Source organism: Giraffa tippelskirchi, chromosome 3 (genome assembly GCF_054371585.1).
Source record: "Giraffa tippelskirchi isolate mGirTip1 chromosome 3, T2T-mGirTip1v1.2.pri, whole genome shotgun sequence".
Taxonomy (NCBI): domain Eukaryota; kingdom Metazoa; phylum Chordata; class Mammalia; order Artiodactyla; family Giraffidae; genus Giraffa; species Giraffa tippelskirchi.
Window position 1 is genome coordinate 130,577,167 of NC_137277.1, and position 113,230 is coordinate 130,690,396.

General features: G+C 43.0%; 1 protein-coding gene and 1 pseudogene across 3 annotated transcripts; one reads left to right on the forward strand and one right to left on the reverse strand.

Moving 5' to 3' along the window:
- Window positions 1-6,428: 6,428 nt before the first annotated feature.
- On the reverse strand, window positions 6,429-8,049 carry LOC145543288 (annexin A11 pseudogene; annotated as a pseudogene).
- A 36,522-nt stretch (window positions 8,050-44,571) lies between these two features.
- On the forward strand, window positions 44,572-86,761 carry MARCO (macrophage receptor with collagenous structure). Of its 3 annotated transcripts, XM_081583068.1 has the most exons (13): window positions 44,572-44,885; window positions 64,651-64,752; window positions 66,264-66,395; window positions 67,796-67,840; window positions 72,686-72,784; window positions 72,895-72,930; window positions 73,405-73,503; window positions 73,597-73,659; window positions 82,645-82,689; window positions 83,575-83,673; window positions 84,178-84,222; window positions 84,923-85,099; window positions 86,474-86,761. In XM_081583068.1, exons 2-13 carry the CDS (start codon window positions 64,677-64,679, stop codon window positions 86,602-86,604), a joined length of 1,047 nt encoding a protein of 348 aa, XP_081439194.1. In that variant the 5' UTR covers window positions 44,572-44,885; window positions 64,651-64,676; the 3' UTR covers window positions 86,605-86,761. The 3 variants fall into 3 exon arrangements, with proteins under 3 accessions (XP_081439194.1, XP_081439195.1, XP_081439193.1); XM_081583069.1 differs by lacking the exons at window positions 44,572-44,885; window positions 64,651-64,752 and adding an exon at window positions 65,934-66,057; XM_081583067.1 differs by lacking the exons at window positions 44,572-44,885; window positions 64,651-64,752 and having other exon boundaries at window positions 66,058-66,395.
- The last annotated feature ends 26,469 nt before the right edge of the window (window positions 86,762-113,230 follow it).

The window sequence follows — 113,230 nt, forward strand, 5'->3', positions numbered from 1 at the left end:
ATTCAGCTACTCATTCGGTGGGCATTTACAACTTTTGGTTCTAAGTCAGACACTATGCTAAGTGCTGTCAGTTCAGTTCAGTTCAGTTGCTCAGTCGTGTCTGACTCTTTGTAACCCCATGAACCGTAGCACGCCAGGCCTCCCTGTCCATCACCAACTCCCGGAGTTCACCCAAACCCATGTCCATCGAGTCAGTGATGCCCTCCAACCATCTCATCTTCTGTCGTCCCCTTCTCCTCCTGCCCTCAATCTTTCCCAACAACAGGGTCTTTTCAAATGAGTCAGCTCTTTGCATGAGGTGGCCAAAGTATTGGAGTTTCAGCTTCAACATCAGTCCTTCTAATGAACACCCAGGACTGACCTCCTTTAGGATGGAGATTAGCTAAGTGCTGTAAGATAGCGAATATTTCTCTCAAGTGTCAAAATATAATTTTTAAAAGTTAAAAACATGGCTTTCAATCCAAATATAGAATGTACATGTGTCACAGATTTTATTCAATGTATCAATAAATGAGAAAACTGGTAAGATGGTGAAACTAGTTCCAAGAGGACTTTAAGAACTTAGATGAATATAGTCCATCAAGAGAGGTATTTTTAGCAAGAAAGGAGGGAGGGAGGAAGGAAGCAAGGGGAAAAGAGAAGAAAAGAAAAAGACTGTCAAGTTAGATAAAAACCGGTTAATGTCATACCAATATGACAATAAATATGGCAATAAAAGCATAACCATTGGAGTTATATTCCTTTGCCAGACAGAAATATACAGCTAAACTTGTAATTTCACTGTTGTTGTTGTTTAGTGGCTAAGTCATGTCCAACTCTTTTGCAACCCCATGGAATATCCACACTCTAATCAAACAGCATGAAGCACAAGTACAATTTCCCAGAGAATTAATAACCCTTTAGTGGGCTTGTTAAACAAGGCCCTGGTACAATATTAAAGTACATGCTTTGCTTCCTTTTGATTTTCAAGACGTTGATAAAACTTTCTAACACAAGAGATACAGAATAACATGCCTAGCCTATCACCCTCTGTTGAAACTAGGACTCAGCTGAATGGAAAGAGATGGAGGAGAAAGTTTGGGCCTACATGTCAGATCTGGGTACCAGTCTTATCACCAGTTGTTGTATGACATTGGACAAGTCACATCACCTCCAAGCCACGACTTCTGTCTCTGTTCAATGAGATGTTGAACTGCATAGACTCCAGGGACCCCTTCAGTCCTGATTTTCTGAATCACAACAGATTATGAAGCAATCAGGGAAGTCCTCTTGTCTGTTGTGAGGAAGCACCGTGGTAGATCCTTGGATAACTGAAGAGCAGTGGTGAGTGGGTGAAGGGATGTGAGGAGAGGGTGCACAAGAGCCCTGAAGGGAAAGACAGAGCAAAGAGACAATTTGAAGTATTTCCCTCTAGGCTCTCACCTTCTCCCAGCCTCGGCTCCCCATCAGTACTCTGGGGTGTCAAAGTGTCAGGAGAGGCCAGGTCATGCAGTAATAAACTGATAGTGAAATCTCCATGCCTTAACCCAACCAAAGTTTATTTTTTGCTCATGGAATTCTGGTGGGCAGCTGTCCTCCCTGTGATGACTGAGCAGTTCACACTTGTTCTGTTCTATATCTCTAGGGCTACGGGTATAGCTGTTATACTTTATGGGGTATCCTGAGTCACTGTGGTGGAGCCAAAGGGTGCATGGAACAGTCACATCAACTATTTTTTTTAATTAATTTATTTTTTTATTGAAGGATAATTGCTTTACAGAATTTTGCTATTTTCTGTCAAACCTCAACATGAATCAGCCATGATACAGGTATACATATGTCCCCTCCCTTTTGAAACTCCCTCCTATCTCCCTCCCCATCCCACCCCTCTAGGCTGATACAGAATCCCTGTTTGAGTTTCCTGAGCCATACAGCAAATTCCCATTGGCTATCTATTTTACATATGGTAATGTAAGTTTCCCTGTTACTCTTTCCATACATCTCACCCTCCCTTTCCTTCTCCCCATGTCCATAAGTCTGTTCTCTATGTCTGTTTCTCCACTGTTGCCCTGTAAATAAATTCTTCAGCACCATTTTTCTAGATTCCATATATATGTGTTAGAAGACGGTATTTATCTTTCTCTCTCTGACTCACTTCACTCTGTATAATAGATTCTAGGTTCATCCACCTCATTAGAACTGACTTAAATGAGTTCCTCTTTATGGCTGATATTCCATTGTGTATATATACCACAACTTCTTTATCCATTCATCTGTCGATGGACATCTAGGTTGCTTCCATATTCTAGCTATTGTAAATAGTGCTGCAATGAACAATGGGATACATGTGTCTCTTTCAATTTCGGTTTCCTCAGGGTATATGCCTAGGAGTGAGATTGCTGGGTCATACATATGGTGGTTTTATTCCTAGTTTTTTAAGGAATCTATATACCATTTTCCATAGTGGCTGTATCAATTTACATTCCCACCAGCACGGCAAGAGCATTGCCTTTTCTTCACACCCTCTCCAGCATTTAGTTTGTAGACTTTTTGATGAAGGCCATTCTGACCAGTGTGAGGTGATATCTCACTGTAGTTTTGATTTCCATTTCTCTAATAATGAGTGATGTTGAGCATCTTTTCATGTGTTTGTTAGCCATCTGTATGTATTCTTTGGAGAAATGCCTGTTTAGGTCTTTTTCCCACTTTTTGATTGGGTTATTTGTTTTTCTGGTATTGAATTGTATGAGCTACTTGTATATTTTGGAAATTAATTCTTTGTTGGTTGTTTCATTTGCTATTATTTTCTCCCATTCTGAGGGTTGCCTTTTCACTTTGCTGATAGTTTGCTTTGCTGTGCAAAAGCTTTTAAGTTTAATCAGGTCCCACTTGTTTACTTTTGTTTTTATTTCCATTACTCTAGGAGGTGGGTCATAGAGGATCTTGCTTTGATTTATGTCATGGAGTGTTCTGCCTATGTTTTCCTCTAAGAGTTTTACAGATTCTGGTCTTACATTTAGATTAAAATCAATTTTGAGTTTATCTTTGTGTATGGTGTTAGGAAGTGTTCTTATTTCATCCTTTTATATGTAGCTGTCCAGTTTTCCCAGCACCATTTATTGAAGAGGCTGTCTTTACCCCATTGTATATTCTTGCCTTCTTTGTCAAAAATAAGGTACCCATAGGTGCATGGGTTTTTTTCTGGGCTTTCTATCTTGTTCCATTGGTCTATATTTCTGTTTTTGTGCCAGTGCCATACTGTCTTGATGACAGTAGCTTTGCAGTATAACCTGAAGTCAGGTAGCTTGATTCCTCCAGCTCCATTCTTCTTTCTTAAGACTGCTTTGGCTATTCAGGGGTCTTTTGTGTTTCCATATGAATTGTGAAATTTTTTGTTCTTGTTCTGTGAAAAATGCCATTGGCAATCTGATAGGGATTGCATTAAATCTGTAGATTGCATTTGGTAGTATAGTCATTTTCACAGTATTGATTCTTCCTACCTAGGAACATGGAATATCTCTCCATCTGTTTATGACATGTTTGATTTCTTTCATTAGTGTTTTATAATTTTCTGTGTACAGTTCTTTTGTCTCCTTAGGTAAGTTTATTCCTAGACATTTAATTCTTTTTGTTGCAATGATGAATGGGATTGATTCCTTAATTGTTCTTTCTGATTTTTCATTGTTAATATATAGAAATGCAAGGGATTTCTGTGTATTGACTTTGTGTCCTGCAACTTTGCTAAATTCACTGATTAGCTCTAGTAATTTTCTGATACTGTCTTTAGGGTTTTCTATGTACAGTATCATGTCATCTGCAAACAGTGAGAGCTTTATTTCTTCTTTTCCTATCTGGATTCCTTTTATTTCTTTCTCTTCTCTGATTGCTGTAGCTAGGACTTCTAGAACTATGTTGAATAATAGTTGCAAAAGTGGACAACCTTGTCTTATACCTGATCTTAGGGGAAATGCTTTCAGTTTTTCACCATTGAGAATAATGTTTGCTGTAGGCTTATCATATATGGCCTTTACTATGTTGAGATAGGTTCCTTCTATGCCCATTTTTTGAGGAGTTTTAATCATAAATATGTGCTGAATTTTGTCAAAGGCTTTTTCTGCATCTATTGAGATGATCATATGTTTTTTATCTTTCAATTTGTTAATATGATGTATCACATGGATTGATTTGCATATATTGAAGAATCCTTGCATCCCTGGAATAAAACCAACTTGACCGTGGTGTATGAGCTTTTTGATGTGCTGCTGAATTCTATTTGCTAAAATTTTGTTGATGATTTTTGCATCCATGTTCATCAGGGATATTGACCTGTAGTTTTCTTTTTGTGTGTTATCTTTGTTTGGTTTTGATATCAGGGTGATGGTGGCCTCATAGAATGAGTTGGGAAGTGTTCCTTCCTCTGCAATTTTTTGAAAGAGTTTTAGAAGAATAGGCATTAGCTCTTCCCTAAATGTTCAATAGAATTCTCCTGTGAAGCCATCTGGTCCTGGGCTTTTGTTTTTTGGGAGATTTTTGATCACAGCTTCAATTTCAGTGCTTGTAATTAGGTTGCTCATAATTTCTATTTCCTCCTGGTTCAGTCTTGGAAGATTGAACTTTTCTAAGAATCTGTCCATTTCTTCCAGGTTATCTATTTCATTGCCATATAGTTGTTCATAATAGTCTCATAATCTTTTGTATTTCTGCATTGTCTGTTGTAACCTCTCCTTTTTCATTTCTAATTTTGTTGATTTGATTCTTCTCTCTTTTTTTCTTGATGAGTCTGGCTAAGGGTTTGTCAATTTTTATCTTCTAAAAGAACCAGCTTTTAGTTTTATTAATCTTTACTATTGTTTCTTTCATTTCTTTTTCATTTATTTCTGCTCAGATCTTTATGATTTCTTTCCTTCTACTAATTTTGGGAGTTTTTTCTTCAACTTTTTCCAGTTGCTTTATGTGTAAAGTTAGGTTGTCTATTTGACGTTTTTCTTGTTTCTTGAGGTAGGATTGTATTGCTATAAACTTTCCTCTTAGGACTGCTTTTGGAGCATATAATAGGTTTTGAGTTGTTATGTTTTCATTGTCATTTGTTTCCAGAAATTTTTTTATTTCCCTTTTGATTTCTTCAGTAACTTGTTGGTTATTTAGAAATGTGTTGCTTAATCTCCATGTGTTTGTGTTTCTTACAATTTTTTTTCTTGCAATTGATATCTAGTCTCATAACATTGTGGTTGGAGAAGATGCTTGATACAATTTCAATTTTCTTAAATTTACTGAGGTTTGGTTTGTGACCCAAGATGTGGTCTATCCTAGAGAATGTTCCATGTGCACTTGAGAAAAGGTGTCTTCTTCTGCATTTGGATGGAATGTCCTGAAGATATCAGTGAGATCCATTTTATCTAATGTATCATTTAAGACTTGTGTTTCCTTATTAATTTTCTGTTTTGATGATCTGTCCATTGGTGTGAGTGGGGTGTTAAAGTCTCCTACTATTATTGAGTTACTGTCAAGTTTTCCTTTTATGTCTGTTAGTGTTTGTCTTATGTATTGAGGGGCTTCTATGTTCGGTGCATAGATATTTACAATTGTTATGTTTTCCTATTGGATTGATCCTTTAATCATTATGTAGTGTCCTTCCTTATCTCTTATAATATTATTTATTTTGAGGTCTATTTTGTCTGATATGAGGATTGCTGCTCCAGCTTTCTTTCTTTCTTTTTTTTTTTCAGAGCTGGCTGACTTTAATTTGGAAACAGCATTTGGACATCGACATTCAGGTTTAAGGCACATTCTCAATTACAAGAAGCCCTGTCACTGGCAGGGAGCTGGCTTTGTTTTTGTGGTTTGTGTGGAAGAAAGAACAGGTGACTTTCTGGCCTTTTCTTTTCTAAAAAGAAGTGAGTTTGGCAATAACAAAGCTCATGATACATTTTCACCAGATGCAGAGAGTATACCCTTAAAGGTTTTCCCTTTTACTCCTCAGTGAAGATATGGCACTCCAGCCCCCCACCTCTCTCACCCAAACTTTGTATGCAGCAAAGACGTGTATGCAACTGTCTGCAACTATATATTAAAAACAAAACAAAACAAAACAAAACAAACTTCTAAACATACAAAATTACATGCCTAAAAGGAAGCCAAGAGTTTCAGCCATAAGCAAAGGGGAATGACTGCATGAGTCAGGAAACAAAACATCTACTTTAGCTGCAAGAGGCTGTGAGGGGTGGGGATGGGTAGGAGGCTCCTGAGAGAGTTCGAGATTGACTAGGTTCTTTGGCACAAGCACAATGCATGGATCAAGATGGTGGGGGGAGGAGATGGGGCCAAGGCTCTACACTTGGTCTGAACTGTGACACCTGGGGGCTATTTTGCGATTTGTTAGAAACAGACAAACATTCTTTTGGCCTTTTCCTGGCATTGCTGTTGCCAGCGGATGGACAGAAGTGACCCACCAGCCACTGCTCAGTCGTTGCCACCACAGATCTTCAGCAGAATCTTCCGGTAATCCCCTAAAGTGTCTCCCGTGATATCGTGGTACAGCGACTTGTCATACAGCCGCTTATACTCCTCTCTGATGTCCAGGAGGTCGATCTCGCTGCGAGACACCATGATGCGGATCCGGGTCCGGTCTTTGGTTCCTGCTCCCCTCATGGCCTTGTTGAGCCTTTCAGCAAAGAAGGCTGGGGTATTCTTAAGACATTCCACCACAGCCAGCATGCCCTGCTCCAGGTCCCCGGACATCTCCTGGCAGATGCTCTTCTCAATGTCACGTCCTGTTATTCTCTGATACCCGTTAAAAACTGCCACCAGCTGGGCCCGGCTTGGGGAGCACAGAACTGCATTGCACTTGGGCTCATCTGTTCCCGGGCGGTTCTCCCCGGCTGCATAGAGCTCCTGCACCTCTCTGGACGAGGGTCATGTCCACGTTCGTGCTTTCATCCTGGTTTCCCTGAGACAGAGAGATGAGGAGCTGCTGGAAGTGCCCTGATGTGTCGCTCTGAATGACCTCCTCCAGGGTCTTTTTGAATTCTGTCTTGTAGGCTTTGTTCAGTTCCCGGATGTGCTCGTTGCTGCGGGAGGTGAGGATCTCCATCAGGCAGGCTTCATCAGTGCCTGCCCCCTTGATAGCTTCCTTTATCTCATAAGCATCAAAGAGGACAGGGGTCTTCATCAGGGCCAAGATTGTCTTCTCAAAGTTTCCTGACAGTTCAGCTTTCAGATCTTTGATCAAATCCTTCCCATATGCTGTCCTGAAGGACAGGAGGATCTGCTGCTGTTGCTTATTGGAGCGACTACCCAGGCAGTCAATGATGGCCTGCTCGTCAATCCCAAAGCCCTTCACCGCCTTCTGCAGGACCTCAGCGTCCCGCAGAGGGTCAAAGCCAGATGCATCTGTGATGGTGCCTCGGTTTCCAAACTGGGCTGGGGACATGGCACGGGTGACAGTCCCAGAACCTGAATACCCTGGATAGCTTGGCACTGGCTGCTGCCCAGGAGGTGGCATTGGTGACTGTCCATGGTAGGCCCCTGGGGGCTGCTGCCCAGCGGAGCAACATTGGCTGGCCTGGCACAGGGGCTCCTGGGTATGGCGGATATGAAGGCATCCCAGAGGGTGGGTTTCCTCCAGGGGGCGTGTACATTTCATACAAAGGAGCAGGCTGCTGGGTGGGAGGGGGTGGCCCGAAACTCCCTGGGGGAACTGGAGGGTAACCACCCCCAGGAGCCCCTGGGTACACGTTTGGCACATTGGCTCCTCCAAATGTCCCGGACATGTTGGCTGCCACTCCTGAGAGGTAGTCCTGGTTAACTGCCCTGCGTAGTTGGCCACGTTATCCAGCCCAATGGGAGGCATGGTGGGTGGCAGGTAGCCAGCACCTCCCCAGGCACCGCCTTCTGGTGCAGCTGGTGGGTAGCCTGCAGGCACGGGGTAGCCTAGGTAGCTCATGGCTAGATCTGGGCACCGGGCAGTGGGGAGCCGCGAGGGGAGAAGTGGGACGCGGGCAGCAGCAGCTCTCTCTCCGGGCGTCCCAGGCGCGGCACCTCCGACCGGCCTCGAGTTTTGTCCCACTCCCACAGTCGGAGCACTCGGGGAACTCGCCACCCGCAGGCTCCTCAGCCGTCAGGGCGGAGCTGGAGAAGGAGCCCACTGGACGGAAAACACCAGGCCGGGCCGAGGCCCAACGTGCCCCCTACTCCAGCTTTCTTTTGCTTCCCATTTGCATGGAATATATTTTTCCATCCTCTCACTTTCAGTCTATATGTGTCTTGAGGTCTGAAATGGGTTTCTTCTACACAGCATATATATGGGTCTTATTTTTGTATCCATTCAGCCAGTCTGTGTCTTTTGGTTGAAGCTTTTAAATCCATTTACATTTAAAGTAATTATTGATATATATGTTCCTATTGCCATTTTCTAATTGTTTGGGTTTGTAGATCTTTTTTCTTCTGTTGTATTTCTTGACTATTTAGTCCGTTTAACATTTGTCGTAAAGCAGGTTTGGTGGTACTAAATTCTCTTAACTTTTGCTTGTATGAAAAGCTTTTTATTTCTCCATCAATTTTGGATGAGATCCTTGCTGAGTACAGTAATCTTGATTGTAGATTCTTCCCTTTCAGTACTTTAAATATATCCTGCCTTTCCCTTCTGGCCTGAAGAGTTTCTGATGAAAGATCAGCTGTAAGTATATGGGATTTCCCTGGTATGTTACTTGTTGGTTCTCCCTTGCTTTTAATATTCTTTCTTTGTGTTTAGTCTTTGTTAGTTTAATTAGTATGTGTCTTGGCATGTTTCTCCCTGGGTTTATCCTGTATGGGACTCTTTGTGCCTCTTGGACTTGATTGGCTATTTCCTTTTCCGTGTTGGGGAAATTTTCAACTATAATCTCTTCAAAAATTTTCTCATACCCTCTCTTTTTCTCTTCTTCTTCTGGGACCCCTATAATTTGAATGTTGGTGTGTTTTATATGGTCCCAGAGGTCTCTGAGACTGTCATCAGCTCTTTTCATTCTTTTACTTTATTCTGTGCTTCAGAAGTTATTTCCACCATTTTATCTTCCAGCTCACTGATTCATTCTTTTGCTTCAGATATTCTGCTATTAATTCCTTTTAGAGTATTTTTAATTTCAGTAATTGTGTTGTTTGTCTCTGTATGTTTATTCTTTAATTCTTCTAGGTCTTTGTTAACTGATTCTTGCATTTTCTCCATTTTGTTTTCAAGGTTTTTTTTTATCATCTTTACTATCATTATTCTAAATTCTTTTTCAGGTAATTTTCCTATTTCCTCTTCATTTATTTGGACTTCTGCGTTCCTAGTTTGTTACTTCATTTATTCAGTATTTCTCTGCCTTTTTTTTTTTCTCCCAAATTATTGTGTTTGAGGTCTCCTTTTCCCAGGCTTAAAGGAAAGTTGAATTCTTTCCTTGAAGAAGGTTGAATTCTTTCTTGCTTTTGGTTTCTTCCCTCCTAAGATTGGCCCAGTGGTTTGTGTGAGCTTTGTATAGGGTGAGATTTGTGCTGAGTTTTTGCTTGTTTGTTTTTCCTCTGATGGGCAAGACTGAGTGAGGTGGTACTCCTGTCTGCTGACGATTGGGTTTGTGTTTTTGTTTTGTTTATTGTTTAGATGAGGCATCCTGCACAGAGTACTACTGGTGGTTGGGTGATGCCAGGTCTTGTATTCAAGTGGTTTCCTTTGTGTGAGTTCTTACTATTTGATACTCCCTAGGGTTAGTTCTCTGGTTGTCTAGAGTCTTGGAGTCAGTGCTCCCACTCCAAAGGCTCAGGGTTTGATCTCTGGTCAGGAACAAAGATTCCACAAGTGGTTTGTTATGGCATCAAGGGAGAGTAAAACAAATATCCAAAATGAGAAACCAAAGATGAACCCCAGACAAATGGCAGTTACAAAATCAGAAAAATAATAATTAAAATAATGGAATATATACATATACATATTCATATACATATACACTCATGAGCAAAGTGAATACAGTCCAACAAAAATAAAGTACAGTAGATTGATCTGGCAAATAAAGGAAATCAAAAATTATATTTACCAGTTAAGAACAAAACTAACTTAAGCACAAACTGGAAAACAAAACTAAAGCAAGGTGCCAAGTGGGGAATAAAGCAATGAAAACAAAACTAACAAATATGTTGAGAGGAAAGGAAAGAAAGAAGAGAAAGAAAGAATAGATATGCAAAGTTAAATAGAGGTAGATAAAGAAGGTTTAAATACATTAAAGATTAACTGCAAGGAGAAAAGAACAGTAGGAAAGGCAAATGAAGGAATAACTGTAGGGAAAAAAAGGGTTAAAAAAATTAAAACTTAAATTTATAAAAAAGAGAAAAGAGAAAAAAATGGAAGAAGAAAGAAAAAAGGAGAAAAAAAGGAAAAGCCCACAGAACTGCAAAAGCACAACGTAGAGGCAGAGGTCTATAACAACAATAGAAAGTGTGACTGAATATACACATATACATATACGCCCATAAGCAAAATCAAAACAGTCCAACAAAAAGTAAGCACAATAGATTGACTCGGCGAACAAAGGAAACCAAAAATTATATCTACCAGAACAAAACTAATTAAAGCACAAACTGGAAAATAAAACTAAAGCAAGGTGCCAATTGGGGGATAAAGCAATGAAAATAAAACTAACAAGTATGTTGAGAAGAAAGGAGAGAAAGAAAAGAAAGAATAGACATGCAAAGTTAAATAGAGGTAGATAAAGAATATTTATATATGTTAAAGATTGACTGAAAAGGGAAAAGAATAGTAGGAAAAGCAAACAAAAATATAAATGTAGAAAAAATAATAATAGGTTTAAAAAATTAAAATTTTAAAAAAGAAAAAAGAGGAAAAAAAAAAAAAGGAAAACTCCACAGAACTGCAAAAAATAAAAATAAAAAAGCCCATCGTAGAGGCAGAGGTTTATGACAACAATAAAAAATGTGACTGTGGGGGGAAAAAAAAAAAACAGCTCAAAAGCTTAACTGGATTTCTTAGTGCCGATAAAATCAACATTTACAACAGAGAGGGGGAAAAGGGGAAAAAAAGAAAAAAAAATCCAAAAGAATCTACAGAACAAGTCAAAAAATAAGAATAATAAATGTTTTTCTTGAGTCACTGCTGTCAGAGTCCTTTCCTGCTCTGGGAATCACAGTCCACCTTACCTTCCTGGGATGCCCTCCAACACTGTATTGATCTCTGGACCTGCTGTGGGGGCTGCTCATGTTCTAATCAGGTCCTACTCCTGTGTGTTCTTGCCTCCAATGTCCATAGCTATCAGAGCTAGTGCGTTTTCTTTTGTGGGAGCTCTCAATGGCCTTTTATATATTCCATAGACACAGAGTCTGCTTAGTTGATCATGTGGATTTAATCTGCAGCTTGTACAGCTGGTGGGAAGGTTTTCTTCCTTAGCCACACTGCCCCTGGGTTTCAATTGTGGTTTTATTTCCACCTCTACATGTGAGTTGTCCACTGGGGTTTAGCTCTTGAGGCTGCCCTGGAGGTCTTGGGTTTGCCCTGTGATGGCCAGGTGTGGAGGTGGTGCAGCTGCTTGAGTCGCAGGGGTTCTGGCAGCACCAGGTACTCAGCGGGGTTGGCGGCTCAGGCAGCAGGAAATATAGTGCTCTAGAAGGGTATGGCAACCAGTATTGGCCAATATTCTCCAGTATTCTTGCCTGGAGAACCCCCTCTCTAACAGAGAAGCCTGGCAGGCCAGAGTCTACAGGGTTGCAAAGAGTCGGACAGGACCGAAGCGACCCTGCGCTCATAAACACGCCTTTTTTTTTTGCCTGTGGCAGCTCTGCCCCAGTGAGAGTTGAGCGTGAAGGTGGTGCAGCTGCTTGGCTTGCAGGGACCCTGGCGGCTCCAAGTGTTCAGGGACACAAACTGCCTCCGGAGCAGGAGTTATGGCCCTATCAGAGTCTATTTTCAAGCCTCTTGTAGCTGGCGATCAGAAGGCCTCTTTGGCCAGTCTTTCTCCGCAGCTCCACCCGTTCCTGCACTTAAAGGGATCCCTTGCCTGGGGTTCTTCTCTGTTGTTCAGTGCATCAGGCACATAGAGGCCCCCCCCCGCCCCGACTGCAGTCCTACTCTGCAGTTCAGTGTGTCAGGCATTTGATGGGTCAGCCTCTTTATTGTTCAGCTGCCAATGGTGGTGTGTAGAGAGAGAGAGGCTATGGTGATGGCTCCACCCGCTACGCATGACTCCGCAGTATCACCTTGCTTCCATGGCTGCCTGGCTTTCCACCACAGGCATTTCCCACCGTGATCTCCTCCCTCACATCCCCTCGATCCATCTCTCTGCAGTCAACAGCAGCTCTCTCACTGGGATTCCTCCACAATCCCTAAACTCCAGCTCCCAGCTGCTGCCCCTTCCAGGAGACCCGCGTTCCTGCCTGGCATATGTATGGCTGCGGCAAGGACTGTCTGATTCTCATTCCATTAAGGTTGCCACAGATCAGCTGTTTCACTTTCAGCCTTAAATGTTTCTCCTCTGACTCATACAATTGCCCCACTGGGGGGATCAGATCCCTGCTACCTTCCCGCAGAGGGTAGGTCCAGTCCTACTAATACTCCTATTTTTCCCCCTAGTTCTTTCTTCCTACTGAGTTTTGCATGATTCTATATATTCTTTTCCACTGGTCAGGTCCTCCTGTCCGCTCTCAGTTGCTGTTCTGCATGTGCTTCTGTGTCTGAAGGTATATTTCTGATATATCCATGGAGAGAGATGTACTCCACGTCCACCTACTCTTCCACCATCTTATACCTTCACATCAGCTTTTAACTACATGTAATTTGTACTCATGGGCCATTAGCCAGAACTAGTCTCATGGCTGGAGAAGGCAATAGCATCCCATTCCAGTACTCTTGCCTGGAAAATCCCATGGACGGAGGAGCCTGGTAGGCTGCAGTCCATGGGGTCGCGAAGAGTCAGACACGACTGAGGCGACTTAGCAGCAACAGCAGCAGTCTCATGGCTCCATCTAAATCAACAGGACTAAGTAGTAAATGCCCCATGGGCCTTGAAAAAAGAGAAGACCAGATATTTGTGAGTCCTGACCCAGAAAGGATCCAGCTCCTGTAAAGACTGAGGGCCTTTTGAGTATTCAAAGTACCCCCATCCACTGTCTGACTCTAGAACATCAGCTGGAGTAAGGAAGAGTTCACCCAGACACCAGCACATTCTGTCCAGTCAATACTCAACATCTGAGGGCATCTTCAAGTCTCCAAGCCACTTCTCTGAGTTATTAGATCAATGTGGACTTCGTGTCCCCAGGAAGCCAAAACAGCTCTCCCAGTGAGCTATGGTCTGAGGTTTCTGCCTGGATCATTGCCAAAGCCCACTTCCCTGTGTTCTGGAGGAAAGAAAGTTCTTCTCAAAAGAGAAATGGATTTTATCTGCTCCCTTGTGTCATCTCTTGTTGTCCCTCATAAGTGGTCTTGATTGTTTTGAAACCTAGATTCTTCTCTTTCTGGCATGATGAAAGTTCCTTGGGTAGTGGGAATCGGTGTTAGTTTTTATGTACCTGACACCTGGGCTGAGCAAACACTTGAGGATGGTGCTGTGTGCTGACGCATGCACACTCAGGCTCAGAGCACTATAGGGATATTGACCTACAGGACCACACATCAGGGCTGCTAGTCAAGGATGCTGAGATGTGAGGAGGGGCTTATGTAAATAGGCAGACCCATGAGAGTCTATGACCCTTCCCCAACCACTGTTACCAATTTCTTTTGGTCATTTTCTCTCTCAACTTGTTCCAAATAATATTTGAGTTTTCATAGAGATACACAGGGCTTCCCAGGTGATGCTAGTGGTAAAGAACCCACCTGCCAATGCAGGAGACATAAGAGATACAGGCTTGATCCCTGTGTCAGGAAGGTGCCCTGGAGGAGGACATGGCAACCCACTCTTGCCTGGAGAATCCCATGGATGGAGGAGCCTGATGAGCTACAGTCTATGGGGTCGCTACGAGTCGGACACGACTGAGTGGCTTCACTTTCACTTTTCACTTTCATGCATTGTAGAAGGAAATGGCAACCCACTCCAGCACTCTTGCCTGGAGAATCCCAGGGACGGGAGAGCCTGGTGGGCTGCTGTCTATGGGGTCGCACAGAGTCGGACATGACTGAAGTGACTTAGCAGCAGCAGCAGCAGCACGTATGCAGAGATACCCAGACAACTTAAAATTTGAAAATTAACATAATGAGGGAGTCAGATCATCAACTCGGGTCGCTATATGTTAAAATTGTTAACTTTGTGCTGGTGGCAGAGTCGCTGGGAGGGAGTCCAGTTCCTGGTGCCACAGGCAGCCTAGCCTGTGCTCAGGCTTCAAATAGAAGGTTTGGGAGGTGGTACTTGGTGTCTCTGAGGAAACACTAGCCCATACATACAGGGTCTGTGATGGTTGTGCTTCTGCACTGCACCTGTACATGGAGGCTGCAGCAAGGATTTGGAGCATGAATTCCAGCTATGCCACTAAATTCCTGTGTAGCCTTGGTAAATTATATCACCTCTCTGAACCTCAGCTTTTTCATCTGTAAAATGGGCACAATGACAGTTCCCCTGAAGGGTTTTATGAAGAATTTTTATCCATCTCTTGGTGACACACCCGGCTAGTTTCTCTCATCAGTGTGGGAACTACAAAAGATTATAACTATGCATTCCCAGAAGAATGGTCTCTCCAAGGTCAGAGTCAGGCAGTTCCCCACATTGGTCTGGGAGCTCCCCAAGCAAGGGAGCCCCACATAATGGGTAGTTATGGTTATTATCAGGCTTCCCAGGTGGCGCTATTGGTAAAGAATCTGCCCGCCAATGCAGGAGACATAAGAGACGCTGGTTCAGTCCCTGGGTCAGGAAGATCTCCTGGAGGAAGGCATGGCAACCCATTCCAGAATTCTTGCCTGGAGAACCCCATGGACAGAGGAGCCTGTCAGGCTACAGCCCATGGAGCCACAATAGTCAGACACGACTGAAGGGACTCAGCATGCATGCATTGTTATTATCATAGCTAGTATTATTATCATTGTTGCATTGTTGCTTCCAGGAGGAAGCAAAATAGGAACTCTAGAGCTCTTATGACATGTGTGAAGCCTCAGCAAGCCCCACCTGGCAGTGTTTGTTCCTTATGTGTGTGTCTTCCTGCCTCCTTTAGTGGACTAGAAGTTCCCTAAGGCCAGGGACACAGTCCACCTCTCTCACAGGAGATAGTGAATAGAAGACAGGCTAAAGTATCTGGGAACCACAGGTAGAGGAAGAGTCTTAACTCTCCCTTCCATGAGCTTCAGGAAATATTCTGTTTGCAGATTATTTAGCAGGAAATATTAGCTATACTATTTATCAACAAACTGGGGCAATTTTAAGAGCAAAGGGGGACATTATTAGTACTCACTGAATACTTACCATCATCTTCAGCAGGACTTTGCTGAGTCTTGGAAGTGTAAGACTCAAGGAAGTCTTCACAAAAACAATCAGGAAACCCCCAGACTCAGCATCTGCTGGTGAAGGCATGTTCCATGTCTTTGCAGTTCAGTTCAGTTCAGTCGATCAGTTGTGTCCGCATCCTGGCAACCCTAACCATCTCATCCTCTGTCGTCCCCTTCTCCTCCTGCATTTAATCTTTCTCAGCATCAGGGTCTTTTCCAATGAGTCAGTTCTTTGCATCAGGTGGCCAAAGTATTGGAACTTCAGCTTTAGCATCAGTCCTTCCAATGAATATTCAGGACTGATTTCCTTTAGAATGAACTGGTTGGATCTTGCAGTCCAACACCACAGTTCAAAAGCATCAATTCTTTGGCACTCAGCTTTCTTTATAGTCCAACTGTCACATCCATACAAGACTACTGGAAAAACCACAGCTTTCATCTAGTCATGAACCTTTATCATCAAAGTAATGTCTTTGCTTGTTAATGTGCTGTCTAGGTTGGTCATAGCTTTGCTTCCAAGGAGCAAGCGTCTTTTAATTTCATGGCCGCAGTCACCATCTGCAGTGATTTTGGAGCCCCCCAAAATAAAGTCTCTCACTGTTTCCCCATCTATTTGCCATGGCGTCATGGGACCGGATGCCAAGATTTTAGTTTTAAGTCAACTTTTTCACTCTCCTCTCTCACTTTCATCAAGAGGCTCTTTAATTCTTTGCATTCTGCCATAAGGGTGGTGACATCTGCATATCTGAGGTTATTGATATTTCTCCTAGCAATCTTGATTCCAGCTTGTGCTTTATCCAGCCTGGCATTTCGCATGATATACTCTGCATATATGTTAAATAAGCAGGGTGACAATATACAGCCTTGACGTACTTCTTTCCCTATTTTAACTAGTCCGTTGTTCCATTTCCAGTTCTAACTGTTGTTTATTGACCTGCATACAGATTTCTCAGGACGCAGGTAAGGTGGTCTGGTATGCCCATCACTTGAAGAATTTTCCACAGTTTGTTGTGATCCACACAGTCAAAGGCTTTGCCATAGTCAAAAAAGCAGAAGTAGATGATTTTCCTGGAACTCTCTTGCTTTTTCGACGATCCAACGGATGTTGGCAATTTGATCTCTGGTTCCTCTGCCTTTTCTAAATCCAGCTTGAACATCTGGAAGTTCTCAGTTCACGAACTTTTGAAGCCTGGCTTGGAGAATTTTGAGCATTACTTTGCTAGTGTGTGCAATGAGTGCAATTGTGCAGTAGTTTGAACATTCTTTGGCATTGCCTTTCTTTGGAATTGGAATGAAAACTGAACTTTTCCAGTCCTGTGGCCATTACTGAGTTTTCTAAATTTGCTGGCAGATTGAGTGCAGGACTTTCATATCATTATCTTTTAAGATTTGAAATAGCTGAACTGGAGTTCCATCACCTCCACTAGCTTTGTTTGTAGTGATGCTTCCTAAGGCCCACTTGAGTTCACATTCCAGAATGACTGATCACACTATCATGTTTATCTGGGTCATGAAGATCTTTTTTGCATAGTTCTTCTGTGTATTCTTGCCACCTCTTCTTAATATCTTCTGCATCTCTTAGGTCCATACCGTTTCTGTCCTTTATTGTGCCCATCGTTGCATGAAATGTTCCCTTGGTATCTCTAATTTTCTTAAAGACATCTATAGTCTTTCCCATTCTATTGTTTTCCTGTATTTCTTTGCACTGATCACTGAGGAAGGCTTTCTTATCTCTCCTTGCTATTCTTTGGAACTCTGCAATCAAATGGGTATATCTTTCCTTTTCTCCTTTGCCTTTTGTTTCTCTTCTTTTCACAGCTATTTGTAAGGCCTCCTCAGACAACCATTTTGCCTTTTTTCATTTTATTTTTTGCGGGATGGTCTTGATCACTACCTCCTGTACAATGTCAGGAACCTCTGTCCATAGTTCTTCAGGCACTCTGTCTATCAGATCTAATCCCTTGAATCTATTTGTCACTTCCACTGTATAATAGTAAGGGATTTGATTTAGGTCATACCTGAATGGTCTAGTTGTTTTCCGTACTTTCTCCAATTTAAGTCTGAATTTGGCAATAAGGAGTTCATGATCTGAGCTTCAGTCAGCTCCCAGTCTTCTTCTTGCTGACTTTATAGAGCTTCCATCTTCAGCTGCAAAGAATATAATCAATCTGATTTCGGCATTGACCATCTGGTGATGTCCATATGTAGAGTCTTCTCTTGTGTTTTTGGAAGAGGGTGGTTGCTATGACCAGAGCATTCTCTTGGCAAAACTCTGTTAGCCTTTGCCCTCCTTCATTCTAAGGCAAAATTTGCCTGTTACTCCAGGTGTCTCTTGACTCCTTACTTTTGCATTCCAGTCCCCTATGATGAAAAGGACATCTTTTTGGGGTGTTAGTTCTAGAAGGTCTTGTAGGTCTTCATAGAACCCTTCAACTTCAGCTTCTTCAGCATTACTGGTCGGGGCATAGACTTGGATTGCCGTGATAGTGAATGGTTTGCCTTGGAAACGAACAGAGATCATTCTGTTGTTTTTGAAATTGCATCCAAGTACTGCATTTTGGACTCTTTTGTTGACTATGATGGCTACTCCATTTCTTCTAAGGGATTCTTGCCCACAGTAGTAGAGATAATGGTCATCTGAGTTAAATTCACCCATTCTAGTCCATTTTAGTCCACTGATTCCTAAAATGACGATGTTCACTCTTGCCATTTCCTGTTTGACTACTTCCAATTTACCTTGATTCATGGACTGAACACTCCAGGGTCCTATGCAATATTGTTCTTTTCAGCATCGAAGTTTACTTCCATCCCCAGTCACATACACAACTGGGCATTGTTTTCACTTTTGTTCCATCTCTTCATTCTTTCTGGAGATATTTCTCCACTTTTCTCCAGTAGTATATTGGGCATCTACTGACCTTGGGAGTTCATCTTTCACGGTCATATCTTTTAGCCTTTTCATACTGGTCATGGGGTTCTCAAGGCAAGAATACTGAAGTGGTTTGCCATTCCCTTCTCCAGTGAACCACTTTTTGTCAGAACTCTCCACCATGACCTGTCCATCTTGGGTGGCCCTACATGGCATGGCTCAGATTTTCATTGAGTAAGACAAGGCTGTGGTCCATGTGATTAGTTTGATTAGTTTTCTGCGATTGTGGTTTTCATTCTGTCTGCCCTCTGATGGATAAGCGTAAGAGGCTTTTGGAAGCTTCCTGATGGGAGAGACTCACTGTGTGCCTTTGCAGAGCCCCCTTCTAATAGGGGAGACAGTGACCTTCAGCTTAGTGAGTGACTAGTCTGACTCTGGCCTTGAGGAGCTCACATCTGCTCTGAGCCTGCCTGGACCCTGCCAGCCCCTCAATCCCACAGGCCCCTTCTCCAGGTATAATCACTGGAATCAGTTTATTATGCCTCTTTCTGTAAGCAGGCATTGCACATAGAAGGATACCCAATTTTACACATTTTTGGTGGCATCCCCTGCAGAATGATTAATGGTGGCCCTGAGCACCCCTGTTGGTATCCACTGAGATGGGCTGGCCCCACAGAATGCTGGCACCTCTGTCACTGTGCTCAGAGATTGCCAGTGCCTTCTGAATCAAGTCTTTTGCCTTAAGTCCAAGCATTTCTAGGTGTTCAGTTCTGGTCCACTGGTGTTTTCATAGCTCCTTATGTGGTCCTAGGTACTTTCCCTGTGTCACACTGGGATCTGTGGGCTTTGTGGAGTGCCTTCAGGTGTGGTGCCCCTGTCACTCCCAATGTTATGGAACTCAAGTTCATTCCATGTACCTGACCTAGTGAGACTGAATTGAAATATCAGAGTTTGGAACAGAGAAAGGTTTATTGCATAGGCCAAGCAAGGAGAACGAGCGGCTTATACTCATGACTCAAATTTCGTGATGGCTTTCAGACAATGATTAAAGACAGTGTTGGGGGAGGTTCACAAGATACCCACATGATCAGCTCCTGGACCTTCTTCTGATTGGTTGGTGGTGAGGTAACAGGTGATGTTTTAGGAATTTCAGCCTTCAGGTTCCAAGCAGGTCTACGTGCTTGTAGTCAGCATGTAGTGACCATCTTCCACCTGAGTGGAAGTCTTAGTTTCTACAAAACAACTCAAAGATATGCATCAGATTGTTACCTACATTCTAGTAGGAAGAAACGAGTCACAGAGATTATTGACTGTATTGTCCTGATCCTTAACTAATTGAAACTGCTCTTTGGAACTTGGGGAAGGCCTTGGAGACTAAAGTCCTTTTTCTTCTATTGTAAAATTATTCATATGTTATGGCAAAATAAGAAAAATTTAAACATAAAAATTCTCTTCCCTTTGGCTTCCTCTCTCTCCTCCATTGTGCACTGTGTATATATATTATGCATTGACCTAACCTCTCCCATTGGTAGAAACACTTGCTTAACTATAAAGAGCAACGAGACAACTCCTTAAAAGACAGCATTCCTTCTTGTTCTTGTAAGGGGTCATATGACCTGCTATGACAACACTTAGATCTGGATTGTGCAAACTGTCAATAATACATCACTTGATGTATAGTCCTCTGTCTCAAAATGTTTATAACTGTGCCTAGACTTCTAATAGGCAGAACAGTTCTCAGAGCTTTCTGAGATCTTGTGCCCAGGTGGTAATCCTCAACTTTGCTCAAATAAAATTTTCCATTTCTTTCTTAGATTGACTGATTCATTTTTTGTCAACACTACAAACAAGAAATGGGGGGCACTGAGGGGCTTTTGTATCCAGAAAAGCCCCACAGGGTCCTTCTTGGTTTCACCAAGCCAAGTGGGACATGACGTTACACTAAAGGCTTGTCATCTCCTTAGAAGTGTCCTGGAAATCAACACAAGAGCCCCGAGGTGTTCTGGGTGACCTTGAAAAGGGAGCCAGACTTGCCTCTCTAAACAGTCACCCTCCTTACCTCACCTTACCTCTCTCCACCTAGCACCTCCTTGCTGGCTGACATCTCCAACACTAGGAGGGTGTCATCGCAGTCATTCTTTTGATGCCATTTCATTGTCTTTTATTGGCTTCCCTGATAGCTCAGTTGGTAAAGAATCTGCCTGCAGTGCAGGAGACCCCAGTTCTGTTCCTGGATCAGGAAGATAGGCTGGAGAAAGGATAGGCTACCCATTCCAGTGATTTCCCTTGTGGCTCAGCCAGTAAGGAGTCTGCCTGCAATGCAGAAGACCCGGGTTTGATCCCTTGGTTGGGAAGATCCCCTGGAGAAGGAAATGGCAACCCACTCCAGTGTTCTTGCCTGGGAAATCCCATGGACAGAGGAGCCTGACAGGCTACAGTTCATGGGATTGCAAAGAGTCGGACACGACTGAGCGACTTCACTTCACTTCACTTCACCCATTCCAGTATTCTTGGGCTTCTCTTGTGGCTCAGCTGGTAAAGAATCCACCTGCAATGCAGGAGACCTGGGTTCGATCCCTGGGTTGGGAGGATCCCCTGGAGAAGGGAAAGGCTACCCACTCCAGTATTCTGGCCTGGAGAATTCCATGGACTATATAGTACATGGGGTCGCAAAGAGTTGGACACAACTGTGCGACTTTCACTTTCACTTTAAACTTTGGTTCTTGAAATGTGAAAAATTTAGCTCTGGGAGTTCTGAGAAGTCTGAGAGTTCTGTTTCAAGAAATGTAGAACATTCAAGATTATAGCCCCACTGTGAATCTTATGAAGTCCAGAAACCAAAGCTGAGAAATGATTTCTCTGCTCTGGGCTGTATCAAACTTCTCTACCTGGAGGCAGTGCAAGAACCTCTCACAAGTCTGAGCCTCTGGGCCTCACCTTGAAGGCCCAAGACCAGAGGAGAAAAAAGGAAAGGCAAAGAAATAGCAAGAAGAGTGACACACTGGGTGATATTTCAAAATCACTATTGTGCCATAGCAGGATGTCACTGTATGAATTGATCATAATTTGTTCAACTGGCTCCCCATTGAGAGGGCTTCAGGTTGTTTCCAGTCTTTTCCTTACAAACACAGCCTTTGTGAATATCCTGTACATGTGTATGAGAATACCTGTAAATAAATGCTCAGGAGTGGAATTATCATGTCAAAAGCTGTCTACTTTAGGGGCTTACTTGGTGGTCTGCTGGTTAAGAATCTGGCTAGCAATGCGAGGGACACAATTTCAATCCCTGGTCTGGGAAGATCCCACATGCTGTGGGGCAACCGCTGCTGGGCAGTAGTTGGGGCAACAACGCACCACTACTACTGAGCCTAGAGCCTGTGCTCTGCAATAAGAGAAGTTCCCGCAATGTGAAGCCCGTGGACCACAGCTAGAGTAACCCCCACTCGTCGCAACTAAAGAAAGCCCATGAGCAGCAACAAAGACCCAGTGCAGCCAAAAATAAATAAATAAATATAGCAGTGTAGCCATGTCAATTAGTTTCCCCCAAAATAGCTATCTTAATAGAGGGTGTGAAATTGCTCCTCAAAAAAGATACAGCAATTTGTTCCCCCATCAGTTTTACACTGAAGTGCCTACTCTCCTTATACTTTTGACAATAATGTTTTGTCAAACTTACTAATATTTTCCAATCTGATATTTAAAAAATGGAAATATGGTTTGTATTACTATTCGTTTGTGACTCATTTCCTGCCCTGCAAACTGCTGGTTCACGTGCTTTGTTCCTTTGTGCATGCGTGCTAAGTTGCTTCAGTCATGTCTGACTCTGTGTGACCCTATGGACTGTAGCCTGCCAGGTTCCTCTGTCTATGGGATTCTCCAGGCAAGAATACTGGAGTGGGTTGTCATGCCCTCCTCCAGGGGATCTTCCTGACCCAGGGATCAAACATGCATCTCTTATATCTACCTGCATTGGCAGGTGTGTTCTTTACCACTCGCACCGCCTGGGAAGCCTGTTCTTCTGTTAGTATTTTTAACTTATATACAGATTCTTTACATTTTAAGGAAATTAGCCCTTTGTAAAATGTGTTTTAAATATTTTTTGGCCTATCCTATTAAAATGAAAAAAAAAAATTCTTTACAGGATTTTCTTCCCCTCCTGCTAACTGTAACTTTCATATGTTCAAAACAGCCCCTGTGTTTTGGCTTTGCTTAGAAATTTCTTACTTACTTAAGAATGTAAAAATAAACTAAAATAGATCACATTTCCTTCTGCCACTAACAGCTTTAAACTTTGAACATTTGTATCTCTGATTTAACAGTTTTTAATTTTTCTGCAAGGAGTCACTAATCAGTTGTCTCAACATAATTTATCAAATTGTCCCTCTTTTCTTTTCTGATATAAAATATAGCCTTTTGGTACCTTGAATTTCAAATGTATGTTTTCAATATTTGTAGACTGTCTCTTCTCTTCTGTTACTGTTGCCTTGTCATAGGTAGACAAGGACAAACTCAATTACTGCAACTTCATAATGTTTTGTGCTATTTGGTAAAATTAGTCTTCCTTCAGAACTCTTAATTTTCATCTTCTGGATATTCTTGCATGTTTATTTTCCACATAAACTTTAGAAAAAAGCTTGTCTAACATCCTGCTCTCAGAAAACCCTGTTACTATTTTTATTGAGCTTTCATTATATTTGTACATTCATTTAGGGACAATTGGCATTGTGATAACATTGAATTTTCTTATTTTAGACGTTTATTTAAATCTTTAAAAAAATGTATTTCAGTAGAATTTCAAAGTGTTCTTCACACAAAGCCTTAACACTCTTATGAATAAAATATTTTCTTATATTTATTATGTTTTCTAATGGATGGTTGTTTATACAAAGAAAGCTATGGTTGCATGTTAATTTTGTTACTGGTCCACTTCAATGGATTTTCTTAATGTTTTCATTATTTTATCTGATTGTTTTGAGTTTTCCAGGTATATAATCACAGATCTGAATACCCAAGGGAATGTAAAATGGTACAGCTACTTTGAAAAACAGTTTGGCAGATTTCTTAAAAAGTTAAACATACATCTAACCATATTATCCAGCCATCCCACCTCTAGGTATTTACCCCAGAGAAAAGAAAATATACGTCCATAAAAAGACTTGTATGCAAATGTTTATAACAACTTTATTTGTAATAGTGCAAAACTGAAAACAACCTAAATGTTCATCAATAGGTGAATAAACAAATTTTGATATATACATACAATGGAAAACCACTAACTAATAAAAAGAATAACCCATCCATTGATAAACATGGATGAATTTCAAAATAATTATCTTTTAAATGAAAAAAGTCAGACAAATGGGCTACATACTGCATGATTCATTCCATTTATATAAACTCTAGAAAATACAAGCTAATCTAATATGATAGAAAGTAAATCCTTGATTGCTTGGGGATGAGAGATGTGGAAAGATACAAGATGGAAGCATTACAAGGGACCCAAGAAAACATTTTTGGGGTGATGGGTATTCCAATGGTGGTGATGGTTTTGTAGATGTATACATATGCCAAGCATGTCTAATTGTACACTTTGTGCATTTCCAGTTTATTATATGTCAATTAAACCTCAATAAAACTACCCTAAACCCCTGTTTAGTATTTTAATGTAATATAGCCACATGATTAAAAAAGCCAAGTAGTATTGAAAATTATTTGATTAAGAAGTTGAGGAGAGTTTTCAGAAAAACAGAATTCACAGGGATATATTTGATTATTTGAAAACATATTTATTGTTTTTAAACAAATTTGATGAAACATTTGAAAAACTTAAGGATGGATAAGATACATAGCAAACTAAGCCAATGGGAAAAAAAAAAAACAGCCAAGTACTAACTCAAGAAAAACAAGTAAAATAAAGGGAAGGCAATTATAGTTGACAATTTAGCTCACCCATGAACATATGTATATGGTCATGGAGATTTCACCTTGGACTATTGCTTTAGTTAAATTTTGGCAGAGCATAGTTGGGAGAAGTAAAGGACAATAGAAGAGAGCTAAAACCTGAATTTCCATAACAAGAAGCCAACAGATTATGTTCTAGAGTTGGTAAATCAAATATAACAGCATAAATACATTATCATAAAAACATGAAGGTAATAACCAGAAGAAACAACTAGAAGAGTTTGAAAGTTTTTGCCCCTGGGGAAGAAATGTGGGGGAGCAATCTACACCTTTTTAGCTACCAGCCTTTCATCAATTTTTACTTTTTAATTTATGTGTATATATTACACTATTCTAGGAGGTAGTGTAGGGCAGTGGTTATGAGCCTAAATTCTGGAGCCTGAGTGTCTGAGCTCAAATCCCTGCTCTGTCAGTTAATATCTATGAGGTTTTGAGAAGTTACATAAATTCCTTGAACCAGATTTCCTCATCTGCACAACAGAGCTAAAAGTGATATCAATCTCCTAGGGCTATCATGTGGATTAAATACATTCAAATACACAAAACACTTGTAATAGTGTAAGGATAATATAAACATGACATGAAGCTTAACAATTCTTATTATGTGATGTGATTAAAAATGACTTTAAAGTTATATCACTCCCATCCCCAGTCTCTTATCTCAAAGACAGCTACCGTTAAAATGTCTTTGCATACAATTCTACTTCCAAGGAATTTTAAAAATAACCTATCATATGGTGGGTTATATGATATCATATAGTGGGTTATATGCATATGCTTTTAAATTTGTATTGCTGAGATAGTACTATTCATTTGTTCTATCCCCTTTTTTCCTCCTTAATAATAACTTTTGCAATAATTTCTTAATTAACATGATCAGATCTATCTTGCTCTTAGTAAGAGCTGTGTAATACCACATAAGTTCCTGGAGTGTGAAGTCAATCAGGCCTTAAGAAGCAGTACTACCAACAAAGTTAGTGGAGGTGATGGAATTCCAGCTGAGCTATTTCAGATCCTAAAAGATGATGCTGTTAAAGTGCTGCACTCAACATGTCAGCAAATTTGGAAAACACAGCGGGGGCCACAGGGCTGGAAAATGTCAGTTTTCACTCCAATCCCAAAGAAGGACAGTGCCAAAGAATGTTTCAACTACCAGACAGTTGCTCTCACTTCCCATGCTAGTAAGGTTATGCTCAAAATCCTTCATGCTTGGCTTCAGCAGTACATGTACAAAGAACTTACAGATGACAAGCTGAGTTTAGAAAAGGCAGAGGAACCAGAGACCAAATTGCCAATATTCATTGAATCATAGAGAAAGCAAGTTCAGTTCAGTTCAGTTCAGTCACTCAGTCGTGTCCGACTCTTTGTGACCCCATGAACTGCAGCACGCCAGGCCTCCCTGTCTATCACCAGCTCCCGGAGTTTACCCAAACTCATGTCCATTGAGTCGGTGATGCCATCCAACCATCTCATCCTCTGTTGTCCTCTTCTCCTCCTGCCCTCAATTTTTCCCAGCATCAGAGTCTTTCCAAATGAGCCAGCTCTTCGCATCAGGTGACCAAAGTATTGGAGTTTCAGCTTCAACAAGGGTGCTTCCAATGAATATTCAGAACTGATTTCCTTTAGGATTGATTGGTTTGATCTCCTTGCAATCCAAGGGATTCACAAGAGTCTTCAACACCACAGTTCAAAAGCATCAATTCTTCTGCACTCAGCTTTCTTTATAGTCCAACTCTCACATCCATACGTGACTACTGGGAAAACCGTAGCTTTGACTAGATGGATCTGGTCCCATCACTTCATGGCAAATAGGAGGGGAAAAAGTAGAAGCAGTGACAGATTTTATTTTCTTGGGCTCCAAAATCACTGCAGATGGTGACTGCAGCCATAAAATTAGAAGGTGCTTGCTCCTTGGAAGGAAAGCTATGACAAACATAGACAGTGTATTAAAAAGCAGAGATATCACTTTTCTGACAAAGGTCCATATAGTAAAAGCTATGATTTTTCCAGTAGTTATGTACAGATGTGAGAGTTGGATCATAAAGAAGGCTGAGCACTGAAGAACTGATGGTTTCAAATTGTGGTGCTGGAGAAGATTCTTGAGAGTCCTTTAGACTTCAGGGAGATCAAACCAGTCAATCCTAAAGGAAATCAACCCTAAAAATTATGGAAGGACTGATGCTGAAGTTTCAATACTTTGGCCACATTATGCAAAGAGCCAACTCATTGTAAAAGACCCTGATGCTGAGAAAGACTGAAGGCAAAAGGAGAAGAGGGCAGCAGAGGATGAGATGGTTCAATAGCATCATCAACTCAATGGATATGAACTCAAGCAAACTCCAGGAGATAGTGAAGGACAGGCAAGCATGGTGTGCTGCAGTCCATGGGATCAGAGAGCCCAAAACAACTTAGCGGCTGAACAACAACAATATTTCACAATTTATTGATGTGAGTAAAATTCCCTCAGGCGTGTCTGACTCTTTGTGACCCCAAAGACTGTAGCCCACCAAACTCCTCTGTCCATGAAATTCTCCAGGCAGGAATAGTGGGGTGGGTAGCCATTCCCTTTTCCAGGGGATCTTCCCAACCCAGGGATCAAATCCATGTCTCCCTCATTGCAGGCAGATTCTTTACCATCTGAGCCACCAGGAAGTCCAAGAATACTGGAGTGGGTAGCCTATCCTTCACCATGGGATCTTAACCCAGGAATAGAACTGGGGTCTCCTGCATTGCAGACAGATTCTTTACCAGCTGAGACACCAGGGAAGCCTGATGTATTATCAATGTATCTCCCACTAAAGGCCATTCAACTACTTCCAGGTTTTTGCTGTGATCAAAATAAGTGCTGCAGTGTCTTTGGGTGACAGAGCCTTCTGTGACTATCTCCTTAGAATTAACTCTGGCAGTGGAAATGCTGAGTACACAACCTGTTTCAAAAGAGGATGTCCATAAGGGCAAAGAGAATCAGACATATGTTACATAAATCATTATTTTCCTACGAGCGCATTAGCTTCTAGTTTTTTGTATTTCTTACGATGGGTAGCTTTATTGCTTGGGATAAAAATTCCCTTATAACCACACCATTCAAATAACTGGTCCCCTTTAGGCCCAGTGACATTCTGTGGGCATGTAGTAGACCACATCTGGGCTCTGAAATCAGATGAACCTTGTTGTGTGAACTTTGGCATATATTTTTAATTGCCCAGGACCTTAGTTTCTTCATCTGTGAAAAAGAAACAGTGACATTAACATTTAAAGAGGATTGTTGTGAAAGAACCTGTGTAAATGTCTAACTATGCCAGGCTCAGAGTAGATCCTAAAATGTAAACACTCACTTCCTTTTGCTGGGGAAGTGATTCTATAAAATTGACCACTTTGAAAGTGAGTCTAGGGAAATGCAATTACTTTAGATCCCTCCACCCAGTGTTAAAAAACTCTGCATCAGCACTTCACTTCTCTTCTTATTTGTATATATTTTGCACAATCATTGTTAGTTAACTCCTCTCTGTGATCAGAAATGACATAAGGGAGACAGCAATAGTCTGGAAATTTTGTGACTAATAAGTTCTTACATGTATGTTTTACATGGTTTCACCATACTCAGGACAGATTTTAGAATCATGAGCTCCAAGATTTCGGCCTCATCTAGTGAAAAGCACAGAGTCAGACCAAATTATGGAGGCAAAGTTGTATTGTTTATTGCACCCAAAAAATAGTTTAAATGGAGATAGAGGCAGAGTTTGGCTTCAAATCACTAGAAATGTCCTCATATGTTTACTCAATTCACCCACAAGAGCAGGAAAGTGAGAAAGTACAGCCTCAGCAAAGACCTTCAGCACCCAGTCTCTCACTTCTGCAGAAATGTAGGCAGTTAACAGCGTAAGGTCCCTATTAAGGTGTCCAGTTCTTGGGAAGGTGATTATCCAGCTGTTAATATCCTGGAATTGAGGTTGAGGACTCTGAAGAATGAATCTCAGATGGAATTGACCATAAAATTCTTTAGTTTTTGCAGGATAATATTTTGTGCTGTATACAAACAAACTACAGATCCCCACAAAGCTTTTTTGGATCATCATTCTTTTGAGCCAATCTAACTCTTGAGAGTCCCTTGGACTGCAAGGAGATCCAACCAGTCCATCCTAAAGGAGATCAGTCCTGAATATTCATTGGAAGCACTGATGTTGAAGCTGAAACTCCAATACTTTGGCCACCTGATGCGAAGAGCTGACTTATTTGAAAAGACCCTGATGCTGGGAAAGATTGAGGGCAGGAGGAGAAGGGTATGACAGAGGATGAGATGGTTGGATGGCATCACCGACTCAGTGGACATGGGTTTGAGTGAACTCCGGGAGTTGGTGATGGACAGGGAGGCCTGGCATGCTGCAGTTCATGGGGTCAACAAGAGTCGGACATGACTGAGCTACTGAATTGAACGAGTTAATAAGAAAATAAAAGGACCTTGGACCTGTCCTTTCCTCCTGCCTCCTTCCCCATATCATGGGAGAAAATACACAATTCTGGTGCCGCTGACACTCTGTGTGGTAACTCCTTCTCATCATCTGTGTTTCCCAATCAATCCTTCATTTCTTCACTCTGGGTGAACTGGGGTTAAAGCAACAAGAATGTGTGGTTCCTGCTCTTGGGGAGCTCACAGCTTAGGGAGGAAACCAATAAGCACAAATACCACAATTATTTATACTCTTCACAAGTCTCTGTGCAGAATGTACCTTGAAAAGGTGGGTAGGGAGTGAAGAGGGTCAATTCTACTCATTGGACTTCATAGACTGGGTGCCCTTTGTTGAATAATGGTCATTTCTCAGGGGTTTTCCAAGTGACGTGGTGGTAAAGAACCTGCCTGCCAATATAGGAGATGCAAGAGATGTGGGTTCGATCCCTGGGCTGGGAAGATCCTCTGGAGGAGGGAATGACAACCCACTCCAGTATTCTTGCCATGGACAGAGGAGCCGAGTGGGCTACAGTCTAGAGGGTTGCAAAGAGTCAGACACAACTGAAGTGACTGAGCACACGTGCACGCTTTTGTCAGATGAGATTTAGGAGTGGGGAAGTCTCTTCAGGCTAAACCACCAGCCTTGGTTAAAAAAAAACAAAACAAAAAAAACCCTGCAGTAATTGAGGATGACCAGAGAAACATATATGAATGCAAGAGAGGGCAACAAGAGTCTAGGAGGGAGGCACTGGCACAATTATAGAGGCCCTTATTTGTCATGCAAATAAGGAACTTAGACCCTATTATTCTCCAAAAATCTAACCACTAGGGCCTCCTAAAGTCTGGATTGCTGACTGTATCTCTTGCTCTCTGCAACAGTCCACACTGTCCATTACAAAGAACAGAAATGGAAAGCTGACTGATTTAAGCTGAGAAGGAAATTACTAGAAAACTACTGGGAACCCATAGAATTGCTGATAAGATGGCAGAACCAGATGTGGGAGAAATGTCAGGGTCTAGGTTGTAAGCCAAAATCATGCTACAGAACCCATCCAGTGAGGACCAATTTCCTGTTAGCACTCTCCTCCTGCCTATGCTACCACGGAGGGCTGAGATAAAACCCTTGGCATTGCTGTAGCTGTTGCCCCTTCTCTGTGTGCAGTTATCCTTGCATTCTAGTTATCCATATCCTAACATGGAAGGTGTGCCTGGTTGGTCACATACCCATGCCTGGCTGCCGGCAGGTTGGGAATTCAAGTAACTAGACTCATCAGTCTCTTTTGTTAGAACATGGTTTCTGCTTTGTCTTGACTCTCCAAAGGAGGAAAAGATGTCAACCACCAAAAGGAGATTATAACGAAGCAAACAGAAAAATGCCTCATCCACAGTCTTTGGTGCATTCCTGACTTGATACCAAGTCATGAGTTACAAGAGGGGGAGCCATTTCTGAGTCATTTCCTAGGGGCTATTTGAAAGGGATACCCTACTCACCACCAGCTGATGTTTTTTCTGCATTGTTGTTTTGGTTTAAAAGTGTTTTGTTGCTATTTTACTATTAAAAAGTTATTTCTTTCAGAAATATGTAAAATTGAGAATTGCCAAAAGGTATCAAAAATTATTGAATTTGAATTGGGGTGTGAATTGGGTTACTGAGGAGTAAATCAACCATATCAGTTCTAAACTTTGAGACTGCTCCCTTTCCGTATTAGGCTAAGGCCTTTGAAGGGGATTCTCAAGGCAATAATACTGAAGTGGCTTGCCATTGCTATACAAAAAAAGATGGTGTGATCACTCACCTAGAGCCAGACACCTTGAAGAGGGAAGTCAAGTGGGCCTTAGGAAGCATCACTACTAACAAAGTTAGTGGAAGTTATGGAATTCAAGTTCAGCTATTTCAAATCCTAAAAGATGATGCCATGAAAGTGCTACACTCAATATGCCAGCAAATTTGGAAAACTTAGCAGTGGCCACAGGACTGGAAAAGGTCGGTTTTCATTCCAATTCCAGAGAAAGGCAATGCCAAAGAATGTTCAAACTACTGCACAATTGTACTCATCTTACACGCTAGCAAAGTAATGCTCAAAATTCTCCAAGCCAGGCTTCAACAGTACATGAACTGAGAACTTCCATATGTTCAAGATGAATTTAGAAAAGGCAGAGGAACCAGAGATCAAATTGCCAACATCTGTTGGATCATCGAAAAAGCAAGAGAGTTCCAGAAAAACATCTACTTCTGCTTTATTGACTACGCCAAAGCCTTTGACTGTGTAGATCACAACAAATTGTGAAAAATTCTTAAGAGATGGGAATACCAGACCACCTGACCTGCCTCCTGAGAAATCTGTATGCTGGTCAAGAAGCAACAGTTAGAACTGGACATGGAACAACAGACACGCTCCAAATAGGGAAAGGAGTACGTCAAGGCTGTGTATTGTCACCCTGCTTTATTTAACTTATGTGAAGCATATATCATGAGAAATGCTGGACTGGATAAAGCACAAGCTGGAATCAATATTGCCAGGAGAAATATCAATAACCTCAGATATGCAGATGACACTACCCTTATGGCAGAAAACAAAAAAGAATTAAAGAGGCTCTTGATGAAAAGTGAAAGAGGAGAGTGAAAAAGTTGGCTTAAAACTCAACATTCAGAAAACTAAGATCATGGCATCTGGTCCCATCACTTCATGGCAAATAGATGGGAAACAATGGAAACAGTGACAGGCTTTATTTTCTTGGACTCCAAAATCACTACAGATGGTGACTGCAGCCATGAAATTAAAAGACACTTGCTCCTTGGAAACAAAGCTATGACCAACCTAGACAGCATATTAAAAAAGGAGAGACATTACTTTGCCAACAAAGGTCCATCTAGTCAAAGCTATGGTTTTTCCAGTAGTCTTGTGTGGATGTGACAGTTGGACTATAAAGAAAGCTGAGTGCCGAAGAATTGATGCTTTTGAACTGTGGTGTTGGACTGCAAGAAGATCGAACCAGTGCATCCTAAAGGAAATCAGTCCTGAATATTCATTGGAAGAACTGATGCTGAAGCTGAAGCTCCAATCCTTTGACCACCTAGTGCAAAGAACTGACTCATTGGAAAAGACCCTGATGCTGGTAAAGACTGAAGGCAGGAGAAGGAGACGACAGGAGATGGTTGGATGGCATCACTGACTTGATGGACATGAGTTTGAGCAAGCTTCGGGAGTTGGTGATGGAGAGTGAGGCCTGGTGTCCTGCAGTTCATGGGATCGCAAAAGAGTCAGACATGACTGAGCAACTAAATTGAACTTTACTTTGAAGGGGATACCATACCCAAAGCACTGGAAATCCAGAATCAAGGGACATACAGATCTGAGAAGTGAGCAGAAAGAGGGTAAGAAGAAGACCCTAGGCACCCTTTGTGAAAATCTGGGGGAACTTGGGTATTTTTTAGCTATATGCAGTAGGAACCAAATCTAGACAAATTAGCAAGAAGAAGTTTATTGGAAGACTGTTGGACTTCCAGGTTTGACAGAAAGAAATGAACTTAAAAAAGAGAGAAACTGAGGCGGTTTGAGATGGTAGGTAGCAGAGTAGGGTTAATGTCAGGTAGAAGGAATGACCAGCTCAGGACAACACTTACAGAAAGGAGCGAAACCCCAACTATTTTTAAGCTACTGTCCCTCTGCCTGTGATTTTAATACCAGAAAGGGATCATGCTATTGGCCTCTCTTTGTTTACTTGCCTACTCCTTGGCTGAGTTACAGCAGGTCCCCTGTCCACATTGGCCTGAATGACAAGAGAGAAAAGGTAGTACTGATAAAAGGAATTGGGAGCTCTAGGAAGGGAAAATGAGTGCTGCACAGCCCTCACACCCATTCGTGTCTACTCTAGCAATCCTGAGTAAGTACCTGGCACAGCTTCAGTAGTTCTGAATGACTGGAGGGACCTGAGAGGCCTCCTCCTCTCCAGCTGCATCTGGACTTAGCTCCAGGGGAAGAGTCAAATGAATACTGATTTTACCCTCCCTGACTTCAGCCTGATTACATTACCCTGTTCCTGCGTCAGTCAACATGGGGTAAAAAATGACACAGAATTCTATTTAGACATGTGCAGCTAGTTATTCACCATGAAGCAGCAGTCACATATCATCTGTGTACTCATTTGTTAGTTACCTCAAACTACAACAAGATCACAAATGAATGCTTTTTCACCCTGCGTTTACAGTCCACATTGCCATTCAGCACTCCCAATGCCAGAGCTCACTGCTTGTGGTATCTATAAATTTGAATCAGAAGAAGAGACACCCAAGCAAATAATCTAACCCTCGGTCTTCTTTCACAAACTCCCACTTCCCCATGGCTTTTTAGTTTCAGATCACTTCATTCATTCCTGAGTTTCCCATGAAGTCACATGTCACTGACAAGCTAGTAAATGAACCCTGCTGCTCCCCAAAGGCAATGTCTCTCTGAACCTAGACTTTCTGGGGAGAGAAGGGCAGGACAGAACTTGAAGATGCAAAAAGTGAAGATAAACTCCCAACCTCTAAATGTAGCGTGTGTAGGGCCTGTTACCCAGTAAGATAGAATATTAGGCCATCCCAGTCAATCCAAGTTACTGTTTTATTATGGTAAAATACATATAACAAAATATTTATTTTAATCATTTATAAGTGTGTATAAGTTTTGGTATGTTATGCTTTTGTTTTTGTTCACCTTTATGTATTTTGTGATTTCTTTTATGATTTCTTTTTGCCCCATTGGCCGCTTAAGAACATGTTGTTTTGTTTCCACCTATTTGTGAATTTTCTAATATTCGTTCTGTTATTGATTTCTAACTTCATCTCATTGGGGTTAGAAAAGATATTTTGTATGATGTTTATCTTCTAAAATCTATTGAGACTTGTTTTGTGGCTGAACATTCATTCATCCTAGAACCTGTCCATGTGCATTTGGGAAGAAAGTGCTTTCTACTGCTACTGATAGTTTCTAAATATGTCTTTTTGTCTGATTTGTTAACCATTTGTCCAAGCTCTCTATTTCCTTTCTTATCTTCCTTCTATCTGTTGAAAGTATTGAAGTCTTTCAATTGGGTATTGAAGTGTCCAACTATTGGATATTGAAGTCTTCAACTATTATTGTAAAACTATTTCTCCCTTCAATTCTGTCAACTTTTGCATCAAAATTGCAGAGTCTATTACAAAAATGTTATTAGGTCTTTTAACTATTATATATCTTCTTGCTATATTGAACATGTTGACCTTTTGTTAATATATCCTTCTTTGTCTCTTGTAATCTTTTTTTGGATTTAAAGTCTATTTTGTCTGATATTAGTATATTCACTTCTTTTCTGATTATCATTTATAGGGATAGGGAATATCTTTTGCCATCCTTTCACATTTAATCTGATTTTGTCATTGAACCTAAAATGCCAGAGGTCCCCATCTCAGCACCAAGAGCCAACTCCACCAACTGTTTGCAAGATCCAGTGATGGATGCTTCAGGCCAAACAACCAGCAAGACAGGAACACAACACCACCCATCAGCAAACAGCCTGCTTGAAGTTGTACTAAGCTCATAGACACCCCCAAACACACCTCCTGACATGGCCCTGCCAACCAGAGGAATAAGATTCAGCTCCAACCACCAGAGTGCATGCACCAGGCTCTACCACCAGGAAGCCTAGACAAGCCCCTGGACAACTTCACCTACCAGGGGGCAGACACCCGACCCTGAGCTGGTGAAAAGGAGACCACAAACACAGTAAGTTAGACAAAATGAAATGACAGAGAAATATGTTGCAGACAAAGGAGCAAGGTAAAAGCCAACACGACAAAATAAATGAATAAGAAATGGGCAATCTACCTGAAAAATAATTCAGAATTGTGAGAGTAAAGATGATCCAAGATCTCAGAAGTAGAACAAAGGCACAGACTGAGAAGATACAGAAATCTTTAAAAAGCAACTTGAAGAACTAAAGAGCAAGCAAACAGTGATGAACCATAGAATAACTAGTTGAAAAATACACTAGAAGGAATCAATAGCACAATAACTGAGGCAGAAAAATGTATAAGTGAACTGGAAGATAGACTGGTGGAGATAACTTTCACAGAACAGAATAAAGAAAAAAGAATGAAAAGAAATGAAGACAATCTCAGGGACACTTGGGACAGCATTAAATGCATTAACATTTGATATATAGGGGTTCCAGAGAAAGAAGAGAAAGAGAAAGGGTCTGACAAAATGTTTGAGAAGATTATAGTCAAAAACCTCCTTAATATGAGGAAGGAAATAGTCATCCAAGTCCAGGAAGCACAGAGATCCCTGTACAGGATATACCCAAAGAGAAACATGCTGAAACATGTATTAATCAATCTAACAAAAATTAAATACAATAAAAATATTAAAAACAGCAAGGTTAAAGCAACAAGTAACATACAAGGGACTCTCCATAAGATTATCAGCTGATTTTTCAGCAGAAACTCTGCAGGTCAAAAGGGAGTGGCAGGATATATTTAAAATGATGAAAGGGAAAAACCTACAACCAAGATTACTCTACCCAGCAGGGAGCTCATGCAGATTTGACAGAGGAATCAAAAGCAAAAGCAGAGAATTCGGCACCATCAAGCCAACTTTATGACAAATGTTAAAGGAACTTCTCTAGGTAGGAAACACAAGAGAAGGAAAAAAACCTATGAAAACAACCCAAAACAGTTAAGAAAATGCCAATAGGAACATATGTATCAATAATTACCATAAACGTAAATGTATTAAATACTCCAATCAAAAGACATAGACTGGCTGAATGTATACAAACACAAGATCCATGTATATGCTGTCTACAAGAGACCCACCTCAGACTAGGGACACACACAGACTCAAAGTGACAGGATGGAGAAAAATGCTCCACACAAATGGAAATTGAAAAGAGGCTGGAGTAGTAATACTCATAACAGACAAAATAACTTTAAAATAAAGACCATTATAAGAGACAAGAAGGGACACTACACAACAATGAAGGGACTGATCCAAGAAAAATACATGAGAATTGAAAAATATATGCACACAACATAGGTGCACCTCAATATGTAAGGCAAATGTTAACAGCCCTAAAAGGGGAAATTAATAATAACACAATAATAGTGGGGGACTTTAACACTCCACTTACATTCATGGATAGGTCATTCAGACCGAAAACTAATATGGAAACACAAACCTTAAATGACACATTAGACCAGATAGATTTAATTTGTATTTATAGGATATCCCACCAGAAGCAGCAGATTTTCTTCTTAAGTGTTCAGGATCATTCTCCAAGGTAGAACACATCTTGGATCCCAAACAAACCTCAGTAAAGTTAAGAAAATTGAAATCATATCAAAAATCTTTCCTTTTTTTTAGGCTATGAGATTAGAAATCAATCACAGGAAAATAAATGATAAAAAACTCACAAACACATGGAGGGTAAACACTATGTCACTAAATAATCAATGGATTATTGAAGGAATCAAAGAGGAAATCAAAAAATACCTTGAGGCAAATGACAATGAAAACACAATAATACAAAACTATGGGATGCAGCAAAAACTGTTCTAAGAGGGAAATTTATAGCAATAAAATCTTACCTCAAGAAAAAAGAAAAATCTCAAACAACTTATACTTACATCTGAAACAACTAGAGAGAGACAAACAAACAAAATCCAAAGTTAGTAGAAGAAAAGAAATCATAAAATCAGAGCAGAAATAAATGAAATAGAGACAAATTCAGTTCAGGCGCTCAGTTGTGTCCGACTCTTTGCGACCCCATGAATCACAGCACGCCAGGCCTCCCTGTCCATCACCAACACTTGGAGCTTCCCCAAACCCATGTCCATCGAGTCAGTGATGCCATCCAACCATCTCATCCTCTGTCGTCCCCTTCTCCTCCTGCCCCCAATCCCTCCCAGCATTAGGGTCTTTTCCAATGAGTCAACTCTTCTCATGAGGTGGCTGAAGTATTGGAGTTTCAGCTTCAACATCAGTCCTTCCAATGAACACCCAGGACTGATCTCCTTTAGGATGGACTGGTTGGATCTCCTTGCAGTCCAAGGGACTCTCAAGAGTCTTCTCCAACACCACAGTTCAAAAGCATCAATTCTTCGGCGCTCAGCTTTCTTCATCATCCAACTCTCACATCCATACATGACCACTGGAAAACCATAGCCTTGACTAGACAGACCTTTGCTGGCAAAGTAATGTCTCTGCTTTTAAATATGCTATCTAGGTTGGTCATAACCTTCCTTTCAAGGAGTAAGCATCTTTTAATTTCATGGCTGCAATCACCATCAACAGTGATTTTGGAGTCCAAAAAAATAAAGTCTGACACTGTTTCCACTGTTTCCCCACCTATTTCCCATGAAGTGATGGGACCAGATGCCATGATTTTAGTTTTCTGAATGTTGAGCTTAAAGCCAACTTTTTCACTCTCCTCTTTCACTTTCATCAAGAGGCTCTTTAGCTCTTCTTCACTTTCTGCCATAAGGGTGGTGTCATCTGCATATCTGAGGTTATTGATATTTCTCCCAGCAATCTTGATTCCAACTTGTGCTTCTTCCAGTCCAGAGTTTCTCATGATGTACTCTGCATATAAGTTAAATAATCAGGGTGACAATATACAGCCTTGACGTACTCCTTTTCCTATTTGGAACCAGTCTGTTTTTCCATGTCCAGTTCTAACTGTTGCTTCCTGACCTGCATACAGGTTTCTCAAGAGACAGATCAGATGGTCTGGTATTCCCATCTCTTTCAGAATTTTGCACAGTTTAGAGACAAATTAAACAATAGCAAAAATCAATGAAATTAAAAGCTGATTCTTTGAGAAGAGAAACAACACGGATAAATCTTTAGCCAGACTCATTAAGAAAAAAAGGGAGAGGATTCAAATCAATAAAATTAGAAATGAAAAAGGAGAAGTTACAATGGATACCACAGAAACACAAAGAATCATAAGAGATTACTACAAGCAACTATATGCCAATAAAATGGACAACATGGAAGAAATGGACAAATTCCTAGAAAAGTACAATCTCACAAGACAGAATCAGGAAGATACAGAAAATATAAATGGACCAATCATAAGTACTGAAATTAAAACTGTGATTAAGAATCTTCCAACAAATAAAAGTTCAGGGGTTTCAAGGGGAAAATTCTAACAATCACTTAGAGAAAAGTTAACACCTACCCTTCTGAAACTCTTCCAAGAAAGCACAGAGCTAAAAATACTCTCAACCTCATTCACCATCACCCTAATACCAAAACAAGACAAAGATATCACAAAAAAGAGAAATACAGGGCAGTATCACTGACGAACATAGATACAAAACTCCTCAACAAAATACTAGCAAACCAAATCCAACAACACAGTAAAAGGATCACACATGCTGATCAAGTGGGATTTATCCCGGGGATGCAAGAATTCTTCAACACACACAAACGTGATACACCACATTAACAAACAAGAATAAAATGCATATGATCATCTCAATAGTTGCAGAAAAACCTTTTGACAAAGTTGAACACCCATTTAGAATAAAAACTCTCCAAAAAGTGGGCCTGGAGGGTACCTACCTTGATTATAAAAGCCATATACCACAAACCTACAGCTAACATCATACTGAATGGTGAAAATCTAAAAGCATTCCTCAAAGACAAGGATGTCCACTCTCGTCACTTTTATTCAACATAGTTTTGGAAGTCTTGGTCACAGCTATCAGAGAAGAAAAAGAAATAAAATGAATCCAAATTGGAAAAAAGTAAAACTCTCACTGTTTGGCATGATACTATATTGGACTTCCCTTGTGGCTCAGCTGGTAAAGAATCTTCCTGCAATGCAGGAGACCTGGGTTCGATCCGTGCGTTGGGAAGATCCCCTGGAGAAGGGAAAGGCTACCCACTCCAGTATTCTGGCCTGGAGAATTCCATGGACTGTATAGTGCATGGGGTTGCAAAGAGTCAGACACAACTGAGCGACTTTCACTTCACTTCATGATACTGTGCATAGAAAATCCTAAAGATGCTACCAGAAAACTACTGGAGCTCATCAATGACTTTGGTAAAGTTGTAGGCTACAGTCCATGGGGTCTCGAAGAGTCGGACATGACTGAGGGACTTCACTTTCACTTTTCACTTTCATGCATTGGAGAAGGAAATGGCAACCCACTCCAGTATTCTTGCCTGGAGAATCCCAGGGACAGAGGAGCCTGGTGGGCTGCCATCTATGGGGTCACACAGAGTCAGACATGACTGAAGCGACTTAGCAGCAGCAGCAGCAGCAGGATACAAAATTAATACACAAAAACCTTGCATTCCTATACACTAACAGTGAAAAATCAGAAAAAGAGATTAAGGAAATAATACCATTTGCCATTGCATAAAAAAAGAATAAAATACCTAAGGATAAACCTACCTAAAGAGGCAAAAGACTTATACTCAGAAAACTGTAAGATACTGATGAAAAAAATCAAAGATGACACAAACAGAGAGATATACCATGTTCTTGGGTTGGAAGAATCAATATTGTGAAAATGACTATAATACCCAAAGCAAACTACAGATTCAGTGTAATCCCTATAAATTACCAAAGGCATTTTTTCACAGAGTTAGAACAAATATTTTACATGTTGTATGGAAACACACAAAAAACCCAAATAGAGAAAGCAATCTTGAGGCAGAATGGAGCTGGAGGAATCAGGCTCCCTGGCTTCAGACTATATTACAAAGCTACAATAATCAAAACAGTATGTATAGACCAGTGGAATGGGACAGACATCCAAACATAAACCCATGCACCTATGGCCACCTAATCTATGACAAATGAGGCAAGAATATACAATGGAGAAAAGACAGTTTCTTCAATCAGCAGTGCTGGGAAAACTGGACAGCTACATATAAAAGAATGAAATTAGAATACTCCCTAACACCATACACAAGAATAAATTCAAAATGGACTAAAGACCTAAATGTTAGGCCAGACACTACAAAACTCTTAAAGGAAAATACAGGGAAAGCACACTTTGACAAAAATCACAGCAAAATCTTTTTCAATCCACCACCTAGAGTAATGAAAATAAAAATAAAAACAAACAAATGGGACCTATTTAAACTTAAAAGTATTTTCACAGCAAAAGGTACCATAAAACAAAAAGACAACCCTCAGAATGGGAGAAAATATTTGCAATGAAGTATCTGGCAAGGAATTAATCTCCAAAATATAAAAGCAGCTCATGTAGCTCAATATCAAAAAAACAAGCAGCCCAATCAAAATGTGGGCAAAAGACCTAAATAGACATTTGACCACTGAAGACATACACATGGCAAACAAGCACATGAAAAGATGTTCAACATCACTAATAATTAGAGAAATGCAAATCAAAACTACAATGAAGTATCATTTTACACTGTTCAGAATGGTCATTAAAAAGTCTACAAAGAATAAATGCTGGAGAGGGTGTGGAGAAATGAGAACACTACTACACTGTGGATGGGAATATAAATTGCTACAGCCATTATGGATATTCCTTAAAAAACTGAAAACAGACCTACCATTGTTGTTGTTGTTGTTCAGTCGCCCAGTTGTGCCTGACTCTTTGTGACCCTATGGACTGCAGCACACCACAGTTAACATATCACCCAACAACTCCACTCCTAGACATGTATCTGGATAAAATCATAATTTGAAAAGATGCATGCACCCTGGTTCATTGCATCTCTATTTGCAATATCCAGGACATGTGGAAGCAACCTTAATGTCCACCAACAGAGGAATGGATAAAGATGTTGTACATACATGCAATGGAATATTACTCAGACATAAAAAGGAATGAAATAGTGCCATTTGCAGGGACATGGATGAACCTAGAGATTGTCACAAAGAGTGAAGTAAGTCAGAAAGAGAAAAACAAATCTCGTATAATATCACTTTCATGTGAAGTCTAGAAAAATGGTAGAGATAAACTTACTTGCAAAGAGGAATTAGAATCACAGATGTAGAAAACAAACATGGCTACCAGGAGGGGAAATGGTGGGTGGAATGAATTGCAAGGTTGGGATTGACATATATAACTACAATATAAACCACAGATAACTGATGAGAGTCAACTGTAGAACACAGGAAACTCTACTCAATAATCTGTGGTGACCTAAATGGGAAGGAAATCTAAAAAGAGTGGATATATGTATTAATATAACCAATTCACTTTGCTATACAACAGAAACTAACACAATATTTTAAAGCAACTCCAGTAAAAGAAAATTATTTGAACATAAGGTATAAAAATTCATGAAATAAAACACCACAAGGAGAATAAATAAATAATAAAATGAATCTCGTGTAGACAACATATAGTTGGATTATGTTTTTTAAATCCCACATTCTTCCAAACTCTCTGTTTGGGTTGTAGAGTTTAATTTATTTACACTTAAAATAATTCCTGGAAAAGAGGCACTCACTGCTGCCATTTTGCTATTTGTTTTCTACATGAATTATAGCTTTCCCCCTCATTTCTTCCATTAACGCCTTATTTGTGTTCAGTTGAATTTTTTTAGTGTAACATTTTGATTTCTATTGTCATTTTCTTACATGTGAAATCTATAGATATTTTCTTTTAGGTAACCATTAAATTCAAATCCTAAAGTTTTAACAGTCTAGTTAGAATTTATACCAACTTCAATAGCAAACAAAAACTCTGCTGCTGTAGTGTTCTGTTGCCTCTCACAGAGATCCTCACTGAAGATTCTTTGAAGTCACTGCTGTCTTGCTGCTTTCAAGATTCTCTTTGTCTTTTGACAATGTGACGATAATGTGTATCACTGTGGGTCTCTTTGAATTTATCCCACTTGTTTATTGAATTTTTTGAATTTGCAGATTAATGTACTTCATCACCTTTGGGAAGCTGTCAGCCATTATTTCTGCATATGTTCTTCCTGCCATTTCTCGTTTCTTTATTCCCACAATGTATGTGTTGGTCAGCAGTGCCCCACAGATTCCTTAAACTCTGTTTACTTTTCTTCATTCTTTTTCCTTTTTGTTCAGACTTAGTAATTTCAATGATGGTATCTTCAAGTTTTCTGATTCTTCAGCTTGCTCAAATATGTTTTTTTTTTTTTATAAATTTATTTATTTTAGTTGGGGGCTAATTACTTTACAATATTGTAATAGTTTTTGCCATACATTGACATGAATCAGCCATGGGTTTACATGTGTTCCCCTTCCTGGACCCCCCACCCACCTCGAACCCCTCCAGAATATTTTTCATTTCACTTTTCATACCCTTCAGCTCTAGAATTTCTTTTTGGTTAATCTTTATATTTTCTATCTCTTTGTTGATAGTCTCATTTTGTCCATACATTGTTTTCTGTCTTTGTCCATGCATTCTCTTAGCTCTTTGAGCATCTTTAAGACAATTGTTTTAAAGTCTTTGTATGGTTAAGTCTGACATCTGGGCTTCCTGAAGTATATTTTCTGTCTATTTATCTTGTTCCTTTGAATGGGCCACACTTACCTATTTCTTTGTATGCCTTGTGATTTTTTGGTTGAAAGCTGGGACATTTGAATTTTATAATGTGTTAAATCTGTAAATCAGCATCTTCCTCTGGTTTGCTGGCTTTTAAAATTTTTTTTAAAAAGTGTTGCTATTATTGTTTTTACTTTTTAAAAAATTGTTGGAGTGTGTCTCCTAAAGTGAAAACCTAAGGTTTTTCTCAGCTCTTTTTTAATCTGCCTCTTTAATCTGCCTCTTTGTCAAAGAATGCTATCCAAATTCTGAAATATATAGGGTTGTTTTTTAACATCCAAAACAGCAGGTACTGCTCCTGTAAATCTCTTGGAAGTTAATTCAGCTGGGGAGGGTTGAAATGATAGCATACATCCTCTGTGTCTTCTCCTTAGTAACATGAAGGAGGAATCTAGTCAGAACACAGAACCCCAACATTTGGAGGACAAGGTCCTTACTGCACACTCTGGTTCTAGAAAGTCATGACAGAAATTGGGTTTCTATCCCTACAAATGTCTGCCAGTGAGGGCAGTTAGGAGATGGGTAGCTGCCATCATGCTGAAGGCTGAAATATTATAGATAGAAATTAACTGCAATTCATCAGCCAAGTTGTTTCCTAAAAGCCACAAATGTTCAAATAAACTTCAGAACTACAACTTGGTCACTTCACACTGTTTCTGCCGGTATAATTGCTATTTGGCTGGAGGAATAGATACCTGCTAGTTCTATACTCCATCATCTTCTCTGACATCATGCCTGACTTATGTTTTGAAAGGATCACTCTGGCTGCTATATTGAATGTGGACCATATTGTAGTATGGACACCAGTTAGAAAGTTACTGAAGTATGGATGCAATGTAAAGCATGATACATATAAACACTGCAGACTGTTATATATGAAAGCTGTTAAGAGAGTAAATCCTAAGCATTCTCATCCCAAGGAAAAAATTATTTTTTATTCCTTTAATATTATATCTTTATGAGATGATGGATGTTCCCAAAACTTATTGCAATAATCAGTTCATGATGTGTGTAAGTCAAATCATTATGCTGTATATCTTAGACTATATATCTCAATAAAACTGAAAGGAAAAGAATAGTAAATGCTAGGGTTGAATATTATATTAAAATCCTATTTCTTTACAAAAATAAAGTTAATGAAGTATTTGGGTGAGAGACTGTGGTGACTTATACCAGAGTGGTAGTGGGGAAATGGTGAGAAGTTTCAAATTCTGGATATATTTTGAAGGTAAAGGCAAAGATTTCTTAATGCATTGAGTGTGGTGAGAGAAAGACTGTGAGAGAGAAAGGAGTCAAGGTTGGTATCAGTTTGTTTTTTTTTTTTATCAAAACAATTGGCGTGAACAAGCTGTCATCAACTAAGATGGAGCAAATTCAGGAACATTTAGAACTTGAGATGTCTGTGTGTAGAAGAAATAGGCATCTGTAGTTCAAGAGTGAAGTCTGATCTAGAAATGCAAATTTGTGAATAGTGACACATAGGTGGAACTTAAACCTGTGAGACCAGATAACATCACCAAAGAAGTGAGTATAAATGGGAAAGACAATGAAGGATCAGATCCTGGGGCACCATAACATAAAAAGAGATGAGGAAAGAGAGAACAAATCAGCAAAATAAGCCAAGAGTGACCAGTGAAATAGGAAAACTATCAAGAAAGTGCTATGTCTTAAAAGACAACAGAAGAGATTATTTTAAGGAGGAGAGAGTGAGCAATCCATTGATGATAACATGAGAGTAGTTTTGGTTGAATCATGGGGATGAAAGTTCCACTGGAGTGGATTTAAAGAGCACAGAAGGAGAGGAATTACCAACAGTAGGTATCAACAACGATTTTAAGGAAGTTTTCCACAAAGGAGGGTAAAAAATTGGCTAGTAGGTTGAAGGAAGTGTACCAAGATTAAGTGTTTCAAAATGGAGAGCTAACAATATGTGTGTTCAGCAGTTGGTAATAATCCAATGGAAATTGTATTATTGATGCTGTGAAGGAGAGAGAAGGAAGGACTGCTGCTGGGGAAATACCCAGAAGTAGGAAAGAGGTGATGGAATTCAGTGCACAGGTTGAAAAAGTGGTTCTTGACAGGAGCTTGAACAGTTCATCTAGGTCATAAGAAAACAGGTGGATGGCATCTTGGTAGAGATGGTAGTAATGGTGGGAATCCAGAGTTTCACTTCTGGTTGCTTGAATTTTCATAATAAGGAAGAGGGCAAGATCATCAGCTTAGAGTGAAGACAGGAGATCAAGTGACAATGAATGGGTTGTTTGGCAGAGAGACTTGAATAAAGGCCTATACCCTATTGCCAGATGGGTGGTCACAATGAGACCACCAGCATAATCACATCATTTACTCCAGTTACATTCAGTTGCCCAGAAGGTTGGATCCAACCTGTGCTATGTTTTTTGGCAAGTGAGTACAATGAAGCAAAACAGGAGCAACAGTTGAGGATGTGTGCCAGGGGGTGATTAAAATGACTGATCATAAGTTCAAACACGAGAAAGGACAAGAAGTGGGGAACGGACAGTGGAAGAGTGGCAGAATAACAGATCAGAAGTCCTAGAGGCAAAGAACTGTTGGGACTAGCATACTGAAGGAAGAACTGAAAAGATTGGAGGTGTGCCAGAGAGTAGAATGGAAGAGTGATTATGAAGGATTTACTATCAGTAAAAATGACAAGGTAGGGTATCATGTGACGAATGGGGGGTGAAGAACCAGGCCATCAGAGACTCTGCTTTCTTTTCTTACCAGTGCAGGGCTTGGGTTGGAGTTAGCACTCAATGAACATCTGTTTAATGAATGGGGAATGACTGACAACCAACTCTAGGCAATTCTGATTGATTTTCTATCTTTTCTGTTCCATCCCCATTGTTCTCAGTTCAGAATTGCTCAGGCAAAATTGTTTTAGATCAATGAGAATTAGCACAGGTGACCCTTGGCATAAAGCCTGCACAGTTTCTAATAGTGGCTCTCTCTCTCTCTCTTTTTTAAGTGCACACTTAACACTTTCTTGTGCAGAGGCTTCCAGGATCTAGAGTTGTTCTACTCTCACCTGCCCATGCATATCCTCCAGCTCTCAAAAGTCTCTCTGGGAAAGGAATAATATTGCTTATTTATTCTTCAGTATGAGTAATCTCCAAAAAAACAAATACATTTAAATTAGGGTAATAAAAGGTTTGGGTTTCCCTGATGGCTCAGTGGTGAAGAATCTGCCTGCCAATGCAGGAGACATTGGTTCCATCCCTGGGTTGGAAAGATCTCCTGGAGGAAGGAATGGCAACCCACTCCAGTATTCTTGCCTGGGAAATCCCATGGACAGAGGAACCTGGCAGCTACAGCTCACGGTGTTCACAAAAAGTCAGTCACGACTTAGTGATTAAACAACAACAGAAAAAGTTTTGGCTCCTGTGAAAACGTTGTATGTGTCAGAAAGGCAGAGGGTAGCGTCTGTGGTCAGGAGAACTTAGGAAAAAAAAAAAGACCAGAAACACAGCTGCCTCTCTTGCTTTTGCCCTGGGTGTGCCCTGAGTGGGAGTGCTAGTTCAGTGGGAAAGTTGCACCACAGACCAGTCTGCTTCCCTTTTCTTCCCTCTGTTCTAGAACACAGGCTGCAGTCCTGATGCAGCAATCCCAAAATGTGTGTGAGCATCCCTTCACAGGGAAGAGAAGATGTGGGTGGCTCAGCAAGTTCTCACACACACTTCACCTCATCTACACCCTCCAATGGTTCTCAAAGGACAAACTTCTACAAGTTGGGCCAGGGTCCAACAATAATAATTTTGTCACCTTTTTTTCTTTAACTTCTGTCTTAATTAACTTTATTGAAGTATAATTTACATACTATATATGTAGTTCAAATGTAAAATTTGATGAATTTTGTAACGAATACCCAATCAAGACACAGAACACTGCCATCAATGCAGAAAGTTCCCTGGTGCTCCTGATCAGTCAATTCTCCCCCACCTCCACCTCCAGGAAACCATGGTTCTGTTTTTTTTCTTTATTTTTTTTTTAGTGTTGGTTTTAAATTGTCAACTACAAATTGGCACCTGCCTGTCAACTACAAATTGGCACTTACCAAGCGCATTTGTGAGCAACTGAACAACCACAACAAGGGCATTTGCCATCTGCCTGCTCTGCTGAAGCTGCTGACCTTCAACACTCCCTGAAGGGAATTCAGGGTGGAGAGTGAGGCACTCTGTGCTCCAGGGAAACTGGTGGAACAGGCCTTTAGATAGTGAGATATTTTCAGGAACTGTTTCCATGATCCCAATCCTTGCATCTCTTCATATCTAGGAAAGCTCTAAATCCCCTCATGGTCACGTCATCTCCTCATAACTAAGAGAAAACCTTTGGTAAAGTAAGTGCTTGATTGCATTGAACTCTCCCTTCACCCAAATCTTATATACTGACCTTTCCCCACTGCCTCATTGGAGCAGTGTCTCAGAGTTATCTGTGTGCTGTCTCCCAGGCTGCAGTCCTCACTCTGCCCAAACTTAACTCATCACTCTCAAATGTTGTGCATCTTTTTAGTCAACAGTAATTTTATTCATTTATTTTTGGCTGTGCTGGGTCTTCATTGATATGTGGGCTTTCTCTAGTTGCAGCAAGCAGGGGCTACTGTCTAGCTGCAGTGTGCAGGCTTCTCATTGCAGTAGCTTCTCCTGCTGTGGAAAGTGGACTCTAGGGCATACAGGCTTCAGTAGTTGCAGTGCATGGGCTTAGTTGCTGCATGGTATATGGAATCTTCCCAAACTAGGGATAAAACCTATGTCTCCTGTATTGGCAGAAGGATTCTTCACCAATGAGTCACCAGGGAAGCCCAATGGTTCTGTTATCTGACACTATAGATGAGTGTGACTTGTTCTGGACACTTATATGAATGAAGTCATGCAATGTCCTGTAGGGGTCTAGCTTATTTCACTCAACATAATGGCGTTTAAGATTCATCTATGTTGCTGCCTCTTTTTCTTTATTGCTGTAGCCCATTGAATGGATATATCACAATTTATTTACCTGTTAATCTAATGATGCTCATTTGTGTTGTTGAGCTTTTTTAACTTTTAAAATGAATTCATAATAATTATGCTTCTTTAAGTACCATTAATGAAATTATTAAGTAAGTGCTGAACTAGGCAAGGGGGACACTGACCACCACTGTCATGCATGACTAGCAAGAAAAATAAGGTCAATAGATAGAAATATTTAATATCTGTCTCCTTTCTATTTTCTTTAGACCAGGTCCCTCTTTCTATCTTCTCCACTGGTGAGCTTCAGGAGATGCCAGAACAATGGGCCTATCTGTCAGTGAGGTGTGACAGAGACTCAAAGAGCATCTTGGAGACCTGGCTTGTCTGTTTGCTGAGAAGTTTTGTTTGTATGTTTTGAATAGTTGGTTTGTGCAGGTGAATTTTACATCATGTGTTACTATGGTTGTCCCAGTTTTAAGCTGGAATGGAGCTACTCAGGAGTTCTTGATGATCTGCCAGGTGGCCCAATGACTGTAGTAGTTTGGGAGCCACTAGTTCAGAGGGTCAATCTCTGCAGAGGGTACCATGAGTTGGGGTCATGCTTTCCTGGGACTCCAACACCATAACCCCTGTGTAAGAAAGGCAATTTGGAGAACATCAAACCTTGATAAAACTACGTTAGAACCCCTCTGAAAACAAGTTTACACTCTCCAATGCAATTATATGCACTCTTCATGAAAAGGAAAGCCAAACACTGCATTTCTTAAACAGCTTGGTCCCCAAATGCAAGTCAGCACTTCATCTGGTGCTCAAGGAAAGTAACAGCCAGATTTGTGTTTCAGAGATAAAAGTGTCTGAATGGGACTTAGGAAGAAACTGTACAAGATTCTCCAAATTGTGTCTTTTGCATTTTATGGAAGACTTAAGGGATATTTAAGGGTAACATCCACAATCCAGAAGTTTCGCATTATGTATCAGCTTGGATAAGATGCTATTCCACTGAACGCCCTTTTGTTTACAAACACTTAGACTTCTATTATTTAGTTTGGTCCTCAAACCCACACTATGCAAAAACAGGGAAACTGTTGGTATCCCATTTTGCAAATGAAGATACTGAAGTAGAGTAAGGAGCTGCGGCGGGACCTGGGTGAGTGGGTGACCAGAGTCATCGCACAAAGCAGCATGGGATCCTGCGGTCTATTTAAAATGTTGACTTTGTTTTCATGATGGACATTTTGCATTAATTTTGATTTTTAAGGATTGTGTTAAAATATTACTTACCTTGATTACTGAATCTTTTTCACTCCAAGCTAGTGCCTTGTTTGCTTTATCTGGCCCTGCTAAGTGGACGGACTAGCTTGAATCTTATGAAGTATCCATTTATCAACTATCAAATGGGGTTAATATCAGTAATTTCCTATAGTTCAACCTCATGGGTCCTCCTAGGATGGAGTCCTGAGGCCTCCCATGGGTCTCTGTGCTGCCTGTGACTGCTTTATTATTCTGCTCAGCAGTCCTCAGCCTGACTGTGCATTAGAACCAACCATGAGGCTTCTGATTAAAACCAGGAGCTCAGGCTGGAGTAGGAGAATAGCAGGGGGTATTTTCAAAAGCTCATCTGGTATGAGCTTCTGGATTAGGACCCTTGGATTAAACTAGATTTAAACCAAACTGTAAAGGCAAGATGTCCTGGATTTGAATTCAGGTGTTATCACTTTCTAACCTCAAGATCTGAGGAAAGTTACAAGTTATTGTGAGTGTTGAGTCATGTATATGTGTCCAGCACAGTACCTGACACCTGATACATCTGGGATAACAGTTAACCCTTCTATGAGCTATTACATTGTGCTGAGGTTCAGAGAAGCTAAGCAAATCACCTGAGGTCACACAGCAAGTATGTGAAAGAGTTGCCTTTGTGTCCCAGGTCTGTCTGACCCCAGAGTCAGGGCTAATTGACTATACTTGATATCCACCAAATGTTCCCACTAAAGAGGACTACACTCTGTAATTAACACACACATTTTCCAAAGAATCCCTTCTGGACCTCCATGAGTGAGGACTGCCCTTGGCTAGAGCTGAGATAACCAGGCAGAGAGGGGAGGCACTGCAGCCCAAGTAATGGGTTCCTTTCGCCAGGAGATTTCCTGCCCATGGAGGAAGCCCTTACAGCCCCTGGCCTCTTGGACGGCCCACTACCAAACTTGTGACTGGAGCTGCCAGCTGCCTTCATTTCCTCACTGCCAATTCTCTCTTTTAACCTTTCCTGTCCTGGATTCTGCTCTTAACTCTCAGCCCAAACCAGTGACCTCCTGAATGTTGAAATTGTGGGCAAGGTGGGGACCTCTACCTTGAAGGGCACTGTCAGTAACTCCCTTTCCTGAGTTTGCTTTTTGCCATGCCACTGGTTGAAGAAAGAGACTTAGTTTAGCTGAGCTTTATGTCCTGCCACCTCACAGCTCACTCCCCCAGTAGTCCAGTGGTCCATGATTCCTCTGCCTCCAAGTATCCTGCTGCCGGGATGCTACGCTTGCCATTTTTTCCCACCTGCAAGGCCGTCACCTTATTCTGCTCAATAGGTAACCCCCAGTAACCCCTTCAAACTCAGATCCAATGGAAAATCTCTTTGTGGCATTCCCAGCCCTGCCTTCTCTGCCTCCATGTCACCCCTGTCCTCCTAGGGGCTCCAATCACCAACGTCAATTTTCTAGAATTCAGTTGTATCCACAACCATTCTGCATACTGGACTGATATCTCTTAAGGAAAAGGCTATTATTACCTTCATCTCCCTGAACACAGTGGGTTCACAATGTCTCTAATGATAATAGCAGCAGCACAATGTTAGTGTTCATTGCCCATCAGATGCCACCCTGGCCACCTTACACCATTTAAGTCACTTAATGCACACACAAATTATTACCACCTTCCTTGTTTTATGAACAAGAAAAGTGAGATGTTCAAAGCTGGCATGACTTTCCCATGGTCACACAACCACTTGCAGGAAGTGAAATTGGAACTCAGGCATTTAAGCTTTCAGGGTCCATGTGTTGACTACTGTGCTATATAACTTCCCTGGTAGGGAGTACCTGGTGTAGGGAACAGAGCACAGGGGTTTCTCTTAAGGAGCTCAGATCTTATTGGGACCAGAGCAAGCACTCGCTTTCACACACAGAGAGAACGTAGAAAAGCAATGAGAGGAAACATAATTAAATGCTAAAATGTATGGGGTAGAGCAGTGTTTCTTCAACTTGAATGTGTACATATATCACCTGGGGACCTTGTTAAACTATAGATTTGGATTCAGTCTTTATGGGGTGGGACCTGAGACTCTGACTTTATAAGAGTCCCCAAGTGATGCTGATGCTACTGGTCCATGGCCCACACTTTGAGTAGCAAGGATGAACTCAAAGGATTGAAATAGGTCAGAGGAGGCAGGTTTCACTGTGTGTTGGAGTGGTCCCATGACAATAAGCTGGGTCTGGGATTAAGGCAGGGTCTGGACAGGCAGAGGAGATGGGGGTCATTCGTTCTGCTCTTGGGGGCCTGAGCCAAGCAGTGATTTCAGGGACCTGTGATTTGTGCACAACTCCCCATACCCCTTAACAAACAGTGGCACTAAGCAGGAGATCCACATGTGAATAACCCATTTTTGAGAAATGTGTAATCCTGACCACGTCAGGAAACATTTTGCAAATTCAGAAATCAGAGTCAAAGGAAGTCCTGTGTGCTCTACAAGTTGAAGCGTAGTCAAAGGGGAACAATCTGTCCCCAAGTGGTTCCTCTTGGAGAGAGCATTTCTGCTGGCTCCAGAATTTTGGCCATCTATAAACCTTAGCAATGGAAAATGAGGAAATTCTCAAGGAGAAAGAGCTCCTGGCTAGCACTGAAGACGGAACAGCTCTCGACCAAACCATGTTGTCTAGGATGGAGACATTCGAAGTTAATGGTAACGTACTACTCCCCAATAATGACATTGCCTGTGATGCCTTTCTCTTGGCAACATAGGAATAGACAAGTCCATTGAAAGTCTAGATTTGCACCTTGGAGATTCAATGATGCATTTCTGGAATGCTTCCGTTGGAAATTTGTATAACGCTAGTAATAGAAACTATGTCTTTAGTATACAGTTGGGTTTTCTTTTTTTTAGCTTCACAACTCATTTAAATTGTATTTAAATATTTTTCCCTTTCGTTAATACTAATGCTTTTTATATGTCCCTCCTTTTTACTAATGTCTCACTGACACACAGATTATTATGTCTGTGATGTTTGTAATTAAAGGAAAATGCAAAACAAGAGGGATGAAAAAGTTCAACAAAACTGAGGCCAAGTGTCATGTTTATTTAATGCAATTCTGTTAAAATTCTTTAAGATAGCGTCTGTGAATACTCATGTGTTGCTCAGGGAATGCATTCTCTACTTGTGGGCTTCCTCAGTGGCTCAGTGGTAAAGAATCCGCCTATAATGCAGGAGACTCAGGTTTGATCCCTGGGTCAGGAAGATACCCTGGAGAAGGAAATAGAAACCCACTCCAGTATTCTTGCCTTGGAAATTCCATGGACAGAGGAACCTAGTGAGCTACAGTCACAGAAGGATGTAGCCTAGAGCTACAGCCCTAGTGGGCTACATGGGGTCACAAAAGAGTCAGACACGATTTAGCAACTAAACAACAAAGAATACGTTATAGTGGCATAACTAGTCTGTCTTAAACTCAGATTTTAAAATTCAGTCAACTCTGTTGTTTTATTTTCTCCCTCAATGTTACACAGGTGATGTATTTTTTTAAATCTCCTAGAACTCTTAACATTGACAGTCATCAATGAGTGCTTCCCACAGGGGATCTCTGATTTCCTATTTCAGAATATCCTCTTGGAATTGTCTTCCAGGTCAATCAGTCATTCCCGCTCTCAGTCTTTTCTGGAAGTTGTATGTGTAGGAACAACTGCAGTTCTGTCCCCTGGCTTAACTGTCCCTCTTGTCCAGGGTATGTTTGTGCAAGTCAGTGGCTGGAAAGATAGGGTGACAAAGATGAAGGGTCTGGTGCTCTGCCTTTAGGCATTCAAATGAGGTAACAATAAAGGCAGAATTACAGATGATTTTAATAATTGTTGGCTATTCAGAACTTTGGAGAAGGCAGCGTTATGGACATGTGACTTTTTAAGATACTGAAAATGTTCAAGCAAAGTCAGGTGCTCAAACAGATTCAGTACCTACTACCTGCTGAGCTCTGTACTCAGCACCAAAAAGATAGACATGAATCAATGCAGTCTCTGGCCTCAGGGATCCCACAGTCATGGAGGATGGAGGATGGCAGAGTGAGCCTATTCATAACTCATTACTATACAATTTGTCACTGGCTGTTACTGAGATTTGCACAGGATTTTATGGACAGATCTAATCTGGCGTGGGGCCCTGGAGGGCAAAGCTAAGATCTCTTCTAAAGTTTAATGGATAAAGAGGATCCATTAGAGAAAGGAAATGGAAGCTGGGACAGGGGTAGGGCACCACATGTTTGTGATACTTTCACAAGGAATATTCAGAAAAAAACAAACAGCTCCATATTGTTTGGTTCAAAATTGGGTGGAGAAACTCAGTGGGAATTGAGATTAGGACCAATTAAACCAGACCTTGTCCTGAAAGCGTCTACTGAAAAAAAAAGCACAATGTGAGAGTGGTGAGTTAATTTTTTTTTTTAATTTTTAATTGGAGGATAATTGATTTATAATGTGTTGGTTTCTGCTGTACAACAATGTGAATCAGCCATTGTTGTTGTTTAGTCACTATGTTGTGTCCCACTCTTTCGTAACCCCATGGGCTGCCCATGGGATTTTCCAGGTAAGAATACTGGAGTGGGTTGACAGTTCCTTCTCCAGGGATTTTCCTGACCAGGAATTGAATCCACAACTCCGGCCACATCTCCTTCATTGTAGGTGGGTTCTTTCCTGCTGAGCCATCTTAGTTCATAAGTATATCCCCTCCTTCTAGAGCCTCTCTCCCACATTCATCCCACCCCTCTAGGTTGTCACAGAGCCTAGGTTGAGTTCCCTGTGTTATACAGAAACTTTCCACCAGCTATCTATTTTACACATGGTAATGTATATTTTGGGCTTCCCTGGTGGCTCAAACAGTAAATAATCTACCTGCAATGCAGGAGACCAGGGTTCAGTCCCTGGGTCAGGAAGATCCCCTGGAGAAGGGAATGGTTACCCACTCCAGTATTCTTGCCTGGAGAATTTCATGGACAGAGGATTCTAGTGGGCTATATAGCCTATGGGGTCTCAAAGAGTTGGACACAACCAAGCTACTAACACCACAACAACAGATGTCTATATTTCAATGCTGTTTGGGACAAAATAAGGACAATAGCCCGGGAGATAGCATTTCAAATAGCTCTGAGAAAATGCTCCAAAGAGGCAAAGGGGAAGGTCAGAGCTATATATGATTTTAGTGAAGGGGGTACTTGCAGTCAAGTACACATTTTGGCAGAGGCTTGCTGCAAATCACAAAGAACAGATGTCACTGTTAATGATTTTAGTACTTTTTCAGATGTGAGGAGAAGAAAGAATTGGTCTCATAAAATCTAATCCTAAAAATATCTATCTGAAGACCTATTCTACCATTTTTCCCAGTGTACAAGAATGCCTCATTCTTGGCCTCCACACTGAACTCCTTTCAGAGGGTGTTGAAAACAGCTTCAACGGCTCATGATTTACTCCTTGTAGAGGTAGATGGCAGGTGCCAATTTGTAGGTGGCAAGGGCAGTGGGGAGCTTTGTAGAGACTGAATTTGGCTGAGAGGCAGTGATTTGCACTTCAGTTATTTATACTCACAGATGGGGGATGAGTTGGAAAGGGTAACCCTGGGGATAGAGAGGAGCTTGGCAGCCAGAGATGATGAGAGACAGTGGGTGTGTGGAAGGAAAAGAGAGGATGCTATGGAGAAACAGAAATCAAATCAGTAAGACTATAGTAGAGGAGTCATAGAGTCACAGCAAGTGAGGATGATGCATAAGTCAAAGGTGAATTCTAGATTTCTGACTGGGGTTACAGATACCATGAAGTAAAAATCTAATCACAATCACTCCTGTTTGGAGAGAACATTTTCCTAAACACATCCACAAGTTCCTATCTCCTCATACAAAGAACATGGAACGCATGGAACTTTCTAGATGAATATCATTATGGACAGTGCTCACTGTGAGATTATGTAACACCGGTACCCCTTCAGGGCTTACTGAGACTAAAAAAGCTATTTGCTTCAGCACTAAATGGCTCCAGCCTCATCTATCTGTCTATCCTCATTTATCTGTCTATCCATCTGTCTATCCATCATCTATCTATCCATCTATCTATCTATCCATCATCTATCTATCTACCTATCTCTCTGTCAACTGAAGACTGCTTAAGTTATCTGAAGAGGCTCCACAGACTGCAGGCTCTTGCTGCCCTTAAGACCCAACAAAACTCCAGGTCTTCCTTCAGGACCAGTATCAGTTCCTCTTTCCTTCAACAATGGAGCATTTGAGCCCAAATGACAGAATACACATTTGTCCCCGTGGTCCATATCTTTCTGGAATGTAATTCTTTCATCTTCTTGAAAATATGAGCCTTTCTCTGGCTCACATCTTCCTGTCACTCTCCTTACGGGATGTGTCTGGTATCCGAACTTCTGTTACCAGATCAGCATGCTCTTGCTGGTTTCTGTGGAATGTAATCTGGCCCCCTCATGCAAAGCCCTCAATTACTTTAGGTCTTATATCTTTCATCATGATATTTCTTCCCACCAATTTCTATCTGAATAACATCCTTCTTGACAGAGAAGACCCCAAGAAATACAAATAGAGAAGTTATGGGGGGTGTTGTTTGTTTTAATTAACACAGAGCATTGGCCCCAGCATTGGACCTAGCTGTCCCTCCTTCCTGCCCTGAAGTTAATTTTAAATATTCTGCTAACAGACTTTGACTTTGGAGTCTATGCAGGGTCAGCCTTGCTGAAAGGACTACTTTCATTTCACATTGTTGTTCTGACTTTTGTGTTTTGTCATGTCTCTATTTCTCAACATTTTTTAAAAATCTGACTACCCAGAGGAGTTTTTCCAGTTTTTATTGTGAAATATTTATAATTTCACAGAAAGTTGCAAATAATGTACAAGGAAGTCTTTGTGACCTTCTCCCATTTTCTTCCAGTGATAACATCTTATATAACTCTAGTACAATATGACAACCAGGAAACTGATATTCATACAATCCACAGAGTTTATGTAGGTTTCTTTAGTTTTACACACACTCATTTGTGTGTGTGAATATAGTTCTCTATGATTTTATCAGATGTGTATACTTGTGTAACCACCACCAAAATCAAGATATAGAACAGTTCTATCACCACAAAATCTCCCTCATGGTATTTTTTAGAGACACACATGCCCTCTCTCCCATCCAACAATCACTACCCCCAGCTACCACTAATCAGCTCCTCCACTTTATAATTTTGCTATTTAAATAAAGTTACATAAATAGAATTACAAGTATGTAACTTTTTAAAGATTGGCTTTTTTCCCGCTTGAGATCCATCTAAGTTGTTGTATGTATCAATAGTTGGTTCTATTATTAATGAGTTTTACTGAGTATTGTTCTGTGATATGAATGGACCACAGTTGGTTTAACCGTTCGCCCACTGAAAGACCTTTGGGTTTTTTCCAGTTTTGGGCTATTACAAATAAAGATGCTATGATTATTTATGTAAAAGTTTTTGTGCACGCACAAATTTTATTTTCTCTGGGAAAAATGCCAAAAAGTGCCATTAATTGCTGGATTCTAAGTGTGTTTAGTATTATAAAAAGCAGTCGATCTGTTTTTCAAGTGTGGATGTTCCATTTTACATCCCTATCACTAGTGTACAACTGATTCACTGTCTCTGCATCCTTGCCAGCAATTGATATTATCACTATTTTTACTTTAGCCATTTTGATAAGCATGTGATAGTAATACTTCACTGTAATTTTAATTTGTATTTTCTAGTAGCTAATGATGTCGAATATCTTTTCATGTGTTCATTTGTCACTTGTATACCCTCCTCAGTGAAATGTCTCTTTGTGTCTTTTGACAATATTTTAATAGGATTTTTCTTTTTTACTAAGCTAAACTAAAGCTAAACTTTTTGAGAATTCTTTGTATACTCAAATATATGTCTTTGCTGGATATGCAATTTGCAAATATTCTTTCTCAACATGTAATTTGTCATTTCTTCCACTTAACAAAGTCTTTTGCAAAGTGAAAGTATTTAAATATATTGGGGTCCAATTTATTGACATTTACTTTTATGGACTGTGCTTTTGGTGTCAAGTCTGAGAACTTTTACCTAGTACTGGGTCCTAAAGATTTCTCCTATGTGTAATTCCAAAGCTTTTGTAGTTTTATATTATAATATCATGGTTCATTTTGAGTTGATGTGAAGTTTAGGTCAAAGTTTGTTTATTTTGCCTATGGATGTCCAACTGCTTCAATACCATCTACTGGTATTGAAGCAATCAGTACTATCCTTCCTCAAGTAAATTACTTTTGCACCTTTGTCAAAAATCAGTTGAGCACACTTGAAGGAAATGGCAACCCACTCCAATACCCTTGCCTGGAAAATCTCATGGACAGAGGAGCCTGGTGGGCTGCAGTCCATGGGGTCGCAAAGAGTCAGGCACGACTAGGCAACTAACACTTACACTTACTTACTTGTATGAGTCTATTTCTGTGTTCTTTATTCTGTCTATTAATCTACATGTCTATCCCTGCACAAATACCACACTGTCTTGATACTGTAGATTTATTGTAACTCTAAACATAAGGTAATGTTATTTCTCACATTTTATTCTTCTTTTTCAAGATGATTTTAACTATTCTGGGGCTTGTGTCTTTCCATATAAATTTTAGGGTAAATTTATACCATCAAAAAACTTGCTGGATTTTGTAAGAACTATATTATACCTCTAGATAGTTCAAAAAGTGACATCTTTACATCTTTATGTTGTTTTACAATCCATGAACTTGGTATGTTCCTACATTTCTTTGGGTCTTTGTTGCTTTTTTTTAATGAAAATTTTGTAACTTTTGGGCATACAGATCTTGTGTATATTTTGTTTAATTTATATCAAAGTATTTCATTTTCTTTACAGCAATTATAAATGTGTGCTTTAAATTTTGATTTCCACTTGTTTGTCAGTTGTATATAGAAAAAGGGAGTGAGAACACACATCCTTGCCTTGTTCCCAGTCTAAGGAGGAAAGTTTTCTGTCTCACCATTAATAGTGATATAAGCAGGGGGCCTCCCCTGGCAGTCCAGTGTATAGACTTAGCCTTGCAACGCAGGGGATGTGGGTTCAATCCCTAGTTGGGGAGTGGAGATCCTACATGCTTCTCTGGTGAAAAACCAAAACATAAAACAGAAGCAATATTGTAACAAATTCAATAAAGACTTTTAAAAAAATGGTCCACATCAAAAAAATTAAAGAAGAGTGATATAAGCTTTAGATAGCTGTTGATACTCTTTTTTAAAAAAGAAAATTTGAGAATGTTCTCTTCTAATTTGCTGAGAGTTTTATTATAAATGTGTTATTTATTATGAGAGTGATAATTATGACAGTTTATCATGAATTGGATTTTGTTAAGTACTTTTTTCTGCATTAACTATACAGTTACATGATTTTTCTTCTTTAGTCTGTTGGTATGTAGATTACATTGATTTTCTAATATTGAACCAGTCTTGCATACCTGGAAATCCCATTTAGTATATAAATCTTTTTAATGCATTGTTGGATATGGTTTACTGCTATTTTGTTGAGGATTTTTGTGTCAACATTCATGAGATATGTTGACCTTTAGTTTTCCTTTTGTACTGTCTTTGGTCTTTATATTATGATAATACTTACAAAACAAGTTAAGAAGTGCTCTTTACTCTTCTGTAAACCGTAAGATATTGTCTGAACTTGGTGTTAATTCTTTTCTTAAAGGTTTGTTAGGATATTGGACCTGGTTATTTCTTTTATAAGAGATTTTAAATTACAAATTAAACTTGTTTAATAGGCATAGATATTTACATTATTTCTTTCACCTTGGCTGAGTTTTTGTAGCTTGTGATTTTTCAGGAATTCGTTCATTTCTTCTAAGTTGGTAGCATAACGTTAGTAGTATTTTCTTGTTTTCTTTTTAATGGCTGCAGCATCTGTGGTGATACATCCTGTTTTATTCTTAATATTGGTGATTTGTGTCTTCTTTCTTTTACCTTTGTCAGTCTTGATAGTGCTTCATCAACTTTTATTGATTTTATTCAAACAGCCAGATTTTCGGTTTTTCATTTTCTCCCTTGTATTCTTATTTTAAATCTCATTGATTTCTGCTCTGGTCTTTATTATTTCATTTTTTTCCTGATTGTTTATGATTTACTTTTCTTTTATGTTTTCTTGAGGTAAGAACTTAGTTTATTGATTTGAGAACTTTCCTCATTTGTATTGTAACCTTTTTGTGCTGTGAATTTCCTTTCCAGTGCTGCTTTAGATGCACTCCATAATTTGATATCTTTTATTTCCACTTGCATTCAATTCTTTTTAAGATTTTTTTCTTTGAGACTTTTCCTATGACCCATGCATTATTTAGAAGTTAAAAAAAGATTCCAATTGTTTGAAGATTTTTCTGTTATTATCTTCTATTTTGATTCCATTATTATCAGAGAATATCTGCAAATTTTAATTTTTTTTACAGTTTGTTGAGGTTTGTTTTATGACTCAGGATATGGTCTTAGTAAATACTCCATTTATGCGTGGAGAGAATGTATATTCTGCTGTTGTTGCATGGAGCATTTTATAAATGTTAGTTAGATCCTTTTGGTGTTCAGTTCTTCTATACTTTTGCTGATTTCCTATCAATTGCTGAGAATGGGGTGTTAATATCCCCAGTTATCATTGGGATTTGTCCATTTCTCTTTTCAGTTATATCAATTCTGTTTCATGTGAATAGAAGTTCTACTGTTTGGTTTCTTATAGACATCTTATAAAGGGTCATGGTTTTTCATTCACTTTGCCAATTTCTGCCCTCTACTTGATAGAGTTAGACTATTTATGGAAAGTAATTATAGGTATGTTAGGTTTAAATCTGCCATCCTAGTTTGTATTTTCTCTTTGTTTCTTCTCTTTCCCATTCATCTGTTTCTCTTTTCTTATCTTCCTACAGGTTACTTGAGCAATTTTTAGAGTTCCATTTTTATTTATTTATAGTTTGTTTGGGGTACATCTCTTTTAATAATTTATTTAGTGGTTTCTCTGTGCATTACGATATACATACATAACTTAGCACAGTCTCTGGTATCAACATTTTAACACTTTGAGTCAAGTGTAAAAATCTTATTTACATTTATGTCTTCTTATTGTCTTCACTTTTTAAAATGAATTGTCTGAGGTATTTCCTGTACATACACTGAGAACCACATGAGACGGTATCATATATTTGTTTCAACCATCAATTGTGATCTTTAAAAGCTGTGAGGAGAAGGAAGGTCTAATATATATCCTTGTATTTTACCCATTCTTCTTTCCCTTTTCCCGTTCTTCCCTTTGGAGATGTCAAACCTTTTCCTACATCATTGCCATTCTATTTGAAGATTTCCTTTAGCCATTCTTCAAAGGTAAGTTCACGAGCAATAATTTCTATTAGTTTTCCTTCATCTGAGAACCTCTATTTTCCAATCATTGTTAAAGGATGCACTAGAAATAGTTGACAATTTCTTTCAGCACACAAAAAGTATTGTGCCACTTCTACCTGATCTCTGTGGTTTCAGATGAAAAATTTGCTGACATTCCAAATAGATATTACTTTATAAGTAATTTCTCCTTTCCCTCTGGCTGTTTTCAAGACTTTTGCTTTTTGATTTTTAATTTTCTTTATCTGTAAATTTTTCAGATTTTTGTCTATGTGTCTTGATATGGATTTCTTCAAATTTACCATGTTTGGGATTTGCTCAACTTCTTGGATCTGTAGGGTCTTTCATCAAATTTGAGAAATTTTCAGCTACCGTTATTTCTTTGAGTTTTTTTTGTTTGTTTTTTGTTTTGGCTTCACACTCTTTCTGGGACTTCAATGATGAATATTATGTGTTTTTTTCCTGTGTGTCTTTTTTTGTTGACTCACACATCTCTGAGGCTCTGTTTATTTGTCATTTTATTGTTGTTGTTGATTTTCTGTTTTTCACATTGGCAATTTCTATTGTTCTATCATCTAGTTGAGTGATTCTTTTGTCATATTTATTACACTATTGAGCCAATGTGGTGAGGTTTAAAAAGGATTTTTGGCATTTTGCAATCATATAATTTCCATCTGAGTCTTTTATATATCTTCTATTTTGTGAGATTTTTTTAAAAGTTTTGTTTGTAAGTACTCATTAAAGCATTTTTGTGGTGTCTGCTTTAAAATCTTATTGAATAATTCCAACATTTGTGTAATTTCAATGATTTTAGGTTTAAGTTTCTTGCATAAACTGTTTAGGTTTATTAGATAGATTCTGGCCCATTTTGTGGGCTATCATTCTTGACAGTTTCTTCTAACCACTAAGAGATGAAATGATCGACATCAGTCAGTTCAGTCACTCAGTCGTGTCTGACTTTTTGCAATCCCAGTGGACTGAAGCACACCACACTCCCAGAGCTGGCTCAAACTCATGTCCGTTGAGTTGGTGATGCCATCCAACCAACTCATCCTCTATAGTCCCTTTCTCCTCCTGCTTTCAATCTTTCCCAGCATCAGGGTCTTTTCCAGCGAGTCAGCTCTTTGCATCACGTGGCCAAAGTATTGGAGTTTCAGTTTCAGCATCAGTTCTTCTGATGAATATTCAGGACTGATCTCCTTTAAGAATGGACTGGTTGGATCTCTTTGCCATCCAAGGGACTCTCAAGAGTCTTTTCCAACACCACAGTTCAAAAGCATCAATTCTTTGACACTCAGCTTTCTTTATAGTCCAATTCTCACATCCATACATAACTACTGGAAAAACCATAGCTTTGACTAGATGGACATTTTTTGGCAGAGTAATGTCTCTGCTTTTTAATATTCTGTCTAGGTTGGTCATAGCTTTTCTTCCAAGGAGCAAGCATCTTTTAATTTCATGGCTGCAGTCACCATCTGCAGTGATTTTGGAGCCCCCCAAAATAAAGCCTGTCACTGTTTCCATTGTTTCCTCATCTATTTGCCATGAAGTGATGGGACTGGATGCTATGATCTTCACTTTTTGAATGTTGAGTGTTAAGGCAACTTTTTCACTCTCCTCTTTCACTTTCATCAAGAGGCTGTTATGTTTTTCTTCGCTTTCTGCCGTAAGGGTGGTGTCATCTGCATATCTGAGGTTATTGATATTTCTCCCATCAATCTTGATTCCAGCTTGTGCTTCATCCAGTCTGGCATTTTGCACGATGTACTCTGCATATAAGTTAAATAAACAGGGTGATAATATATAGCCTTGATGTACTCCTTTCCCAATTTGGAACCGGTCCATTGTGCCATATTTGGTTCTAACTGTTGTTTCTTGACCTGTATACAGATTTCTCAGGAGGCAAGTAAAGTGTTCTTGTATTCCCATCTCTAAGAATTTTCCACAGTTTGTTGTGATCTACACGATTAAAGGCTTTAGCATGGTCAATGAAGCAGAAGTAGGTCATTTTCTGGAACTCTCTTGCTTTTTTGGTGATCCAACTGCTGCGGCTGCTAAGTCACTTCAGTCGTGTCTGACTCTGTGTGACCCCATAGACGGCAGCCCACAAGGCTCCGCCGTCCCTGGGATTCTCCAGGCAAGAACACTGGAGTTGGTTGCCATTTCCTTCTCCAATGCATGAAAGTGAAAAGTGAAAGTGAAGTCGCTCAGTTGTGTCCGACTCTTAGCGACCCCATGGTCTGCAGCCTACCAGGCTCCTCTGTCCATGGGATTTTCCAGGCAAGAGTACTGGAGTGGGTAACAGATGTTGGTAATTTGATTTCTGGTTCCTCTGCTTTCTAAATCTAGCTTGAACATCTGGAAGTTCTCAGTTCACATACTGTTGAAGCCTAGCTTGGAGAATTTTGAGCATTACTTTGCTAGTATGTGAGATGAGTGCAATTGTGTGGTAATTTGAACATTCTTTGGCATTGCCTTTCTTTGGGATTGGAAACAGACCTTTTCCAGTCCTGTGATCACCAAATTTGCTGGCATATTGAGTGTAGCACTTTAAAAGCATCATCTTTTAGTATTTGTAATAGCTGAACTGGAATTCCATCACCTCCACTAGCTTTGTTCATAACGAGCTTCCTAAGGCCCACTTGACTTGGCTCTATGTGAGTGATCATACCATCATGGTTATCTGGGTCGTTAAGATCTTTTTTGTATAGTTCTATGTATTCTTGCCACCTGTTCTTAATATCTTCTGCTTCTCTTAATGATCAACATAGGGGTAAAGAATTTATCATATCTTTTACTTTGTACAGACCAAGTTAGACAAAACCTACAGATTTAAAGCTTCCAGTTCTAAAATACTTTGCCTTTATGCCAGTTATAGCTCTGAATTAAAAAGCATTCTGGACCTGAACTACTCCCACTTCTCTGTCATGTCTGTTTTTCCTCTTGTTATTCTTTTTCAAATGCCTTACACCATGTTCCTACCATGTAGTTGAAAATATCTGTATCTTCCATGCTGGCCCTCACACCTACCTCTAGCATCTATGATATGTGTGTCTCTGAAACATAGTTTATCTTTCTATTCCTATCACATGTTAAGTTTCATCACGTTTTGTGCTGCCTATGAGACTGTATTTGCCGTCCACCATCTTCTATTAAGCGTGAGGCTTCCCCTCACGCTTATTCATCCTCACTGTCACGACTATATGGTACCTGAGGTTTTAAGTTGCATTCCTGATGCTCTCCCAACACTTTTAAACTGGAAGTGTTCAACTATGCACACATTTGACACCAAGACTACTCATTCACCCATTCAACCAGCCAGTCGCCATTTTCCCAGCATATCATATTGATGCTGGAATGCAGCCTTAGGAACTTCCAGGCCATATAGAGGAGACTGAGACATAGAAATATTTCAAGGTGCTCAGCGCCACAACAGATAAAAGCACAATGATGTGGGGAAGCAGAGCAAGGTCCCACCCAGCCCAGGGGAGCCTGAGGATCTATCTTGGAGCAGGGAAGTCTCTACTCTGCTCCCAAAGGATGAGTAAGAATTAGTTATGCATAAAGAAGGAAGGAATGTTCCTTCTTTGGGTATTCAGAGGAGATACTCTGTCTGAAGTCAGACGGGTGTAACCCCAGTGGTCTGGCCTGACCGTTGGTCAGTGTCAGGGTTGGAGGTGAGGTATAGAGGCATGGCCACAGGAGAGCTGGCCAGAGAACCGGCTACATGTACCCACAGGGGAGTTGTTTGTCCTGAGAGCAGTGAGCCCAAGGGCTGAAAACAAGGGAGAGACTGGGGCAGGATGTGTGTTGGAGAGTTCACTCAGGTTGTAATGTGGGCCTGGACTCCAGGGGTGCCTGCGGGTAGAGAGAACACCCTGTGGTAGACAGAGAATAGCCATATGTCTTTAAAGAATATGAAGCAACTAATAAAGAGAACAGTTAAATCTCTGTCTACTGAGAAAACTAGAAGGAAATCCATGGAAAAATTCTTCATTGCAAATTATATACTACTAAAGCACATGTGATAAGCACAACATGATAAGCACATGTGTTACAGTGGTATGTATTTGTAATATGGTATCATTAGTGTAAAACTAAAAGGAGAAACAGTCCATCTAGGAGGATATGGGTTTGTTAGGAAGGGAGAATGGGAGGAACGCCATATCCCAGAAAGCTAATGAAGTTTACCTCAGCAGGCTAGGACCTCAAGGGATTAATTATGAGATTATTAATCCTTGAAATACTCTCCATATTGTGTGATAAATTATATTATGCATGTTTTACTTTTATAATTTAAAAATTGAAAGAAAAAGAAAGCAAAGGCCTGGACAAAATTTGCAGATCTTATCTTATAACCTAATAGGTTTTTCAACTGTTACAAACCTCACTCACTGCTTATAAAATGGGAACAATCATTTTCCTCCAAATTTTTGAAATTGAAATATGCTAATTCATCAGTTAATCTGATGTACAACTATTGAGCACCCCCCTGTAGCAGGTGGTACACTGGGGCTTCTACAGTGAGCAAGGCTGATGTAATATCTGGTTTAAGGACCATGCTCTTTCAGCAAAGAATATATGCAGAGGTGTTTTTCACCCAGCCACACAAACGAGTGGCTTCTTGCTTTGTGGAAGGAAGATCAAGGGGAGGACTTGGGTGTCATTGGTCTTTGTGTCTTTCCCCTCATGGAACCTCATGGAGAGCCCCTTGCTCACCCAGAGGGGATTTGGGCCCAGGCTAGGGACCTCTGCTCTCCACCCTCTCTAGCAGCTGCTTTCTGCCTGTGTTCTACTTCAGATCCAAAGCCGAAGAGGAGAAGTGGAATGAACTGCATCATGGTCCTAGTGGTCATGTACCTGGTTCTGCTCACTGCGGGCGCTGGGCTATTGGTGTTACAAGGTAAAGCATCTGAGTCCTGTCTGGTCCTTCCTTGGGTAACAATGTGGACCCATCTGACACAGAACTCAGGTTCAGGGGAGAGCCCTTGGGCCACTGCTGCCCATCTGCTGGGAGAGTTCTCAAGACCTGGGTGGCCGGGGTGGTGGGGGGAAGGGAGGGGAAAGCAGAAAGGTGAGTTTGTGTTACGTGTTACATGTGTGTGTGTATGTGTGTGTGTGAGGCGGTGGGGAAGAAGGAGGCAAGGAGAAATAGACCACACATGTGTATGTCTGAAGCAGTGAAAGAGGCCGTGATTTCACACAGGTGTGCCTGGTGCATCTCACATCAAGAATTCCCTGTCTCTGGGTGGGGAAGGAGCTTTGTTTGTTTGTTTGTTTTAATTTATTTATTTTAATTGGAGGTTAATTACTTTACAATATTGTAGTGGTTTTGTCATACATTGACATGAATCAGCCATAGGTGTACATGTGTTCCCCATCCTGAACCCCCCCTCCCTCCCCATCCCATCTTTCTGGGTCATCCCAGTGCACCAGCCCTGAGCATCCTGTCTCATACATCAAACCTGGACTGGCAATCTGTTTCACATATGATAATATACATGTTTCAGTGTTATTCTCTCAAACCATCCCACCCTTGCCTTCTCCCACAAAGTCCAAAAGGCTGTTCTATACATCTGTGTCTCTTTTGCTGTCTCATGTATAGGGTTATCATTACCATCTTCCTAAATTCCATATATATGCATTAGTATACTATATTGGTGTTTTTCTTTCTGGCTTACTTCACTCTGTATAATAGGCTCCAGTTTCATCCACCTCATTAGAACTGATTCAAATGTATTCTTTTTAATGGCTGAGTAATATTCCATTGTGTATATGTACCACAGCTTTCTTATCCATTCGTCTGCTGATGGACATCTAGGTTGCTTCCATGTCCTGGCTATTGTAAACAGTGCTGCGATGAACACTGGGGTACACGTGACTCTTTCAATTCTGGTTTAGGAAGGAGCTTTGTTGATCAGTGTTTTGTTTCAACATGATTTGACTTTCAAAGCACTCCCAGTCCAAATGGCTAGGTCAGGAAGCAATTACATCATACAGACAGTAAAGTTTCTCAAGTGTGTCATGTGCCCAGTTGTCATAAACACATGTCACACACATATTAATGCCACATATGATTAGGCCAGGTCAGCATATTAGTGGCCATGCACTCATGCCCAAGCATGCACAGAGTTCTTAACTGCATGCAGGTTGATCATGGATGCAGTGGGTGCACAGACTGTGCCAGTTCTATGGACATGTAACATCTGTGAGTGTGAAGTGCCCATGTGCAAGATACAGATAAAGCCCTGTGCTCACTCTAGGTCCTCATAGTACACAAAACATGTGTTTACATAGACAGAACTTACAGAGTTATGCACATATGACACAGAATGTCAGGATTATGTTCAAATCCCTTGGGCTTTAATGAAGTCCCTAAAAGAATGCTAAAGGGTTGGGGTGTGGGGTGTCCAGTTCTAAACCTGCAGAAGCGGCTCCAGATCCTGGAGAATCCCTACAACAATGAAACGCAGGCCCAGATCACCCAAGTCCTCACCAAGCAGGAGAGCCTACAACAACGGATGGACAACTTTATTCAGATCCCAGGTTGGTCCCTCCCTGCTGAGCTGGGACTCTCCAGAGAAAATGGGAATGGGGGAGCTGCTTGTGTGTGGACAAGAGGGTCTTTAGACCTGAATTCCTTTCTTTGGCAGAGGGGCTTCCCAGACCCTGGCCTGGCGTGAGACCCTGGAGGCCAAGAGAGGGGGTGAAGGCTGAATGAGGAAGGCGTGAAATTATAGGCACCCTGGGTGGCTGCAGACAGATCTGGAGAGAGTGGGGTCAGGAAGCTAGGAGCCAAGGACCCTGTCCAAATGATTATGACTTCCAAGAGCCAAGGTCTTCAGTAACCAGCCAAAGGTCAGGTCTGAGTCACAAAGCCCTCAGACCAGCCCAGAAAGCTCAGGAGGGCAGGTAAAATGCAGAGCCCAGGGCGATTCCCAGGACCACTTCCAAGTGGCAAACTAATACTGGTCTGTGGCTGGAGTGAGGAACAGTGGGCACCAAGCCAGTCTGGCCACAGCAGGAACCATGGAGGGGAGAGGACATTGGACCTGCCCTTATAGAAGAGACCCCAGAAAGCACCCTGGCTCCTGCCACACGTGGGGACGCAGAGAGAGGTGGCAGACTGCCACACAGAAGGCTTTCCCCTGCACTCGACCCTACAGGCCCCTCGTCTTGGGCTTCCAGCCTCCAAAGCTGTAAGAAGTGAATTTCTTTGGTGAAGCCTCACCTCCCCAGTCCATAATGTGTTGTTATAGTGGCCAGAATGGGCTAAGACAGGACGAGGAGCCCTGTCACGTTCACCCAAGTCTTTGGGAGGCTGTCATCCCCAAAGCAGTCCTGGAAAGGGAGAGATCTGATATGGGTGGCAGCAGCAATAGGTGCCATCTATCAGAGCCTGGGTGTGCTTCCCATGTGAGTTTCCATGTGGCAGCCTCAGAACAGCCCTGCTTAACTGGTATATGAACCTTAGTTCACTGATGAGAAAGCTGATGCTCCAAACGATGAAAGGTCAGGCCCAGGGTCACTCAGCTAAAGGGGCAGTGCTGCTGTTCAAACCCGGGTCTGTCCAGCTCAACCTCCCTCTGGAGTCATCATCTACACAAGTGAGTTTTGCCTGCTGGGCCATGAGCTTCTTGGGGGAAGGCACTCCATCTTTTCTTCCTTCCACACCGTTTGGCTGATCCGTGGTGCCCAATGACACTTGTTGAGTGAATGATGGTGTGAGTGGCACTGTCATCCTCACCTTGTTCATTGGGGCATTTGTGTCTCTGCTCCTTTTCCTTAGGTCTTTCAGGTCCAAAGGGGCCCAGGGTGTACCTCGCCTCCCCCACCTGCCAGGACTGCTTTCAGAGAAGTCATAGAAATCACCTCTGTCTACTGGCCCCATGATCCTTTTTCTCCTCCTTGTCCAGGCTACATTCTGAATTCCTTTTCCTTTCCAGGACCCCCAGGACCCCGAGGCCCACCAGGAATCAAGGGAGAGGCAGGTGAGCAGAGGCTGGGTGTGTGTACCAGCCAGGCAGCAGCCTGTCTCAGAGCAGCTGCAAACACACACCCCACCCCAAGAGTCTGAACTCCGAGTGGGATGTGTGTGTGAGGGAGGTCACCTGGGTGCAGACCCTACGTGTCCTGGGATGCTGGGAAGTACCTGCTTCATGGAGGAGACACCTAGGTGTGGATGGAAGGGTGAGGACACTCCAAGACTTGGTGCTCAGAGTACAAGCCTATGAGCATCCCTGGAGAGAGTCAAGCTCATTGGTCCAGACTCCAGAGTCTGACACAACTGCCTTCACCATAGACTGGTTGCACGACCTGGGGAGCATTCCTTTACCTCTCTGAGTCTCAGTTTCCGTGTCTGTAAAATGGGGATAAGAATGCTTCAGAGGATTACTGGGAAGTTAAAATTACAATTCAAAGCCCATGATTGGCTCCCTGTTTTAGGCTGTGGCCTTAAGATGCCCAGGTGCCTTACCAGTGGCCACGGCAAGGCTGGGTCAGAGAATGTGGGGGCTCGGCTGGCCCCTGGGGGGAGAGGGGCTTCATCACTGTTACAATCCACTCTGCCCTTCGCTTAGACTCTCAAACCTCCAATCCCTAGAGGGGTGGAGGCTGCTGAGTTGTAAAAATGCCAAGAAAGCTGTTACTAAAGAAAGAGCAGAATGAGAGGATTTGCAAGAAAAGCGGAAATAGACTGAGAGCCACTAAGTCTCCAGGACACTGAGACAGAAAGAAAAACACCACTAGTTGCAGAAGGGAAACTTGTTAGGAGGGAAAACTCTTTTTTTCCAGGAACTAATTTTTGGAAGGATTTTAATAGAAGGGGAAATCCCAGAAGGCCTAGTGTTCTAAGGCCCCAGCAGGGTTTTTCTGGGGAAGGTTTTCAGAATGGAGGATGGGCAAACAGTAGGAGGAGAGTTCAGGGACCCACCCAGGCACACAATCATACATGCACGGTCACACTAGGGCACCTGCCCACACGTGCACATACACTCACATGCATACACGCCCACACACGCACTCACATGCACTCACCACCCCTACCACAAACTCATACACACTCATTCACTCAGCCTTCAGGGCCAGGGAGGGGCAAGGTCACCCAGAGGGTGGTGGGTCGCCAGGCATCCCAGGGGCACAACTGTGGTCTCTTCTGTCCAGGCGAGCAAAGGACAGGATGGCAAAGCTGAGAACAGAGTGAGAGGGGGAAGGACTCCTGCCATGTACAATTGGTGGCAAGAGCAGACACAGGCAGTGCTGGGAACTCAGAGGAGAAAAAGGTGGGGGACCCAAGTGGGGCCTAAGGTGGGCCTGGGTCAGAAGGGGAGACCGCTGGTAGTGAGGACAAAGGGGCTGATAAGGCATCTAGAATCTCCCCTTGATAGCCAGCACTTGGTCTAGAGCAGTGCTTCTCAAGCTAATGGCCACAAATAAGAACCATTTGAGATGTTTTAGATGCCATGGAAGATTCAGACCCTGGAGGTGTGGGGGACAGGCTTTGAGAAGCACAGCCCACTGCTCTGGCCACGACTGAGCAGCTCATGCTCCTGGTCTCCTGGCTTCCCAAGAGACCATCCTTGGGGTGGCTCTGGGTGCAGTAGAGGGATGGAGATGTGGAGCCAGCAGACTTGATTGCCACCCCTGCTCTGTGCCTACTCACCTGTGTAACTGGACACATCACTTGGCTTGCTGAGATTTAACTTCATTTCAGCAAAGAATGGCAATTACATTAAAATAATACTAATTAAATTATGTGTGCTTTACAGGACAGCTATAAGGGTTGGAGATCATTGTTTTCAAACTCTGCTACATCGTAGGTAATGTTAGTGACCCATAAGGCAGAAAGGGATTTCAGTTCCTAGGTCAGACAGATCTGGGTTCAAACATGACTCACCAGCTGTGTAACCTCACTGAACCTCAATTAACTCACCTATAAAAGGGGGATAGTAATAGCAACCTTCAGTGAGGATTGATTACAACAGGAATGTAAGACAGAAGATGTGTGATACTGTAGATGGCATGTGGGAATTATCTACATCAGAAGAAACTGAGGGTGCTTGCCTTCACGAAGTGAGCCCTTATAGGGACGTGTCGGCCATCCTCAAATGCTAGAAAGGTTCTTGTGGAAGAGAAAATAGACTTGCTCTCAGTGGTACCCAGGAGAAGGCAATGGCAACCCACTCCAGTACTCTTGCCTGGAAAATCCCATGGACAGAGGAGCCTGGTAGGCTGCAGACCATGGGGTCGCTAAGAGTCGGACACAACTGAGCGACTTCACTTTCACTTTTCACTTTCGTGCATTGGAGAAGGAAATGGCAACCCACTCCAGTGTTCTTGCCTGGAGAATCCAAGGGACGGGGGAGCCTGGTGGGCTGCCGTCTATGGGGTCGCACAGAGTCGGACACGACTGAAGCGACTTAGCAGCAGCAGCAGCAGTGGGACCCAGCAGAAGAATGGAGACCAAGGGGCAAAGGTTTCTGGAGAACCAGTTGTGCTGAGGTAAGGGAGGAACAAAGAGTTAAGACTTGGGGCTGCCCCAAAATGAAACAGGCAAATGTGGGGATGGGGAGGAGGGGCTGCAGAATTCTCCTTGGTGGAACAGAAGAGGGATCCTTGCACCAGGTAGGTGGTCGGACAGTTGACCTGTGAGGATGATTCCAAAGGTGGCCCTCCACAATTCTCTGTGGCCCAGACTTTCTCAAGGTGGTCCCGGCAGCCCCAGAGAGGAGATGGATGAGAGTCAAGCCTTTTCCTGTGGAGTCTGAACCACACTGCTTCCCACCTCACACTCACCCACTGCTGCACCCAGGCTCAGGGCTGGGAACACTGCAGCTGGTGAGGGGAAATGCACCGGTTTCATGTCTTCAGAAATCAGGACTCCTTTTCCCAAATTAACCACTGTTTACCCGATCCACTGCCCGCAGACGGGGCTAGCAGACCAAGTGTGACCTGCCTCTGTGGTATTGAGTATTGAGGTTTTTCCCTCTTTGTCCCAGCAGGTGGGTAATATCACTGTGATGAGGTTCCAGGGGAACATGTCAACCTCCTTCACTCCACCTTTAGCTGTGATGATGGGAAGTTTCTGAAGTCAGATGTAGCTGTGATTCCTCAACTGGTGCCAGATTCTGGTACTTTCACCAGTACTACTTTGCTTCCCAAGGTGGTCCTCTTTGTGGAGACATGGAAGTCATAGCAACACTCACTCAGGCCCACACCAGTTTCAAGAAACCTCATACAGGAACTTCCCTGGCAGTCCAGTGGTGAGGACTCCATTCTCTTGGGGTTCAATCCCTGGTCGGGGAACTAAGATCTTGAAAACTGCATGGGAGAGCAAAAAAAAAGAGAAAAGAAACCTCATACAGTCACACAATTGTCTTAATGTGATGACCCTGACTGGCCCAGAGCAGCAGGGCACCAACAAATGCTTCAGGGAAATAATTCCCTGCATTGTCCTAGCCGTTTGGCCCTTCTGCTCAAGTGGATGCTCTGAAGGACCAAAAACTTGTTTGTTCTTTGCATCTGAGGCAGTTGTAAGGGACTTCAATTGTAATCAAGGTCTCTACGGCTGTTTTGTCTTCCATCAAGGAATAATCATTCTCTAAGTATCCTAAACACCTCAAAGAATCTCACTCTCAAGACCTACACCTAACATCTCTCAAGTCTTAGACCCAGAGAGTTCTGTACGGCAGTCGCTTCTTTGCCTCCACTCAAGACCATTTTGCCTACTTTCCTAACTCATTAGAGAGGAGGCCAGGGCCTTTCTGTGTTGTCTCCAGCTCTGAAATCATGAAAATAATGGAATAGAGTCCTTTAACCAAATTCCATCTTAACAAGCCAGTCCTGCCCCCTGAGGGAGTTGCTAGGAGCGAGACTCTGCTGATGGTGGGACCTCACCAGCCTTCCTAAGCCAGTGGGTACGAATGAGCAGGCCCTTTATGGGTGGCTGGCAAATTAAGGAAGGGGTTGCCGAGCCCTGCCCAGTGAGGAGCCTCTCTCGATTGATACACTCTGAATAGCGGCAGGAAGGAGGAGGGAGTGATGGAGGACAGAGGAGAGGATGGATTGGGGCAAGCCTGGAATACTGATGCCAAGTGGAAAATTTGAAACTTTGGCCACCAGGTGTCTGAACCACTAGGGGGATAAAAGCTGTTGCAATGTTTTTCTCTCCATCAGGACCTCAAAGCTTCTGCTCTCAGCACTTGAAATCTGCTCTCTGGAATATTCAGAATTCTGTTTGGGAAGTTTAAAAAAATAGTTCTCCAAATTCAGACACTGAAATAAGCCAGGCAATGCTGGTTGAGCCTGGACTGTGGTCCCTCCTCAGGGGACCAGGCCACTAACCAGGACCCTGAGAGCTCAGCTTCTGGGACCTTCCACTTCCCATCAGCCAGGCCAGGCCCTCTCATCCATTTTTCGTGAGCTTATGTCTGGTCTCTGGGCAAGGTGGTATGCTCCTTGAGGTCAGTCATTGTATCTTCTACTTCTGGGCACCAAGGAGTTCAAGGAGTCTGAGTTTGGAATTTGAGTGGGACAGGAAGTATCAGACTTGGATGTGGTGGCCGAGCTTGCCCTCCTCCCATGGTGGTGGTGGTTTAGTTGCTAAGTTGTGTCTGACTCTTTGTGACCCCATGGATTATAAACTGACAGACTCCTCTGTCCATGGGATTCTCTAGGTAAGAACACTGGAGTGGGTTGCCATTTCCTTCTCCAGAGATCTTCCTGACCCAGGGATCGAACCTGGGTCTCCTGCACTGCAGGCAGATTCTTTAACTATGGAGCCGCTTGGGAAGCCCAGCTCTCCTCCCATGTCTGACCACAATTTCTTGTTTTTTCAGGAAGAAAAGGAGACACAGGCATGAAAGGAGACATGGGGGTCATGGGACCCCCCGGAGCTCGAGGGGATAAAGGTGATTCAGGGAAGCCCGGTTCCCCAGGTAAGAGTCTGCACTGTCAGGTCTATTGTCCTGTGAGTATTCCCCTTTTGTCTAGCAGGATGAAGCTAGAGGATAAAAATACAATCCCTAAAAATCCTTCTGTATTTTAGGAGTGGCTGGAATTCCTGGAATCAAAGGTGATCAAGGTAAGAATTGTAGGAGTGGGCATCATTCCAGGTATCACTGTCCCTGTCTTGTATTTGACTGTAATATTAACCCAGACCCTCTGAGATTTTGTAAAACCTGGCCTATCCTAAGAGGAGCAGAGCAGTATTCCGAGGGCAGGCCTAATTGATATGCTTTTTGAGAGCTTCTCTTCACTCTGCTGCTCAGGCTTGTGAAGCCAGACGCTCACACCCAGAGTTCTGAGTAAGTCCATAAGCTTCAAACCCTGCAGCAGTGAATGGAAATAAATTAATAAATTGCTGAGACTGTAATTTTCCTCTCACTAATAGGGCTAGTTTAAGACTTCTAAAGAGAGATTTTTAAGCTGCCCAGGGAACATTTAAGGTGTTAAGAGATGCATGTGCCACTGCAGAGAACAGAGGTGTGTTGAAAGCATAGACAGCCAGGCCCTCTACCAACCACCCTCAGCCTTCTATTCATGACTTTACTTTCAGGACCACCTGGAGTAAAGGGTCTTCAAGGCTTTCCAGGAGCTGTGGGATCCCCAGGTGCCAAGGGTGAGACTGGCAGCACCGGCCCCACTGGGCCAATAGGTGAGGTCTTGGGTCTTGTGGTGGGTGTGGGGAGTGATGTCTGAGGACCCACCCAGCCCAGCCCTTACACTCTCTGTGGTATCTGTTGTCCAGGACCACCAGGGATGCCCGGGACACCAGGAGTCGAAGGTGTGAAAGGAAGCAAGGGAGACACAGGTAACACAGGCTATGGGTAGGCGGGCAAGTGGAGTTGCTGGGTGTCAGTGATGGACACGGAGGAGGACTACTTCCCAGCAGGGCCATCAGAAGGAGGCAGAGGGTCTCCTGTGCTCTGGCCCCTGAAGCATCTGGATTAAGAAGGACACTTTTCTCTGCCAGAGTCCTTTGAGTCCAAGGCCCTGTGGCTGTTTTTCTCTGCCCAGAGTCCATGAGAGACCTTGAATGCCACAATCAAATCACTGTCAAACAGGAGGGGGGGCATGCACCTTGCTCGCACTGTCTCCTGGCCTGACTTCCAGCTGTACATGTAGAGCCCACTATCTCCCACTGACCTGAGGTGGGCCCCTAAGGGTCAGGGCTCCGGATTTGGGAAGCAGTTGTCAAAAAAAACCTGGTGGCTCAAGAAGGTAAAGCGTTTGCTTGCAATGCGGGAGACCCGGGTTCAACCCCTGGGTTGGGAAGATCCCCTGGAGAAGGAAATGGCAACCCAGTCCATTACTCTCTCCTGGAAAATCCCATGGATGGAGAAGCCTGGTAGGCTACAGTCTATGGGGTCACAAAGAGTCCGACACGACTGAGCAATTTCACTTTGTCAAAAAACCCTTCTTGCACATTCTCCCAGGGGGGCCCAGGCTGAAAAGAGTGACCCACAGCTACCCAACTCACAGAGACTAGTTCATGAACCATCACACCAACTTAGTCAAGGTCATAAACTGGTAGGCCAATTTAGTTGAAGTTATAAACCATCCTACCAATGTGGTCTGCTTTATAAACAACTGCTAACTTTTGCTAGTCACTAAGTAAGTCCGAGCACCCATGATGATCTAGAAAGTCTGGTCCACTGGATAGTCCAGAAAGTGTTTGGTCTCCAAGACACATAAGACCTGGTTCCTGCCCTCAGACATGCAGGCTGGTGCAGGAGACAGGCAGACAGACTGTTGTCAGATGGTGTCAGGCACATTCTGCTGTGGGTTTTGCGTGGAGGAGTGCCACGTGCCATTTAGGAAGCCAGGTGCAGGCCAGGAGGTGTTGTGGCCAGTGCAGGTTGAGAAAGGGCTGAGCATCTTCCAAGAATGTCTGTGGACAGTCACTGCCAGTGCAGAAGGTCATACTTGAGTTAGACAACCTGAATGCCTTCACCCCAGAGCCGCGCTAGAAACCCACACCAGGAGCAGGACCTCTCATTTTTCATTGATCAAGTGATCAATGGATTGACTGTTTCTTTAAAACAGATGTGACTTGACTCTGTCAAAATCTTCAAGTTCACAGTGGCCCCTGGTGTGGGTAGCAAAATGTAGCATCTTGCAGGAGTGATGGAAGAGCTGGATTTGAGTCACAAAGGATGAATAGGGCTTGGCCAGGTAGAGAGAGGAAGGCAAGTCTAGAGAAAAGGAACAGAGCAGGTGAAGTCTTGGAAGGTGAGGGAGGGCTCTGTAGGTTGGCATCCCTTGAGTTCAGGTCTGGGATGTGGTGGAGGTTCAGGAAACTCTGGCCAGAGATCTGGGCAGGCCACTTTCTGAGCCTAGGACTCTGGGCCTTTGACTTTTGGATTTCCCCTGAAGGTTGTCAGGAGCCCTGGTACAGGTGACTCCTATACACAACTGTCCTTCTAATCCATCCATCTTAGAAGCTGCTTTCCTTTTCACAGATGGTGGGTCAGGACAGGGAGGGGCTCTGATACCCAATGCCATGTGGATGCCACCTGAAGGCTGTCAGCAAAGTCTCACCTTCCAGGCTCCATCTGGGTGTAGTGGTCAAGTGACCCCAATTTATTGGCTGCTTCTTTCTGATCTTATACTTCTCTCTTCCCTGACCCCCAGATCTTAGGAATTCTGACTCTGAGGCCTGAAGCTGTCTTACCCTTGAGTTTTCTGCTTCGCTTCATGAAGATTTTGGCTTTTCTCCCCCAGTTATAAATTTTGGGGGGAGCCCCTGCACCCCATCCCACCTTTGCCAGACTAACGATTCTTGACTAAGCAAGAATATGGGTGATAAAACAAGATTTTACACACAGGCAGCACTGCACCCACCTCCCAGGTCCCCAGCCTGTGTCTCCCACTGTCTGAAGGTGGGGAATCTTCCCTGCACTCTGCATCCTGGGAGGGTTTGAGTACTAAAACTCAAAGAGCATTTTCACGATAGCTCAACAGGATCCACACTCGTTAGAGCTGCTTCACAGTAAGAGATGCAGCTAGGGTTGGAATCCAGGCCTAGCTGACTCAAAACTTGGGGCCACATCCATTATACTTTATCATGCTGCCTTTTCCCTCAAACAACCTGAGAGCACCCCCACCCCATCAGGGCATTCTGATGAGGAGCACCTTCTCTCTCTACCCAAGTCCTGGAAGGATCAGAACAGAAGCTTCAACAGCTTCTTCCACTCTTAGAAGGAAACATAGAGCTGTCTCAGGCCCTGTTATAGTTCTTGGTTATTTACCCAAGATCCCACCCCAAGATCCCACAGACACTTTTGGTTGACTGGGAATCATTTTAACTCCATTATCAAGTCCCTTGGGGGTGCTAGTGGTAAAGAACCTGCCCGCCAATGCGGGACACATAAGAGATGCAGGTTCTATCCCTGGGCTGGGAGGAGCCCCTGGAGAAGGGCATGACAACCCACTCCAGTATTCTTGTCTGGAGAATTCCATGAACAGAGGAGCCTGGCAGGCTACAGTCCATAGGGTCACAAAGAGTCAAACATGACCGAAGCAACTTAGCACGCACACATGTATATTAGGTGGGCACCTTTATGGGAACTTCCATCAGCCAAGCCTAGTGGTGAATACCAAACCTGGAAAATTCCAAGGGTTATTCCTTAACTCCAATTGCTCAAGTAAACACGATGAATTGCATTTTCAATTTGGGGTGTATGATGATCATAACTTATTCCAAATTGCATAGGTTTCCCACTCAAATCCAAACGTTTCCCTTGATCAAGTAGCGGATGGTCCACATAGACAGCTCGGATTCCCATGGGACCATAACCTGGCTAGTTGTAGCCAGGGCTATGTATCATTCCGAAGTCATGGGTTAATGGACTTTTGGAGAGGTCAGATTTCTGAAGTGGGAGAAGGAAGGGAGGGTGGGAGCCAGATCTTCTCATCATGGAAGGCAATTTCTATTTGTCAATGTCAGGATGTTGGTATTCCCCAAACTAGAAGTACTGCAGTATTTGTTCAGTTTTGATTATATCAAGCCATTTTTTCAAACTGATGTATTCCTCATTTTGTAAATAAAATCATCAATCTCACAGGAGAATATCCAGCTGCATGGGATTGAAAAAAGAGAAATTATGGTCCCTTGACTTAACCTAGGTAACAGCTAGATCTCATTTTTGTGCATGTATGCTCAGTTACTCAGTTGTGTCTGACTGTTTGCCATCCCATGGACTTCAGTGACCAGGCTCCTCTGTCCATGGGATTTCCCAGGCAAGAATACTGGAGTGGGTTGCCATTTCCTACTCCAGGGGATCTTCCCAACCCAGGAATCAAACCTGTGTCTCCTGAATTGGCAGGTGAATTCTTTTCCACTGAGCCACCCAGGAAGCCCCATTATTGTGCATTAATTACCAAAAGAAATAGGTCTGTTTATTATTAACAACACCTCTAAGCCAGGTATTCTGTTTGGGCCTTTACTCCCATGATCTTAGTGCATCCACCCACACAGCTGAGTTTCACCATCCCTGCCTTACAGCTGAGGAAGCAAAGGCTCCCAGAAAGTAAAACCTTTCCTTGGGGTCTCATAGTTAATATACACTGAGTCCAAGATTTAATCCCAAAGTCTGATTCCAAAATTGTGCTTTTCTAAATTTTGTTGTATAGAATAACACAGAGTATAGGACACAGAGAAATCAGAATTGCCCATATTTTCCACCTCACAGTAGATGGGTCAATCCTAGTTTAGTCACCAAATCTTCCTACTGTTTTAAACACTCAATAACCACATTCCAATCCATTCTGGTGAAATATTTCCCCATGTTCACACCCCTTGAGAAAGAGGAGCCATCTCAGGTTAAAGATGGCAAAGAGGAGACTCCTTCCATTCTGTTGGGAAGATAAGATTCATAGCTAATATTTAAGGTAGGACGTTATCACCGAGAAGAAATTTTTCTAATGGTAGTTTCTTTCACCATTCACAAACCCCCAAAACTTAGTGTTTTCTAACCTTTGATCTTTCAAATGATTGCAAAATCACTTGACTTCAGGAAAAAAAGTAAAAAAAAAAACAAAAACCCACAACAAAACTAATTTTAGCTCTAAATCCTTTAGCCATTTTGAAAAGTAAACTTTGTTTGAAAATAAGGAAGGGCTCACTTCAGCATGTGATCATGGCATTTCTCTTTCTACCTCCCCATCTCATGAAACGATGTTAGAAGCAGCCAAAACATTTAAGCTCCAAAATACCAATCTGATCAAAATTTCTGCATCTTAACAGTACTCATGTCTAAAATATAACAAGAATCTGAATTTTCTATGTCCTTTTATGTTTCTTTTGAGACTAAGCCAATGTGCCAATAACTTGAAATTCAGTTCCTCATCTGTATTTTAAGATGTGTTTTACTTTTAAAGTAACAAAGAATAATACATAATAGCAATTAAGCCCTTTATCATGAATACAATTTCTCAGCTAATTTCACTCCCCATGTCTAAGTATTGAGTTAGTCTAAGAATTTATTAAATTCTCCCAACTCATATTACTAAATTGCCACAGATTTTTTCCTCATTTTCCTGTAAGTTTCTTAGAGGCATCTGTAGAAGTCTACATGTGTCCCAGTTTTGGGTCCCCTATCTACCATCTGACTTCTTATCATACAACTTTAAGTTGTTAGTTATTAAATTAACCATAAGTTTGCCAGGCTGCACTTAGCCTGTAAGTTGAGATGGTATTTAAGGAAGTTTCCCAATGTACTGGAAATTTTTACATTAAATCAGAGTCAGTAGGCCTGTGTATTATTTTGGACTTGTCAACTAGCTAGGTGATGATAGGTTGATATAGGACCTTGCAAGGCCTTGGTTTGCTTCTCTGTGGAGTACGGGGAAAGGTCCACAATAATACCCAGGTCCCTGACAATTTGCCAACATTCTGGATTTGAAACAGGCAATTTCTCCTGATTGAAGGGAAAGATTTTAGGCAGAGCACCAGCTGAACATGAAACAATAGGAAGGCTTGTGCTTTTCAACTAAACTATTTTCTTGGGAGAAAATTATGTCTCTAAATAACCACCTTGCAAATAAACATTTGGGGCCCTTTCAGCTTGAGCCTGTGACACCCAGGGAATCCCAGTTTGCTTGTGGTTTACAGGACAAACTCAGCATTCCTTCCCTTCCAGTGTAGGCTTACAACATGCACTTCTAAACATGCACTTCTGTTTTTCAGCCATTTCTCCTTCTCCCTGATCTAATCAGGATACCACCTTGATTTATAGTGAAGTAATTACTAGTCCTTGGATCCATGCACGGTCACTCAGTGAGCACCCTCTCAGAGTCGAGGGAGGCCTGGAGAGAAATCACACAAAACTCAATTCCAATGTTCTCCCCTTGAAGAGGGGAGTTTTAAAGATAAAACCTACACCTATTATATATCTATTTATACCTATTGTACAATTCTCAGAGGGCATTTTATCAAGGGCCATGAGAGCTCAGCCAGGGGAGAGGTCATTAGTTCTTTAGAGACAGGAAGTTTTCTTGGAGGAGCTGAGCTGTGAGCTAGTCCCTGAAGACTGAGTAGGATATATTTAGGGAAGTGGTTACTCAAACCTTGATTCCTGGACTAGCAGAATCAGCAATACCTGGAAACTTGTTAAAAACACAGTGTCTCAGATGCCCAAACCAGGTGCACTGAATCAGAAACTCTAAGGTGGAGCTTAGCAAATTGTTTTTTGTTTGTTTGTTTGTTTGTTTTTAGAAATTTAAAGGAGAAGGATTTTTAAATATTTTTATTTGTATTTATTTATTTGGCTGTGTTTGGTCTTAGTTGTAGCATGCAAACTCTCAGTACGGCATGTGGGATCTAGTTCCCTGATCAGGGATCGAACTCAGGGCCCCTGCATTGGGAGATCAGAGTCTTAGTCACCGGACCACCAGAAAAGTCCCAGAAAGATTCTAACAAACCTTGTACTGGTGACTCTGACATTCACTGTAGTTTGACTATTCATTTAGGAGTAAGGGATGTCCCAAGGCTACTGAAAGTCTTTGGAACCAGGTGGAGAGCCCATGTGAAACTCCAGGAGGGAGTGAGCTGGCACGCTGGTGGAACAGGCAGCCACAGTGCCCAGTGGGAGGCTAACCCTGGTTCCCAAACCCAACTTCTCCACTCCCTCTCTGTGTGACCTGGGATAAACCACCTAGCATCTCTGAGTGTAGACTTCCTCCTCTATAAAGAGGGAAATGGCACAACCCAGCAGGGCAGCTGAGAAATGTATGTGAAGCCCCTGACAGGATGTCCAGCATAGCGCATGCAGGAGCAGATGCTCAGGCTCTAAGAGATGAGGGGCTGGGGGGGTGGTGTGTGTGAGAAATGAGGTTGGAGAGTCAGGCCTCGGGGACCACGGACCTAGTGAACCAGGGCTTACCTAGGGCTCCTTGTTTGTACAAGACATTTGTTGTTTGGTGCTTTGGAGGCTTCTTAGGTAGTGGGGAGGCAATCAGGAGAGATAACAGTGTGAGGTGGCTTCAACCTTGCATCTAGGGACATGCTCTTAAGGTAAAGATTTGTGCAATATGGCACCCTTTAGGATGAGATGAGGGGATCAAGAGTCTAGATATGAACCATTTTTCTGTTTAACAACCAAGACAGGTTTCTGAATGCGGTTTCTCCTCCCTAATCTTGAGACTTGCAATTCAGATGCAGGTAAGCACAGAGGATGACTTCCCAGATGGCGTAGTGGTAAGCTTCCCACGTGGCTCAGTACTAAAGAATCTGCCCTCCAATGTAGGAGAGGCAGGTTTGATCCCTGGGTTAGGGATCCTAACACAGTCAGCTCCTCCTCCCTGGAGGAGGAAATGGAAACCTACTCCAGTATTCTTGCCTGGGAAATCCGAGGGACAGAGGAGCCTGATGGGCTACAATCCATGGGGTCACAAAGAGTCAGGTACAACTGAGCGACTGAGCACACACCTAAGTAGAGAGGACACATCTGCCGCCCCTGATGGGCCACTGACAGTCAACAGCAAACATTTTGGGGGGCTTCCTGGGCTGCAATGCTGGAGTTCCTGTGGGGGCTTTAGCCCCAGTGTCCCAAGTGCTCCCCACTGGAGGAGTACATACAAGTACCAAAAGGGTCCCCAGGGTCCGCATGGCACCACTTGCCAGACATGAGGCTTAGGGCTTGACACAGGTGACTTCATTTCAGTCTCATAACCCACCCGGAGGCAACCAGAAGCTCAGAGGAGAAAGGTTAGGCTGAGGGAGAGAGAACTGGACTAAATGTCACAGAGGCAGACGCAAACCCAGGCTATCTGACTCTGGGCCCTGTGCTGCCTTGGGAGGAAATGCATCATCCATGGGCAAGGCCAGAGAAGGTTTTACAGTCGGCAACATCTAGTATTGTAGCAGCTTTCACAGGCTTGATCCAGTTCTCCTGGAGACCAAAGGGGTGAGACTTTCCAAACAGAAGGACCTGAAGAGGCACAGCTGGCCTGGGGTGAGCGGGGGCCTGCCTGCCAGAGTCTGACCTCAAAGGTTCCTCCAGCTTTTAGAAGAAGCTCTCTGAGACTCAAACTGATCCTTATCTCAAGAATGAGGGGCAAAACTAGTTGTTCTCTCAGATCTTTCCAGCCCTTCCAGTCTCCCTTAGTGTCCAGGCCTGCAGCAGTGGCTCCTAGCTCCTCAGCCTTCTGATCCTCCTCCTCAGGCTAGCCATCTGAAAGGCTGCCAGGAGCCAGGACTCCTTGTTCATCATTCCAAGAAGGGATCCAGAAGAGGCCTGCCAGGCCCTGCCTCTGCCCTCCACTGACCAGCACACAGTGGGTGCTCAGGAGAGCCAGGAATTTGAAGTGGGAGGCAGGAACATCCCCCAGGCAATTGGCAGTGAGAGTAACTGAGTTCCTCTTGGTTCCTAGTGACCATCCAATGAGTGGGTTTTTGGTTCAAGCTGAGCTGGCCTGTTGGAAGTCAAGATTGTGGTGGAAGTACAATCCCATTGTTACCCTCAAGAAACTGTTACTTCATGATCAGTAATGAGCTTTACTTTCCTCAAGTTTGCATGACTGTCTTGGAGGGTCCTGTTTCCCTGAAATTGAGAGATCATGGAGTTGCTAAACCAGTAGGCTATTATCCCACAATAAGTAATGACTCATCATGGTGCTGGGAATAGTGGGCCTTCCACATAAGTTAGTGAATAAAGAGATGAATGGAGAAAGGAAGGAAGGGAGGGAGGGAGGAACTTTCACATCAGAACTACAAATAGGATCATCCCAAATAATTGCAGTGGTTATTTTTCCATTTTCTGGACATAAGACCCTTTAGCTGCATAACTGTTTAGCTACACTGGGGGCCACAGTGAAATAAACCAACAGACTTATTGAATATCTACTGAGGGTGAGAGACTCCCAGAGCTTCTAGTGGCCACTGAGTCCCCTCCACAGTCTTTTAGAAATAAAAATAACTTTATTTTCTAAATATCTCTCAATTCTTTTCCAATAGAAAATCTTTTTTCCAATCTTTTTCTTCTTTTTAAACAAGAAGGAATACATATCAAGCCAGGTTATTACTGGACACACAAGGCCAGTTACTGAGTGTGGGGTCTGTTCACCTAACCCAGACCTTCATCCACCACGTTTCTATTTCACCCCAATACACGTCCCCATTTATCTGCAGTCTGTCTACTTTTATGCTCTGCTAAAGAGGCTTTAAACAATAGAGGAGAACCAATGTACCTTTCCATCTGCATTAATCAGACCGAAGGTAGAGGTTGTCTAAGATTAAAAGTGTTTAATATCTAAGTTTTATTATCTTCTTCCCTTTTCTGTATTTTGATCTTAGGACTTCAAGGACAGAAAGGAACAAAAGGAGAATCAGGAGTTCCAGGTAAAGCACTGGCTTCATTTTAATTTTCCACAATAATGACTGGAAGGACTCCCTGAGGCGGGTTTTGTTGACCCTGAAAGCAGGGCTGTAACCTCAGTAACTTTCCGCCAGAGTGCCGAGACCTCCAGGGTTCTGTCTTTCAAGCCTCAGGCTCTTCCAGTGATAAACCAGGGGGAAGGGTATAGAGATGGGGGTGGAGTTGAGGGCAAAAATGGTAAAGAAGCCCTGAGAGCTGCTGCGTGGTGGTGAATTCAGGCTGCGCAGCCGCAGCGGAGCTAAGCAACCTTTCTCTCCAGTTCCCAAGATAGTTGCCTGGCCTGTATCTCTTTGGTCCATCTCCCTGTTCACTTTGGCCCTCAAGGCACCCCCTCCTCCTGCTACTTCTCACAGGACTATCATTACAGTCCTCGTTGGTCCCCACCCTTACTTGTGGTAGGCTGCTGCATCTTGCACACAGCATTTCTAGTCTTCTTGCAGGCCCCACCCTAAGGAGACAAAACAAAACTCCTCACATTTCCTGAGCAGTCTTTATTACTCCTAAGGTGGATTTTCTTTTCCTATTCTAACTTACTAAAGGGGAAATTGAGGCCTGGGATGTTCTAGCAAATTCTCCCAGAATGGCTTCCACATAATGGCCCAATGAGGACCAACAACTTTGGAATCCTATTGGCTAATTTCACCCTCTTTCACCCAACAAGAGTTTACCTGGGAGGTGGGGGGGTTGGGGCAAGGGGCAGCACTGTGCCCCTGCCCCCAGGCTGAACATCCAAATAGCCCATTGATAGGGGTGGGGCGGACCTTCAGGACAATTCATTCATTAAACATCAAGGCTGTTAGTTTGCCTTGGAGAGCAGAGCATCTGATGGCAGTGGTTTCTCTCCCCAGGCCTTGCAGGCATGAAGGGAGAGAAGGGAAGCCCAGGCCTGGGAGGCCTCAAGGGGGCACCTGGACCAAGTGGGCAAAAGGGAGAGCCCGGATCAAGAGGTAAGGTCTCAGCTTCTGACATAAGATTTCAAAGGAGAGGCCTGTTATAATGGGTTGGGAGTGGTTTTCAGAACCAGAAGGCTAGAGGTTTAATGGTTCTGTGGAGAAGTCTTATGATGGGATTGCCCTCGGCCCAGAGCTTACAGAGGTGAATAAGGCACAGCTGGGCACTCGGAGAAGCAGATGACAATGTGCTGGCACCATGCCCAGCCAGCCCCTGGACCATACAGTCTCCATGACTGACCTCAGGAGAGACCTCCCACTCCATGCCTCTTGAATGTCCTTCTCTAATTTAGCTTAAGTCCTTCCTGCTGTAGCTCAGGCCCATTTCTTCTTGCTCAACCATGGAGATCCATGGCATATCCAGTCCCCATGATGCCAGGGGCCGGCAAAGTTGGAGAAGAGAGTCCGACCCCCACCACTCCTCCCCACTGGTGGCAAGGTAGAGCCGGGGGTTCCTGACTTGGTTTCCTTCAAACTGTGCGGTTTTTCTCCTCATGACAGGATATACTGGGCCACAAGGAACCAAGGGAGAAAAAGGTCAAAAAGGTATTTGCTATTTCTGTTCTGTTTAGTGTATGCTTTAGGGGCTACTCTGTACTTGAAAGTTGTATGTGTCCTGGGGGAGAGGCCTTGGCTCTCAGAGAGATTCTTCATTTTGGGGGAAAGCTAAAAGGCTTGTCCTTTGAATAAGCCTGCCCGTGTCACAGAGCCACAGGTAACAGTTTCTCTCTCTCCCTTCTTTCCTCGCTTCTCCCCCACCCCAATTCCCTCCCTCTCTTCCTGCCTTCTTCCTCCTCCCTTTTTTTTTCTCCACAACACAAGCAAAACATGGTGGGCTGGATTTGCAAGGCCAGCTGCAGAGACACCTCCCCCTATGGCCTCACTCCTGCGAGCCTCAGTGCACAGAGGCCGTTGGTAGTGCTGCTGCCATAACATGGTATCTTACCGCTGTGATGACAGCCAAGCAGAAGATTTCTTTTCCCCAACTGTAGGACTTCCAAGGCAAAAAGAGAAGGGGGAGGTTAGATGGTTAGATAGCATCAATGGACATGAGTTTGAGCAAAGTCTGGGAGATAGTGAAGGACAGGGAATCCTGGCATACTGCAGTCCATGGGTCGCAAAAAGTCATACACGACTTAGTGACTGAACAACAACAGGACTTCCAAAAATTAAAAGGCAGAACCTGCATCTACTCAAAGCCCTGTGCTGCTTCCCTCACCTCTCCCACGTGTGTTTTGTCACCCAGGTGACTCCTCGTTAACCGTCCGGATTATGGGCTCTAGGACCCGAGGCCGAGCTGAAGTCTTCTATAATGGTGCATGGGGGACAATCTGCGATGACGGCTGGGACAATTCAGATGCCACTGTCTTCTGCCGCATGCTGGGTTTCTCTTCTGGAACTGCTGTCTACAATGTGGGAGCTGGTGAGTGAATCATTCCTCAACCAGGAGTCTTTTTTTGTTGTTGAGGTATTGACGTGAGCTTTCTCTCCTGGGTAGGGTGTTGGCACCCATCAGTTGCAAGTGACTCATCGTGGTTGGCTTAAAAGAAAGGGATTGCTTCAAGCAACTGAAAAGTTTCGCAACTCAGGGCCCCAGTTTACATCCTTCTAGCTGGCAGCCCCAGGAGAAAGAAGGCTCTTTTCCCCCACAGGGACAGAAGTTGCTGTCCATCCAGCCCTAAAGCCAGAATGCCACATGTTCAACAGTGTTTGTGAGGGATGCTCTCTGAAGGACAGCTGAGGGGTGGAAGCTAGGAGAACAAAGATGCCAGGCAGGCAAGCACAGTGGTCATCTCAGCTCTCTGGAGCATGAAGGCCTGGGCAGCCCAAGCTTGATCATCTTCAAGGAGAAGGGAAGACCCAGCGAATCAGAGCAGGGACTTCCTAAAATCAGTTTTGGGAAGATGTCCTGGAGTGCTGGAGACTCAACTATGTTTTGCAGCAAAAGGTCATTTTCTTTGGCCATAAAAGTGGACCTGTGCTTCCTTGGTGGCTCAGTGGTAAAGAATCTGCCTGCCAATGCAGGAGATGTGGGTTTGATTCCTTGGTCGGAAAGGTCCCCTGGAGTAGGGCTTGGCAACCCACTCCAGTATTCTTGCCTGGAAAATTCCATAGACAGAGGAGCCTGGTGGGCTACAGCTTATTGGTTTGCAAAAGAGTCAGACATGGCTTAGCAACTAAACAGTCACCAAGAGCTGACCTGGCAAGGACACTAGGCTGGTTTCTCCTGCTCCTGCCCCCAAATCTTCTCTGTCCTTACCCCTCCCCTTCCACCCCACCAAAATGCATACCTATTTTTTAATCTGAGTCTAGTTGGATTATAAAACTCCTTAAAAATACACATTTCCTCCTAAAGATTAAGCCTATATAGATTGTCACACTATAGTGTAAATTACTGGAATCAAATAAGCCAGTAATTCCTCTGAGCTCTTTATCTGAAATCGATTATATCAGAAGGAAGGGGGTTTGAAGGAGGTATGAATGCTTTGGAACTGGGAATAACCTGGTTACAAAGGCATTTAAGGAAGAGACAAACCCTGAGAGATCCCTAGGAGATTTCAAATAATGCTTGGATTACATATTAAATACTTGGATGAGACTTTTATCAAAGGGAAGAAAGCAGAACAGAGGCAGAGTCATCATAAGAGAGCAGATCAGTCGTCAGTGCTGTGGGCCTGGGTGGTTGCAGGAGAAATGATCAGTCTAGCTCCCTGTGGAAGACCCCAAGGACAGATGGGCCACACAGCTTGGACCCTAATCCCACACTCCTCTCACTCCTTGCTTTCTCCATGTCCAGGCTCTGGGAACATCTGGCTGGATGATGTTGCATGTCGAGGGTCAGAATGGACCCTGTGGGACTGCACCAAGAGCAGCTGGGGCTCTCACAACTGCAACCACAATGAGGATGCTGGCGTGAACTGCAGCTGACCCCACAGCCCACTCACCACTCTGCCCCCAAGGTGTCCACAGCCAAGACACTCAGCCCACGAAGGGAGGCGGTGCTCTCTGAGGGGCTCCCAGGGGTGGCTGACAGCCTCTGAAGCAGGTTCAATAAAGCTAATAAAGCTCAAAGCGCTACCTGGCACCGCCCTGGGCTGTGGCTGAAATTACTAGCTCATCCCTCCGGTCCCTTAGGGATGCGTCCACTCATTGCACACAGCATTTCTTTGAGTCCTCATGCTCCTTGCACCCCCCACACGATGCACAGAGACAGTGGAATCTTGGCTCAGAACTGGGGTACTTGGGGCTGAAATTCTACGGTGAAGTGGGGCTCACCTGTTGTCAGAATTACTCATGACCAGCCCTTCGGTCAATCAGATGTAGCCTCTTTGTGCAGCAGCGGACGGTCCCCCCAGCACTGGAGCTGCTCGCCAGCAAATGAAGAGACCTTATGTAGTTGGCACTAGGTTGCATGGAAAATAGGAATTGTACCTTTAAGCATGAAAATTTGTTCTCATTAGGATGTGAGCTCCATAAATGCAGGAACTTTCATCCATTTTGTTCACCTGTGGGAGATGTGGGTTTGATCCCTGGGTTGGGAAGATCCCCTGGAGGAGGGCATGGTAACCCACTCCAGTATTCTTGCCTGAAGAATTCCATGAACAGAGGAGCCTGGTGGGCTACATTCCATGGAGTCACAAAGAGTCTGATGCGACTTAGCACACATGCATGCACTTGTAAATGGTAGAGCCCAGGAGAAGCAGTGGAAGAGCTGGGAGATGGAGCGGACATCCTAGGGCTTCCTCCCTCCAGAGCTCAACCAGCCACCCAGGACTCAGTCTGCATTTTCAGAGGCTGCAACTGCTCAGAAATCAGTACCAGGGTCAGAGATGCAGGAGGATGGGAGGGCTCTCTGGACTGGCACAGAGAGAGGAATGGGACCAGGATTTGACAGCTGGTTTTAATTTGGCAGAAACCTCTATAATGATGCAGGTTTTCTTGGCACTTCAGGATGGAAGAATAGAAGGTCAGGGAGAAAGGAAACCTTATCAGGGGTTCTAAGATGTAATATTTTACAAATGTAACTCATGTGTCTTATCAGCATCCTTATCCCTCAAATCTTACTGCCCATTCCTTCTATCCTAACAAGTCCCCCACCCACCCACCCACAAGGAAAGTCAAGAGCAGGTCCAACCTGAAACAGAGAGGGGGGGTCATCTCTCCCATCTGAATCTCAAAGTGACTTCCTGAACCTCTTTAGAAACAGGGGAACCGTGAAAGCAGAGTTGAAAGCAGAAACAGTTTTCTAGTTTTTTCCATTTAGCTTATCAAAAGCCAAGCCTGGCTGACTTGGTCACAGTGTTTTAAAGAAGTCTGCAGGAGGTCTGAGCAGAGCAAGCAGGAAGGGAGGGCACTGTGAAAGCCCCCTGCCCTTCCCTGGGGAAGGTGGGAAAGGAGATGAGGAGACAGAAATAGAGGAGGGTTCTCCCTGGAGTATCAGGCCCAACTCTCCCATCTTCATCTCCTTTCCCAGGATCTGCCTCCTCCAAGAATGATAGACTGTGGGACTGGCTCCTACCTGGGGGACCCCTTGCATCATCCTTAGGGATGTGTGAACACACATGCACTCTTCTCTCTCTCTCACACACATACACATTTTTCCACAGGAACAAATAATACTTTATCGATAGAATAGACAAAATCCTTGCAGAGAATGGACCAACCTCCACCTACCCCTCCCCTCCTCCAGCAAGGAAGCTGAAAGACACGGTTCAACACACTCAAAATTTCCCTTCCATGGCTTTGGTTTTCATCTCTTAGCTGTTGATCCCCCAATCTATACTTCCAGTGAAGACTTCTCTCCTGAGCTCTGGCTACCCATATGTCCACCAGCTGCCTCCACGCAAGCACCTCAAAGTTCAGGCAGCTAAAACCTGCTCCCTCCATCCAGCGTCCAAGACAGAAACTGAGTGTCAGATGCCATGCCTCCACCAGGCACCAAGTATCACTAATTCTACCTCCCAAACATCTCTCCAGTCCACTCAGGTCTCTCCATCTCTATTACCATCATGGTCCAGGCCACTGTTGCGTGGCCTGGATGCTTGGAGCTTCTAATCAGTCTCTTTGTTCCACCGTGTTCCACCAACCACCTATTCATTCTGCAGGCAGCAGCCTGACAGATCTTTAGAAATCATACAGCTCATTATGCCACTCTATGCTTATATCTTTCAAGGGCTCCCCATTCCCTTAGGCAGTGGGTCAAACTTACCGTCATGACTTAGAAGGCTGCGCCCCTGACAACCTCACAAAGTCCTCCTGCGACCTTAATGTTTCATTTCCCCTCTTTTACACCCAGCCCTTTGTTCATCCAGTTTCTCTTACATAATGTCTCTTACACAATAAACTGATGGTAAATCTTTTCTGACTGGCTTTCCGAAGGAATGCTAAACAGAGCATTTGGCTTTTCAATATTGGGATTGCTTCACAGTCTTTCCTCTGACGAGAGACATATCCTTTCTGTGCAGTGGTTCCTCAATACAAAGAAGATTTTCTCCAAATCTAATCCTAGGCCTTTCACGCTTTAGAAGATTAGCTTTTGAAACAAAATCATGGGGTCCAAGTTCTGCAAGGTGAATTGTAAATTTTAAAAGATCCTATCTTCCCACTGTCTCAGCATCGCCACAAACAGGCTGTGAGCACCAGCCCGGGTGATCAGGTGCACCAGTGTGGACCCCTGCACAGATTCCCCTTCCCCTCCCCTGCCACAGTGACTGTGACCTAGTGACCTTCAAATGCACCAATGAAATCCCCTCTCACTGTTTGCTTGTGTACCCCATCCTGACTCCCCCAACGAAGACCCTCATCCATGAGTCTTCACCCTCTCTTGGCTCCCCATCTAAGTGGCTGACCCACTCCCTGGGGCCCCTCTCAACCTGTAGGGACTCTGTCTTGGTGACTGTAATCCCCACACCTCTTTTGGGTCCCCTCTTGAGGCCACACCTGACCAACCATCCCATCGAAGAACACAGCACACCAGAGCAGCACATGATACAAGGGATACCATTCCCATCTAACAAGCATGCAAACCGAGTCTCTGAGAGTCTCAGCACTGTGATATGTTGGCTCCAGTTCACCATCTTTCTATTCACAGCCTTTGCAACGTGACTGCTGCTCTTCTCAACAGGAAGCAGGGCTGTTAGTCTTTCACTATCTCTCTTGGAATTTTCAACATGATATGAAACTAAGCCCAGGCTAAACCTGATGGAGGAGGCATGTGAAGGAGTGTGAAGTGTGTGAAACATGACCCATTTGCCCCAGCTGAGGTCATCCTCCGTGAGTCAGCATACAGCTGGCCACAGTCACGTCAGTGAGCCCAGCCAAGACTGGTCAAGCCTGGCCCACATCAGAAGACCAACCCATCAATTGGTGAGTAATCACAGATGGTTGTGGTTGAAAGCCACTCGGTTTAGGGGTGGTTTCTTATATAGCAATAATGGCCTAAAAAAACTACATGCAGCTAATAAGTAGAGGGGGATTCACACAGGAGGAGAGCTGCTGCCTGCACGTCTGCCAAGTGGGTTCTCTGATAAGCTCTCTGGCCGAGCTAAGCTGAGGAAACCCCTTTGGAACCACAGTGACCACAGAACTTGGCCGCAGCATGTGGCATGCTGGTGCTGTGGCTGACTGGCGGCTAGTTGTGGAGCTGAAGAGGAACTGGGTAAAATTAGCAGGACAGCATCCTCAACCATTGGAGAGCAGGCTAGGGGCCTGGGGCCACCATATGTTGGGCATGACCTCTGTATGACACTGCCGTCCACTTGAAAACACTCTCCTCCCTCCTGCTTCCCCTTCCTGGGGATGCTGGACCCTGGCTGAGGCCAGCAGCACAGACACCAGCACTGAGCACACTCACTGGGCGTGACAGAGGTGGCAGGGCCCTCAAAGGACCCTCTGTGTGCAAGACCCGCCATCACTGGCCTGGCAGGGCAAGCACAGAGAGCTTCCCAGCATCTAGCTCTAGAAATGCAGCTCAGGACTGAGGTTCTGGAGTCAAATGTCCTGGGTTGGAATCCAGTGCTGCCATTTAACAGGCCTTCACCTGCACAATTATATTATTGAAACTCTCTGGGTCCCAGTTTCCTCATCTGTAAAATAAAATCTAGTAACAGTTCCCCCTTCCCAGAGTTCTTGTGAGAATTCATTGAAATGATAAGTTAAGGTCAAGATGATGGAATAGGAGGACCTGGGGTTCACCTCTCCCCACAAGTATATCAGGAGTACATCTACAAGCTGAAAAGTTCACACAGAGCAACTGCTGAGCTCTAGCAAAGGACCTCAGACACCTAAAAGGACAAGAAAATATCCCAGCATGACCAGGTAGGATGAAGGAGAAAAAGGGAAGATAAAGGAAAGAGGGAACAAGATGGGACCCACACCCCTTGGGGAGGGGGGAGCTGAAGGAGAGGAGAGGTTATTGCACTTGGGGAGGTGCCCTTTCTGGCAGCAAAGTACACTGAAATAGAGGGAGACTGGTCATAGCCTGGGAGCCCCAGCTTGAGATGGCTGTCTGCCAATGCAGGCAGGGGCTGGGTGCTGAAGTGTGGGGTTAAGAGAGCATGTCTGGGGAGAAGACTGCTGTTGGCTGCATGGAGACAGCTTGACGAGACAAGAGTGAGGAGCTCCACGTCCCAGAAAGCTCCTGGAGGAAACGTGGTCTGCCTCGGAAGCGAGGCGCCATTGTTGAGTGGTGCACAAGTGGAGGGGTTGCCATCAAGAGTCCTCGACAGGGAGACTCTCTCCCCACCACACCAGCCCCTACCTCCACAGGCACTAGCGGAGAATCCCATCAAAGTGAACCCATGCACCCCATACATGGCTGCCTTATCGCTCTCTCGTCTGAGTGAGCCTGCACCCCAGTCTGTAGCAGCCTCTTGCCCCTCCCACCTAAGCAAGCAAGGGCACCCTAGTCAGCCACTGCCTTTCCTCCTCTCGCCTGGGCAAGGAACAGACACCTGAGGGTCGCCCACATGCAGAGTTGGACCCCAAACCAAAACTGAGCCCAGGGGCTGTGCAGCTAAGGAAAAAGAACTGAAATCTCTCCAAGAAACTGCACAGGTCATGGATTAATCTCCAGCAATCAGCTTGGTAAACCCAGCATCTGCAGACTATATGAATGGACATAAGTACCCTCATAACTGAGACTGGTCTAGCATTAGCAGCCGTGGACTTTGAGGACAAGTACATGTGGGTGTTGGGCCAGGTCAGAGTTTGAGCTGTCTGCAAAGTGCCCACAGCAGGTACAGAGACCTACCTTGAGGTCTTGGAGGGCCTCCTGGGAAGAAAGGGGTTGTCTGTGGGTCACCGTGGGGACAATGACACTGATAGCAGAGGACTCAGGGAATCTTTCCAGACAACAGAAACACAGCCCCACTTATCAGCAGTAAAGTCATACTAAACTCACAGACACCCCAAAACACACTCTCCAATGCAGCCCCACCCATCAGAGGAACAAGACACAGCTTCACCCACCAGAGTGTAAACACAAGTCCCTCCCCCCAGGAACCAACAGAAGCCCCTGAATCAAGCTGACCCACCAGGGAGCAGACACCAGAAGAAAGAGGAACTACAATTCCACAGCCCATGGAAAGGAGACCACAAACAATACGTTAGATAAAATGAGACAGCAGAGGAAGTATGTTGCAGACACAGGAATAAGGTAAAAACCTACAAGACCAAATAAATGAAGAAGATATAGAAAATATATATATATATATACCTGAAAAATAATTCAGAGTAATGATAGTAAAGATGATCCAAGATCTCAGAAAAAGAATGGAGACATGGATTAGGAAGATGCAAGAAATGTTTAACAAGAAACTAGAAGAACTAAAGAATAAATGAACAGTGATGAACAATACAATAACTGAAATGAAAAATACACCAGAAGGAATCAATAGCAGAATAACTGAGGTAGGAGAACAAATAAGTGAGCTGGAAGATAGAATGGTGGAAATAATTGCCACAGAGCAAAGGGAAAAAAAATGAAAAAAAAGTCATGACAGTCTCAGAAACCTCTGGGACAACATTAAATGCACCAACATTTGAATTATGAGTCTCAGAAGAAGAGGAAGAGAAGGATCTGAGAAAATATTTGAAGAGAATATGCTCAAAAACTTCCCTAACATGGGAAAGGAAATAGTCACCCAAGTCCAGGAAGCACAGAGAGTCCCATACAGGATAAACCAAAGGAGAAACATGCCAAGACACATATTAATCAAATTAACAGGAATTAAATACAAAGAAAAATATTAAAAGCAACAAGGAAAAGCAGCAAATAACATACAAGGGAATCCCCATAAAGTTATCAGTTGATTTTTCAGCAGAAACTCTGCAGGCCAGAAGGGAGTGACAAGATATATTTAAAATATTGAAAGAGAAAAACTTACAACCAAGATTACTCCACTCAGCAAGGATCTCATTCAGATTCAACAGAGAAAGCAAAAGCTTTACAGACAAAGAAAAGCTAAGAGAATTCAACACCACCCAACCAGCTTTAGAACAAATGCTAAAGAAACTTCTCTAGGTGAGAAACACAAGAGAAGAAAAAGACATGCAAAAACAAGCCCAAAACAATTAAGAAAATGGCAATAGAAACATATATATCAATAATCACCTTTGGGGAAATTCTCTGGTGGTCCAGTGGCTGAGACTCCATGCTCCCAATGCAGGGGGCCTGTGTTTGAGTCTGGTCAGGGAACTAAATCCCACATGCCTCAGCTAAGACCTGGCACAGTGAAATAAATAAATAAAAATATTAAAAAATAATAATAATCACCTTAAATGTAAATGGATTAAATGCTCAAAAAAGGGGGGGGCATAGATGTTGCTGAATGGATGCAGAAACAAACCCACATATAAACTTTCTACAAGAGACCCACTTCAGACCTAAGGACACATATAGACTGAAAGTGAGGGGATGGAAAAAGATATTCCATTCAAATGGAAATCAAAAGAAAGCTGGAGTAGCTTTAAACAGACTTTAAAATAAAGGCCATTATAAGAAATAAAGAAGGACACTATATAATGATCAAGGGATCAACCCAAGAAGACACAGCAATTAGAAATATATATGCACACAGTATATAATATATATGCACCTCAATATATAAGGCAAATGCTAACAGGCATAAAAGGGGAAAGCAATGGTAACATAATTACAGTAGAGGATTTTAACACCCCACTTACACCAATGTATAGATCATCCAGACAGAAAATTAATAAGAAAACACAGTCTGTAAATTAGACCAACTAGGCTTAATTGATATTTCTAGGACATTCCATCCAAAAGCAACAGAATGCACTTTCTTCTCAAATGAAAATGAAACATCCTCCAGAACAGATCATATTTTGGGCCACAAATCAATCCTTGGTAAATTTAAGAAAATTGAAATCATATCAAGCATCTTTTCTGACCATAGCACTATGATATTAGAAATCAATTGTAGGGGAAAAAAAAAACAGTTAAAAAAAAATGGAGGCTAAACAATATGTTAATAAGTAATCAGTGGATCACTGCAGGAATCAGAGAGGAAATACAAAATGGCAAATGAGACAAATGGCAATGAAAATACAACAATCCAGAACCTATGGGATACACCAAAAACTGTTCTAAGAAGGAAATTTATAACAATACAATCTTACCTCAAGAAACAAGAAAAATCTCAAATAAACAACCTAAAACAACTAGAGAAAGAAGAATAAACAAAACCCAAAGTTAATAGGAGGAAAGAAATCATAAAGGTCAGAGTATAAATAAACGAAATAAAGACAAAACAATAGCAAAGATCAATGAAACTAAACGATCGTTCTTTGAAAAGATATACAAAGTTGATAAACGTTTAGCCAGACTCATCAGGGGAAAAAAAGGAGAGGATTCAAATCAATAAAATTAGAAATGAGAAAGGAGAAGTTACAACAGACAACACAGAAATACAAAGGATCATAAGACATTACTACAAGCAACTATATGCAAACAAAATGGACAATCTAGAAGAAATGAATAAATTCTTAGAAAGGTATAATCTCACAAGACTGAAGCAGGAAGATATAGAAAACATAAACAGACTAATTGAAGTACTGAAATCGAAACTGATTAAAAATCTTCCAACAAATAAACACCCAGGGTTAGATGGCTTCACAGGCAAATTCTAAGAGTTAACACCTACCCATCTGAAGCTCTTCCAAAATATCACAGAGGAAAAAACATTCCCAACCTCATCCTACAAGGCCACCATCACCTTGATATCAAAACCAAAGATCTCACAAAAAAAGAAAATTACAGACAAATGTCACTGATGAACATAGATGCAAAACTCCTCAACAAAATACTAGCAAGCCAAACCTAACAGCACATTAACAGGATCATACACACTGATCAAGTAGGATTTATCCCAGGGATACAAAAATTCTTCAATATATGCAAATCAATCACTGTGATATACTACATCAACAAATTGAACAGTAAAAAACATATGATCATCTCAATAGATGCAGGAAAATCTGTTGACAAGTTAACACCCATTTAGGATAAAAACTCTCCAGAAAGTGGGCCTAGAGGGAAACTACGTCAACGTAATAAAGGCCATATGCAACAAACCTACAGCTAACATCATACTCAATGGCGAAAAGCTGAAAGCATTTCCTCTAAGATCAGGAGCAAGACTTGGCTGTCTGCTCTCACCACTTTCATTCAGCATAGTTTTGGAAGTCTTAGCCATGGATATCAGAGAAAAATATATGTATATGGGATCCAAATTGGAAAATAAGTAAAATTGTCAATGTTTGCAGATGTCATGATATTATCCATAGAAAATCCTAAAATTGCAACTAAAAAAATACTGGAACTCATCAATGAATTTGGTAAAGTTGCAAGATATGAAATTAATACACAGAAATCTCTTGAATCCTTATACACTAACAATGAAAAATCAGTAAGAGAGGTTAAGGAAACAATCCCATTTCCCATCACACTGAAAAGAATAAAATACATAGGAATAAACCTACCAAAGGTGGTAAAAGACATATACTCAGAAAACTATGAGATACTGATGAAAGAAATCAAAGATGATAGAGATGGAGAGCTATACCATGTTCTTGGATTAGATGAATCAATATTGTCATAATGACTATACTACCCAAAGCAATCTATAGTTTGAATCCAATCCCTATCAAATTACAAGGCATTTTTCACAGAATTAGAACAAAAAAATGTATCCTTTGTATGGAAACATAAAATATCCCAAATAGCTAAAGCAACCTAAATAAAGAAGAATGGAGCTAGAAGAATCAGGCACCTTAGCTTCAGACTATACTACAAAGCTACAGTAATCAAAACAGTATGGTACTGCCAAAAACAAAAACCAGAAATATGGATCAATAGGACAGGATAGAATAGAAAATCTAGCAATAAACCCAATCACCTATGGCCACCTAATATATGACCAAGGAGGCAAGAATATACAGTGGAGAAAAGTATCTTCAGTAAACAATGCTGGGAAAACTGGACAACTACATGTAAAAGAATCAAAACAGCACACTCCCAAATGCCGTACACAAAAATAAACTCAAAATGGATTAAAGACCTGAATGTAAAGGCAGATACTATAAACCTCTTAGAGGAAAACACAGACAGAACATCTTTGGCATAAATTACCATAAGATGTTTTTTGATCCAATGGAAATAAAAACAGATTTTAAAAAATGGGACCTAACTAAACGTAAAAGCTTTTGCACAGCAAAGGAAACCATAAGCAGAATGAGAAGAAAACTCTCAGATAGGAGAAAATATTTGCATATGAAACTACTGATAAGGAATTAATCTCCAAAATATATAAGCAGCTTATGTTCAGTTCAGTTCAGTTCAGTCACTCAGTCGTGTCTGACTCTCTGCAACCCCATGAATCGCAGCACGCCAGGCCTCCCTGTCCATCACCAACTCCTGGAGTCACCCAAACCCATGTCCATTGAGTCAGTGATGCCATGCAACCATCTCATCTTCTGTCGTCCCCTTCTCCTCCTGCCCTCAATTTTTCCCAGCATCAGGGTCTTTTCAAATGAGTCAGCTCTTCGTATCAGGTGGTCAAAGTATTGGAGTTTCAGCTTCAACATCAGTCCTTCCAGTGAACACTCAGGACTGATCTCCTTTAGGACTGACTGGTTGGATCTCTTTGCAGTCCAAGAGACTCTCAAGAGTCTTCTCCAACACCACAGTTCAAAAGCATCAATTCTTCAGCACTCAGCTTTGTTTATAGTCCAACTCTCACATCCATACATGACCACTGGAAAAACCATAGCCTTGACTAGACAGAACTTTGTTGACAAAGTAATGTCTCTGCTTTTTAATATGCTGTCTAGGTTGGTCATAACTTTTCTTCCAAGGAGTAAGCATCTTTTAATTTCATGGCTGCAATCACCATCTGCAGTGATTTTGGAGACCCCAAAAATAAAGCCAGCCACTGTTTCCACTGTTTCCCCATCTATTTGCCATGAAATGATGGGACTGGATGCCACGATCTTAGTTTTCTGAACGTTGAGCTTTAAGCCAATTTTTTCACTCTCCTCTTTCAATTTCATCAAGAAGCTCTTTAGTTCGTCTTAACTTTCTGCCATGTTCATGCACTCAATATAAAAAAAAAACACCCTATCAAAAAAATAGGTGGAAGACCTAAATAGACTTTTCTCCAAAGAAGACATACACATGGCCAACAAACTCATGAAAAGATAATAAACATTACTAATTATTAGAGAAATGCAAATCAAAACTACAATGAGGTATCACCTCACACCAGTTAGAATGTCCATCATCAAAAAATCTACCAAGAATAAATTCTGGGGAGGGTGTGGAGAAAAAGGGAACTCTCTTAAACTATTGGTGAGAATGTAAATTAATACAGCCACTGTGCAGAACAGTACAGAGATTTCATAAAAAACTTAAAAATAGAGATATCATATGATTCAGCAAACCCACTCCTATGCATATATCAGGAGAAAATCATTTGAAAAGATGCATGTACCCCAGTGTACATTGCAGCAGTATTTACAATATCATGGAAGCAACCTAAATCCCATCAACTGAGGAATGAATAAAGAAACTGTGGTACATATAGACAATGAAATATTATGTCTGCCATAAAAAAGGAATGAAACAATGCCATTTGCAAAGATGTGGATGGACCTATAGATGTGAAGTAACTCAGAAAGAGAAAAATCTCATATAATATCACTTATATGTAGAATTTAGAAAAATGGTACGGATAACTTATCTGCAAAGCAGAAATAGAGTCACAGAAGTAGAGATTTACAGTTACCAAGGCAGGGCTGGGGTGGGGGGGGATGTGGGAGGGGAAAGAATTGGGAGATTGGGATTGACATATATACACTACTATGTAAAAAACAGATAACTAATGAGAACCTACTGTATAGCACAGCAAACTCTACTCAGTGATCTGTGGTAACCTAAATGGGAAGGACATCTAAAAAAGAGTGAATATAAATATACATGTAACTGGTTCACTTTGTTGTACAGCAGAAACTGATACAACATTGTTGAGCAACTATACTCCAATAAAAATAATAAATAAAAAATGAAGTTTAGAAAAACCAAAAGAAATGATAAGTTAAAAGAAAGCATGTTAAATGTTGCCTGGCATGTGGTAAATGCTCAGTCTGGGTTATTATGATCATTCAAGACCTTTCACAGAAGCTCAGAGAGTAGTACTAACATATATACAGTACCATGTGTAAAATAGATAGCTAGTGGGAAGATGCTGTGTAACACAGGGAGCTCAGATCTGTGCTCTGTGATGACCTAGAACAGAGGAATTTGGGGGTGAGTGGGAGGGAGGTTCAAGAAGGAGGGGGTATTTGTATACTTATAGCTGATTCACTTCGTTTAACAGCAGGAAATAACACAACATTGTAAAGCAATTATCCCCCAATTTAAAAATGTAGAAATAAATTTTTTTAAAAGAAATTATTTAATGTAAACAATAAACAGACTCCACAGAGTCCATCAGAGTCCATCCTCCTCCTGAGCTCAGACTTTTCATCCCAGCCTCCCTGTGTGTCATTGTGTGTCACTGGTGCACAGGCAGTGGGAGGACAGGAGGACAGGGCCCAGCAGACACTTGGGCTGGGTGCCTGTGGAGAGAAATGGGGCTGCAGCTGGAGGGAGACAGGTGGGATGCCAGGGAGGACTTTATTCTTTGTAACAAGATAAAGTCCTGTTTGTATGCTGATGGGAATGACCTAGGAGATAGGCTCAATTAATAATTCAGGAGGAAGGGCACGATTTCAGGATCCAGGTCCTTAGGAGGACTAGAGGGTTCTGAGCAATTGGCAGGGACAGGAATAGTTCTAGGATAGCAGGAAGGAAGGTGGAGATCTGAATAAAGATGCGGAAGCCAGTGGATTTGGTAGTGGCAAGATGAGTGATGAGGGAGTTCTCATCTGATTGTTTCTGTCTTCTCAGAGGGCAGGAGCCAATGTCAGCAGCTGAGTGGGGTCTGGGGAGGAATGTGTGCTGGGCGCAAGGAGAGAGAAAGATCTGAAGCTGGGGTGGGGAGGGCTGTATGGCCACCTCTGCTGGAAACATTAGGAGTATTTGGGCAACTATCTTGAGGGTTCCCTCTGCCAGGCACATATTCTCAAACTTCAGAACAATCTGCAAGGTAGGAATTCCTAGGATCACTGATAAGGAGCTGTGGATTTCAGGTCACACAGTTAGCAAGAGGCAGAGGACAGATTTGGACCTGGTGTTTCTGATGACAGAGACAAGTGGCCTTCCGCATACATGCCTGTTGGACATGCCCTTGATAAGACTGCATAGTCTGACTCCATCCACCCCGCTAGGCACCACCTCAACCCAGTATTCACCTGGTCGAGTCCTGTTTCCTGCAGGATTGGCAAATGTGGGGGCTCTGGAACATGAATGAATGCAGTTTAATGTCCTACCAGGGGAGTTTGGAATGTTTTTAATGGGGGTCCCTCTGTGCTTAATTCTGTACTGTACCTCTCTTTCCCTTCCGCTCGTCACAACCGTGTTCCCAATCCTACCTTCTCACACTTGCCTTTGCCCTTCTAATCTGGCATTTACCTGTGCCTTCTCCATGTGAGGTGCTATGCAGGGAGCCACTGACACAAAGATTAAAAACCCAGTTCGTGACCTCTGAGGTCAGGGTTCAGGGGGGAAACCACAAGTGAACACGTCAGCACAGAGTGATGGGCTGGTCTGGCCCACGAATGCGGAGGCCAGAGGGGTCTCTGCTCTGAACTCCCCTCTTCCAGGCCCAGGATCAGTGGGATTCCTTCCCTACCACTTGCCCAAATCTGTATGATAAAATCTTAAAGAACCAAACAGCTGTATGGTAACTCCTCACTAAATGCGCTCAAAATCGTTGTTGTTTAATCGCTAAGTCATGCCTAACTCTTTGCGATCCTATGGGTTGTAGCTTTCCAGCCCCCTCTGTCTGTGGATTTCTCAGGCAACAGTACTGAAGTGGGTTGCCAGTTCTTCTCCAAGGGATCTTCCCCATCCAAGGATCAAATCTGTGTCTCTTGCGTCTCCTGTATTGGCAGGCAGATTCTTTACCACTGATCTACCTGGGAAGCCCTACTCAAAATCATACAAACCATCCAATGAAATTTTCATGCTTGTTAAAATGCATGTTAGAACGACATTTTTCTGGATTTTCTGATTGGAGTCCTACGATAAGCAGATGGGAGCTCTGCTCTGGCCCTCTGGCCCTCTGGCCCTTTGGTGGGGGCTGGGAAGAATACTGCGTGGAACACAGAAGGTGCTTGGTACCACAGGCTTGGGGGACTCCAAGAACTCGGTAAACACTGGGCCATGACTGACCTTTGCAGACTGTGGCAGGGTTTGCGACCGGGGGACAGTCTGGGGAAGTCTCCTGCCCCACGAACACAACCCGGCTGCCTCCCACTCCGCATGATCAGCCGGACCCTGTTTTCCCCTCAGAGCACAAGGCCTGCAGACCTGTCGCTGGAGAGGCCGCCTTCCCGCTGTGGGCACTAGGCGGCGCTGCAGGCCGCGCTCAGCCCAACAGGCTCCGACCTCAGTCTCTGCCCGGCTCCGCCAGGGACGGAACTAGAGAGGCTGCGGATCCCCGCGAAGGCTCCAGGGCTGGACGCAGCCCACCGCTCAGAAGAAATACACACGCTTCATCTGTGCCCGGTCCGGGCCTCCACGAAACTCTCTCCTCCGTTTCTCCTCCTGATGCCCAGTAGTAACCAAGCTACTGCTGGCCCTGGACAGATGCCATTCAAAAGGGACCATTTAAGGGGTCAGCACCTTTATTTTAGGATGTTGTGGAACTCCCATTCATTAAGTACTCACGGTGAACTGGTACTGTGTGAGGTTCTTTATATACATTAGTTCTTCAGAACAATCTCATGAGATTCTATAGCTCCCATTTTACTAAGAAGCTCAGAGAGGTTTGATTTTTTACCCAGGGGGACCAGCGAGCTAATATGCAGCAGGGCTAGAAATCCAAATCCCAAGGTTGACCCAAAACTCGTGTCCTTCCCCATTCTTGCCACCACTGTCCGGTGCCCACAGCCCAGGGAAAAGAAGCTGGGCAGGAGGAGGGGGCAGCCACAGCAGGTCTGATGGAAGAACTTCTGAAAAGCTTGGAGGAGAGCGAGGTAGAATTCTACAATGAAAAGGCACCAAACTAGTCAGGGACCTGAGTCCCATCCTCTACTCTGTCAAATATTAGCTGGTGACCTCCAGCCAGGTCCTTCCCCTTTGGCACCCATTTCCTTATTTGGACAAGGTGGGATGAGACTAGGTCATTTCCCAAGCACCCCCACCCCCAACATCACCAACAGTTTGTGCATGGAGAACTCCCTAACTAGGGGCTTCCTCCAAGGACTGGCCAGAGAGGTCAGAAAAGAGCCAAGAGGGGGACTTCATGCATATAGTCTCAGGACTATGCCATCTGTGAATTAAAGTCTGGGTACCAGAGGGCCAGAGCCTCTGAAAAGTCACCCCATCCCAGGCCTGCCTGAGGATGGCCAGTAGTCTGGGAAGGTAGGGGAGCAGGGAAGCAGAGATCCACACCACAGGTGCACACCCAGGGTCTCAGTGAGCCCCTCAATAACCAGACAGCTGCTGGTTACTCTTCATGCCCTCTGTCATCAGGCAGTACCCTCAGCACTCGACAGCTCATCTTTTTCTTGGCAGAAGCTGTCTGTCTCCTCTGGCTGTTTCCACTATAAACATGCTGGATTTAACTCTGTTCCAACATACTCTGCCCAGACACACTGTATGTGTCAGGTGTGGGGGTATGGGGATGGAGGCAACCTGCAGCCTGACCCTCCAAAACTCTCCATCCAACTGGGAAACAGAACCATCAACAGACAGCTAGGCCATTAAATACAGGGCCCAGGGATCCAGAGGAGGACGGAACCACTGGGGCGGTGATGGAGATCGGGGCAGCTTCTAGCAAGAGTTCCCCCTAGAACAGGGAGTGGATAAAGTCAGCTCGGGGAGTGAGGGCAGAGGGAAGACGCTCTAGGAAGAGGGAACTGGGTGAGGTTTGGGGCCGGGGGGAGGCTGGAATTTTAGGGGTCAAGAGTGGTGAGGAGACTGGCACAGCAGCCCAGCTAAGAGATGTCAAGGCCTTGAACAGGGGAAAGGGGCACAGGATGGGCCCTCTGCAACCAGATGCCTGGAGAGGAGGGTGGACTCCAGCCTTATTCCTGGGCTCCTGGCTAGGGTGCTTGGGAGTGTAGTTTTGCTAGTCACCGAAGCAGAGGGCATTTTGAGGGAGAGAAAAGCTTGGGTTTGGCCCGTGGGAACCCTCGAAGAGTTGTGCAATTGGTGTGAACAGGAGAGCCCGTGGGGCTGCCTGGGCCTGCCGAGGAGACCCTCCCAGGACATCCGAAGTGTGGAGAGTTCTCAGAGGCAATTAAAGTGATTCTGTGATGCTGACTGTGGCCCCTGCTGTCATTGATGAAAGAGGCTGCAATTAATTAAAAATGAGCCTCCTTCAATGGTGAGTGGCGCTTGCAGATGCTCCCCAGTGCACCTGAAGGCTCTTTATCTCCTGGATGAATGGACTTGCTTCTACCTGAGACTCCTGGCTGGCTGACAGCTGAATCTCCACCAGGCACTGGGCTGAAGGGTCACTGCTTATATCAGTTTGCCCAGAGAGCCCCCCACCCCCCACTGCATACAGGAACCCTCCTAGGTTAGCTCAATCAGAGCTGAAACATGTGGGCCGAGGATAGCTTGAGCCTGAGGCAAAACCACCCCCAAAGCCTGCAGGCCTCCCAAACCTACCTGTGGCAGGTAACCAGGTGGGTACTCTCACTTGACACACACGCAGACACTCACAGTTGTCCAAGTTAGTAATTCATTCTATCTTTGGCTAAGATCCTATATCTAAAGTCTCTCAGTCATGTCTGACTCTTTGCGACCCCATGGACTGTCGCCTGCCAGGCTTCCCTGTCCATGGGAATTCTCCAGGGAAGAATGCTGGAGTGGGTATCCCTTCCCTTCTCCAGGGGATCTTCCTGACCCAGGGATTAAACTCAGGTCTCCCACACTGCAGGCGGATTCTTTACCGTCTGAGCCACCAGGGAAGCCCATAGAAGATAGACACATAGACCTCTATATATCACAATACAAGCACTGTGCCAGGTACTAGGGATCATGATTCAGGATCCCAGGGATTTCACAGCCTAGTGGGTGAGATAGAGACATCAACAGACAATTTCAATAGAACACAACACACACTGGCAGAAGAGTGAGGACCCGAACACCCAGAGGAAGGGTGTTTGATAAGACTTGAAGGAGGTAACAAAGTAGGCATCCTGTGCCCGTCTGCCATTGCTTTCTGATGCTATTATAAAAATTTCCTTTTTTATTGAGCACCTATTAGGCTCATACCGTAAAGAATCTGCCTGCAATGTGGGAGGTCTGGGTTCAGTCACTGAGTTGGGAAGATCCCTTGAAGAAGGGCATGGCAACCCACCCCAGTCTTCTTGCCTGGAGAATTCCATGGACAGAGGAGCCTGGGATGTGACAGTCCATGGGTCGCAGAGTCAGATACGACCGCAGTGGCTCACTTTCATTATGTGCCAGGCCCCTGAGATGGAGGTGGCACTCTCTAATCTGTACCACCACCTTGAGTGTACTTTATGGATGGAGAAATCAAGGCTCAGAGAAGATAACTGGCTGATTCCATAGTTGTTGAGGAGCAGAAATGAAGTTCAAAGCCAAGGTTATCTGCCTCTAAGGCCCAAACTCTCCACCCCAGGAAGCCAGACCTCTGCAGGCTCAGCCCTTCAGGAGGATCTAGGTAAAGTAGAGAAATGGAAGAATATATAACCAAGATTTGAGCTGGGGCCAAGAAAGAAATGTAGAAAAACCAGAATGTCTGATCTGCGAGGATCATTAGAGACCATGACTAAGTTGGATTTCTTCTTTTAAGAGACAAGTGATGAAGGTCAAGAGGCATTGTGATGGCCGCAGGACATAGCTGGTCAGAACTCAAGCTGAGCTGGATTAGAACTCAAGCCCTCTGGTCCCTGATTCAGGGACCAGATCCCTGATCAGTGCACTGATCATACTGTGCTGCTCACCTTTGGATGTACACACACACACACACACACACAGGCACACACAGTTGTCCAAATTAGTGATTTGTTAAATGTCAATGTCAACATGTGTTCTCAGTCATGTCCGACTCTTTACAACCCCGTGGACTATGACCCACCAGGCTGCTCTGTCCATGCAATTTTCCAGGCAAGAGTACTGGAGTGGGTTGCCATTTCCTACCTCAGGGGATCTTCCTGACCCAAGGATGGAACCTGTGTCTCTTGCATCTCCAGCATTGGAAGATGGATTCTTTACCACTAGCTCCACTTGGATGATTCTTTAGATCTTTGGCTAAGACCATACTTTGATGTTTGGGGATTACAAGGAAATGGAAATGATTCAGAACAAAATCCTGTTATGGTTATCTTGAGGCAAGATGGTGGGGTTGGTTGTGGAGGTTGGTGGGGGGGCATCTCAGGAATCTTTCAGGGGTTTTTCCTAAGGACCTCTATGAACAAAAAGTGATGAAAGGATTTCACAAAGTAGAGAAACAACTTGTGGTACAGTGGGGTGATCACAAAGAATTCCCATCCTGGCCCTTGTTGGGGGAAAAGTTGAATGATGTTTCTCACATGTGGCCCTGGGCCAACAGCTCAAGTATTGCCTTAATATGAAATTTATTTAAAATCTATTATAAACTATTTTATATATTATAAAATATAGTACATGCACATAATTTAAAAAGTTCATATAGAACTTGGAAACATAAACTAGATACTCGCAGCCTCCCTTTCTATATTAAACTGCGCTCAGTCCTCCTCCCAAGTGTACTTCAAACTCAAGAGTCAACGGACATGATTTTCACCCAAAGACCTGCACCTGCGTCTGTTATCCCGCTTGATGGAACAATCATTCACATAGTGTCTCAAGACAGAAATGGTTATTAGCGTCACGAATCTTCTTCCAAAACAAAATGTAAATATAATCCATATATAGTGTATATAATTTTTATCAGTGTCATGTCATAATGAGAGATGATACACTGTTCCCTGCTGAGCTGATGGCTTCCTGATGGCTACATGATATTCCACAGTCAGGCACAGCATAACTTATCTCTCCACTCACCAGTTGATGGATGTTAGGTTGTGCGCAGTCTTTGCCACCAGGAGCACCCTTCCTGGTCCACCTTGGTGTCTATCAAGACACCTATAAAGCTCATTCCTAGGGATGGAATTTCTAGGTCAAATGAGATATGTATTTTAAATGTTGACCTGGCCCAAAATTACCTACCATAAAAGCTCTGCAGCAGGTAACTGGTACCAGTATTAAGAGGCTGTCTGTTTCCCCACACTCTGCATGGCACTGGATAGTAATGAGCATTTTCATATTTGCCAGCCTGAGATGTGGTTAATGAAGTTTTGAATTACATTTCTTTAATTATGCGTTAGGTTGAGAATACTTTCATATCAACTTTCATTTTTGAGAACTTCCTGTTCACATCTGCTCATTTGGGGTCTGTCTCAGAATGATTCTTACAATGTAAATGAAGGAAATTAGTCTTTTGTCTGTCACATGCATTACAAATGCCTTTACAGTTTGTCCTGAAGATTTTTTTCACTTGTACTAAAGCTTTTAATTTTTGTGCAGTCAAATTTGTCAGTATTTTCCATTGTGGCTCCAGAGTTAAAATGTTATTTAAATATTTTATAGCTAGTTTCAGTTTTCAACTGACTAGAATATACTGTGCCTTAATAGCATTACCTACAGATTCTAATATAATGTCTTGTTCTTGGCAGGCATGTCTTAAATATTTACTGACTAGGTAGATGGATGGATAGGTAGATGGATACATAGATATTGGAGATATGGAGATATTTGTGTTAATCATTACTTCCTTTCAAAAAAACATTTTTTTTTAAATTCAAAAAGCACATAGAGCTTTTTGAAACATTCTCTCCCCCTGATTTTCTCAATCTTTTTTGGAGTCTCACTCCACTTGTCTCCCTAACGCTCCCTCAGCCTTCCTCCACGGCTTCTTTCCCTTTGCCTGTCACTCAAAAATGGGCATTCACTCTCTCTTCATTGTCCACATGCTCCCTAGTGGGGATTATGCCAAGGGGTGGCTGCGGGTGATTATCCTGCAACTCCACCTGCTTCCTCCCAAAGCACCCTCCAAATCAGAGGAAGAAGAAAAAGGAGAGAAAAAAAAGTGAGTGAAGTGCTTCACATGAAGCACGTGTTTTCTCATTCCCCAGCAGAGCTTGACTGACCACACCTTAGAAGAGCTTGCTATTTCTATTGATGTAACCTAAGCCAGAGCGTTGCGCATGTGCACACAGCCTCTCCCCTCCAGCAGGGCTGCTGCTCTCTCCCTCCTAGGTGTCTCCCCTGCTGCCTGGGCCACCTTGGCTTTCCACCGCTGCAGCCTCACTACCTTCTGAGTGCCCCATGGGTGCCTCCATTGCACAGACCCAAACTACCTTCTCATCAGATCGCTTCTCCTGCTTGAAGATGCTGTCATCTAAGCAGTCTCTCAGAGAGCCAATAGTTCCTGGCAAGAGCGCTCCAGGTCTCCCAGTCCTTTCATTTCTATCACAAGTCATCTTCAGATCTTCTCCCTCTTTCCTGGCAGCCACTGTCTTAATCTGGACCTTTGTCCCCTCTCCCCTGAACCAGCCTCCAGCTTATCTCCTGCCTTAATCCTCAGCCCGTCCAACCTCTGGGCCCCGTGCAGTCCAAAGGGGTCTTTAAAGTTCAAGTCTGACTTCATTATTCCATGGGGCAGAATTCCAGCCCAGGACCAGGCAGAGGGCAGGCATCTAACACATGTTTTTGAGTCTGAAATGAGATGGGGGACCTTATGAGATGGAGCTCAAGCTCATCCCTCTGGGATGTCTCCAAGCTCCCCCTCCCAGGCCCTGACTCAGACGCTACACACAGGGCTTTCCTACATCTCTGTGTTGAATGAATGAATGAAGACTAGTTGCGTTCTCTTTCCTGCCTTTACTTCCCTTCTCCTTTAGATCCCACCTCCACACTCAGCCTGAAGTTTCTGAGCACCCTTGGCCCTCTAGCCAGTCATCCAAGGATGGGGGTATCTGTTGCTTCAAGTTTGAAGGCAACTCCTTCTTGCTTTGGGACATCTAGGGGTAAGTCATGGAGGAAAATGATGAGGTAGAGCTTTGGGGAAGTGATGGAGGTGGTAGGTAAGACACTGAAGGTATCATTTCTATCTTTTCTTTAGCTAGATTACTTTTTAATTGAAAAGTTATTTTCACAAATGGTAAAAAAAAAAAAAAAGGAAATAATCATGACTGGATGTATTATGAAGAGTAAGTTTCCCTCTGACTCAAACTCTAGTTCCCCATCTCAGTCTTTGTTAGCAATTTCCTGCATACAGTTTCATATATAGTTTATACCTGTAGAAGTACAAGTGCTTTTCTTTATACCCAGTTGTCAGCTTACTCTTCATCCTGCTCTGGAGTCACTTCTTCATCCAGCAAACTGTCTGGGAGATGGAGCCCTGGGACTACGTATAGCTCTACCGTTCAGGTCCTAGGCAGCCTGGGAGTCCACTAAATGGGTGTATCATAATCAGTTTAACTAGTCCACTACTACTGATGGTTAGCTAAGTTCTTCGCTGTTACAAGTAATACTGTTATGAATATCTTTGTGTATAAATATCACTAGACTATTAACCCTATAAGGCTGTGTTGCAGGCAGAACACATTTCAATCATATACAACTCTTTACAGTCCTATGGACTGTAGCCCGCCAGTCTCCTCTGTCCATGGAATTATCCAGGCAAGAATACTGGAGTGGGTTGCCATTCCTTCCCCCAGGGGATCTTTCTGACCCATGGATGGAACCAGCATCTCTTATGTCTCTTGCATTGGCAGGCAGATTCTTTACCACTAGTACCACGTGGGAAGATACCCACATCCTAATCCTTAGGACCTTTGGCCATGTTCCTTTCTGGAGCAAAAGGGACTTTGCAGTTGTGATTAAAGATAAGACACTTCCCTGGTGGTACAGTGGATAAGAATCTGTCTGCCAATGCAGGGAATACAGGTTTAATCCCTGGTCCGGGAAGATCCCACATGCCTTGGAGCGACTAAGCACGTGTGCCACAGCTATTCAGCCTGTGATCTAGAGCCCATGAGCCATAACTACTGAAGCCCACTCACCCAGAGCCTGTGCTCCTCAACAGGAGAAGCCACTGCAGTGAGAAGCCCATGTACCATAACTCGAGAGTAGCCTCCACTCACCACAACTAGACATAAAGCTGTATAGCAATGAAGACTCAGCCCAGCCCAAAATAAATATATAAAAATATAAAAATAAAGATCTGGGGTTGGGAAGATCATCCTGGATTATTCCTGTGGGCCCTAAATGTCTCACAGTATATCCTCCTAAGAAGAAGGCAGGAAGATCAGAGTCAGAGAGAGGATAAGGGGCCATGAGCCAAGGAATGAAGGAAGCCTCTAGAATCTGGGAAATCAGGGAAAAGGATCATCCCCTAGAGCCTCCATCAGAGCTCAGCCCTGCTGAAACCTTGATGGTAGGACACCTGACCTCCAGATCGGTGAGGTGATAAATCCATGTTGTTGTAAGTCACTCGGTTTATGGTAATCTGTTCTGGCAACCATAAGAAACTAATCTGGATGTAGCTGTGTTTTGCCCTCCCCTCATTGCCAAGAACAGCATCTACAGTAGGGGTTAACAGCAGATTTGTTGAATGAACAGAGGTGCACATGTAATTACAACTGTAAAATAGCTCCTAGCAGAGGCATTGCCCTCTCAAAGGGGATAAGCTTTTAAAATACTGGTAAATCTGTCAAATCATTGTCCCAAGAGGCTGCACCAGCTCACATCCCCATTAACAGTACCTGACTGGCTTTCTCCCCATCCTCTTGTGTGATCGTACACGGTCATCATTATTTTGCCGACATAATTGTGCAAATGGCATCTCATTGCTCTGATGTACATTTTTGTTAAACATGAATGAGTCTGAGCTGCTTTTCTTATGTTTACTGACCATTTGTTTCCCTTTTGAGAAACTGCCTTATGTGTCCATTCCCTAGTTTTTAATTGAGTGATCATTCTTTTTCACTAATTTGGAAGAGTGCTTTGCATTGTGTGGATATAAATATGTAAATAGATTCCCGTGGTTTGTCCTTTTACTTTGTTCATGGTGTTTTTTTTTTGCCATGGAGAAGATTTTAATTTGACAAAAGCATGAATCAGGTGCTCAGCCTAGTTTGGCAGAGAGAAGAGGGGAGATCACTCCGTTGCACCTGACAGGAGCAAAGGCTGGGAGATAAGAAAGAACAAGGAAGATTAATATGACTGGAGCAGTTAGGGGAGAGAAGGATTGATGAGGTGTGTGTTGTCAGGCCTAGGGGTGGGAGAGGCAGACAGGAAAGCAAAAGTGGAAACAACCAAAAACCGCTGAGGGATCTGGGTCACCCACTCCTTATAGTCAGGTCTACAGCCAGGAGAATCATCCTTTTTAAAAATTCCTAATAATGCACCAAATACTATGTTAGGTATTTAACATACTTTATCCTACTCCATCTCCATAGCCCTAGGAGGTAACATTATAATGCCCATTTAAAAACTGGAGAAATGAAGGTTCAAAGGAGGTTAGATAATCATCCAAGGTCACACAGCTAATAAAGAACAGAGACCGTGCCTGACCTCCAAGTCCAAGGTCTCAATTACTGCATTTGTGACAGTCCTGAGAGGCAGAGTCTTATCCCATCTACAGAGGCGGAAACTGAATCTCAGAGAGGTTAATTAATTTGTTCAAGGTCAAACAGCTTATAGGTAGAAGAACTAAGATTTAAACTCAGGCTTGCTGATCTTCAAGGGGCTTCTCTAGTGATTTAGATGGTAAAGAATCTGCTTGCAGTGCAGGAGGCATGGGTTTGATCCCTGGGTCTGGAAGATCCTCTGGAGAAGGGAATGGCAACCCACTTCAGTTTTTGTGCCTGGAGAATTCCATGGACAGAGGAGCCTGGTGGGGCTATGGTCCATGGGGTCACTAAGAGTTGGACATGACTGAGAAACCAACACTTTCTCTTTCTGCTGACCCCAAAGCCAGTGCTATACACTCTTCTCTCTTCACACATTCTCTGGTCACAGAAGCCCCCAGACATTCAATGTAACTGGTCTGGCATGGGACTGGGACATCACCAGATAACTGCAGTGCCCATCCTGGTTGAGCACCTCTGCCCTGGCACAGAAAGGCAGGGCCAGAAGAGAGGCACTGGCCCAGTGAGTTACTCTCTTCAAATAGTGGCCTCCCTGGAGGACCTGAACCATCACTTCCCAGACCAAGTCTATCTGCCCAACTGAAGCCCACCAGGCCCAGAGAAACTAGGTTGAATGCTGGACAGGGCAGAGAAATTCTTATGCAGTTCAGTCTTTCATGAACCTTAGACTTAAAATCTCATTCAGTGTTTTTTTGGAAGTACCTTCCTTAGGCCTAGGCAAGCTGACCCCTGCCCTGGCCCTGGGCACCTAAAGGGGCTACCTTCCTTGAAATTCTCTGGGCCCCCTTGGGTACCTGGGACCAATCTTGGCTAGGAGTCCAAGCTGGGTACCCGAGGTCCAGACCAGATCCCCAGATCTCGTGTGTTCCCAGGTTCTAGCCACACCCTTCTTGAAATTTTCGTAGATCCTTTCTAGTACCTGAGATCTGCAGGGCTGGAAGAGCGTCTGAGCAGGGCAGCCCTACACCAGATTTAGACTGGTGAGGACTCTAACCCTGTTTTTCCGGTGCTCTCAGACCCTCTACCCAATACAGAGCATCTACAAGACAACTGAAGCCCCCAAGGACTCATTATCTCCCTAAGCCCCCATGAGCAGGCTATGGTTCCAGGAGTGGATCACAGCTGAGTAGATCAGATTGCTGGGTGGTTGTGTATTTCTTTCACTGGCTGGCCTGGACCTTCACCCTTAAAGTGGAGCTGACATGCTGCTTTGGGGTAACTCGCATTCATGCCACACAGAGGGTGAATTTGGGGCTCTGACCTATCACAGTCCACAGTGGAGCTTCAGGCTTGAGCCGCCACTGTGGGTCCACGGGCTGAGTCTTTCTGAGTGTGTTTCCTCCGCAGTGCTTCCTCAGTCCATGGCACCTGAGGGCGGTGGGAGTGGTGGCAGGCCTCCTTCATCCCTTGTGTCTCCCACCACTGGCACACAGGCTGGCACCCACAGTTCTTCCCCAGGATCCAAGTCAAGCAGCCTCTACTGGTGGCCAGGAGGCTTCCCAGATGGTGCAGTGTAAGTAATTTACCCTCTAGTGAAGGGCGACACAAGAGACACGGGTTTCCAGGTTCGACCCCTGGGTTGGGAAGATCCCCGGAGGAGGAAATGGCAACCCGCTCCAGTATCCCTGCCTGGAAAATCCCATGGACAGAGGAGAAACTGAAGACGCACACACTGAGGACGCAGGTGGCCACACCTGTCTCCTCCAAAGGCTTTGGAGAAATGCCAGCGGCTCTTTCCAACTCATGCATTCTCTTATGACCAACGGGTGTGGTGACATCACAGTCCCCCAGCACATCTTAAGCTGTGCCAGAGAGGGCACGAATACCTCTATGCGCATGCACCGGTCTGCAAGCTCCGACCACGCCCCCTTGCCTGTCCTCCATGCTGGGGGTGGTGAGTGAAAGGCTGGCACTTGGGCCACAGTGAGAACGATCACATTCTGGGGACACAGTGATCACAGCCTAATGATTCCTGAGAAGACACGGGTGGAAGATATATGCTGTTTTACGTTTATGCTACAAAATTCCAAGAGGCAAATTTAACATGACCGGAAAATGAATTATTGCTCCCATTTTCTTGCCATCTTTGGGCAAGGCTTGCCCATGTGGTCATCAGTAAATAAAGCACAAAGTTAACTTAAAGTAAGCGAAGTCAGTAGTCACAGGCAGCACAGTGGCACATGGAGCTTTGAGAGTGACAATGCAAACCAGCATGAATTATACAGCGTTAGGGACCTGCAGAGGCAAACAGTTTATGTACTGGTTCCAGAAAACCATGGCACTGAGAATTGAAATAGTGTTACCACTTTTTCCTTGCAGTGGGGAATAAGAAATTAGCCAGGAATGTGCACATGACAATAATGAATACAAAGAGATGGTTCTGGGCCTGAACGGGGAGAGACAGAGCCTGGGGACATTGAAGAGTCTTCATGAGCTCTGATTGGACAATAAACAAACAATTAAGTTTCTCTTCTCTGCCCATTATCCTAAATCTTCATCAATAAATCATTATACTCCACATGGATTTTATAACATATTTTTAATCAAATACTTTCCTCGGGCCTCATACACCCTAAGATTAATCCTGTTCTTTAGGCTTGGTCAAGCCATAAAAATGCACATATTCACTAATTTATACAATTTATTTCATGCTTCCCACGTCCCCAGCACCATGCTGATCACGGCTTTTGCATTATTGCATTTCATCTTCGGGTCTCCCTCTTTGAAGATGGTTCTAACTCCATTTTCATTTTCTACCTGGGGAGTCTAAGGCTAAGAGAGGTAGATTAACTTGTCAGAGGTCACACAGCCGACTAGGTGGCCAAAGCAGAACTGGTCCCCAGTGCCCGTGTGGCCACTATCACGTTTGTTTCACCGGGGTTGGGGCTTCTGCAGCTGGGCAAACCCTCCTCCATCGACCATGACAGATGCACTGAAGAATAGGAACAAGGTGAAGGGCTTGCTAAACTGGTGGTTTTCTCACTGGGGTCCAACTCCCTGGGCCTTCATCCTACCTTTGCACACTCTGGTCTTTCCTCTGCCAGGATTGTGTTTTCTCCTATTAACCAAACATGCAAACCTCTTGTTAGGAAAGCTTCCAGAGACTGGGCCAGCCCCAAAGGCTCACCTGGGCCACAAAGGAGATGGGTGGGGGAGGGGCAGGAGCAGGACAATGAGGGGAGCCAGGCATGGGGGAAGGGAATGGCTGTTTTTA

Bases quoted from the DNA above. Each gene is read 5' to 3' on its own strand.
- MARCO (XM_081583067.1), top strand. From the start codon at position 66,182: ATGTCAGGATTATGTTCAAATCCCTTGGGCTTTAATGAAGTCCCTAAA. The intron at 72,931-73,404 runs GTAAGAATTGTA...CTTTACTTTCAG, and splicing joins TGGAATCAAAGGTGATCAAG to GACCACCTGGAGTAAAGGGT. The intron at 82,690-83,574 runs GTAAAGCACTGG...TTCTCTCCCCAG, and splicing joins AGGAGAATCAGGAGTTCCAG to GCCTTGCAGGCATGAAGGGA.